Source organism: Oncorhynchus gorbuscha, linkage group LG08 (genome assembly GCF_021184085.1).
Source record: "Oncorhynchus gorbuscha isolate QuinsamMale2020 ecotype Even-year linkage group LG08, OgorEven_v1.0, whole genome shotgun sequence".
In the NCBI taxonomy this organism is placed as follows: domain Eukaryota; kingdom Metazoa; phylum Chordata; class Actinopteri; order Salmoniformes; family Salmonidae; genus Oncorhynchus; species Oncorhynchus gorbuscha.
Window position 1 is genome coordinate 52,638,097 of NC_060180.1, and position 136,560 is coordinate 52,774,656.

Here is a 136,560-nt window from a genome sequence, read left to right on the forward strand (position 1 = left end):
CTGATGGAGCACCTTGCCATAAGGCAAAAGGGATAACTAAGTGGCTCGGGGAACAAAACATCGATATTATAGATCCATGGCCAGGAAACTCCCTAGACCTTAATTCCATTGAAAACTTCTGGTCAATCCTCAAGAGGCGGGTGGACAAACAAAAACCCACAAATTCTGACAAACTCCAAGCATTGATTATGCAAGCATGGGCTGCCATCAGTCAGGATGTGGCCCAGAAGTTAATTGACAGCATACCAGGGCGGATTGCAGAGGTCTTGAAATAGAAGGGTCAACACTGCAAATATAGACTCTTTGCATCAACTTCATATAATTGTTAACAAAAGCCTTTAGCACTTATGAAATGCTTGTAATTATTCTTCAGTATTCCATAGTAACATCTGACAAAAATATCTAAAGACACTGAAGCAGCAAACTTTGTGGAAATTAATATTTGTGTCATTCTCAAAACCTTTGACCACGACTGTACACACACGTACACCTGGATAGTGTGCTGTAGTACAGTAGTGGCCAGAGGGCACACACTTAATGTATAGTGATATATGTTTTTAACAGGTATTTTAATGTTTACATATTTTATTATAATGTACTGTATATTACTGCTTTCATTTTTGCTGGACCCCAGGAAGTACAGCTGCTGCCTTGGCAGCACCTAATGGGGATCCATAATAAATGCAAATATAATGTGCCGGTTTAGTGATAGTTCTGTACTGCTGCAAATATACACGTTTGCAAATAAACAAATACTAGATATTTATTATATACTTCTGCCAGGAAAGCCTACTTTGCAGCTAACATTTCATTGTGAAGGTTTTAGGGAAAGTATTTCTGCCAACCCACAAGATGGTTATCACATCAACTGGCTACACACGGAGTGATAGACAAACACACACTGACAGACAGGAGCAATATTGCTGGAAATTAATTGGCAGATATTGTCTTAAATTAGTTTTTTTTAAGCCAATAGTGGCTAACCAGGTTTGACATAATGTCAACACTGCGTTGATTCGGTAGTAGCTGGGTGCTTTCAGTGTCTAATACTTGAGATCACAAGTTTGTCGTGGTGTGCATGAAAATTCCATGTACTTTTGGAATTCCTTTGACGAGCTACTTTGACGAGCTACTCATAGGTGGGCTGCGAGCTACTGGTAGATCCCTATTGACCAGTTGGTGACCCCTGGTCTGAATGTGGGCCCTTGCTTCGCTTCCTAGCTGCAGCTAGTACTTACTTGGGAGAAAGAACAGAACATCATCAGACAGCAACGACTCGCTGCACACCCTAGTAACTACACTGATTTTAGGTGGAATTCTGTGGTGCATGGCTGATTTGATAGCCTACTTGTTAATGTCCCAACTTGGCTATGGCCTAAACTCACCATAGGTGAGCATGCGAGGAGTGTGTGTGATTCATTTTAGAATGTGTTGTCTTGAATTATAAATATATTCTTCCCACACCATTTTCGGATCTTTCATTGGTATTTGCTTTTGTCACTCTGAAATCTGGTAGCAAATCAACTTTTAGGGTTTTTACATTTCAAAATAAATTGAGAGTTGAAAAATCGTGTAGGCCTATGTTACACAGGGGCGGCACGGTAGCCTAGTGGTTGGAGCGTTGGACTAGTAACCGGAAGATTGCAAGTTCAAACCCCCGAGCTGACAAGGTACAAATCTGTCGTTCTGCCCCTGAACAGGCACTGTTCCTAGGCCGTCATTGAAAATAAGAATTTGTTCTTAATTGACTTGCCTAGTTAAATAAATAAAAAATAAACACAGTTGAAGTTTAAATACACTTAGGTTGGAGTCATTTAAAGTTGTTTTTCAACCACTCCACAAACATCTTGTAAAGGGGCAGTATTTTGATGTTTGGATGAAAAACGTACCCAAATGAAACAACCTATTTCTCAGGCCAAGATTCTAGAATATGCATATAATTGTCAGATTAGGAAAGAAAACACTTTAAAGTTTCCAAAACTATCAAAATATTGTCTGTGAGTATAACAGAACTGATATTGCAGGCGAAAACCTGAGGAAAATACAACCAGGAAGTGCTGTTTTTCCTGAAACCTCTGTTCCATTGCATGCCTTCCCTCCATTTAAAGGGATATCAACCAGATTCCTTTTCCTATGGCTTCCACATGGTGTAAACAGTCTTTAGACATAGTTTCAGGCTTTTATTCTGAAAAATGAGCAAGAAAGATCATATTGCGTCATTGGATGGCTGGGTGCCAGCAGAGTTTTGAATGCGTGAGCAGCTTGGAGCAGACATTTTCTCTCTCACTCTTATTGAAAAAGCTACGGTCCGGTTGAAATACATATTATCGATTATTTATTGTAAAAACAACCTGAGGATTGATTATAAAAAACGTTTGACATGTTTCTACAAACTTTACGGATACTATTTGGAATTTTCGTCTGCCCCGTCGTGACCGCTCGAGCCTGTGGATTTCTGAACATAACGAGCCAACCAAATGGAGGTTTTTGTATTTTAAAATAATCTTTATGGAACAAAAGGAACATTTATTGTGTAACTGGGAGTCTCGTGAGTGCAAACATCCGAAGATCATCAAAAATAAGCGATTCATTTTATTGCTTTTCTGACTTCCGTGACCAATCCACTTTGCAGCTAGCTGTTTGTAATGTTTTGTCTACTGAGAGCTATCCTCATATAAACGCTTGGATAGCTTTCACCGAAAAGCTTTTGAAGGCCTACCTTCAAACTCAGTGCCTCTTTGCTTGACATCATGGGAAAATCCAAAGAAATCCGCCAAGACCTCAGAAGAAAAAATTGTAGACCTCCACAAGTCTGGTTCATCCCTGGGAGCAATTTCCAAATGTCTGAATGTACCACGTTCATCTGTACAAACAATAGTACGCAAGTATAAACACCATGGACCCACGCAGCCGTCACACCACTCAGGAAGAAGACGCGTTCTGTCTCCTAGAGATGAACGTACTTTGGTGCGAAAAGTGCTAATCAATCCCAGAACAACAGCAAAGGACCTTGTGAAGATGCTGGAGGAAACAGGTACAAAAGTATCTATATCCACAGTAAAGGTAAGTAAGGGTGAGGCTTGCAAGCCAAAGAACACAATCCCAACCATGAAGCACAGGGGTGACAGCATCATTTTTTGGGTGTGCTTTTCTGCAGGAAGGACTGGTGCACTTCACAAAATAAAAGGCATCATGAGGTAGGAAAATTATGTGGATATATTGAAGCAACATCTCAAGACATCAGTCAGGAAGTTAAAGCTTGGTCGCAAATGGGTCATCCAAATGGACAAGCATACAAGTATACTTCCAAAATTGAGGAAAAATGGCTAAGGACAACAAAGTCAAGGTATTGGAGTGTCCATCACAAAGCCCTGACCTCAATCCCATGGACAAATTGTGGGAAGAACTAAAAAAAGTGTGCGAGGAAGGAGGCCTACAAACCTAACTCAGTTACACCAGCTCTGTCAGGAGGAATATGCCAAAATTCACCCAATTTATTGTGGGAAGCTTGTGGAAGGCTACCCGAAACGTTTGATCCATATTAAACAATTTAAAGGCAAAGCTACCAAATACTAATTGAGTGTATGCAAACTTCTGACCCACTGGGAATGTGATGAAAGAAATAAGTCAAGCTCTCTACTATTATTCTAACATTTCACATTCTTAAAATAAAGTGGTGATCCTATTTGACCTAAAACAGGGAATTATAACTAGGATTAAGTGTTGGGATTTGTGAAAAGCTGAGTTTAAATGTACTTGGCGAAGGTGTATGTAAACTTCCGACTTCAACTGTGAGTATTTTCACAAAGTTAACAACTGTAGTATATGCCCTTTCAAAGGTTTTAATGAGCAATTATTCAAAGCTGGATTACATACCTGCTGGTGCCTGCCTACACTGCTGGACCATCGACACAGTGGAGGCATTCAGAGATACTGGCCAATGGGTGACAAACTATTGGTGGGAAGCATCTTGAGCATTTTCAAATTGATCCTGTGTGAGACAAACAGAGCCACCAGATCAAAAGCATCAACGTAATGTGAAATGAAACAACATTTATATGTTCCACTCTTCAATTCTTCTGCAAGCTATGTTTTCTCTCTGTCAGCTTCAGAGGATCATCAGTGGTGAGAGAGCCCATCTGTAGCCTACTGGAGTCTGATAGGAAGACGACCACCGAAGAGCCCATCTGTAGCCTACTGGAGTCTGATAGGAAGACGACCACCGAAGAGCCCATCTGTAGCCTACTGGAGTCTGATAGGAAGACGACCACCGAAGAGCCCATCTGTAGCCTACTGGAGTCTGATAGGAAGACGACCACCGAAGAGCCCATCTGTAGCCTACTGGAGTCTGATAGGAAGACGACCACCGAAGATCCCATCTGTAGCCTACTGGAGTCTGATAGGAAGACGACCACCGAAGAGCCCATCTGTAGCCTACTGGAGTCTGATAGGAAGACGACCACCAAAGAGACCATCTGTAGCCTACTGGAGTCTGATAGGAAGACGACCACCGAAGAGCCCATCTGTAGCCAACTGGAGTCTGATAGGAAGACGACCACCTAAGAGCCCATCTGTAGCCTACTGGAGTCTGATAGGAAGACGACCACCGAAGAGCCCATCTGTAGCCTACTGGAGTCGGATAGGAAGACGACCACCGAAGAGACCTTCCAGCAGAGCCACCAATGACTGATCCAATGTTAGTCAGGAGGAGAAAGAGGAAGGTGGGCAGTCCTTCTCTAAAAAGTGACCGTTATGCCATGTTGCCACCACATAAGAACAAACACCCCTAACAATAGTCCTCTCTGAAACCCAAGCCGTGTCAGTTTGCACACTCAAGTAGGACAGGTACCACACATCCCTGATGGCTCGGTTGGGGGACTTTCAAGGACATGACAGTAAAGAGTGGGACACGGAGGGACGGACAGCAGGTGTTTATTTGGTCTAGAGATGGGAGATGTGTGAACTCTAATAATATAGTTTGAACAGACAGACAAAGGGTGGTTAAGTTACAGTCGACGTTGTCGGGAGACATGATTTCTCATTGGGTCACCTGTTACTATTGGTTGACACTTGACAATGAACCTTATTGTGCATCTAAAGCCGTCCTTCTCAATCAGTGAAAGGCAGACAGTAGGAATTTCACAGGTTTATCTTTATCCTCAGGACTATAACTATTCCATGTCAACAAGACCTGGCAAAACAGGGTATTAGGCTATACAGCTCTCTAGTGGCTGGCACAATAGGTTATAATGGAGAGGCTGACTTTGAGTCTCCTTCGTATGGCTGTCTGCCAAGATGCATTGTCCCTCTACATAAGTGTCGTTAGCTTCTCTCACTATACAGTATTAAACGCAAAGTTGGCTAGCCACTACCATTCAATTGTGCACCGTGCTGATACTTCATGTGCACTATACTCTGTGTTCTTGTCTTTAAAAAAAGTCCCCCCCTCCCCAACGCAAAAACTATTTTCACGACCCTCCCATTGTACTGTGAAAAAAAATTGCACACCCTCCCCCCTCATACGACCACAAATATCAATAATTCTAGAGACCCGTGTTTATAAACGTGGATATCGACTTTGACACGTCAGCATGCTTTTGTGGCACAGTCAATGCCACACAGGGCTATGGGCCAGAAGGTTGAGGTTTCGCTGACCACCACGGACGGACAAGCTCACATTCCCTGCCTGTTTCACTAGGCCTACACTACGATCAGAACCGGCTGCAGACAATAATCAACTACTGTAGGTTGAAATGAGATTTTCAACATTTGGATTTTTATAATCATATAAAATATATGCAATGGAGTTTCCACCAACAGATTTCTGTGCCAATGCACCACACAACCAATAAACAAAGCATACCGACTTTGGGCACATCAATATCATGGTTTGCATTTTCAACACCACAATAAATAGACTCTGTCAATCTCCACAAACAGAAAATACATCCCTCTTTACCTTGTAGGCCTACGCAGTATCGAAGGCTTGGCTTGACGATCTCCGAATGTCATTCAATGGTCATTTTGGTGTTTTGTAACATATGTCTCTTTCCGTTCATCAAATGGTCCCTACACAGTTTGGATTGATTGATTTGTCAAATGGCAGCCAAGCATCGATCGTCATGTAGAAGTAGGAATACCATGACTTCTGCAGAGGCCGTATCACCGTAAATGCTGCACGGCCAATGCAGACATCGGATTGACCATGCTGCGCCTTTTAGGTTCTAGGTGCGGGAGGAATAGCCGCTTGGATTGGAGAGGAGGTGACGCGTGTGGCCATATTATTGTAGGACGACTTGGGAGGACGGTGATCCCCAACAGACAGCTCATCCCAGAAAAATATTAAATAAAATAGAAGTAAAAATACAGTCAGATTGGCCTGCTACTGTGCCTTTCTAGATCTTATGAACTGTAGAGAGTAGACTCACAACTGATCCAAATGGAATGAAATATCAAAATCATAGGGCTTTTGTACTCACTTGAAAACAATAATGCAATTGCACCTCAATTTCGAGTCTCATAGCAAAGGGTCTGAATACTTACGTAAATAAGGTATTTCTAAAAAACCTATTTTCTCTTTGTCATTATGGGGTATTGTGTGTTGATTAATCCTTTTAAGAATAAGGCTGTAACGTAACAAAATGTGGAAAAAGGGAAGCAGTCTGAATACTTTCCGAATGCACAGGTATGCATAGGTAAAACTGCCATGTGCCCATGTGCCAAATTAAAAAACACACAACCCTCCCGAAAGCAAAAAATTCAGTTAGACAACTCTCCCCTATTGTGGTCCCCTCCAGTAAATGTCGAACTGTCCCTAAGATAGTTATTTATGGAAAAAATGACAAAGTATGCACAAAAGAGAATTAATTAGAAGAATAGGAAACATAAAGTCATAAATGTTTTGCTTGTCTTTTATTTCATGATTAATATTCACATCACTAGTTAACAATGAATCACGATGAACATCTCTTTCATACCAAATTACATTACTCAAATCGAAAGGGAAACAATTAACTCCTCCTATCTATGACAGATGTTTACAATCCATTGCCTTCTGCATGCTCTTATGGTGTGCACTATGGAGAATAATACACACTGTAGGTGTGCTCTAAGAAGAAGCACAGCTATGGGCTCCTTGATGCTTTACAGAAGCACACTACATAACACATGCCAAAAGACACTTACTGTTAGTCTCACAAGGGGCGGGGGGGGTGTCTGGACGACATTCAAGGGCTGTGTGTGTCAGGTGTCGCATGTGGGAGCTTGACCTTCAACCTATCCTCACAATGCCTGGTTCATGATTACAGTTGAGCACTCGATAAGCTCACCAGCGACACAAAACACTTGGAAGAATATGCATTAAATCGGATGATTCTTTGTTTCTGGTAGATTTTCTACATATAGTAAGTCTACGTGTAAGAGGCAGATAAAAGTGTTAATTCATTCAAGCAAATATCAGTTTATCCACTATAGAGCTGGAGTGGGTAAAAGCACACCTAGACCATCCATTGAGAAGTTAACCATCGCTGAATGCTTAAGCTATTCACAGTCTGCTGCAGTCCCCATACTGGACTCGACACACACTTCCTACTGTCAGTCAAATTTATATTGAGTATAAGTGTCTTATTGTGATTTTTTTTTTACAACAAAACAAAAGGTTCATACATATTATATTCATATCTTGCATCTTTAATATATTAAATTGTAAAAACATTCTTGTACTTCAGCCCTTTCTGAAAAAAGGCAGACTCCAGAAAGAAAACACTCTCTGGAAACGGGTTCATGAACGTGAAAGACATTTCTCAACGTCCATAAAGACCCTAACATCAATACCTTGTTCTCCTGTGGTGATGAAAACATGTGGATGTCTATATACAAACGAACGTGCGAAGACTGATGGAAGGGTGGTGGTGCAAGTTAGCATTTAAGCGTTGGACAGGTGAGTGTTCATAAACGTGATGCCTAACAGGCACAAGGAGAACAGACTGAGCGTGAGTGACCACTGTACCCAAAGCATGACACCAAAGTCCACTAACGTGACCAGTGAGCAAGGTTACCACCAAGGAGACTAAAAGACAAATCTGTTCATCCAATCATGGCAACAGTTCACTCAAACATACTGTAGAGCTCAAACATGAAATGTACATGCCACTGTGCATTCAAAGTGCTTTCATCTGCTTTCATCAGTGTAAGGCTTAGTCTTCAGGAAGAATTAATTCCATTACAATTTTTTTGGAACTAACCATGGGAATGTTGGGGGAAAGAATACCTTAAAAATATCATAAGGTGCTTTTGCTTTTCTTTCTCGATAATTTGATCACTTGCTCTTTGATTCTCTCGGCCATTGACGATCACTATTATTTCCTCCACTGCAGTGCACACACTCAAATAGATTCCGATTACACCCTACCGACCGTACAACAAATAAATCAAAGTAAAAGTGTTTTAGGGTGGGGGACACAAATGTACTTTTTGGGGGGGAACTGTACACCTGTTACAGTTCAGCCTTGAGAATCTACAAGGCACAATTACACATTGAAATCTGTGGCCATTATCCCTCTTGTTGGAGTAGTGTGATGGATATCTCCAAAAGGATCGGCAATTCTCATACTCTTAAGAGCCAAACTAGCAGTATATTAAAGGCCACCCGGGTGCCCTTGATCTTGATCCGGCAACGTACCACAAATCCGACAGACTCCACAGACGTCTAAATGTTGATCACAAAATGAGACCATCCCAAAGATCGTTCAACTACTATACACACACACACACACCGGAACCTAAGTCATAGTCATGTAATGCTATACAATTCCATCCGCCAACCTCTTTACAAAACCGATAGCAAGTTAAACAGAGTAATTAGCTGATATATATATTACTATATATATTTGCTTGGTTAAGCAATTGTGCCCTATTATTACACAATAATGTCACTATTCACAGTGGAACCAGTAGCATAAGCAGCCATTCAAATCAATTCATATTTAACAGTAAATTAGTTGAGAATAATTCAAATGTACAATTGTTACATTGGAGATCAATGATCATCTTTGTCCTTCAAAAACTTCTCTTGATATTGACTTAAAATTGTATTTGGATTTTTACGATAATATTGTTAACTCTATCTAAATCTTGCTTTCCTTCAACATGGCTCTCTATTCGTCTTCCCTGTCCCAACGATTGGGCCAACACTACAGAGACTTGATCGTCATTGGAGTATCTCCACTCTCCTGGTGCAAATCATAGGCCTTTCCTCACTTTGTTTTCTGCCTCCTGCTTATTATTCTGTCCTGCCTCAGGCATCCAGTCTCTGTGCACAGACACTGAGAGGGTTTTTCTCGCTCGCTCTCTGACTGTACCGTACTGTGGTTTACATGTGCGAGTACGGGTGTGTAAGAGGAAGTTGTATCCTCAGGCAAAGACCACTCACTGTATTGCTTTCAGAGAGATGTAACAGTAAAAGGAAAAGGGTATATTGATGATTAAACAACAGAACAACACATCAGCTCATTGTTACAATAATTTACGAAAACACAATACAGAGTTTTTTTTAAAAAGATGTTAAATATCCTACTGTTTGTAACAGCCTACTAGTTTCTTATTGTTGAGAGGGTTGTGTGTGTGTGTGTGGGGGGGGGTCACAGGTTTACAGAAGGTTATCAAGACATACTGAATTGGTTAAGTGAGGGGGTGGCATATTAGCCGCTCTTCATTGGGATGACATGACAGTCCCACATGCTCACAATAAGGGGTGCTTCACTAACCATCAAATTGTACTGCATAAGTGAAATCTGGGGTCCCTACAGTACAGGGGAGGCTATGCTCATCCAGAGGGTTAGATATGGTAAGGAAGGTTTTACATCTAGGGTTAGGCCTGTCACATACATAGCAGTGGCTCATTGTGATAGTCTATGACAAAAAAAAGTCATACTAATATACAGTGCGACACTGTAGGTGTTTGTGATTTTGATCAAGACTGCACTACTGTACGTATAAGAACAGTGCTTATAGGCTGGAACAAAAGAAGCAGGCGCTGACATAACTACCACAGAACACTGAGGGTCTAGATTCTAGAAGGTTCACTCTGAGGTCATACTACTCCCCTTATATTACAGCAAGTTAAGCCAGCACAATCTAGAAGAGACAAAAACCCCACTGTACAGAAATACCTTGCTCTATCTGTCTGAACTCTGGTCTCTATACTTTAAAACGGGCTCTTCTGAGACCACTAAGACAGATATTCAACGAGGGTAGAGAGTAGTGATGCGATACTGTATTGTGAGGTAAAAAGAGTAAGTTGGAATGTGCTAAAGAAGTCCTTGTCCTGCTAGCATTCAGTATTTTTCCCCCTGCCCCAGGGCTGGGTGACGAGGGGCTGGGTCGGAGCTGGAGGGTGTGGAGGAGGAAGCTGGCGGACCCCAGAGAAACACAGAGAGAGGTGCTGCGATGGGGGTGAGGGGGGGGCTGCCAATCGGGGTGGGCCAAGAGATAAGGTCGGCGCCGTTGGTGGTGCGAGCCCGTGCGTTCTCGCGAAAGCTCAGCTTATAAGACTCAATCTGCAGGCAGATACAGACACAATGGAGAACGATGGAGGGATAGGGGAGAAAATTAAGACGAGAAAGAGTAGAGGGGAGAGTAAACTGGTTAGACTTATGGCATAAAATAACGTACAAATGTTTTTGTGCAGAATTTCTCATTTGTAGCAAGAAAGCTAAAAAGGAGCCTACTTATCTCTCATCTGAGCACTCGGCAATGGAGGCCATCTCAACATTAAAGCTCTGAGAGTGCATGACAGTGCAAGTGCTTTTTGGAGGAAGGGGCACCTACTTGTCTCCGGGATGCGTTTGTCCATGCCCATCGGGTCACCCCCAAAGGGATTAGGAGGAGGCGTCGCCTTATTCCCATTCTCTTTAGCCATGCTTCCTGCGCCTGTAGCTGGAGCTCCACCAGGGGGAGATGTTTTCCCTGCAGCTTTCTCCGGCATCCCCACAGCCTGGAAACACACCAGCATCAGAGTCAGACACACGCTGATGTTAATTAACAATCATTTGTTAATTGAAAAAGTGTTTATGCATTTCTATAAGTTCAATGATCTTTTCTTTATCTGTTGTGATTCTATGAAGCAGTAGTGAGGCCGGGTAATCATTAATGCCATCTAGTGGACAAACTCCCTTAATGCATGATGACATTGCTTGTTTTAACAGGATGAAATTGCTCTCTGTATGTGGGCAACCAGCATGTTCAAATGAAACTTTTCCAACACCACAACCACAAAGATGCTGTGTTTTTGTGTTTTGCAATATACAATTGCTTTATAACTTCAAGCTTTCTGAAATGTATTTAAATAAATACTTTCATGACCAAATCCTGGTTAGATAGAAATGTTAATGACTATGTGACGACAACAGAATGGTGACCTTACCTTGATTGGTCCATCCCCTGCCTCAAGGCCAATATTGTCCATTGATCCCACCTTGGGCTTCCCATTACCATTGCCATTGGCCTTAGCCTCATTCTTCACGTCTCCACCCCCTGTAGTGGACACACCTTAGTTACAAGTAGGGTAAGAAGAGAATTCATTTGGTATAGGATGCTTCCCAATGGAACCCTATTCCCTATGTAGTGCACTACTTTTGACCAGGGACCATGAGGCTCTGGTCAAAACTAGTGCACTATGTAGGGAATAGGGTGCCATTTGGGATGTAGATATATTTTCCTAAATCATTAGGAGTCTTACCTGGCTTGTGCTTGATGTTGTCCTTAGAGCCACACTTGGAGGTCACTTTGCTCAAGTCCACCTTCTTATGCTGAATCTGGACCTGAATGCACGCAAACAAACAACACAAATGTTGAAGTATGAATGGCAAACATGAAACAACACCCACTCTGAAATTCACACACAATGCCTTGAATCACTCTCGCCCACCAGTGTAACACTGATTATGAAATTTGGACAGATAAAACGCTGAGGTACTGTAAATTGGAGGAGTAGGCAATTTGAAGTATCCATTTAAAAATATTGTTTGTCACCTAATGAGGAAAATGCTTGTTGCAATGTAAAAGAGTGAGAGGCAGATAGAAAGCTATTATCTCGTAGGCTAGTTAGTTGGGTGAGAAAGTTCACATAAACAGCACAGCACTCGGACCTAACATTATTCACTGAGTATAAAAAACATTAAGAACTTTCTATGACATAGAAGGTGGTATACCAGGTGAATCCAGGTGAAATCTATCATCCCTTATTGATGTCACTTGTTAAATCCAATTCAATCAGTGTAGATGAAGTGGAGGAGACAGGTAAAAAAAAAACAATAATAAAAAAAAATTCAGCCTTGAGGCAACTGAGACATGGATTTGAGACATGGATTGTGTATGTGTGCAATTCAGGTGAATGGGGAAGACAAAATATTTAAGTGCCTTTGAACAGGGTATGGTAGTAGGTGCCAGGTGCACCAGTTTGTGTCAAGAACGACAACACCGTTGGGTTTTTCACACTCAACAGTTTCCCGTGTTTATCAAGCGTGGTCCAACCCCCAAAGGACATCCAGCCAACTTGACATAACGACAACTGTGGGAAGCATTGGAGTCAACATGGGCCAGCATCCCTGTGGAACGCTTTCGAGTCCATGTCCAACTCAATACTAGGAAGGTGTTCTTAGTGTTTGGTATACTCAGTGTATCTAGGCTGGTCAATAGGGCTGACCATAGAAATAGAATGACTAGAACGTTAGGACATTACTCTGTCCAATCGAGCATGTCAGTGGGATATGGGGATGGAGGCAGCAGCCACATGGGACCACCATGTGTTGTACTTACATTCCCTCCACCAGGGACATGCTTGATATTATCCTTGGAGCCACAGCGAGAGGTGATATGGCTGAAGTCCAGTTTTTTGTGGACTATCATAACCTACAAAACAGCACAGTAGCAGAGGGGAATGGGTCACTATGATGAGTGTAGAATTAGTGGAGGATGGTGGAGGAGCAACCAGGATATAAAAGTGAAAGCAATTTGAAGAGCATGCAGTGTGGTGTTAACTCTTACTTGCTCCTTGTAAGTCAAGTCAAGTCACACAACAGTCAGAAATGCTGGCTGGTCAGACATCAGTATTTACATGCAAATGAGCTCAAATCCAATTCTAGATGTGACTGAGAACTACGGCAGTGTTACTCTCTCTCTCTCTCTCTCACACACCCAAACAGATATACTAGCCAGCCAGCTTTTCTCTGATATCAATTCTTGATTTTAAAACATTGTCACACAGCAAGGGAACTTCTGTTCAGAAACCTTGAATGAAAAGCACTAGTCTGCTTTCTGCATTTCTTTTTTGCTTTGTATTCTGAGACGCCTGGTGTTTGGATGAGTTTGCGGCTCTGTGACGCAGGTAGCAGCACAGGCAGGCTGAGTCACCCTCTGAAACACACTGCAACAGCCAAGGTCTGTTAGTTCTCACTGCCTGTTCACCCTGCCTCCAGTTCATATATCACGGAACTCAACTCACAGGTGTTAGACAACCAATGGCTACATTACTCTGCTATAACACTTGGCTTATGAGTACTGGAGCTTGTTTCTGTATTGCTTATCTTGGACATTTGCATTGAAAGTATAGTAAGCATAACTTTTTCACCTCGACTGGCGATCAGTTTACCCACCATTTTTTTTACCACTACATAACTGATTCAAATCCTTAATTGAATCATACAAGGCTAATAGGACTGTATAAAGTGTAAGGCTAAACTACGAAGTAAACCCAAATGAACATTAACAGTGGTATTGGTTGCACTACGAACTCAAAAAGCCATCCAGGGTCTCTCAAAATACTCAAGCTCAGGGCTCTTCTAAATGTACCAGGTGAACGGGAGGACCAGCGAAGGACAACGGTCCCTGTGGTGTTCTGGGTAGTGCCATGGTTGTAGAGGTCAGGGGAATGATGGCAAGGTCTTGTCTGTCTGTTTTTCTGTCTGTCTGTCTGTCTGTCTGTCAGTTAAGCTGTGCATTTCAGGGGATACAGAGACTTGTCATACACTGTCCACAACCATTCCACATTTTAAACCGGAAAGCAACAGGTTTCCACGAATGAGAAGAAAAGGTGAGAATGTGCATGAGTGAGTGTGTTAGAGTGTGACGTGTCTCTATTTATGTGTTTGTGTGTGTACAAGTAGGTTCAAATAGTCAGTGGACAAAAATATCCACTTATGCCAATTCCTTCAGTGTGATATCAGAGGAGAGAGAGTGGTTAGGCACACGGGTGAGAATGAAAGAGGGGTGTGTGATGATAGGGACTCACTTTGCCCGGGCCGTCTTTGGTTGGGAAGCCCCCGCCGAGGAGACCTGAGGGGAGACAACCACCCCTGGGTCAATACCAGGAGACAAGGCTGCCCAAGGCCCTGGGTCAGTGCCACCAGTCAGGGCACAGGAGAGTGTGGTGGTGGGTGTATGGATGGAGGGAAGTGTTCTGCTTTTCAGCTACACCACCTGTTTGTGTCACTGATGAGTTTCGAACCCAAGTCTCCTGCATGGTAGAAGAGTGCTTTGGCTCGCTAAACCAAAGCCTAGACATTGGCTCAGGGAGCCAATTCAACTCTTCAGTTCTCAGGCAATATTAGTGGAAGTGTGTGCAGGGTTGGTACTGAAACTATTTTTTTTTTAGATCGTTTTTCTAGGGAGTCTCCCTTATGCTGACATCACTGTGACAGGCAACCTTTTTGTTGGATGGACACTGTCACAACCAATGCCGTAGGTAAAGACTGGACATGACGGCTATTTTCCAAGATGATCATCTGTATGAAAGGATTCCTCTTTTCAGAGTGATCTTTATGAATACAGGTGACAGCACCTTGTATCAGTCGGTCAAATGAGTGACGGCGGCTGTCAGTTGTAACGTGGAGAGACGAGAGAGAGAAAATAAAAACGTTACAGAGAGGAAAAGGGGAGAGAACAGAAAGGGAACTACAGAATGAAAAATAACAGTAGAATTAGACAGATAATTTGCTTGACATATTTTCTCTAGGGTTAGCATGCATTGTGCCACTATTCAGTTGAGGAGGCCAATAAAGGTGGCAATGACTAATGTGGTGGTATATGGTCTTGTTATATGGTAGCGGTGAGGAGGTTTTAATAATATGGAATTTGTATGATAATTTGCTTGTGAGAAAAACCCTGCTATGAATGGCATTAGTTGGCAGCATTGAAAGCACTTTAAATATGCTAATATAAAAAATCTCTATGTGTCATGTCGATCTTCTTAAATAGACCCATCACCACAAGCTTCCATGCACACTACATCTCTATCCCTGGTTACCGCACCTTGCCGCCGGTAGGCTGGTACTTCGTGTTGTCTGTGGAGCCGATCTTGGAGCGCACATTCTTTAAGTCCGGCAGGGGTGCGTTGATAGGTCTGGGAGTCCTAGGTGCTCTGGGTACAGGTGGCTTCCTCTCCATAGCGGTCTGCTTGGGCACTGGGGGTTTGGTGATGCGTCGGCGAGGCTGCTCCCCGTTGGTGGCAGGAGTGCTCGGAGCTGTGGCGGAGGTGCGAGGCACCCTGGGCTTGGCTGGGGCAGAGAGAGCGAAAGGACATGAGGAACCATAGAACAGTACCCTCTAACGGCTGGAGCTGAGCTGATTGCACACAGCACTAACAATGACTTACTAGGAAACAATGGGCTGGACGCTAACAAGTCCACTGTGAAGTATGAGGAACCACACTGCTACTACCTACAGACAGTAGATACTGTGGTCTCTGGTAGTTAGTTTTACAAGGCTGGGTCACCAGCCCCTGATTTGATGACTAATGAACATCTCAGAGGAGGAAACGACAGGATTGAGGGTTCAGTCAGTGTTTTCATTAACTGGAGCTACTGTGGAGACACAGGCAGCTCAATTCTGATCTTTTTTTCACTAATTGGTCTTTTGGCTAATCAGGTCAGTTCTGAAAAAGTTCTGATGTGAAAAGATCTGATGTGATTGGTCAATTCAATTACTGAAAAAAAAGAAGATCAGTAAACGCAGCCTACGTTTCTGTTTCCCTCTGCATCCCTGTCTGTCTCTTAACCACACATATCCACTGTGTTTGTCTCTCTGTGTAATCATAATGGCACTGTCAGGAGAGATTAAAACATGATGTCTGTCCTAACAATTTCAAAGAATACATTAAACTTCCGAGTGTTTTAGTTGTATACTGAGATACTTAGATTGTGTAGGTTGGTTGTTGTTACTTGGTGTTGTCTTCAGCGTACTAGGCTTCTTCACGTCACCTGGCTTGGTATCATCAGTCTTGGGAACTGTAGGGTAGAGGACATAACCAAGCTCACCTTACAGGATTTAGACTTGTGAACAATGTATGATCTGAAGGATGACCAATGAATTCTGACTTTGGGTTTTTGAATATCACCATCATCAAGAATAAAGTACCTTAAAGGATGTAAGTTTGCACGGTACAGTTAGAGTTAGCGCTCACCGGTGTTGCGGCGCAGAGAGGGAGCACTGGCAGAGGGGCGTGGCCCAGCAGGTTTAGTAGTGGCGGTTGTCGAGGAACCGTTCTTATTTGCCGTGCCATTGGCCTTTGGCACAGGAGGACCATTTTCCGGAGTCTGAGTAAGCAAACGGGAAATCGGAGAATGGGTGTTGTGGAAGAGAGCGTGGGACAAAAAGGAAAGTGATTAGGAAATGAGGGGAGCAAAGATTGGAAACAGAAATGAGATATTGGAAATGTACAGTATGCTGGGGTTTTCAGGGAGGTGATAGACAAGATTCAGTTTGTAGGACTACCCTAAATGGTGAAGAGACTGGACAGAGGTCATAATGCAGGGAGTTGGTGGTCCACAAACTATGAGTGAGAGTCAGTAGGTGGGCACTAGACAGTTATACGGCAGAACCAAACAAACAGGAGGGGGACAAGGTGCCAACCACAGAAGAGGAGGCCAGTGAGAAGACACCAGAGGAAAGTGGGAGGGAACTCACCATGGACTTGGTGGCTTTAGGGGTTTGACTGGCAGCGGGCGTTGGCTGCTTGGTGCAAGCAGTGGGAGTGGTTGCCTTGGTAACGGGGCTTTTTTTATTGGCAGAGCTTGAGGTGGGGGAGGAACGTTTTGGGGGCCCAGCTGCGTCCCCAGTGGACAAAGAGGTGGGCCGTGTTTTGGCAGAGTTTGGTTTGGTTGACCCAACAGCAGGCTGTATAACAACGTCACACGATAAAGGAGAAAAGAAGCAAACCAAAAAGCATACAACAGAGGACAGGCAGGATAGTAAAGCAGCAGAAGCAGCATTCACTAAAAGCAAATCAGAATCAAACCAAGAGCATCAGCAGAGCAAATTGGCAGTGACGAATTGCACATAAGCATGTGCATACAAACACACACAGACACACACACACGCATACACACACACTCACACACACACACACACACACACACACACACACACACACACACACACACACACACACACACACACACACACACACACACACACACACACACACACACACACACACACACACACACACACACACACACACACACACACACACACACACACACACACACACACACTAGAGATGGCAGTGACAGTTGCAGAAGCAGCTTGCTGAGATGAAATGAATGGCAACATTGTCCCAGCCTTTCCTTGACCTACCTTGGCCTTACTGTCTGGGCTGGTGAGGTCCTGATTGCTTCCGTTGGTTGTTTGGGACTTTGCAGTACCTTTCCCAGCCTTTTCATTATTTTCAGCTTTGACCATCTTGTCAGTTTTCTCCTCATTTTCTTTCTTCTCCATCTTCTCATCTTTGTTTGTCTTCTCTGGCTTGTCCACTTTTTCATTTGTATAATTCTTCTCCGTCTTATGGAACTTCTCTTCATCTTTGAGGATCTTCTCAGATTTTGAGGTCTTGTCGGCATTGTCGACTTTCTTAGATTCATCTTCTTTCTCTTTCTTCTCCACCTTGTCGGACTTCTCCGTCTTCTCAAATATGTTCAAGTTATCTGTCTTTGGGAAGAAATCTGCCTTCTCTTGTTTGTCCTTATTCTCTGCTTTCACTGTAGAGAGACAAAAACAGATACATATTTAGCAAACCTGCAATACTGTATGTCATATATAAACACCAAAATTACTCTAAGGATCAAATACAGGTAGAGAAACATTTCAAAGTGCCAGACTCACTTTCATCCATGAGAGCGATCATATCTTACTGTGTGTTATTAACCTAAGCACAGATTCAGACTGGCATTAGCTTGAAAATCGAGCTACAACAATGCATCCTAAAAATGCCACCTAAGAATACCACCAGCGTATAAGGACAACAGGACTTTGTACATGTTGCGGCTGTTCAAATATGCAACTAAAATGTCAAACCTCTAAAATACTCTGATTGATCGTCACAAAATACAAGCGTTCCGAATACTGCCATATTTTACTCATGTGATGATAATCTATCAGTGATAATATTTTGTACTACACCCCAGATCAACTCATTGGTGTGGAAATAAGAGTGAGTTAACTACAGTGACCAGTCATGGCATGGTGGTGTGTAGTCTAGGCAGGGCCACAGAAAGTCAGGGCCGAGCCCAGGGCCGAGCAGGGCGGACAGAACAGCACATTGTTGGCATCGGCTCCTTATGTAACCCATCCTCATTGACCTCAACAGAGAGAGAGGGTATGTCTGTAATGGCACCCTATTCCCTATGTAATTCACTACTTTAGACTAAGGCCCATAGTTTTCCTCTCTCAGGCTGTATCCCAGGGTACCATTTGCGATACAACCCAAGAGAGAAAAAGCAACTTGTCAAATGGATTAGGAAATGTGGGACAGATTAAGTTGGGTCAAAACATGACCCATTGACGTAATGACTGAATCTGCTTTTCAAAGAAAATTCTGACCAATTAGTTGACTAGAGCATCAAAATTTAAAAAGACTACGAGGGAAAATGGATTGTAAGTTAACGGCAGATCAATGCGTCAGACAAGATCATGGATTTGCCACAATGGTACAAAACCATGAGCCAATCGAAAAATCGATCAAATGATTGAGTACAGTATACAGGACTGACCTTGTTGTGCCCATGGTTGGCTTTAGGAGCCCTGGTTCCAGTAAATGTCATACACTATAGACCAAGGGTAGGCAGCTAGATTCAGCCGAGGGTCAATTTGCCTTGATGACAGCTTTGCACACTCTTTGCATTCTTTCAGCCAGCTTCACCTGGCATGCTTTTCCAACAGTCTTAAAGGAGTTCCCACATATGCTGAGCACTTGTTGGCTGCTTTTCCTTTACTCTGTGGTTCGAACTCATCCCAAACCATCTCAATTGTGTTGAGGTCGGGTGATTGTGGAGGCCAGGTCACCTGATGCAGCATCCATCACTCTCCTTCTTGGTCAAATAGCCCTTACACAGCCTGGAGGTGTTGGGTCATTGTTCTGTTGAAAAACAAATGATAGTCCTACTAAGCGCAAACCAGATGGGATGGAGTATCACTACAGAATGCTGTGGTAGCCATGCTGGTTTAGTGTGCCCTAAATTCTAAATAAATCACTGACAGTGTCACCAGCAAAGCACCCCCACACCATCACACCTCCCCCTCCATGCTTCACGGTGGGAACCACACGTGTGGAAATCATCCGTTCACCTACTCTGCGTCTCACAAAGACACGGTGGACGGAACCAAAAATCTCAAATTTGGACTCATTAGACCAAAGGACAGATTTCCACCTGTCTAATGTCCACTGCTCGTGTTTCTTGGCCCAAGCAAGTCTCTTCTTCTTACGGGTGTGCTTTAATAGTGGTTTCTTTGCAGCAATTTGACCACGAAGGACTGATTCACACAGTCTCCTCTAAACAGTTGATGTTAAGATGTGTCTGTTACTAGAACTCTGAAACATTTATTTGGGCTGCAATTTCTGAGGCTGGTAATGCTAATGAACTTATCCTCTGCAGCAGAGATAACTCTGGGTCTTCCTTTCCTGTGGCGGTCCTCATGAGAGCCAGTTTCATCATAGCACTTGATGTTTTTTTTCAACTGCACTTGAAGAAACTTTCAAAGTTCTTGACATTTTCCAGATTGACTGACCTTCATGTCATTTCTCTTTGCATATTTGAGCTGTGGGCTATTTTCTGTATACCAGCCCTAACTTGTCACAACACAACTGATTGGCTCAAACGCATTAAGAAGGAAAGAAATTCCACAAATGTACTTTTAACAATGCACACCTGTTAATTGAAATGCATTCCAGTTGACTACCTCATGAAGCTGGTTGAGAGAATGCCAAGAGTGTGCAAAGCTGTCATCAAGGCAAAGGCCGGCTACTTTGAAGAACTTCAAACAATTTTTTAGTTACTACATGATTCCATATGTGTTATTTCATAGCTTTGATGTCTTCACTATTATTCTACAATGTAGAAAATAGTAAAAATAAAGACAAACCTTGGAATGAGTAGGTGTGACCAAACTTTTGACTGGTACTGTGTATACACTACCGTTCAAAAGTTTGGGGACACTAAGAAATGTCCTTGTGTTTGAAAGAAAAGCACATTTTTTGTCCATTTAAAATAACATCAAATTCATCAGAAATACAGTGTAGACATTGTTAATGTTGTAAATGACTAATGTAGCTGGAAACGGCAGATTTTTCATGGGAATATAGGCTTACAGAGGCTCATTATTAGCAACCATCACTTCTGTGTTCCAATGGCACGCTGTGATAGCTAATCCAAGTTAATAATTTTAAAGGCTAATTGATCATCAGAAAACCCTTTTGCAATTATGGTAGCACAGCTGAAAACTGCCGTCCTGATTAAAGAAGCAATAAAACTGGCCTTCTTTAGACTAGTTGAGTATCTGGAGCATCAGCATTTGTGGGTTCGATTACAGGCTCAAAATGGCCAGAAACAAATAACTTTCTTATGAAACTCGTCAGTGTATTCTCGTCAGTCTATTTTTGAAGGCTGTTCCATGCGAGAAATTGCCAAGAAACTGAAGATCTCTTACAGAGCTGTGTACTACTCCCTTCACAGAACAGCACAAACTTGCTCTAACCAGAATAGAAAGAGGAATGGGAGGCCCGGGTGCACAACTGAGCAAGAAGACAAGTACATTAGAGTGTTTAGTTTGAGAAACAGACGCCTCACAAATCCTCAACTGGCAGCTTCCTTAAAAAGTACCCGCAAAACACCAGTCTCAACATCAACAGTGAAGGATGCGGGATGCTGGCCTTCAAGGGAGAGTTCCTCCGTCCAGTGTCTGTGTTCTTTTGCCAATTTTAATATCTTACTTTTATTGACCAGTCTGAGATATGGCTTTTTCTTTGCAACTTTGCCTAGAAGGGCTCTGTGCAGGGCTCTGTGCCTCTGTGCCCAGGCCAGTCAAGTTCTTCCACACCGATCTTGACAAACAATTTCTGTATGGGCCTTGCTTAGTGCATGGGGGCACTGTCATGCTGAAACAGTAAAGGGCCTCTTCCCAAACTATTGTCACAAAGTTGAAAGCACAGAATCATCAAGAACACCATTGTATGCTGTAGCATTAAGATTTCCCTTCACTGGAACTAAGTGGCCTAGCCCAAACCATGAAAAACCAGCCAATACCATTATTCCTCTTCCACCAAATTTTACAGTTGGCACTATGCATTGAGGCTGGTAGCGTTCTCCTGGCATCTGCCAAACCCAGATTCGTCCGTTGGACTGCCAGATAATGAAGTGTGATTCTTCACTCCAGAGAACAAGCTTCCACTGCTCCAGAGTCCAATGGTGTTGAGCTTCGCACCACTCCAGCCAATGCTTGATCTTAGTCTTGACAAACCATTCTTGTGCTGATGCTGCTTCCAGAGGCAGTTTGGAACTCTGTAGTGAGTGTTGCCGACGAGGACAGACTATTTTTATGCTGTACGACCTTCAGCACCCGGCAGTCCCGTTCTGTGAGCTTGTGTGGCCTACAAATTTTCGGCTGAGCCATTGTTGCTCCTAGATGTTTCCACTTCACAATAACAGCACTTACAGTTGACCGGAGCCACTCTAGCAGGGGTGAAATTTGACCAACTGACTTATTGGGAAGGTGGCATCCTATGATGGTGCCATGTTGAAAGTGACTGATCTCTTCAGTAAGGCCATTCTACTGACAATATTTGTCTATGGAGATTGCATGACTGTGTGCTCAATTTATACACCTGTCAGCAACGGTGTGGCCGGTCTAGCTGAATCCACACATTTTAAGGGGTGTCCAGTGTATATATTTTTTACTACAAACTTCAGAGGACCAAGATAAATCACCGCCTGTTGCTGACCTGTGCTATAGACTAATATAGAGCTGTTCTGTATGCCTGGCCAGTGGTATAAACATAGACTATAGACTAATATAGAGCTGTTCTGTATGCCTGGCCAGTGGTATAAACATAGACTATAGACTAATATAGAGCTGTTCTGTATGCCTGGCCAGTGGTATAAACATAGACTATAGACTAATATAGAGCTGTTCTGTATGCCTGGCCAGTCGTATAAACATAGACTATAGACTAATATAGAGCTGTTCTGTATGCCTGGCCAGTGGTATAAACATAGACTATAGACTAATATAGAGCTGTTCTGTAGGCCTGGCCAGTGGTATAAACATAGACTATAGACTAATATAGAGCTGTTCTGTATGCATGGCCAGTGGTATAAACATACACTATAGACTAATATAGAGCTGTTCTGTATGCCTGGCCAGTGGTATAAACATACACTATAGACTAATATAGAGCTGTTCTGTATGCCTGGCCAGTGGTATAAACATAGACTATAGACTAATATAGAGCTGTTCTGTAGGCCTGGCCAGTGGTATAAACATAGACTATATTCTAATATAGAGCTGTTCTGTATGCCTGGCCAGTGGTATAAACATAGACTATATTCTAATATAGAGCTGTTCTGTATACCTGGCCAGTGGTATAAACATAGACTATATTCTAATATAGAGCTGTTCTGTATATCTGGCCAGTGGTATAAACATAGACTATATACTAATATAGAGCTGTTCTGTATGCCTGGCCAGTGGTATAAACATAGACTATAGACTAATATAGAGCTGTTCTGTATGCCTGGCCAGTGGTATAAACATACACTATAGACTAATATAGAGCTGTTCTGTATGCCTGGCCAGTGGTATAAACATACACTATAGACACTATAGACTGACATAGAGCTGTTCTGTATGCCTGGCCAGTGGTGTGAACATACACTATAGACACTATAGACTAATATAGAGCTGTTCTGTAGGCCTGGCCAGTGGTATAAACATAGACTATAGACTAATATAGAGCTGTTCTGTATGCCTGGCCAGTGGTATAAACATAGACTATAGACTAATATAGAGCTGTTCTGTATGCCTGGCCAGTGGTATAAACATAGACTATAGACTAATATAGAGCTGTTCTGTATGCCTGGCCAGTGGTATAAACATAGACTATAGACTAATATAGAGCTGTTCTGTATGCGCCAGTGGTATAAACATAGACTATAGACTAATATAGAGCTGTTCTGTATGCATGGCCAGTGGTATAAACATACACTATAGACTAATATAGAGCTGTTCTGTATGCCTGGCCAGTGGTATAAACATACACTATAGACTAATATAGAGCTGTTCTGTATGCCTGGCCAGTGGTAGAAACATAGACTATATACTAATATAGAGCTGTTCTGTATGCCTGGCCAGTGGTATAATATACACTATAGACTAATATAGAGCTGTTCTATATGGTATAAACATAGACTATAGACTAATATAGAGCTGTTCTGTATGCCTGGCCAGTGGTATAAACATAGACTATATACTAATATAGAGCTGTTCTGTATGCCTGGCCAGTGGTATAAACATACACTATAGACTAATATAGAGCTGTTCTGTATGCCTGGCCAGTGGTATAAACATACACTATAGACACTATAGACTGATATAGAGCTGTTCTGTAGGCCTGGCCAGTGGTATAAACATACACTATAGACACTATAGACTAATATAGAGCTGTTCTGTATGCCTGGCCAGTGGTGTAAACATACACTATAGACACTATAGACTAATATAGAGCTGTTCTGTAGGCCTGGCCAGTGGTATAAACATAGACTATATTCTAATATAGAGCTGTTCTGTATGCCTGGCCAGTGGTATAAACATACACTATAGACTAATATAGAGCTGTTCTGTATGCCTGGCCAGTGGTATAAACATACACTATAGACACTATAGACTGATATAGAGCTGTTCTGTATGCCTGGCCAGTGGTATAAACATAGACTAAACATACACTATAGACACTATAGACTAATATAGAGCTGTTCTGTAGGCCTGGCCAGTGGTGTAAACATACACTATAGACACTATAGACTAATATAGAGCTGTTCTGTAGGCCTGGCCAGTGGTATAAACATATAGACAATATAGAGCTATGCCTGACACTATAGACTAATATAGAGCTGTTCTGTATGCCTGGCCAGTGGTGTAAACATACACTATAGACACTATAGACTAATATAGAGCTGTTCTGTAGGCCTGGCCAGTGGTATAAACATAGACTATAGACTAATATAGAGCTGTTCTGTATGCCTGGCCAGTGGTATAATATACACTATAGACTAATATAGAGCTGTTCTGTAGGCCTGGCCAGTGGTATAAACATACACTATAGACTAATATAGAGCTGTTCTGTATGCCTGGCCAGTGGTATAAACATAGACTATAGACTAATATAGAGCTGTTCTGTATGCATGGCCAGTGGTATAAACATACACTATAGACTAATATAGAGCTGTTCTGTATGCCTGGCCAGTGGTATAAACATACTCTATAGACTAATATAGAGCTGTTCTGTATGCCTGGCCAGTGGTATAAACATACACTATAGACTAATATAGAGCTGTTCTGTATGCCTGGCCAGTGGTATAAACATACTCTATAGACTAATATAGAGCTGTTCTGTATGCATGGCCAGTGGTATAAACATACACTATAGACTAATATAGAGCTGTTCTGTATGCCTGGCCAGTGGTATAAACATACACTATAGACACTATAGACTGATATAGAGCTGTTCTGTAGGCCTGGCCAGTGGTATAAACATACACTATAGACACTATAGACTGATATAGAGCTGTTCTGTAGGCCTGGCCAGTGGTATAAACATAGACTATAGACACTATAGACTAATATAGAGCTGTTCTGTATGCCTGGCCAGTGGTGTAAACATAGACTATAGACACTATAGACTAATATAGAGATGTTCTGTATGGCCTGGCCAGTGGTATAAACATAGACTATATACTAATATAGAGCTGTTCTGTATGCCTGGCCAGTGGTATAAACATAGACTATATACTAATATAGAGCTGTTCTGTATGCCTGGCCAGTGGTATAAACATACACTATAGACACTATAGACTGATATAGAGCTGTTCTGTATGCCTGGCCAGTGGTGTAAACATACACTATAGACACTATAGACTAATATAGAGCTGTTCTGTAGGCCTGGCCAGTGGTGTAAACATACACTATAGACACTATAGACTAATATAGAGCTGTTCTGTAGGCCTGGCCAGTGGTATAAACATAAACTATAGACACTATAAACTGATATAGAGCTGTTCTGTAGGCCTGACCAGTGGTATAAACATAGACTATAGACACTATAGACTAATATAGAGCTGTTCTGTATGCCTGGCCAGTGGTGTAAACATACACTATAGACACTATAGACTAATATAGAGCTGTTCTGTAGGCCTGGCCAGTGGTATAAACATAGACTATAGACTAATATAGAGCTGTTCTGTATGCCTGGCCAGTGGTATAAACATAGACTATAGACTAATATAGAGCTGTTCTGTATGCCTGGCCAGTGGTATAAACATAGACTATAGACTAATATAGAGCGGTTCTGTATACCTGGCCAGTGGTATAAACATACACTATAGACACTATAGACTAATATAGAGCCGTTCCGTATGCCTGGCCAGTGGTGTAAACACATTGTCACATAGAGCATGACTAACACACAGGGACATGATGGTGCTCATGATATTTTACTGCAGGCGACCAGCATCACACACCAGACTCACGCATACATATACACGCGTACACATGCATGCACCCACCCACCCACACACACAAACACATGCACACACAAATATGAAGTGATGATGCATATAGCTCATTTGCTAGAACTAGTACATGTGTGCATATTGTACAGGATGTCTTTGAAATGACCTTGCATTACATAGAAACACACAGCCACATAAGCAGAGAGATCATTTCCCCATGACTCTCATCTATGAGGTATAAACTACCCTTGTTGCAGCAGGAGGATGCTGCCAGCTATTTCTGCTTGCTCCCTACTGTCGCTAGTTGAAGGATGCAGATGTATCATTGTCATGATGGTGTCTTTGTGAGATATATAGCGATAGGCGAGCTGTAGGTGAAAGAGAGCTCTAATACTGTGTGTACAAAACATTAAGAACATCTTCCTAATATCGAGTTGCTTTTGCCCTCAGAACAGTCTCAAGTTGTCAGGTTATGGACTCTACAAGGTGTCGAAAGGTTTCCACAGGGATGCTGGCCCATGTTGACTTCAATGCTTCCCACAGTTGTGTCAAGTTGACTGGATGTCCTTTGGGTGGTGGACCATTCTTGATACACATTGGAAACTGTTGAGCGTGAAAAACTCAGCAGTGTTTGCAGTTTCTGACACAAACTGGTGTGCCTGGCATCTACTACCCTACCCCGTTCAAAGGCACTTAAATATTTTGTCTTGCCCGTTCACCCTCTGAATGGCACACATACACAATCCATGTCTCAATTGTCTCAAGGCTTAAAAATAGTCATTTAACCTGTCTCCTCCCTTTCATCTACACTGATTGAAGTGGATCTAACAAGTGACATCAATAAGAGATCATAGCTTTCACCTGGATTCACCTGGTCAGTCTATGTCATGGAAAAAGCAGATGTTCCTAATGTTTTGTACATTCAGTATATAGTGCAAGCAAAATGGCCTTAGGCTCCAGACTGCCTGCTTGTCTAGTGTTATTGAATCTAAGTGTATATATGAAAAACACAGAGTAGTCATGCAATTTGAAAGCATTCCCAAGAGTCCCCAGTCCCCACATGGTGCCACCAGAAATGACTACTTTCTGTTTAAATGGATACCCAGACTCAATTTCAAATCCATCACACACCCTTCCTTTAGTGCTAGGTACTTGTTGGAGTGCCACTTGATGTGATGTATCACTGAACAACACAGTCATCTGAAGAGATGGGAGTTTGAGATGGTAAATTAACCTCAGCATTTCAATAGACATTCATATTCAGAGGAACTTGACACACATACTATTCATTCTGTATGAAACCCCAGACCTCCTCAACGATGGTATTCTGGTGCCGGTGACATTTTGTCAAAGCAAAATGTTGATGGAGTATAGACACAACAATGGATGTACACATTTCCTTTCAATTATTCTTTCTGAATTGTAAACCCTTCTGCTCCCTTAAAACCCTAAATTGTTGAAGAAGCACATCATCCTAGTAAAAATATACCAAAAACCACAACTTATAGTTGTTGTTGTATTTTTTTTTTATTTTTATTTTTATTACATCCATTCTTTTGGCTCCTTCCATTTTCTCTTTCAGCACTCCATCATAGTTAAAACAAACAACCAGCCCAGACGAATACCACTGCCCACTGATCTATATGGTCAGGCATCCCAAATAAACTCCCAAATCTAAGTACTTAAATCAGTGTACAACCAATATTTACATAACCAATGAGAGATAGAGGAGCCAGGTCTAAGGTGTATATGAGCAACATGTTACAATGTGGTAATGCGAGCTAGTCCAAACACCAAGAGGAATAGGCCTCAAATCATATCAGTCACCTACCCTCAATGGAGCTTTTGGTATTTATGATGTTGAAGGTTTTTCCAGTGAAGGGAACCGGCAGTAGGACACTCTCAATCTGGCTCTGTGACATCCCATTACCAGTACCTTTCCTAGGGGAAGGGGAGTTGGGGGCCCTGACAGGGCTCAGTGGGGACAGAGGAGAGAGTGTGGGCGACACAGTCTTTCTCTCCTCCCCCACTGTCAGAGAGCGTTGCACAGCCGAGTGTGGAGACTTGGACCCCATAATGTTACTTCCAGGTGAGGGCAGGTCCACTAGTCCGCCAGGCTGCACTGGGTACTGGGAGAAGTCAAAGCTACCCGGCACAGACAGGTGGGAGCAGTCAGAAATGGCGCGCCTCACGGCTTTGTGTTGCTGCTCAGTCCCTCCTCCTCGAGGTAAAGTAGGCCCCGTGTCCTCATCACGGTCTTCAGAGAATCCTGACACAGTGCCGTTTCCACCCTTAGAGTAGTTGTTGTTGACAACACCAATGACACAGTAGTTGTCTGCAGGTGCAGGTGCAGAAGTCTGAACAGCAGGCTTAAGGCCTGTGTGGGGTGGCCCAGAGAAGGAGGGATTCCATACACAGTTGTCCACCTTTTGTGTGTTGGGGAACGGTGAGGCGTCATGTTGCACAGCAGGTGACACCCGCAGGGCTGCAGCTCCATTGGCCCTGTGTTCTCGTCCCGGGGTAGAGAAGAGTTTCCCAGGGGAGGCTGGAGAGGGTGAAGAGGAGAGGGAATTTGTGGGGCTCTCCCAAGCACTACCCAGACCCAAAGGTGCCCCGGGTCCAACACCCATCCTCCCTGGCACCTTGAGGTCAGACGACTCCACCTTGAACCCTGATCCAGATGAAGGTCCATCAAAGAGGCTTGACAGCTTGTCCTCGTCAGTTAGCCTGGGTGCCCCTGGGCTGCCCCCGAAACCTTGTGGTCCCATCTGGTCCTGCTGCCGGTCACAGCCCTGGGGGGCCTGCTGAGGAGACGCCATAGAGACAGAGGGCACCTTGCCCAGCTCAGTATACTCACAGCGCTGTCCACCTCCACCACTCTGCTGCTGCTGATTGGAGAGAGAAGACATCCTCACCTCTCCCTCTCTTCTCTCCGCTGCTTCTAGATTCTTCTAGAATCTTCTAGACAGCAAAGTAAAGGAATCTTCCCTTGGCTGTAAGGAAGGCTGGTAATGTACTCTATCTTTGGTATTTGGTGTTTCTGTGAAGTACAGACTATTTGTGTGCTGGTGTAGTAATTGTGTGTTTCTCTCTGTGCTCTGAACTGATCAGATGAAGCTGTGAGGCTGAACTGAGTGCTGCTCCCTCTCCTCTCTCTCTCTCTCTCTCTCTCTCTCTCTCTCTCTCTCTCTCTCTCCTTCTCTCTCTCTCTCCATTTCTCCCCCGCTCTGACATCACAGCCCTAACAGAGCTTTGGTCACATGACTCCACGGAACATATCCCCATTCGCTAGAGCAGATTCTCAACTCATGCCTTCGAGCAGTAAGCTAAGTCACAAACACACAAACACACACACACAAACACACACACAAACGAACGTCACTGACACACACACTAACTAATACACACACCCTTCCTTGATGTTCTATAAACCGCAGCTCTGACTCCTCATTGACAGGCAGCTTGGCATTATATTAGAAACCCAGAAAAGAGAGAGAGAGAGAGCAGCTTTGGGCGATACAGGGCCAGTTTCCACTGCCATTCTACTTGAATGAATTTCCTCTCTGTCACAGCATCCATTAGTGCTACACATCTCTTCCTGGTTCTGGTGGTATACATTTGAGTTCAATGCTGTTCTGTCATCTCCAATTCTTCACTTAGTTCCATGCCCACTACTGCACCCACTGCCCCTCTCCTCCACCCTGCCTTCCTGCCCCCGTTAGGGGCCCTGGGTGTGCATCTCTGGCTCATGGCCCTGCCTGGAGCATTTGACTCTTTTGTTTATTGTGTTTGTGGACTTGGTTGTGGACACTGTGTTCCTTCTGTCTGCTGTTGCCACATGCTATGGGCTACTCTGTTAGGACGGTATTGAACGACTGGCCTCGAAAAAGTGTGCGATAACACTACATTGACATGCAGTATACCCTTAAAAACCCCAGTGCTCCTAGTTATAAACACCTCATCCAGACCTGTGTGAACTGAATCCCCCCCCCCCGACCTTCTTCACACCAACACGCTGTCCAAATGTTCACTCTTAACATCACTGGTTCAGTCCTGTACTAGATCCCTCCCTCTTCACAACTGTCGTGGAAGGCAGACAAAAATAATTCAATCTCTGATGATATCCCCCCCTTCCACCACCCTGCCACCATCCCACCTCCAGCTGCCTGAGGAGAAACTAATTCAATATAAATTATTGAAGGTGACTTAATCCCCCCAAAACAGTCCCCCATTTACTGTATAAGGGAATAGTCAAAGAGGGAATGTATTGTTCAAGGAGTACAGTACAATGGGGTTGATATGGGGAAAACGCTGAACATATTGGAATCACACAGGACATTGTCAACTTCTGAGATCATGTGCCGCTAACATAAGCGATATTAGATTTCAATAATATCACATTTGAATTCACACTGCAAAGTCATGATGGCAATTGTTTGAGTTGATCACATAAGATACTGATGCACTGACGCAACACTCCTCAGATAAGTATACAAATGCACCATACTGAGGCCTCACTGGTCAACATACTTCCCAAACAGCAGTGTTTTCCACAGCCCTACACACAACATTAGGTCAAAGTTAGACAACACACTGCAACACGTCTGTCTATGACAACAGTCAGCCTCATTCCTCAAACAGAGCCCTTGTCTCTGTTCATTACATCGCTCGAACAGTCCAGTTCCTCATGAATGGACATGGTTACGCAAGACCCATGTCCAACATATTCCTCTGTCTGTTTATGTTTACATCTCTCGAAGAAAGATGACTCTCGCTTTAACTAGACTTATAATCCACATGATTTATTTGTTTTATTTGATTGAACCTTTATTTTAACTAGGCAAGTCTCAAACTCTTAAGGATCCGCCCCTTTTTTCCCCCAATTTTCATCTAAAATGACATCCCCAAATCTAACTGCCTGTAGCTCAGGACCTGAAGCAAGTATATGTATATTCTTGATACCACTTAAAAGGAAACACTTTGAAGTTTGTGTAAATGTGAAATGAATGTTGGAGAATATAACACATTATATCTGGTAAAAGAAAACACAAAGACAGAAACGTGTTGATTTTTATTTTTTTGTAACATCATCTTTGAAATGCAAGATAAAGGCCATCATGTATTTGTCACGTTCTGACCTTTATTTCCTTTGTTTTGTCTTTATTTAGTATGGGCAAGGCGTGAGTCGGGGTGGGCAGTCTATGTTTGTTTTTCTATCTTTGGTTTCTGTTTCGGCCTAGTATGGTCAGAGGCAGGTGTCGTTAGTTGTCTCTGATTGAGAATCATACTTAGGTAGCCTGGGTTTCACTGTTGGTTTGTGGGTGTTTGTTTCCGTGTGAGTGTTTGTTGCAGTTAGATTAGCAAGAATGTAAGCTTTCGGGCAATATCTGATGTGTCTATGTCGTGGGAAATAGTCTTGTTACTTACAATATCATGCTAATCACATTAGCGCACATTATCTCAACTGTCCCGGGGGTGGGACACCAAAATAAATATTATTTACAATGGCCTACCCCGGCCAAACCCTAACCCATTAAACACAATCTCATATAATCGTCATGAAAAATATAGAGATCTGTACAAACAAACATTGCACAATCATGTCAGTAAATGGGCCAAGTATGATGGTAAATATCTAACTGCAGAGAACCAAACATTCTCTTTTTTTGGAAATAGATCCCCTCTCCACTTCAATTATAATAGACCCCCTCTCCACTTCAATTATAATAGACCCCCTCTCCACTCCAATTATAATAGATCCCCTCTCCACTCCAATTATAATATATCCCCTCTCCACTCCAATTATAATAGATCCCCTCTCCACTCCAATTATAATAGATCCCCTCTCCACTCCAATTATAATAGATCCCCTCTCCACTCCAATTATTAGATCCCCTCTCCACTCCAATTATAATAGATCCCCTCTCCACTCCAATTATAATAGATCCCCTCTCCACTTCAATTATAATAGATTCCCTCTCCACTTCAATTATAATAGATCCCCTCTCCACTCCAATTATAATAGATCCCCTCTCCACTCCAATTATTAGATCCCCTCTCCACTCCAATTATTAGATCCCCTCTCCACTTCAATTATAATAGATCCCCTCTCCACTTCAATTATAATAGACCCCCTCTCCACTCCAATTATAATAGATCCCCTCTCCACTCCAATTATAATAGATCCCCTCTCCACTCCAATTATAATAGATCCCCTCTCCACTCCAATTATAATAGATCCCCTCTCCACTCCAATTATAATAGATCCCCTCTCCACTCCAATTATAATAGATCCCCTCCAATTATAATAGATCCCCTCTCCACTCCAATTATTAGATCCCCTCTCACTTCACTCCAATTATAATAGATCCCCTCTCCACTCCAATTATAATAGATCCCCTCCCACTTCAATTATAATAGATTCCCTCTCCACTTCAATTATAATAGATCCCCTCTCCACTCCAATTATAATAGATCCCCTCTCCACTCCAATTATTAGATCCCCTCTCCACTTCAATTATAACAGATCCCCTCTCCACTTCAATTATAATAGACCCCTCTCCACTCTAATTATAATAGCCACCAATGCCAGTATGGAGCCATTTTCCATATGTTCCAGTGTACCATTCTCTGTGTAATACATCTGTGTCCAGTGTTAGTGATATGTCTGTGTCCAGTGTGAGTGATATTGTTAGTGATATGTCTGTGTCCAGTGTGAGTGATATTGGTAGTAATATGTCTGTGTCCAGTGTGAGTGATATTGTTAGTGATATGTCTGTGTCCAGTGTGAGTGATATTGGTAGTGATATGTCTGTGTCCAGGGTGAGTGATAATGTTAGTGATATGTTTGTGTCCAGTGTGCGTGATATGTCTGTGTCCAGTGAATACCAGTTTAACAACCAATTCTACTGAGCACAATCACCTCATACCATAACAGTCTTGGAGCAGAGAGGAAGTATGTCAGATAATTCTATTTCTGGAATCCAACCTCCAGACTGTCACACCCCATTTTTTTCATCTCAGCAGTCCTGAGTTGTTCCATCTCTACGGAAACCGCCTCCCATATCCATGGCAACAAGCACCCAGTCAAAGAGAGGCTGCTATGACGTGGAAGGACGAGATAGAAAAGGCAAAGGAAGGATGGAGAGATGGAGAGGAGAAGGACTCCAAATGAACACATGAAGAAGGGGAGAAGTAGAGGGACATAGAGAGAGAGGACTCCAAATGAACACATAAAGAAGGGGAGAAGTAGAGGGACATAGAGAGAGAGAGGACTCCAAATGAACACATAAAGAAGGGGAGAAGTAGAGGGACATAGAGAGAGAGGACTCCAAATGAACACATAAAGAAGGGGAGAAGTAGAGGGACATAGAGAGAGAGAGGACTCCAAATGAACACATAAAGAAGGGGAGAAGTAGAGGGACATAGAGAGAGAGGACTCCAAATGAACACATAAAGAAGGGGAGAAGTAGAGGGACATAGAGAGAGAGGACTCCAAATGAACACATAAAGAAGGGGAGAAGTAGAGGGACATAGAGAGAGAGGACTCCAAATGAACACATAAAGAAGGGGAGAAGTAGAGGGACATAGAGAAAGAGAGGACTCTAAATGAACACATAAAGAAGGGGAGAAGTAGAGGGACATAGAGAGAGAGGACTCCAAATGAACACATAAAGAAGGGGAGAAGTAGAGGGACATAGAGAGAGAGGACTCCAAATGAACACATACAGAAGGGGAGAAGTAGAGGGACATAGAGAGAGAGAGAGGACTCCAAATGAACACATAAAGAAGGGGAGAAGTAGAGGGACATAGAGAGAGAGGACTCCAAATGAACACATAAAGAAGGGGAGAAGTAGAGGGACATAGAGAGAGAGAGGACTCCAAATGAACACATAAAGAAGGGGAGAAGTAGAGGGACATAGAGAGAGAGGACTCCAAATGAACAAATGAACACATAAAGAAGGGGAGAAGAGAGGGACATAGAGAGAGAGGACTCCAAATGAACACATAAAGAAGAGGAGAAGTAGAGGGACATAGAGAGAGAGGACTCCAAATGAACACATAAAGAAGGGGAGAAGTAGAGGGACATAGAGAGAGAGGACTCCAAATGAACACATAAAGAAGGGGAGAAGTAGAGGGACATAGAAAGAGAGGACTCCAAATGAACACATAAAGAAGGGGAGAAGTAGAGGGACATAGAGAGAGAGGACTCCAAATGAACACATAAGGAAGAGGAGAAGTAGAGGAACATAGAGAGAGAGGACTCCAAATGAACACATAAAGAAGAGGAGAAGTAGAGGGACATAGAGAGAGAGGACTCCAAATGAACACATAAAGAAGAGGAGAAGTAGAGGGACATAGAGAGAGAGGACTCCAAATGAACACATAAAGAAGGGGAGAAGTAGAGGGACATAGAGAGAGAGGACTCCAAATGAACACATAAAGAAGGGGAGAAGTAGAGGGACATAGAGAGAGAGAGGACTCCAAATGAACACATAAAGAAGGGGAGAAGTAGAGGGACATAGAAAGAGAGGACTCCAAATGAACACATAAAGAAGGGGAGAAGTAGAGGGACATAGAGAGAGAGGACTCCAAATGAACACATAAAGAAGGGGAGAAGTAGAGGGACATAGAGAGAGAGGACTCCAAATGAACACATAAAGAAGGGGAGAAGTAGAGGGACATAGAGAGAGAGGACTCCAAATGATGGAGAGAAAGGACAAAGGAAAAGACGGCGGGAGAATCATCTCTTACAATCTATCTTGTGGAATGGCAACAAAATCGGGTTAGATGAAGTCAAATAAAGTGTCACATCGAATGAAGTATCAGAGTTATATGAATTCACACATCTGATGGTCCAGCGGACTAATCCGGATACACCAATTAAACTAAATCCAATCATTCTGCCAAATTATGCCCCTAAACGAAAACAGGGTAAAAAATAATGGAAAGGCTTGAGACATGGAAAAAGACCACACTGGCTGAGTGGAGTTTAATATTGGCTTTGTAGACATCATTTGCCTGGCTGAGAAATCAGAACACATAACCGTGAGGAAATGCAGTGAGCTGTCTTTCAATGAATTCCTGTAATAATCAATGAGCGTCACCAGAAATGTTATTATTGGAATCTGTTTTTTCGAATCAAAATGATCATAATTGTGAATATATTTGCAGTATGATATGTTTTGATCATAGTTATCAACCTTAGTTAGTAGCTATCATAGTATAATTGATCTAGTTTCAACAACAAGAATGTTGCCCATATGGGCATAGTGACCTGGTCAAATATCTGAACCCTTTTTAAGACCAAAAGCTCATACAAATGGTTAGCATTTGAGATGACTGCTATTGTTTTTCAAGTGTCCTCGTTTTGATCCTGCTATCATTCAATATTTATGTTCAGCTTCAGGCCTATTGTACTGACAACATGAAATCTTGTTCTCAATCCAAGATCCAAGCGCTTGTTTCCATCAGGGGGAAAGTGATTACATTGATATTCTCTGGTTTGAAGCTTAAAATCAATTAAACGTTCTATTCAGGTTATCGTGATGACAACTTGTCTAGTTTTCATTATACTGAAAAGTTTTTCCGTTTTCATATTAGTGTGCTCTTTTATACGGCGAGTGGCTAAAAGTAGGACTGCGGTTCCCAGGGCTGCTGCCTCAAGCAGAATCTTCACAGGTGTGTTCTCGCTTTATCATTCTGTAATATTCATGAGGTGTCTTCAGCCAGCTAGACCACATTCACAGCTACAGTCATTTATTGAACCACCAGATGATGGCCTCATTGGTCAATTAAAGGTGAATTATGCAGAAATCGCTCCCCTATTTCCTGGTTCCTAAAATGTCAGTTTATGTGACAAAACAAGCAAGTATAGTGTGTGGAATCATTGTACCATCTAAATCGCTGTGAAATATATATATCCATAACCAAAAACATTGTACTTCAGTTCTTTGAAGCTGGAGTACAAAACTGAAAGTAAAAGACGCAAAAACTAAACTTATGAACGGGAAGCATAGAAATAGTGCACATAGAACAGCTCTATCTCTTCTTCGACTAGCTTTCAATGAGAATGACAGATCTATATATCACATTTCTATGTGAATTTGGTCAGGTCCCCCAAAACAGAAAGTTACATATTGCAGCTTTAGTAAATCGTGAAAAATAGCGTGGATTTTCAATCTTATAAACAACACTAAAATAGCACCAACATATATGGTCCAGTGTGATGATATTCACTGTGAAACACAGAATTGCACTTAAAACCGACAGCATGATGATGAAGTATTTACTGAAAGGTATCTACGACGTAAAAACAGAAAGACTGCACAGCACTGCCCGTCTCAATCAGTACCATAGTGGCGACTGTGGTAGCTATATGCTTTGCCAAGCTGGGCATGCTCTTTTGGATGGTCTCTTTGTTTAGCTGGTGGAAGGATGGTCTGTGCTCAGCTGACCAGAATAATGACTATGCAGCAGGGTCGAGCAGTACCAGTACACAGACCTTTGGTGGAGTGCTGTGATAACCCTGACTGCAGTACCGCGCTGCACAGCCACTGAGCGTCTGCCTCCCTCTGCCTACTGCACACACCCTGATCACCGGCTATAAAAAGACAGGTTGTGTGCTTTACGTAACTGCAAAAAAGTCCCAGCCATCAATATTGCATTAGGGAGAGGGGGATGGAGAGGGAGGGAGGGAGGGAGGGAGGGAGGGAGGGGGAGGGAGATGAGAGAGGGAAGTAGTAAGAGAGGGAGGGAGGGAGGAGAGAGAAAGAGAGAGAGAGAGAGAGAGAAGAGAGTCAGAGAGAGAGGAGAGAGAAAGAGTAAGAGAAAGAGAGGAGAGAGAAGAAAGACAAAGAGAGAGGAGCGAGAAAGATGAGAGAGAGAGGAGAGAGAAAGAGAGAGAAGAAAGACAAAGAAAGAGAGGGGAGAGAAAGAGGGAGAGAGATGAGAGAGAAAGAGAGAGAGGAGAGAGATAGAGGGAGAGTAAGAGAAAGAGAGGAGAGAGAAAGAGAGAGAGAGGAGAGAGAAAGGCAACTAAACAGAGAGGCTGCTAGGGGGAGAGTGAGGGGGGGGGAGAAAAACAAAGACGGTGATTGAGGGAGGAGGATGTGGGGTGAGAATACAGAGAGGCCAGCAGAGGCCGGTCCCTCACTGTCCCTCCACACACCAACCCGCCTACCTGGTCATCTGTAAATTACCCATTAACAGACTGCTGACGGGGATGAATGGGTTGAGTAAGGGAATGTGAGGGGTGCAGACAGACAAGCAGTATGCTACTGACTTCCACCATTTGTCAACCAAAAACACTGGTGTTATCCAGGAAGGAGGAACAGCGTCCCTACAACAACCTTACACACTGCCCGTCTGGCAATTTAGGAAAGTGACAACCTAGCAGTCCTTGGAATCTCCAACCAAGAAAACAAAATGAGAAGGACCAACACAGGACAGTCTTGGGAACTATGGCAAACTTACTCTCAACCGAATGAGCAAACTAGAAAACGTGCCAGCTTTTTCCTGACATGGAATACAGTATATATAACCAAATGTGAGACGGGCAAAGTACAAGAAATGTTGAAAAGAACAAAAACCTGTGTCAGACATTTGTAGTAAATAGGAAAGAAATAAACACTGGGGTTCCCTTCATATTATTCTACTGATGAGAAACATCGAAATATTCTCAAAGGCAACAATGGAAATGTAACTCACCTATTTAGCATCATCATCAGAGCCATCATCAGGAGATACAGTACACGTGGGGGAGAGAAAAGACAAAACATAGCTTTCAGTCATTTCAGTTCACTTACATGATAACTTCCACATCAAGCAATTCACAATCTGAGTGAAAATATGTTTTAATATCTCCAATCAAAAATTGCATGAAAGTAAAATGTGTATTTTTTTTAAATGGTCAAATTACATATCTAAGAATTCTAGCCCGGAACATTTTGAGACATTCAAAATGGTTCTGAAAGTGAATTCACACACACAAGTAGAAAGAGAATGTGAAAGAAAAGCTGTTAGTGACTCCTCAGTCAGCTTAGGCAATTTGAGGAACAAAAGCATAATTTAGTCAAGGGGAAAGCAGTCTCTTGAGAGAAAGAGAGAGAATCACACTGCAAACCAACATCCCTTTGATTAGTGAAGAAAGGTTGACTCGATGTCAAAGAGTTAGGGTGTAGAATTACTCATTGCAATTTAGGATAGCGGCAATCAGGGGGGAGAAAGCTAGCTATTTCTATCCCAAGGAGAGCGCATTCACTCGAGAGTCACGCAGAGAGTAATCTACAGAAACAATAGAGTCATTAGTATATGATTACAGTGTTAGAAAGGAGAGAGATAGGAGGTAAAACGAGTTGGGCCGGTCAGCTGACATGATCAGGTAGGTAGACAGACACATAGCAATGAATATGCTATTATAATCATCATCATCAACAGTACAGTACTACAGAGACAGGCCAGACAGTCAGTTAGGTAAGAGGGACCCAAGGCCCAGTCAGACACAGTCAGGTTAAAGAACAGTGTAATTAGTTAGCATGTTATTACCAGTGCTAATAAGCACATAATGGCCGAGCAACAGCAGGCCCAGTCCACAGAGAGAACCATGCACTATAATGTCATCATTCACCCCCATACTGATAGATATGTCCCCTCTTCAGTGTCACCAACCTTCCAGCAGGGGGGGCTCTGGCAGCGGTGGCTCCTGGTGCTCTGTGAGTGGCAGTGTGGTGGGGATAAAGGGCGGGGCTGCAGGGTTGAGGCCTGAGCCCACTGCAGGGCGGGGACTGGGAGTGTCGTGACCAGGCTGGGAGGAGTGGCTAAACAGTGGAGGAGGAGTGGTCTGGAAAGAGGAGGAGGTGGTGGTGTTTGGAGGAGGGACCTGGGGTGTGGTCGTCTGGAACTGGGGCTGTGAAGCAGGAGTGCTGGCTTGGGGGGTCTGCAGGGCAGAGTCTAGGAAGAGGAAGGTCTTCGAGACCTGGGGGCTAAGAGCCGGGGAGCTCTGAGGGTCCAGCTGCTTCTGGTCAGAAGTAGACGACATGACCTCAGGACGACTATGATCAGAAGAATCTTTGTCAGTGAAAGACAGAGCCTTCTTGGGAGGTAGGACATCTTTAGTGGCTAAGGGCGGGGGCATTTTAAAGTCATCAATACACATGGGTTCATAATGGAGGGTAGCGGCAGTGTTTTTAACAGGAGTCTCAGCCTCCCAGTCCATGTTTACCTTGGCAGGGGAAGGTTGCTCAAACATACTGGTAAAAGTGTTTGTAATGGGCAGGGTCTGTGGTGAGGATGTGACTGGGTTTGGGGTTCTCAGTGAGGGGTGGGGCAGTGGGGGTGTGAGAGGGTTTGGTGTCCTCTATAAAACTGCTAAAGGGGTTAGTCTGGGGGCCGGCTACGAGGGAGGAGATGTTCTCCAGGGTTGAACTTAAGAGACCAGAGGCATTTACCATTGCAGACTCCAGGGCCACCGACGCTTGTGTGGCATGAGGTGTCGTTGGCTCCTGGGGTGTTGGCCCCCACTCCTCTGGGAGCTTCATCCTGCTCTTATTCTTCCTGCCCCTGACCCTACCTCCACCCCTCCCTCGGATCTCACACTCCCAGCTCTCCTCCTTGCTTGGGGAGGATGGGCTCAGAGGGCCGTCTGAGGCTCCGCTCTCTGTCTCGCCCTCCTCCTCCTTTGCATCCGGAGCCTCCTGCCTGTCCAATAAGTCATACACCTCCTCCCTGGACCTCCTTTTCTTCTTCTTCCTCTTCTGCTGCTTGCTGCTGCTGTTGACCCCTTCACTCCCCCTCTCATCCCCAGAGCCGGTCTCCTGGCTGTGGGAGCCGTGGGGGCTGAGGGGGTCGGAGTAGGGACTCTCCTCCACTGAGTTGCTGGAGGAGAGGGGGAGACCCGCTGAGGCTTGCAGCCTGGACTCACCACCTGCCCAGGAGTTTGGGTTTGTCCAAACTTCTTGATGAGCAGAGAGGAGGAAGGAATGTCACTACCCATAGTAAAGACCATAGTAAAGACCAATAACCAATTGCCAATCCTCTCCATTCATTGCTATGTGTAAAATCAGGGTATATCTTATCCGACCAAAATGTATGAAACTCAACCACTGAGTAAAATTGGTTATTTTTAAATAACAAATTAAAATGATTGAATCAATTGTGTGAAATAAAATTGTGCCTTGAGTTTTGAACTGATGTAAGTTAAGTCATACTGACACGACCTCCACTATAATTTATTTACGGCCTGGCCAGTAGGCTTGTAGATGTGAATTTTAGGCTTATGGATTACATGTTAGTCTTAAGAGGGACAGTTTTTTGTGTATGCACTGCTCCGAGCTTGCAGCTGATTGGGTGTGATTCTCCCTGCCGGGGCGAGGCAGGGGGAGAATGGAGATTGTGCTGAGACTGAGCAGTGTGATGTTTACTGTTCACTCGACAGCACATCGTATGAGCGGATGAGCAAATGAATTAATGTACAAGGAACAGGCAGACTGCATAACAACAACAGAGGCAGGTCACATAGACCAACACAGACAAACAATGAATCAAGAGGAAGGGGTCATGTGACATGGGGTACCCAGAACAAAAACATACTGAGGAGGACAGTGTTAGAAGAAGACAATATTTACATAAAATCATAAATATATGACGTTGTGATAAAGACATAACAAGGCCAAAACCTCTCTGCGTCCATGCGTCTTAGTTAATACTGATGGGTAGTACCATTCCAATACTTAACATGGCAGGGCAGAGAGAAATGAAAAATAATGAAAAGCTCCTCTCCCCTCTCTCCCCCCAATTAATGATCATGTATTTTTCTTCTACATAGTGTATCGCTGCCCTCTTCTCTAATTGATTGATGTGCTATTTTCCTTAATGTCCTTCCTTCATTGATTATATGTCTAGGCTAAACAACATGTGCAGCAGATCTGATTATCATTATCATCTATGTTTCATGCAGTATTGGTATTTAAAAAGTGAAGAGTGCATCTTTAATCCAAAGCCTCAGTTTGGCCTCCTAACAGAAGGCACATTACTTCTAGTCTATGTGGCTGCCTCACTCAGAAAGCAATGCCAAAGGTGGGTATGGAGCTCAAGATGAATATTTAAAGATCCATATTTTATATATGTATCCAAATATAACGGAGCACTTCAATGAGGACTTTGATGAGGACTTTGATGCGGGGGGTTGTCTAAGGATTTTTCTTTCTTTATAATAAATAAGGTTAGGAATCCTCACATAATTATTATTGCTTCTCAAAGAAATGTTATAAAGTTATTTGCATAATAACGCTAAAGAGGAATTGCATAATAACGCTAAAGAGTTGTGTGATTTGAACCTTGTAATTCATGCCGGAGCAGCACTGGGTTTCTGCTCTGAAGGCCGCTACATGAAGGTAACCGTTATGTAAGTAACAGCTAATACCACTAGCTGGCTATTAACTACAAGTTCTGCATTCGTTTGTAAAAAAAAAACAGTGGCAATATATCTAAAATGTTCCCGTTGGATTACTAAGGTGCTGGCACTTTGACGAACCCTCTAGAAGAAGTGACGGTTCTAGTTGACCCTGTTCATGGTCACATTTTTAGCTCTATCATCATCAAAACCTATTGGATTTCCTGACATTTGATACTGTGTTTTACTGTAACTGATGACTGGACCTCTGGACATCCCACCCAGGCCCCCAGTTGAACTGCTCTGTGTGAGACAACCTCTTACCTGTGGCCCGGGACAGAGGGGTAGTGGCTATTGAGTTTAAAGGGGGCCTGGGACTGCTTGGGGGGCTCAGAGGCAAACAGAGGAGAGGCCTTCTGAGGGTTGCCCATAAAAGGCATGCCTGACTGGAATGGAGCCATGCCCCCCACACCTCCTGAACCCATGTTCATGTTCATATTCATGTTCATACTCATGTTCATATTCATGTTCGTGTTCATATTCATGTTCATGTTCGTGTTCATACTCATGTTCATACTCATGTTCATATTCATGTTCATGTTCATGTTCATACTCATGTTCATGTTCATATTCATGTTCATGTTCGTGTTCATATTCATGTTCATGTTCATACTCATGTTCATATTCATGTTCATGTTCATATTCATGTTCATGTTAGTGTTCATACTCATGTTCATGTTCGTGTTCATACTCATGTTCATATTCATGTTCATGTTCATATTCATGTTCATGTTCGTGTTCGTGTTCAGATTCATGTTCATATTCATGTGCATGTGCATGTTCATATTCATGTTCATATTCATGTTCATGTTCATGTTCATGTTCACGTTCATATTCATGTTCATATTCATGTTCATATTCATGTTCATGTTCGTGTTCATGTTCATATTCATGTTCATGTTCATATTCATGTTCATGTTCGTGTTCATGTTCGTGTTCATATTCATGTTCATATTCATGTTCATGTTCATGTTCATATTCATGTTCATGTTCATGTTCATATTCATGTTCATGTTCATGTTCATGCTCATCATCCCTGGCTGGGAGAAACCTGGGAGTGGAATTAAGACAAACATGTTAATACTATTCTATTATGTGTTATAACTACTCTAGTATATAGGTTATTACAATTATATTGCGCTATAATACACAGTGATAAGCACTACGTGTAAGGCTGGCACAATTACCGTATTACAGTATAACCGTGTAATCGATGGTTAGCCTATGGGTGAAGACCATCATGAAAATAAAAGAACCGTCATAACCTAACATAACTTAGTCATCCAAAGGGGAAGTTTGAGATATATTGCCACTGGTTCCCTGAGGGGGAGGACGAACAGCTGACTGAAGATGGGACGGTCGGGCATTTGTGTGGTTGAGTCCGTTTCTTCCATAACATGGACTCTTAACGTGATGAAACGTTGTTGCGCCTTGCTGAAACAAGCAAACTCTTGGCAATTTGACTGGTAAACTCATGGGTACACTAGCAATAGCTGCCTAGTATTGTGACGCAAACATTTCCATGGTAATGTAGAATGTTCATTCAAATTATGTTAACTGATGTGGCTCATGAAATGGATTGTATTTTTGTAATGCCAGTTGAGTTAAGTCAGAGATATTAGAGAAAGGAGGAGATAGGAATCCCATTGGGCAATGAATGGAGAAACATATAATGCCACACACAGCAGATTGTCAACCAATCGCATCCACGTTGTCATGCTGCGTCATGCGGTAGCTAAGCTAATTGTCACTTAATCCCTTCTTAAAGTCAGGGTATGAGTCGAAAAAACATGCCTATTTTCCTTGAAAGTAGGCCTACGTAATGTCACTATTCCAAAGCTATACGATATTACAGAGAACAAGTTGATTATCTAATTTCTCAGAAAAAGATGTGTAATGTTGTACTTCTTGTTCATGGGATTCATGCTAATGTTGGGTTTTTGAGCTAGCACCCAATTGACTCCCATTCACTTCTTGAAGGAGTGCACCGCACGGCCCATTAATGACGCATACAACGTACACAATGGGCGTAAATACGATTCCAATTCCAATGTGCGTAAAAAAATAAATGTATATATTATATATTTTGTATGTATTTTTTTAATCTATTCGAAATGGTTATTTCGGTGACCACGGTCATTTGGCTCTGGCCAAATACCGTCATTCATAATTACATGACCGTCACAACCCTAACTACTGGTGTTACATAAACACTTTACAGTATTGTTAAGCAGTACCCATGAGAGAGTCTGGCATGTTGCTGTCCTTCATTCCTTTGTTCTGGTTCCCCTCACCAGGCTTTCCCATCATACTAGACACTGGGCCTAGAGATAAGATAAGATAAGAGAAAGAGAGAGAGAGAGAGAGAGAGAGAGAGAGAGAGAGAGAGAGAGAGAGAGAGAGAGAGAGAGAGAGAGAGAGAGAGAGAGAGAGAGAGAGAGAGAGATTAGACGTCAGTTACCAATACCAGATTAGTACACCACAGACACAAATCAGTAGCCATCCTAAACCCCCCAAAGGAGATAGCAATATCATTCACAATCACACAACTCATAGTTAGCTATGAAATATGAATGTCCAGATGGTCAGAGAAGACAGCAACAAGGAGACAACAACAACAGCCTTACTTCGATGCAGGCACACATTTAACTAGGTGTCCTTCAATACTGTACTGCCCAATTTACATTCCTAAGAGTGCCCAGACTGTGCCAGGGATACTTGGCAGGCAGCTCTCGGTAACCAGACAGCTTAATATGCCACAGAGGGACCTTTAGCATCTTAGGCTGTTGATGATAGGGATCAGAAAAAGACTATGACAGTAAAAATAGAATCAAATATCGAAACCATGGAAACTTGTCCTTTCACAAAACGCCTTTTCACAGGGCATGCCTTATCACTTGAGCATACACAAGACACTAGAGAAATTCAAACCGGGGGAAAGAAGCTTCACCTGAAAGGTAGTCAGTATTGAAGGCAGCCTGTTGTCCAGTTGGACAGGGACGCTTCTCTCCCATTGGTTCCTGCCGCTGCATCCCAGTCCCCATCTGTCCTCCTGGCTTCATACTGGAGCCTGCAACGAAGAGGCAAAGAGCAGAACATCAACATCAGGATTGAAAATCAAGTGTTAGAGATAGGACCAAGTGACTAAGTCATTCTCTCTCATTTTTTTCAGTACTGAACAAATTTCAAGTCTGCTGGATGCAAACTTGAACATTGTGAAAAGTCTTTGCAACAAGTGAGCGTTTACTGTGAACACTGAGGCTGTACCTGCTTTAAGTTACAGTTATAACAGTGGCCAAGTAATAATGTAGGTCTATCAGAGTGGACTACTGTCAAAAACAATGGAGAAAATGCATCCCATAACATTTTAACATGGAAATACCATTATTACAGAGAATCAGACAAAGTATGCTACCCTCTGCCTATTGGCTACTGTCTCAAAATATAACACTGTCCCTTAAAGACAAAAAAAAGCTCTTTACCTGACTCACTTTTCAAATATGTCTAGTAATGTACACATTTTATGCTCTTTTAAGAAACAATCACTCCACCATTGCTGACTACAAATTATTTATAACTGGGCTAATAACTCACTTACTAGCAAAGGATATGAAAAAATGTGAACACTTGGCTACATGCAGCTCTCGCTTTGATCTCAAAACAAGCGCACCTACTCACGACCGCTCAAGCTGTGAACACAGTCCAGTGCAAGGTGAATGGCACAGATCCATATATAGCAATGGTCTATTTGCATATCAGCCTACTGCAGCTCTGATTGGTTATGCAGCACTGGTCTGTTTAGAGTACAGACTGAGTCGTGCTTGTCAATGCAATGGAATCCTACTCTGATGCGTTCTGCCTACAACAACATCTCTTGCATAGTTTGTTTCGGCATGTTGCATTGAAAGTGGCTAATATTGTGTTGATTTTATCACAATTCCCACAGTAAAGGGAGACCTGGATAGTGTTAACTAAAGGCGAAAACTCGAGAAAGTTAAGTGAAGTTCAATCTTGTGCTTCTCCGTGCGGCCTGATATTTCTTCTGCACGGCAGTCCCGAGGGTACTGCACAACCATGCATGCTTGCAGCTTAGCTAATATTGCATGTGACCATGCTAAGCTAAACTAACTAACTCTGTTGCCCCTGCCTAATATTTAAAGTGACAAAATTGACCAAAGGAGATGTTGCTTTGGGGGCTTTAAGAACATGTTTTTATTGTATACTATAATTCTGAACTACTGAAAAATACGGTCATTTTAGTAAATTACCGGTAGCTTGCAAGCAAAATTGCCCTCCTGATTTCAATGTAGGCTACAGTGTCTTTCATAGGTATTTGGAAACAGTTCTATATATTTTTCCTATACTAGGCTACTCTATAAATGTTTAGTTCTATGAACTCCAACAACTGATAAGCACATTGAATACAGCCCACCTGGTCTAAAGTGTCAGTTGATGTCTGGCCTAGACTACTCTAATGTGTCTCAGGGTGCTGTCCCTAAAAGCAGCCCTCTCTGGAACACGGCAGAGGGGTGACAGTGATGAGAGGGGACAGTACAGGACCGTGGGCCATTACTATGGTTACGCAACCGACCAACCAGACGAGAGCATCTGAGGTTCTGGCGGAAAACCCTTTCTCGTCTGTGTCATAACTGATTGACATAAAAACCTCAGCTAAAGCTTAAATTCCAGCCTAGAGGAACTCACTGCACTATCTGGTGTTTATTCCTGTAGGGCTCTGCAGCTTTACCAGATCTTTCGGCCCATATACATTCAAACACACACAACCCCAGAGAAATCATTGCATGTCAATCTGACCTCTTCTGCTTGACTATAGATGCAACTTAGGTGATATTACAAAAAGAAAGGCATAAAGTGTAGAGTCAGATACTGTGTGATATGTCCTGCAATGAGACATACAAAATACCAAACGGGGCGAAATACACACACACACACACACCAATTTCTAGTGATAAATACCAGCACAGCTTTCATGATAAAACAAAGATATCTGAAAGAGTCACGTGAGGGAAGGTGTAAGTCCCAGTATGTTGTGTTGCTCAGCAATAGCAGCCTCTGGGGACCATCAAGGTGTTGGTCCTCTCCTATGTACGTTCCAAGCAGCACGTCCGCCTCCCCTCAGGACCCTTAAGTGGAGTTATGCCAACACAGCCCAAAAACCACATCCCCACTGCCCCAGCAACACCCTAGCCGGACTGGCACGGTGTCTGAGCTGACATCAGTCCTGGCACGCAGAGCATGGCAAAGACTTCCCTGGCATAGGAGCCCAGAGTTTCCAATGCCCCAGAGGATGGCACGGAACCAATGGAACCAGGGCTAACAATATCACACTGGTTTTAGAATACACACGGAGCATCTGATCGGACAACAGATACAGTAGACTGCAGGAGACTGCAGCTCTCACAGTCACAGGTAACTATAAATAGTTTCACTTTGAAAGTGTTGTAGGCTACACTGTATTATTTAGGTCTCTTGTCTGGTGCAGTATTGTATGATACCTCAGAAAGTAAATACGGTCCAGGCTATTCTCAGTTAAATTGAAAGGGACACCTAAATTATGTGTTTGGGGAGTTTGAACTCTCTGGTTTCAGAAGTGAACTACAAGGGATGCCCCGGGATCGCTGAGGGAGCTAAAACACATATGGATATTCAAGACAAGTAGCCTGACAGAGGGGAAATTAGGAGCCTAAACTGCAGGCAGGGAGATAAAATACAAAGATCCTGTTGTGACACAAGGGTCCAGGAGCAATAATAACAATAAGAGCATAAAACTCTTCAAAGCAGACGCGCCGTGAGGTAGCTAGTGTCCAGACCAAAAGACTGCCAAGTCATGCCGGGTGCAATGGCTCCCTCTGTACTCTGCCGGAGGAGTCACAATGACCTTCCTCCCTCCCCCTCACTCCATCAGCACAGAAGCATGTCTGCTAGCCCGGCACTTACGTAAGGACACCCTTACGTAAGGACACCCTTACATAAGGTGCAGAATGGAGGTTAAGCAGACATTTGATGATTTCTGTTTTAGAACAGTAACTAAATAAGGCTGTGGTTGTGAGAAATTATTTGTAAAATACGTTGTACGTGACTGACATTCACAAGCGTGTTAAATTCCTGCGGTTCATGAGGATGAAGGAGGGAGTTGTGTTGTTTATGTAGGAGGGATGGAACACCCTCCATGGGTTGCTAATGGACCGCTTATAAAGTATGGTGTATGTGTTCTGTGACTAATGAGTTTACACCCACACTGAATACACAAGTAATTAGCTTACACCAGCTGTTATGGTATAGTCCCAATAGGCTGTAGGTGAATGACACATAGGCCTAACGCTGGACATAACACATAAGATAATGTTCCAGGGGCTATTTCTCATTTCTAAGACATTGTTCAAGGGCTATTTCTCATTTTTAAGACATTGTTCAAGGGCTATTTCTTAGACGCCAGAGAACTGATAAAGTCCATCGTCTTCTATCGCCTCTATCACCTGACAGGGAATCAGCTGAAGCATCAGCTCCAGACGGTCCCTGTGGGGTTGATATGCACTCAGCTTGTCAAACCTCTCCAGTGCAACGCCACCATTTGGCAGGCACACCCAGCTTCAGCCTCCTCCACCATGAGAGTCGTGTTTCAGCTGCACACATATCTGTTCCCCGGTTATGGGATAATTGGTGTAAGCAAAAAGAGAAAACGGCTTCATTTTCATGATAATGATTACTGCTGTACAGTGAGAGGAGCTGTTTTGAATTCCCTCCTGTATACACATGGCTTTCTCTCATTTTGTGTTGCTGTTTGTCATAGGCATATGCAGGCCTGATCTTTGATTCTTTACTACCAACAGATGGAGGGAAAAGACAAATCAAAGTATCCAATTCTTTATGACAACTCCGTATGACAATCGACAAAGTAAACAACAAATGACTTTGAGATTGAAGGACATGGGGGAAGGAGAGAAGGGGGAGGATTCTGGGAAAGCCTTTAATGATTGATGAACACAGCAATGACTGTGTAGGTCAAGGAGAAGGGGGGGCAAAAGTTCAGTGCAAGATGAATTTGATAGCAGTGCATGACAACAACATGGGTTGAATAGACTGATACAATAACTTCATTTAGTGTGTATTTTCCACTGACATTTTACATGCAAATATACATTATCCTTCTTGTCTTTCAAGGTAGTGTGGCTTCGGTTCAGGGAAGAACGCATGTTGAATTGTCACTACAAATCAGACATGCTAAGAATATTGACGAAATCAAACAGAAGCTAAATCAGAGAATTCTTTTGAAAAAGTACAGTATTTTTAAAACTTACAGTATCAAAGAAGAGGATTAGTGTACAGTACGTGACTGATTAGCAGCAAATGCTCTCATATTTCCTTGGGAAACTCTTGATCTACACAGCGGCTGACCAGAGCTCTTGCTCTAAAAGCATCAATCATTATACAGTACAGAGGAGATGCTGAAATCAGCACACACACACACACACACAGATCTGCACTGCCAACACTGGTGTTGTGTCTTTTTGATAAGCCAGAGCTGTTTCCTCCTTCTGCTACGGTTGATGTTCCAGCATACTGCAGTCACATGCTAACCGCAGAGCCTCTATCATGCAGCACACTGCTGGAAAGAGCTAACATGCTACATTGTACACTGTGTTCTGTATGCCCTCCTGAAATTAACCCCCATACTGTAGCGTAGCCTAAGGATGTTGATTTATCTTAATTAGACATCATTCAATTAAGCAGCTGTGTGGAAAAGCTGACATCATCTGTGTCAATCAACTCCACTTTTAAAGAAATCAATGTGTTCAGTTCGGATTGACATAGAGGTCATAAAGCCTCAGAAGTCAAAGAATGCCACCTTTAATCCACCCCTAATCCTAATCAATTGTTTTGACTGAATATGCATGTGAATATTTACAGTTCGAGAGCAGGACAATTAACATGCAACCGATATTGCCAAGACACCAGAGGAGAGGATGTTCATTTCCTGGGTTAATTGACATTGCTCTGTCCTGACTTGTGCATGACTGAGTTTGTTATATTGCTCCAGTCAGGGCTATGCTAATGCTGCCCTAATGCTGTCTCCAGGCTGACACTTCTGGAAGTGACATGACACGAGGAAAGACAAAGAAAGAGAAGGAGTGTGGGAGAGACGGACAAAGACAGTGATAGTCATTCTAGATGGAGAGAGGGCGAGAGAGAGAGAAGTAGAAAGGGAGAGGGGGAGATAGAGGTGAGAGAGTGATAGATGGAGAGAGAGGGAGAGAAAGGGATTGCTCTGAGTGCTTGGTGTCTGTCTGTCTGAGGTATAATGAGACTGTCTGTGGTTAGAGAGTTGGAACTGACTGGCAGGAGGGATATTATATCTGGAGTGGAGGAGACTTATACATTTGAACTTTATCATATTACATATCACATATATTTGCTGGCTACTGCTGCTGTAACTTTGAGGAACAGCGTCCAATGGTAGAGTTAGGAAAAATAATATTAATTCTCTGAACTTTTTGTTTGATCGTTTTTTCTCTCACTTTCTATGTTGCTATTCCTGTGCAAATTAGGAATTGCTCTCTGGGACTAAAATACCAATTGCCATCTAACATAGAGGATGATTCAGCTGTGAAAATGTGCCCTTGCAACACAATAAACCATTACAATGGAGGGTTAACCACAGTGACGGGAGTGGCCCAAAGGAGTGAATTTCCCCAAATGCTCATGACAGAGTTGTCATGAACTGTGAAGTACTTTCTTGGTAGATGGAAACAAACACAGAAGTTTTCCAGTAGCCAAAATATTTTGTGGTGAAATTTCTCTCAGGGGGAAGTTGCCACCCAAGATGAAGTTCAAGTTCACGAAAAAATCTGTTCACAATAACATCAGTGCACAATACCACTGAATCACAGAGATCCCAAAGACTGCCTAAGAAATGGAGTGAGTTAAAATCATATTTTTTAAATACATAAATTGTTCCTCTTTGACTCTGCTCTTTGGTTCAGGTTAACACACAAACTGAAAAGGCAATTCCACCACTTTTCAACCTAATATTCATTGTCTCCAGCACCGAACCAGTGTCTAAATACTGTATGTGTTAAAAAGATACAAAGCTCCTAAATAATCCTTCTCTGTGACATCACAGGGTAGAATTAAACATACAAAAAATATATATATTTTAAAAACGTACAAAACGTTCTAGCTAAGGGGAGGGTGTTCACTTGCTCCCCATGTCACCACGAATCTCATAGTGTTTGAAAATCCACTGTTTTTAAAATGCTTTAACTTTTTTGGACGACGTCATCGTGTAGACGTTTTTACTTTTCTCTACAAATCATAGATATGCTCCATTTTCACCTGTTTAGACTCTAGCATTGCACTGGAGATCATCCGAATGAGGTTCCAAAGTGGTGGAATTGCATTTCAACACAGTAGGATGGCAGCTACAAACCCAAACATACAACACATCCACACACACACACCCACGAGAGTTCGGATGCACACGTTCCCACAGGCACCCACCCACACACACACACTCACAACGCACGCACGCACACACGCTGTGGCAGGAAGAGAGCACAGTAAATAACAGGCGCTGGAGAAGGTGGTTCTGTTCCTGAACATTGTCTGGCCTGGTTCCTCCGTCTCTTAGGTCTCCACTCTCTCCATTATCTAACACATGTACTCACACACTACATGATACACATACTATATTGTACACACAATATCATATGTGCATGATATTGTATGCATATGAGATAAGGATAATCTGCATAGATATAAAAGAAGGGTTAAAGCGGAGGCAGGGAACTCAGAGTGTCGATCCTAAAGTTGTAAGCAGCTGGCATTAAGGTATACGTCACAATATATGCATTTACTGAGCAGAAGAATCAGCTAAATCCTCTCCCTGGATTGTCTCTCTGCTGCCCCAATTCTCTATGGGTTTTCCCATTCCCACATAGCTTCCATCCATCCTGCACCCCAGTTTACCTTTACCATCCTTCCCGTCCAGCAGAGGGCGGTAGTCAGTCTTTTCCACAGTCTCGCCTACTTTGTCATCAAAGGTCTCTTTCTCCAGGGAAGCCATGAAGTCCCTCCTCACCGGGTTGTCCGGGCCCGACTGGGGCGCCCCATCCGTGAGAGCGTCATGCAAGCTCAGGTCCATAGTCCTGGGGAGGGAAAAAGGAGGTTAGAGGTCATAGAGTATCATCATCATTCACATCATTATCCTCATCAGTACAAGATTTCGCACTAACCCCATACTGCATTTCTCTATAGCCGTATACTGGTATGGAGGTCCACTAGTCAGAGCTTTTAATAATGGCTGATCTTGGCTAATGGACGTCACCATTTATGCACCCCACTAAATCCAGCTGCAGTCAAACCAGCAACACTAAATTCAGCTGCAGTCAAACCAGCATCACTAAATCCAGCTGCAGTCAAACTGGCCACACTAAATCCAGCTGCAGTCAAACGGGCCACACTAAATCCAGCTGCAGTCAAACCAGCCACACTAAATCCAGCTGCAGTCAAACCAGCCACACTAAATCCAGCTGCACTCAAACCAGCCACACTAAATCCAGCTGCAGTCAAACCAGCCACACTAAATCCAGCTGCAGTCAAACCAGCCACACTAAATCCAGCTGCACTCAAACCAGCCACACTAAATCCAGCTGCAGTCAAACCAGCCACACTAAATCCAGCTGCAGTCAAACCAGCCACACTAAATCCAGCTGCACTCAAACCAGCCACACTAAATCCAGCTGCAGTCAAACCAACCACACTAAATCCAGCTGCACTCAAACCAGCCACACTAAATCCAGCTGCAGTCAAACCAGCCACACTAAATCCAGCTGCAGTCAAACCAGCCACACTAAATCCAGCTGCACTCAAACCAGCCACACTAAATCCAGCTGCAGTCAAACCAGCCACACTAAATCCAGCTGCACTCAAACCAGCCACACTAAATCCAGCTGCAGTCAAACCAGCCACACTAAATCCAGCTGCAGTCAAACCAGCCACACTAAATCCAGCTGCAGTCAAACCACTGTCTCTCTACCATGGGGGGATTCAGTCCAAAAGGTCATCTCTTAATGTGTGTGTGTGTGGGGGTGACGCCGAGGGGATATAGCCTAGCTGACAAAGACCATCCCCTAGCCCATAATAACAACAAGGTTTGGCAAAAAACATACCAAGGTTTATATTGCTAGCCAAAACGCATGTGGTGTTGTTAGACACAGTGGCTCTGGGAAGAGACCAGCACAGGGCTATTCTCCAGGGGCCACCCTTCCAAATGTTATTTAATTCGAAGCCTGGGATCCCGAAGCTAGCATAGGGCTCATGCAAAATTGAGCAAAGACAGAAAAATGAAGAATGGATGGAAATTATGTCACCGTCATTGCATTCATTCTCCCCCTGTAGCCTCTATCTCTCCCACATCCTCTCTCCCCCTAAAGACACAAGTGACACAAACAGTACACCACTGCAGCTAGCTGTCTTCACACTACACTAGTATCCACCACCACCACCGCAAAACAGATAATCAACTTAGCCTATTCAGGCCAACAGTATATTACCCCCATAACATGCTGTGGTTTTTGTAGTTGCGCTGTGGATCTCAGAAGACAGCGACAGGCTATCATATGAAAGTGATTTCCAGTCGCTGTTAGATCTGATAGCCGGATCAGTGGAACTGCAATAAAGACATCCTGGAACCCCGCCACTGTGTCCTAAAAGGCAGAGAAGCCATTCGGGAGTGCCGTCTGAAACACGCACAGTACCCAATGAATGGAGAGTACTCACTACATCAAAGTGTCTGCAAAGAAACCTGGAGGGGGTACGGTCTAAACTGTGGAAGTTAATAATTACCCTGGATTGTCAATTCAAATGAAGGTGAAAGAGGGTAGTTATGGTTCATTTGTTGCAGAACAGCGTGTTTTTGTCTGCCTTTAGTGATCCAGCCCTGCATGCTACAGTGCAGTAGGGGATAGAAGCCTCCAAGCTTTAGTTAGAGGGAGGACATTCTCCTCTCTTCACAGTGCACCATTTACTCCTCATAATGAGTCTATCTTTATGAGACAGACAGCAAAACTAATACATATGTTGAGAGCTGCTCTACACAAAAGGTCTATCAGTGGCACTCACAGATGCACAGACACACAGACACACACTCCCAAACACACAACTTCATTATTTTTTTCCACCCGTCCCTTCAACTCACCCACTCTCTCCTCCTCCACACACGAACAAGCGATGATTGTTCTATTTCTATACAAACACACACACAGACACACACACAGACACACACACACACACACACACACACACACACACACACACACACACACACACACACACACACACACACACACACACACACACACACACACACACACACACACACACACACACACACACACACACACACACACACACACACACACACACTCTCACAAAAATATCTTCATGCTGTCATTGTGCTCCAGCCTGCAGATTTGCGTACGTACAGTGTTTGTTGGCCATGATTGAAACTGTGCCCCATTGTTTTGGGAGCAGCCACACCAAGTACAGTTGGACTAGTCAGATTACTACATTGACACACTGTAGCAGCCCCTAGGAGAGAGAGAATACTGCATGACACAGAAAACTCATCAAAATTCACACAGTCAAAAATAACGCATTCAGGCAGGACCACAGCAGGGTGTCAGCAGTGAGCGAGTAAAATAGCTAGATCACAGCTCAGCTTTTATGCATCCATCCAAATGTTGAAAAGACGTTTGTGTGATTATTATGCAAGGGCATGCAAACATTAGATGAATAATCCTACAACAGCCCCTGTCTCAACTCCGTCTCCTCTACAATTCCTTTTATACACCTCTCCCATTAAAGGTTCTGCTTACCTTACTTGTCTTTCTTCTCCACCGTCCTTCACGTTCTCTGATCCCAATTCTAAGGTCATCATTTTTCAGACCCTCTTTCTTTCCCTTCTTTCTTAAAGGTACGCTTTTTCCATTCAAAGCCCAAGTTCTCTCCACCTCTAACCTCTCTATGTCTGTAACTCCATTCACCCACCCCCTGGTGTTCAGAAAGCTGTTCAGATGGCTGCATCCCCCAGTCTGACCGCTACATCTGCTCTACAACTCCCCAGTTTTGAGTGCAACATCGGACATTTCCCATTTAAAACGAAGGAGCATTATTCTGCTTTATGCTCATATTGAGTGTAAAAGCCTGAGAGAGCAGCTGGTACTGCTGCATGGGGATTAGTGCAAGCTAGAGTCAACCCTAGTCCTCCACGTCCACATGCAGCCAGGACATGTTATATTAGTGTCATGCAGGTGAAAGAGGACCCAAACGCGACTTAACAGAAACAGAGTTTATTAATGCTCAAAACGGAATAACTGAAATCCTCTAGATTTGTAGAGGGGAAAACAACTGGAGAAGCGGCCACAGACTGCAGGTCGCTTCGGGTAGGCGCAGGCCGTAGTCGACTGAAACACCTGCTCACACGCAGCGTCTGATGAAGGCACAAAACACGACAGGACAGGGTGATACACAATCACGGCAAAAAACACGACAGGACAGGGCGAAACGCAATCACAGCATGGTGAATACAATGCAAGGAACCGACGGCACAGGAACGGATCACAAAGGAATAAATAGGGACTCTAATCAGGGGAAAGGATCGGGAACAGGTGTGGGAAGACTAAATGATGATTAGGGGAATAGGAACAGCTGGGAGCAGGAACGGAACGATAGAGAGAAGAGAGAGCGAGAGAGTGAGAGAGGGAGGGGGAGAGAGAGGGATAGGAGGGAAAGAACCAAATAAGACCAGCAGAGGGAAACGAATAGCATGGGGAGCACAGGGACAAGACATGATAATAAATGACAAACATGACAGTACCCCCCACTCACCGAGCGCCTCCTGGCGCTCTCGAGGAGGAACACTGGCAGCAACGGAGGAAATCATAGATCAAACGGTCCAGCACGTCCCGAGAAAGAACCCAACTCCTCTCCTCAGGACCGTAACGAAAAACGATAAAAAGGGAAACTAGGGTACTACTCTAAAAAAAAATGAGAACTAGGGACAGACTGAGACACAGCAAGGGCAGGGACAAGAACAGGAGAGATGCGATGGCAGGGAACAGACTGAGACCCAGCAAGACCAGGAGCAGAAGCAGAAAAAAATTACCAGACTTCTTCTGCGCGCAGTCTGAACACGCAGCCACGAAACGGCGCGTGTCACGCTCCTGAGTCGGCCACCAAAAGCGCTGGCGAATAGACGCAAGAGTGCCTCGAACACCGGGATGACCAGCTAACTTGGCAGAGTGAGCCCACTGAAGAACAGCCAGACGAGTGGAAACAGGGACGAAAAGGAGGTTACTAGGACAAGCGCGCGGCGACGCAGTGTGCGTGAGTGCTTGCTTAACCTGTCTTTCAATTCCCCAGACTGTCAACCCGACAACACGCCCATAAGGAAGAATCCCCTCGAGATCAGTAGAAGCCACAGAAGAACTAAACAGACGGGATAAGGCATCAGGCTTGGTGTTCTTGCTACCCGGACGGTAAGAAATCACAAACTCGAAACGAGCGAAAAACAACGCCCAACGAGCTTGACGGGCATTAAGTCGTTTGGCAGAACGGATGTACTCAAGGTTCTTATGGTCTGTCCAAACGACAAAAGGAACGGTCGCCCCCTCCAACCACTGTCGCCATTCGCCTAGGGCTAAGCGGATGGCGAGCAGTTCACGGTTACCCACATCATAGTTGCGCTCAGATGGCGACAGGCGATGAGAAAAATAAGCGCAAGGATGAACCTTATCGTCAGACTGGAAGCGCTGGGATAGAATGGCTCCCACGCCTACCTCTGAAGCGTCAACCTCGACAATAAATTGTCTAGTGACGTCAGGAGTAACGAGGATAGGAGCGGACGTAAAACGTTCTTTTAGAAGATCAAAAGCTCCCTGGGCGGAACCGGACCACTTAAAACACGTCTTGACAGAAGTAAGAGCTGTGAGAGGGGCAGCAACTTGACCGAAATTACGAATGAAACGCCGATAGAAATTAGCGAAACCTAAAAAGCGCTGCAACTCGACACGTGACCTTGGAACGGGCCAATCACTGACAGCTTGGACCTTAGCGGAATCCATCTGAATGCCTTCAGCGGAAATAACGGAACCGAGAAAAGTAACGGAGGAGACATGAAAAGAGCACTTCTCAGCCTTTACGTAGAGACAATTCTCTAAAAGGCGCTGTAGAACACGTCGAACGTGCTGAACATGAATCTCGAGTGACGGAGAAAAAATCAGGATATCGTCAAGATAGACAAAAACAAAAATGTTCAGCATGTCTCTCAGAACATCATTAACTAATGCCTGAAAAACAGCTGGCGCATTGGCGAGACCGAACGGCAGAACCCGGTACTCAAAATGCCCTAACGGAGTGTTAAACGCCGTTTTCCACTCGTCCCCCTCTCTGATGCGCACGAGATGGTAAGCGTTACGAAGGTCCAACTTAGTAAAGCACCTGGCTCCCTGCAGAATCTCGAAGGCTGATGACATAAGGGGAAGCGGATAACGATTCTTAACCGTTATGTCATTCAGCCCTCGATAATCCACGCAGGGGCGCAGAGTACCGTCCTTCTTCTTAACAAAAAGAACCCCGCCCCGGCCGGAGAAGAAGAAGGCACTATGGTACCGGCGTCAAGAGACACAGACAAATAATCCTCGAGAGCCTTACGTTCGGGAGCCGACAGAGAGTATAGTCTACCTCGAGGAGGCGTGGTCCCTGGAAGGAGATCAATACTACAATCATACGACCGGTGAGGAGGAAGGGAGTTGGCTCGGGACCGACTGAAGACCGTGCGCAGATCATGATATTCCTCCGGCACTCCTGTCAAATCGCCAGGTTCCTCCTGAGAAGTAGGGAGAGAAGAAACGGGAGGGATGGCAGACATTAAACACTTCACATGACAAGAAACGTTCCAGGATAGGATAGAATTACTAGACCAATTAATAGAAGGATTATGACATACTAGCCAGGGATGACCCAAAACAACAGGTGTAAACGGTGAACGGAAAATCAAAAAGAAATAGTCTCACTGTGGTTACCAGATACTGTGAGAGTTAAAGGTAGTGTCTCAAATTTGATACTGGGAAGATGACTACCATCTAAGGCAAACATGGGCGTAGGCTTGTCTAATGGTCTGAAAGGAATGTTATGTTTCCGAACCCATGCTTCGTCCATGAAACAACCCTCAGCCCCAGAGTCAATCAAGGCACTGCATGTAGCACCCGAACCGGTCCAGCGTAGATGGACCGACATAGTAGTACAAGATCTAGATGAAGGGACCTGAGTAGTAGCGCTCACCAGTAGCCCTCCGCTTACTGATGGGCTCTGGCCTCTTACTGGACATGAAATAACAAAATGTCCAGCAACTCCGCAATAGAGGCACAGGCGGTTGGTGATCCTCTGTTCCCTCTCCTTATTCGAGATGCGAATCCCTCCCAGCTGCATGGGCTCAGTCTCAAAGCCAGAGGAGGGAGATGGTTGCGATGCGGAGCAGGGAAACACCGTTGATGCGAGCTCTCTTCCACGAGCCCGGTGACGAAGATCTACCCGTCGTTCTATGCGGATGGCGAGAGCAATCAAAGAGTCCACATCTGAAGGAACCTCCCGGGAAAGAATCTCATCCTTAACCGCTGCGTGGAGTCCCTCCAGAAAACGAGCGAGCAGCGCCGGCTCGTTCCACTCACTAGAGGCAGCAAGAGTGCGAAACTCAATGGAATAATCCGTTATGGACCGTTCACCTTGGCATAAGGAAGCCAGGGCCCTAGAAGCCTCCTCACCAAAAACTGAACGGTCAAAAACCCGAATCATCTCCTCTTTAAAGTTCTGGAATCTGTTAGAGCAATCAGCCCTTGCCTCCCAGATAGCTGTGCCCCATTCTCGAGCCCGGCCAGTAAGGAGTGAAATGACGTAAGCAACCCGAGCTCTCTCTCTAGAGTATGTGTGGGGTTGGAGAGAGAACACAATCTCACACTGCGTGAGAAAGGAGCGGCACTCAGTGGGCTGCCCGGAGTAGCAAGGTGGGTTATTAACCCTGGGTTCTGGAGGCTCGGCAGGCCAGGGAGTAACAGGTGGCACGAGACGTAGACTCTGGAACTGTCCAGAGAGGTCGGAAACCTGAGCGGCCAGGTTCTCCACGGCATGGCGAGCAGCAGACAATTCCTGCTCGTGTCTGCCGAGCATGGCTCCTTGGATCTTGACGGCAGTGTAAACAGCGTCTGAAGTCGCTGGGTCCATTCCTTGGTCGGTTCCTTCTGTCATGCAGGTGAAAGAGGACCCAAACGCGACTTAACAGAAACAGAGTTTATTAATGCTCAAAACGGAATAACTGAAATCCTCTAGATTTGTAGAGGGGAAAACAACTGGAGAAGCGGCCACAGACTGCAGGTCGCTTCGGGTAGGCGCAGGCCGTAGTCGACTGAAACACCTGCTCACACGCAGCGTCTGATGAAGGCACAAAAACACGACAGGACAGGGTGATACACAATCACGGCAAAAACACGACAGGACAGGGCGAAACGCAATCACAGCATGGTGAATACAATGCAAGGAACCGACGGCACAGGAACGGATCACAAAGGAATAAATAGGGACTCTAATCAGGGGAAAGGATCGGGAACAGGTGTGGGAAGACTAAATGATGATTAGGGGAATAGGAACAGCTGGGAGCAGGAACGGAACGATAGAGAGAAGAGAGAGCGAGAGAGTGAGAGAGGGAGGGGGAGAGAGAGGGATAGGAGGGAAAGAACCAAATAAGACCAGCAGAGGGAAACGAATAGCATGGGGAGCACAGGGACAAGACATGATAATAAATGACAAACATGACAATTAGACTCCATCCTTCCCTCCGTCTGTCACGCAATCATCCCCAAAAACCACAGCGGGCCTACTGTAACACACAGCCTAGCCTAACACAGTACCGAGTAACCCACAGAGTGGGCCTGGGCCAGCAGCTTGGCAGGGAATCCCTGGATTTATCCTGCCATCCAAAGCAACAGCCTTGTTCAGGGAGGTGGTGTTTCTGTTTACACAAAATGCTCTCAGTAAGCCTCATTCGCCACTCATATTCCCATATGTTAATTCCCCCTTTTTACTGTAAAAGGCATAGTAATCCAATAGTTATGATCACCAAGCAAAATAGTGTACTGTGTACTCCCCCACTTTATTGGCAGATATGTATCTAACCTCTGACTGCCAACACCAGATGACTGACTAACATAGCAACACCTACCTAAAGACCGTTGATCTGTTGCACTAGGGTTGATGATCGGTTTTGTCAAACCGATTTGAACTGAGGAAGTTATTAGTAGTAGAAGTCACCTGATTACAGTACTATTGGCCATTCAACACTAGATCTGTATTTGTTAAAGTGCAGGGAGTGCTGCAAGAGCTGAGCATTATGGGTCATCGACTCAGTGGACCATAACAGTGATATTATCAGTGCCAGAGCACAGTTAAGATAAGCACAGGTGAACTAGTCACTAACTCAAAAGGTCAAAGGGCTTTTTCTACTATTACACATTTTGTTTTAGCTTGTGGGTTATTTCATTTGGAAAACAGGTGCAAACTTGCAGTTCAAGCACAATATTCAACAATATCTCATTCTTTATACAGTCCCATTCTTCAATAAACCTCAAAATAATATAATTTCATAGAATATAATACAACATGTGACAATTATTATAATATTTTTTTTACTTAACCTTTATTTAACTAGGCAAGTCAGTTTAGAACAAATTCTTATTTACAATGATGGCCTACCCCAGCCAAACCCTAAACATAGCACTAAGATGCAGTGCCTTAGACCGCTGTGCCACTCAGGAGCCCAATGCTGAGACAATCTATCTATTTGATCGTATATCAGATTATCAGTCGGCAACATTTGAGCTATTTCTAAAGATAGGCTGTGGCGTGCATGATGTCATCATTTTATTCAGCAGGATCAGATCTATTCCATGAAGTAATTATCATTTTATTCAGCAGGATCAGATCTATTCCATGAAGTAATTATCATTTTATTCAGCAGGATCAGATCTATTCCATGAAGTAATTATCATTTTATTCAGCAGGATCAGATCTATTCCATGAAGTAATTATCATTTTATTCAGCAGGATCAGATCTATTCCATGAAGTAATTATCATTTTATTCAGCAGGATCAGATCTATTCCATGAAGTAATTATCATTTTATTCAGCAGGATCAGATCTATTCCATGAAGTAATTATCATTTTATTCAGCAGGATCAGATCTATTCCATGAAGTAATTATCATTTTATTCAGCAGGATCAGATCTATTCCATGAAGTAATTATCATTTTATTCAGCAGGATCAGATCTATTCCATGAAGTAATTATCATTTTATTTCAGCAGGATCAGATCTATTCCATGAAGTAATTATCATTTTATTCAGCAGGATCAGATCTATTCCATGAAGTAATTATCATTTTATTCAGCAGGATCAGATCTATTCCATGAAGTAATTATCATTTTATTCAGCAGGATCAGATCTATTCCATGAAGTAATTATCATTTTATTCAGCAGGATCAGATCTATTCCATGAAGTAATTATCATTTTATTTCAGCAGGATCAGATCTATTCCATGAAGTAATTATCATTTTATTCAGCAGGATCAGATCTATTCCATTAAGTAATTATCATTTTATTCAGCAGGATCAGATCTATTCCATTAAGTAATTATCATTTTATTCAGCAGGATCAGATCTATTCCATGGTCTTGGTCTGTGTTAAAGAAATGTTTGATGCGAAGTTGGCACCACTCTGAATCTCAAATCAGAAATGACAGTTTCCTTTTAAAATCTTTATCCTGATTTCATTCGTGTGATTTATGTAAAAGCAGTTACTCTTTATAATGTGGTGTTATTACGTTAAGTGAGGGGGCTGGTTCCCTGACCCAACAGGAATTTACTGTAATGTCAGGGAATAAATAGTTGTTTATTATGGTTACAGTGATCAATCTTTTCTTTAACACGAGGGTGTACTGGTCTCAGATGTCCCTTAATGTGTTAATGTGTTGCCAGGTCTCCTAGTGTTTGTCATGAGTCAGCATTTTTATATCTCTCTCTCATGCATGATGGGCACCATCTCTGGTTACTGCTGACATAATGCTTTGTCGCCCTGTCTCATCCTCTCAGGGGAGACACACACACATTCCCTGAAAACAGTCAACCAGTCAGTCACTCAGTCACTCAGGTGGGCCTTAGTCAGAGCACAGTGGTGAGATCTGTATTTACCCTCAGTGTGGACACTCACCTAAATCAACTGACTTGAGGACTAGCTGTGAAGTGTGTGTGTGTGTGTGTGTGTGTGTGTGTGTGTGTGTGTGTGTGTGTGTGTGTGTGTGTGTGTGTGTGTGTGTGTGTGTGTGTGTGTGTGTGTGTGTGTGTGTGTGTGTGTGTGTGTGTGTGTGTGTGTGTGTGTGTGTGTGTGTGTGTGTGTGTGTGTGTGTGTGTGTGTGTGTGTGTGTGTGTGTGTGTGTGTGTGCGTGCGTGCGTGCTCATGTGCGTGTATGTGTAAACTATAAAGGCTGCATGGGAATACAGGGTCTCTGTTCGAACACAGAAGACAGTGATACAAGTGGTAGGCTATTGCCTCTTTGCTCTTAGTTGAACTTTCAGGGATTCTGGCATTTGTGTTGCTATGTAAACTGCCAGGAATCGTAAATTCCTGTTTAAGTATGTTGAGCTGAATATGGGATGCTCACCTGACACAGTCCAGTCCATTACAATGGCTCCTGACCCTGGAGTTACTGACCTGATGGTCCTCCACTCATTGTAATCGGTTCTACTCTCTCATTTAAACTCGTATTTTTGCTCCTCTTAGAAATACACACACGTATCCTTCCTTAACAAAGTCTAGCCTTCAAATGACAAATGTACAATCTCTTAGAGAATCATGTTGGAGACATAACACTCAGCATGAACAAGAAGGTATCTCACAATATATAGCAATGATATAACTCCTCTGTTATTTACTGTGACACTAGCAATGAGTAACAAGTGTAGAAACCACCTAACTACACGGCTCCTTGACATTAGTCATCTAGGAAATATATCTCCAAAGAATCCATTTTCAAACGGAGCCACAGTGGCATCTAATGGGGATGACATCATTCCCTCTCCCTTTTCTACTCCCTTGGATTCTTCTCAAAGACCCTGGCTCCTTGCCCTCCTTGCCCTCCTCATACAGCACCTTCACATGGCCTCTATTGTGAAGTTCTCTGGTGATGGGAAGACAAGGCCACTGTGGGAGAAAAAGAGGAGGGCTGGTGTCCTCATAGATCACAGTCAGTGGACAGCATCTCATGGTGGAGATGATGAAGATGGGTTATGACAGGGAAGCTAGACATCACCACAGACCAGCAGACCTTGACCCGACACCAAGACCACGCAGCGGACGAGGAAGCCGCACACCAAGGCATACTGAGCTTCCCCCTTCAACAAACATATGTTGTCGCTTTGGATTTACCTCACTTTGCTCTCATAATGGGGAATCGTTTTTACGGAAAATACCCTGTTTTCATTTCACACAGAGGGGTTTTCATTTGAATATCCTTTGGTGACTGAGGAGGAGCAATGGAATGATGGACTAGATGGAACAGGAATATATATTAATGCATAGAATTACTAATAAAAATCCAGAAAACTGTTATGGCTTTCTTCACTTCAAACAGTCTGAATGACAACTTAAATATGTCACTGCTCTCCTGTGACTGACAGCATCATTAAATAATAATGACGACACACGGGTCTCTATGTGTGTTTACACAGCCTTGGAGACTTCGTCTTTCATGCTCAAATATCTCTACTCCACAATGACAGTTTGGAATCTGGAACAGAGCGGTCTCAAATGTCTGCATGGGTCCAGTGATCTAACAGCCTCTTCAGTAGGAGATTCCACGATGTCATTGTAGAGTAGAGATACAGGAACATGAAAGACAACACCTCTAAGGCTGTGTTTACACAGGCAGCCCAATTCTGATGTTTTTCACTAATTGGTATTTTGACCAATCAGATCAGCTCTGAAAAAGATCTGATGTGAAAAGATCTGATGCGATTGGTCAAAATCAGTGAAAAACATCGACATTGGGCTGCCTGTTTAAACACAGCCTAAGAGATGTTGTCTTTCGTGTTCAGGTATCTCTACTCTACAATGAGATCGTGGAATCTCCTACTCCTGCAGAGGCTGTTAGATCACTGGACCCATGCAGACATTTGAGACTGAAAGTTTGTTTCTATATTGGTATTTCGTACAAAGCAAAGCAAACTTCAAAACATCACTGGAGTGCTTTCCACTGTACCACACATCTCTACTCATAGTACCATGGCATTCTGTATGGTATGACGGTCCGGCAAGTCTATGTGAACGGCCTCTGCTTTGCTTTGTGAACCTTTATGGACAGACACGCTGCTCTGCTGTCCCAGTCCATCTAGCTCTGTCTCACATAATCTGTTGAGGATTGCACTTTAATCCCGTCATTCCAGAGGACTGAGAGAGATACATTTCATGGCATGCATTAGGCCATCTCTACTAATCCAAGCATGCCTGTCTACTTGTCTGTCTGTGCCATATACAGTCATTTGTCCTTATGTCTGTTGTATGTCTGCCCGGTCCATTTATCTATAGTGCGTCTTTGTCTGTCCGTCTGTCTGACTGACTACATAAATCGTTGTTGTGTGACAAGGAGCAATACACCTGAGAATAGAAATCTAAACAAGGCAAAGAGCATGGTCTAAGACTACCGCAGGACGTTACAGAGGGCATAGTTCACATGCATACAGAACCATGATTGCACAACACACAATAGGCCTACCTACATGCATGGTACGGCTACAGTCAAGAGAGAGGAGCGCTACACAATACACATTGACGGAGAACAATGTGCCCTAATCCACAGGACAGATACAGCATGGAGAGGGGGCATTGTGTGGTGTTCGTCGTTTCCCGCAGGGATGAGCCTTCTGGCAGTGCACTCTTTAAGCATCTATCATTGTTATCTTAATTAATTATAATGTCGAAGCTGCATAATATCACATTTATGTAACGACGATCAATGTCAGCTCTGTTGGCGTGGACCTATATGCGATGCGGTGGACACCTGTCTGCAGTCAGCATCCTTTGGCCTTAACTCAACTGCGGCACCACAACAAAGAGAATGTTCTGCATTGGTCGTGGTGGGAGTGAATCAAACACGCCCACTGTGGACAGGTAAACATTCATTTGGGTACATCATCTGATATTGTATCAACAATGAATAGGGCGCATTAGCGTCAGTCAACCAGACGGGAACTGTGTATATTGTGCATATTGTACGCTTCTTGCTACGTAATAAACGTGTAACCATTCATCAATAATTACTACATGTCTGGGGCATGGAACAATCTAGCAAAACACACAAATATTGCAACCCAGACAATCACCAGACCTGTAGCATTCCCGTCAATTGTCATTATTCATAATTTTACTCACCCTATGCTGTCTCTTTTTGATCCGTTCTCAATGGCTCTCGTGGATGTCGCTGGTTGAAGTCAGTTCCACCTTCTCATACAGTGCGCTTCACTCACTGACCGCAGGAAAACAGCCCACCTCCTTCGCCCCGCTCAGCCTATCACAGTCGAGAAGTGCTGCCGTGTTTTTCGTTTGATTCTCTATGTTTGACGCAGAGATTGTCAGCGGTGCACATGATTGCATCCACGCTCAGGATTCGGCGCCGCGCACCGGCCCTGCAAAGATGCCGCCCACATCTGTTGAAGGACAGCTGTTGTGATTGTGCAGAATGAACAATAGTCTCCATCCCTCCACGCAAGTGACGAAATTTGACCAATCATCGGTAACAGTAGATAACAGTTATGTTTACAATGTATGGGCACGATACGTAACCTCCTGAATGGTAGTGTGGAGGCAGCTCTCAATGGCAGTTGCGCATTTTGCCGCTAGTCTCACTCAAATATATGCAAGGATAGCATTCCGTAGTCTCTCTGTTCGTCGTCACAATGGAAACATAGTCTGTCTCTCTCAGCCCGTTATTATGAAATCTAATTAGTGTTACAGGCTCATGTGTAACTTTAGCCTACTCTCCCGGATTAATGGTCTGCAGCTGTGTTGCTTTATCGTGGGGGGGCATGTTGCCCTGACCTCAGTGACACAAATAAAAACCTGTCTCTCTCGGTTAATGAGGTAAACAAAGTCAGACCAGCCAGGCTTTAAAACATTTAAGACCATGACACAAGAAGAGACCTCCAATCCCATCCAAACAGATTCACGTGCTGTGCTGTAATGCAGTGCTTCCTATAAGATTAAGAGGTTACAGGTCTCATTTGATTTGGAATATAATCCTTGGCAGATAATCCCTGGCCATTGTTGGACCAGCCAAATCTAAAGTGCCTTTCATCTATAGTTATGCTGTTGCTGTTTATATATAGGCCTACACCTGTTCCCCTCTGACTTTGGTCTTGTCCATCCATCATGGACTATGCATGATATACAGTGCCTTCAGACAGTGACTTTTTCCACAGTTTGTTACGTTACAGCCTTATTGTAAAATGTATTAAATAAAAAAAATATTCCTCAGCAATCTACACACAATACCATATAATAAAAAAGTGACAACAGGTTGTTAGAAATTTTAGCAAATGAATAATATATATATTTTAAATACCTTATATCGCTATATGACTCGAAAGTGAGCTCAGGTGCATCCTGTTTCCATTGATCATCCTTGAGATGTTTCAACTTGATTGTATTTGTCTTTATTTGTATTTATTAGGGATTGATCCCCATTAGCTGCTGCTGGGGTCCAAACACACCAAAGGACCCACATTACATATACAACTAAAGATAAAACAGTGAATAATGTTTGCACTGAATGAGCTAAAGATAAGACAGTACATCATATAACATCCCTACACCACCACATATGCACAACACAAAATGTTCAATATCACCATACAACAATATCACAATGTGTACGCATGCATGTGTCTGTACCTTTATGTGTGTCTCTTCACAGGCCCCGTTGTTCCAGAAGGTGTTTTCTTTTACCTGCTTTTTAAATCTGATTCTACTGCTTGCATCGGTTACCTGATTGGAGTCCACCTGCGGTAAATTCAATTGGTTAGACATGATTTGGAAAGGCACACACGTGTCTGTATAAGGTCCCACAGATGACAATGTATGTAAGAGCAAAAACCAAGCCATGAGGTCGAAGGAATTGTTCTAGAGCTCAGAGACAGGATTCTGTCGAGGCACAGATCTGGGGAAGGGTACCAAAATATTTCTGCAGCATTGAAGGTCCCCAAGAACACAGTGGCCTCAATCATTCTTAAATAGAATAACTCATTGTAGAGTGGAGACACATGAGCATGAAAGACTCTCCGAATGCACTGTAACATTGCAATGTCTTTAAATCGCTTCATCAGAGGAGGCTGGTGAGTAGAGATAGTGGAGAAAAGGACCATTGTAATGTCTGAACAGAATGAACGGAACGGTATCAAACACATCTACAGTGCATTTGGAAAGTATTCAGACCCCTTGACCTATTACATTACAGCCTTATTCTAAAATTGATTCAATTGTTTTTTCCCCTCATCAATCTACACACAAAACCGCATTATGACACAGCAAAACCAGGTTTTTAGCATTTTTCACAAATGTATAAAAAAAAAAAAAATGAAACATAACATTTACATAAGTGATCAGAGCCATTACTGAGTACTTTGTTGAAGCACCTTTGGCAGCAATTACAGCCTCAAGTCTTCTTGGGTATGACGCTACAATCTTGACACACCTGTATTTGGGGAATTTCTCCCATTCTTCTCTGCAGATCCTCTCAAGCTCTGTCAGGTTGGATGGGGAGCGTCACTGCACAGCTATTTTCAGGTCTCTCCAGAGGTGTTCGATCGGGTCTAGGCTCTGGCTGGGCCACTCGAGGACATTCAGAGACTTGTCCCAAAGCCACTCCTGCGTTGTCTTGGCTGTGTGCTTAGGACTGTTGTTCTGTTGGAAGGTGAACCTTCGCCCCAATCTGATGTCCTGAGCGCTCTGGAGCATGTTTTCATCAAGGAGCTCTCTGTACCTTGCTCCATTCATCTTTCCTTCAACCCTAAAATCCACACAGCATGATGCTGCCAGCACCCTGCTTCACCATAGGGATGGTGCCAGGTTTCCTCCAGACGTGACACTTGGTATTCAGGCCCAAGAGTTCAATCCAGAGAATCTTGTTTCTCATGTTCTGAGAGTCATTTACATGCATTTTGGAAAACTCCAAGCTGGTTGTCATGTGCATTTTACTGAGGAGTAAAGGCCTGATTGGTGGAGTACTGCAGAGATGGTTGTCCCTCTGGAAGGTTCTCCCATCTCCACAGAGGAACTTTGGATCTTTATCAGAGTGACCATCAGGTTCTTAGTCACCTCCCTGACTAAAGCCCTCTCCTCCGATTGCTCAGTTTGGCCGGGCGGCCAGCTCTCGGAAGAGTCTTGGTGGTTCCAAACTTCATCCATTTAAGAATGATGAAGGCCACTGTGTTCTTGGTGACCTTCAATGCGCCACAGATTTGTGCCTCGACACAATCCTGTCTCGGACCTCTATGGACAATTCCTTTCACCTTAAAGGGGTCTGAATACTGATGTAGATAAGGTATTTCTGTTTTATTTTTAATACATTTTCAAAAATGTATAAAAACCTGTTTTCGCTTTGTCATTATGGGGTATTGTGTGTAGATTGATCAGGATTTAAAAAGAAATGTAATCCATTTTAGAATAAGGCTGAAACATAACAAAATGCGGAAAAAGTCAAGGGGTCGGAATACCGAATGCACTGTATGACCTCTGTAATTTCAAAAGGGTATCTCAGGACATGATAGTGACCGGCCGTTTTACGAGTTACTGTAGATTTGCATAGGCCTTATTTCCAGATCAGTGTAGGGCTTTAGTCTGTAGCGTATACACAGTCATGAATTCGTATTAAACATCTTTCCACTGAAAGTCCGATTGTTCATGTTTAGTAAAACACACATGAATAAACACGTGATAAGACATATGCATTGGCCTGTTCAATTGGTCATTTGTTTGAATAGCTTCAAGGTATGACCCATACACAAAACAATGCATTTCTTGTTAATCTTTTTATTCAAGAGTAGCATTCAAATGTTCATTATCAAAGTTAAATCAAACTACATGGTAACTCTATTCAATTGATTTAATAAATACTGTACCCTGGCCAAAACCTGCAACCAGCAACGACTGTATCTGATATTTACATTATATCCCTACATTTCAAGCTACTTTCCTTGCAGTAATCTATTTCCCAGAACGGGACAGTAACACAACTATAAGAATAGGATAAGTAAGGGTACTACTAAGACTGACAATGAATCAATAAACCATAACGATAAATTCTTTAAATATATACAGATGCATTTTCAATAAATCATTCAATCTAAATCTTTTATCAAACAAGAGACAGAACATTTTAGTTTAGGTTGTAACACATGCAGGTCCTGCCATTAAATGTGTAAACAGTGGCATTTTTAGCAGTGGCATTACACTTGGCTTTGCTTGTGACAGTAACTGAGTAGTCTGTCTTCTGGAGTCAGAGAGAGAAGGGAGGTGAATGGTCCCAGTTGGCCAGCCTGAATCATGGAATATTAATGTGTTCTGATAGATACTTCATTCAGTAGATTATATCATCATTCTGTAATCCTCTGCTGGCCTGGGATTGGTTATTATGTCATCATTCAGCGCGCCCGCCATCTCATTTAACATCTAGGCTAACTCAAGGACAAAGGAGAGAAGAAACCATATCGTTTACACCATGATAAGGGAACAGAAAACTTGTACAGTTTGCATATTGCTTGCTAATATAGTTCAGTAATTCAAGGACTTGACATGGATCCCAGAATTCATGGCTTTTACCCATTGAGCCGGACAGCCGGTACAGCAACATCAGTAGACCAGTGAAAATTAGCAACATCTCTCCCATCACAACTACACCAGACAAAACAGAAAGTAGTGTTAGCCCGGCTAACACTCCAGTTGACCCCTACGTGGAGACAGCAAGGACATATAGAGACAGATATTGACTAACAACGACAAATATGTTTCCATATACAATACTGCAAATGGTAGTATACATTTGTGAAAAGATATGCTTTGAGGACCATAATGACCAAACAGTGTTGTTATCCGAAGCCCAGGATATTGTATTTCAGGAGCAGAGAGGGAAGCTACATCCTCTTCTGACTCCATGTCCATAAACAGTGAGACTGTTAGTATTACACATACAGTGCCATGGATGTCCCCTAACTCCCAGGGTCAGAGCTGTATCTGTGTGCAGTTGTCCAGGGGCTCTCCAGGTCCAGAGCTGTGTGTTTCCCAGGCAGGGAGCGCCGCCGGCCATCCGAGGGCTCTGACTGAGCCAATCCTGTCCCTGACCCCAGCACTGACACTGAGAAGTTCCCATGTTTGACCAGGCTTAAAGGCACAGTATCTGGATGGCTGGACAAGCCCAGGGGTTGATGCTCTGGGCAGATGCTAACGCGAAGAGGCTGAGTCTGGGGGAGTGTGTCCAGGACTGGGGTTGGCTCCATGCTGTGCAGAGACTCACAGGACTTGGAAGGGCTGTCGTCAAAGTCTGTGTCGACCAAGAACTGAGGTAAAGAACAAGAGTGAGAGGTGGGAAGAATCATACGATGATCTACATTACACAACTACAGAATACCCTCTCAGAGTGAACATGGAAACATAAAAGTGGGATAATTGGTTGATATACAGTAGGCTTGATAAGACAGACTGATCAGTTGTTTGCTATGGATCCAGACGAGGGATGATACTTCCAACCAGCTGATGACCTACATCCAGAGGGGGTTAGACCAGACCACCTGGTGGGCTTAGCGGATTTCCACCCAACATCCTAATGTTGATGGTGTCTTTAACCCAATGTTTTTGCACAAAAATCACACTGATGACACAACCGCAATTGCACTTCGTGACCTTAATACCGGCAAAGAATGTCAGTATGTCAGTAAATCAACTGCACTAAATTGATAACCAGGTTCAATCTAAAAACAATCACTTTCACCAGCCAAAATGCTTTGATGGTCCCACATCAGTGTGCTCAGTTGCAAATTGTGGTATACAGTACCTGTGAGAGGGAGGCTAGGGTCTCTGAGTCCAGTGGTGAGGCAGGCTGCACCAGCCTTTCTGCAGGCCTGGGGGTGAGGGTGGGGGTGACAGATGGTTCAGGGGAGGAGTACACTGTGCTGTAAGCCGGGGGCACCAGCACCATCTGTCTCTGGAGCAGCTGCATGATGGCCCCGATGTCTGTTGACATCCGTGACTCCAATCTGAGGGATCCCAGTAGAGTAGTCAGAATCTACAACCACAGCTACAACCACATTTAAACCTCAAGCCTTCCATCCTTGAAGTACCCAAAGTCACTATAGTAAAAGGTTATTGTAAAAACTATTTGTGTCATCTTATTATCGCTCAGTTAAAGGGAGACAGCCTCCCAACAGCAAAGGTTTGGGATGTCATCGACTGCATCCCAAATGGCACCCTATACCCTGGGCCCTGGTCAAAAGTAGTGCGCTAAATATGGAATTAGCAGACCTGTAGAGCTGTCTCTGCAGCAGGTCCAGCCTGTTCTCTAGCTCGCTGCACTGCCGTTGGTTGTTGCTGCTCTGGGCAACGTTGCGAGTGGGAGGATGAGGGGGAGGGGAGGGCAGGCTGTGGCAGGGTACCTCCTGATACTGCTGCTGCTCACGGCTCTCCCCCCAGAAACTGAAGATGTTGGAGACACCTGAGATAGCCCCTGATAGAGAGTGGAGGTTAGACTGACAGCTAGTCCAGCTCATACAACATCTACATCAGATGCATACAGTATACTGCACTGACATGAATAGCAGCATGTGTAGCTATTATATTGGTGCATCAATGGAGATAAATAACACCACTAAGATCTAACACAAAGGCAAAAGTTTTATATAAAAGTAGTGCTCATGAATGGATTGTCTACCTGAGAGAGCGTTGCAGGTGTTGCCAGTTTTGTGGTTCATCTCATCTTCTGATGCACTGCTGATGTTGAGGATGGTGGTTTCACTATAGGGGGTCCCCATTAGTGAAGTTGGTTGTACAGGGCTGGTTAACACTGACTCTTCATCTCCGCTGGAGTGGGAAGGAGAATAAACTGAGTTCTTCAGCCCCTCAATCTCTGTGTTCTGCCCATCTCCCTGGTCTCTGGAGCTCTGGCCTCTGGCCCTGCAGACATGTCTCTGGGATGGATGGGTCTCCCCTGCATCTGTGAGGCAAGGCAGAGAACGCAGAAAGTTTGTCCCAAATGGTATCCTATTCCCCATTTAGTGCACTACTTCTGACTAGGGCCTATAGGGTAGTGCATAGGGAATAGCGTGCAACCTCAGAACAGCCTCAATTCGTCGGGGCATGGACTCTACAAGGTGTCGAAAGTGTTCCACAGGGACGCTGGCCCATGTTGACTCCATTCTTGATACACACAAGAAACTGTTGAGCGTGAAAAACCCAGCCGCATTGCAGTTCTTGACACAAACCGATGCACCTGGCATCTACTACCATACCCTGTTCAAGGGCACTTAAATATTTTGTCTGGCCTATTCACCCTCTGAATGACACACATACACAATCCATGTCTCAATTGTCTCAAGGCTTAAAAATCCTTATTTTACCTGTCTCCACCGCTTCATCTATACTGATGGAAGTGGATTTAACAAGTGACATAAATAAGGGATCATAGATTTCACCTGGATTCACCTGGTCAGTCTATGTCATGGAAAGAGCAGGTGTTCTTGTTTGTATACTCAGTGTGGATAGAACAGACTTAGAACAGTCTAAATTGAAGCAAGTGTGATTCATGCAAATTGAATGGGTTTACTCAAATCAAACTGAATTACACATAACAATCTAATCTAGCTGTGTGCCAGTCAGAGTACTTGACTAACAGGGTACCACACCTCTGTCCAAGCTGAGAGACAGTTCTTGTCTGGGAATCCGATGGTTGACTCCACCATGGTCAGAGTCCTTACTGCTCATTGAGCCAGCAACCGTGGCAGTCTGAAAAACAGTGAGAAGAAATAGAGTGATTTCTTTAGTCAAAACATTTGAATTCCAACAATCAAATGTAAAGATAAGAGACAGCATATTCCTCTGAATCTCACTTTCTAGCAAGGAATTAGTGACAAAATTCTTTAACAAAAAGCCCACTCACATCCCGGAGGTTGAATGTGATCTCCAGGTTCCCCCAGAAGTAGTCAGAGAACTCGGGATACATGTCCAGCACCTCCAGCATGTCCTCCCTGTGGATCTTATGGAGGTCACAGTAGGTCAGAGCCCTCACGTTGGCATTGGACTTCCCTGGACGGGCATACATGTTAATGGGCTCTCCGAAGATGTCATTCTTACCTGCAGGAAGGGAAGGAGAGATTGTTTACTGGATGTAGCTACATTAGATGATACCATATCTATTTTAGAATATGATCAACATGGATATATGATATGCTTCAGATATTGTGGATATTCAGAGACAATGTGTCATTAATTCATATGTAATTCACTCTTTCTGTATTCATTTATAGTGATTTACAAGGTTTCCAAATGGATGTGATCGCTCATATTCTTGTGACTAACCCATAGTAACCACTAGATGAGGATGTTACGCTCAACATTGTGGAGGGCTATGAGGCATATCAAGGAGTGGAGGAGATGAGAGAGACTGGGTTGAAAGCCTCTGCAACAATATACAGGTTAAAAGCCACTGCTTTAGGATAGGTTTGATATTAGTCAATTCAAAACAAGTCCATTTTTATTGTGCCATATGGAAATGCAGTTTAGATGATATCCTACCCAGGATGGCCACCACCACATCCCCTCTCAAGATCTCTATGGAGCCACGGGAGATGAAGTAAAGGGCTGAGATGATGTCACCGGTGTGAACCAGGGTGTCGCCTGGCGGTGCGTGGGTGGTCTTAAACCTCATGGCCAGGGCCCGCAGGCAGCCCTTAGTGGAGCCCTTGAAGGCCTTACAGTTCTCCAGCAGGGTGCGGTTGAGGTGCAGGCAGATATCAGCCTGTAAGCACTCTGGGAAGCCCTTCAGCACCTGGACAACAGAGGAGTGAACAGACATCGGCTGGTTTGTCTTTTGTGACGACCACTGCATGTTGCCTTTTTATAAGTACTACTTTGTGTCCATTTCGCCACACTTACAGTAAATTACCTGAACAAGTAGCTGTGTGTGTGTGTGTGTGTGTGTGTGTGTGTGTGTGTGTGTGTGTGTGTGTGTGTGTGTGTGTGTGTGTGTGTGTGTGTGTGTGTGTGTGTGTGTGTGTGTGTGTGTGTGTGTGTGTGTGTGTGTGTGTGTGTGTGTGTGTGTGTGTGTGTGTGTGTGTGTGTGTGTGTGTGTGTGACTCACAGCATTCATATCAATGCCGTTAGTGTAGGACCAGGCATGTTGGAAGTACTCCTCCAGCCGCTGCCTCAGTGGGTTGGGGATCTGGTGGAACCGGATGAATTCTCGAACCCGCAGCATCTGGGTGTGGTAGCGAGCTGTGCCGGAGTAGAGCCGCTGGATGATGGCTGACACATTACCAAATATGCTAGCATACATCAGAGCTGTTGATAGACAGAGGGAACAGAGATAGAGGTCTTGGCATATTGGCAAAAAAGAAACGTAACATTACAATCCTAGGAAAACATGATGATTTTTTGCATGTATGGACGGGGCTGTAGTGGAGCAGGTTGAGATCTTCAAGTTACTTGGTGTCCACATCACCAACAACTAACATGGTCCAAGCACACCAAGACAGTCATGAAGAGGGCACGACAAAACCAATTCCCCCTCAGGCGACTGAAAAGATTTGGCCGGGGTCCTCAGATCCTCAAAACGTTCCACAGCTGCACCATCGAGAGCATGGTTGCATCACTGCCTGGTGTGGCAACTGCTCAGCCTCTGACCGCAAAGACCTGTAGAAGGTAGTGCGTACGGCCCAGTACATCACTGGGGCCAAGCTTCCTGCCATCCAGGACCTCTATACCAGGCGGTGTCAGAGGAAGGCCCTAAAATTGGTCAAAGACTCCAGCCACCCTAGTCATAGACTGTTCTCTTTGCTACCGTATGACAAGCGGTACCGGACCGCCAAGACTATGTCCAAGAGGATTCTAAACAGCTTCTACCCCCAAGCCATAAGACTCCTGAACATCTCATCAAATGGCCACCCAGACTATTTGCATTGCCCCCCTGACCCCCTCATTTTACACTGCTGCTACTCTCTGTTATTATCTATGCATAGTCACTTTAATAACTCTACCTACATGTACATACTGTATTACCTCAATTACCTCAACTAACTGGTGCCCCCGCACATTGACTCTATACCGGTACTCCCTGTATATAGCTTCGCTATTGTTATTTTACTACTGCTCTTGAATTATTTGCTACTTTTATTTCTTATTCTTATTCTTTCTTATATATAGGTTTTTATTCAAATGTTATTTTTGTACTGCATTGTTGGTTATGGCTTGTATAAGTAAGCATTTCACTGTAAGGTCTACCACACCTGTTGTATTCGGCGCATGTGACAAATAGCATTTGATTTGATTTGATCAAAATGTGCAGCTTTTTATATTATTAGACACGATACAGTAAAATGAACATCCCTGGGGGAGAATTGCCTTGGGCAGTGGGCATGAGATAAGGCTATCCAATAGGTTGAACACATCCCACAAACATAATCCATAATTACACATTGTCCATTCATGTGTTGTCAAATTTCAAATCATGGGTTAATAGAGGCATAGCGTGTATATAAAGCAATACTTATTTGTGTATTGAGGGTTAATAATTGTGACTTACAGCCGATGAGCATGACGCAGATGGAGAAGATCTTCTCAGAGTTGGTGTTGGGTGAGACATTTCCAAAGCCCACGCTGGTCAGGCTACTGAAGGTAAAGTAGAGTGCTGTCACATACTTGTCCCTTATGGAGGGACCTGACCCTGGTATAGTCTGATTGTAGGGTTTTCCGAGCTGGTCACCCAGAGAGTCCAGCCAGCCAATCCGGGCTGCTCCTGCACGCTCCACATTACCAATGGCGTACCAGATACAGGCCAGCCAATGAGCTATGAGGGCAAAGGTACACATGAGGAGGAATAGGACGGCCGCTCCGTATTCAGAGTATCGGTCCAGCTTCCGAGCTACGCGCACCAATCGCAGCAGCCGAGCAGTCTTCAACAGACCAATCAGAGTTGTTGTCTAAAACGGTATAAGTCAGAAAGAGCTCAAACAATGGTCATTCACACATGCAGAACACCTAGCCATAAAACCAAACCTGTTTTATTATTATCACTGTGTCAGCTTACTTAAGAAAGAATTCATACATATTTGTACGGATTCATATAACAGACTCTCGCAGCAGCATTTGGATAGGTACAATAAGACCATTCCCCCCTGATCTCCTCACCTCTTCTCCCGAGCGGTATATGAGCAGGTCAAAGGGGATAGCCGCCACCATGTCTATAAGGAACCAGCCTTTGAAGTAGTGCACAGCGATCCGCTGTGACTGGCTGACCACCTCGTCGTTGTTGTTGACGTACGTCGTCCTGAAGTTGATGATGATATCAACAATGAACATGATGTCCACGATGAGGTCCACCACGTTGAGCGGAGAGCAGGAGTAACCACAGATCTGCATGGCCGCCCCCTCCTGGTCACTAAGGAGAAAGGCCGCAGAGTAGGGGGTGAAGATGGCAGTGTAGATGACCAGGAGCAGGATGACCCAGTCCCACACCGCCTTGAAGGGGCTGTAGTGCAGGATGGTCCATTTATGGATGCGAGGGGTCTGGAGCTTGTACTCTGGTAGGACATCTGCACCTAGTGAGAGGACCTTGGGAAGGAAAGAAAGGAAATGACTGACTTTGCTGATTGAGACTGAAATCAAAAGGTGGAAGGGTGTTGAATTTGATGACCACGAGGGAAACCTGTCCTCTAAAAACGATGTGGTCCAAAAGCAAATATGCTCTTTAATGTAGGCCAGTGTCATCATTTACATTTTTGGATGATTTCTTTATTTATATTTTTTTATCCCTTTTTCTCCCCAATTTCATGGTATCCAATTGTTGTAGTAGCTACTATCTTGTCCCATCGCTACAACTCCCATACGGGCTCGGGAGAGACGAAGGTTGAAAGTCATGCGTCCTCCGATACACAACCCAACAAGCCGCACTGCTTCTTAACACAGCGCACATCCAACCCGGAAGCCAGCCGCACCAATGTGCCAGAGGAAACACTGTGTACCTGGTAACCTTGGTTAGCGCGCACTGTGACGGTCCCACCACAGGAGTCGCTGTTGCGCGATGAGACAAGGACATCCCTACTGACCAAGCCCTCCCTAACCCGGATGACGCTAGGCCAATTGTGCGTCGCCCCACGGACGGACCTCCCGGTCGCAGCCGGTTACGACAGAGCCTGGGCGCGAACCCAGAGTCTCTGATGGCACAGCTGGCGCTGCAGTACAGCACCCTTAACCACTGCGCCACCCGGGAGGCCATTTTTGGATGATTTGACCTTTTTCTCTACTTTAAAGCCACTTCAAATTCAAGTTGTACCAATGAATAGGATGGGAGCACACAAACAGTGGATTATTGAGAGTAGCCATTAGGCTTCAACACAACTACTTGATTTATTATAGTGCTAAAAAAAAGCAAAGGAGCAAATGAAACAGTATTGCACTTTTCATGTAGCCAGCTAATAGCCTAACCACCAATCAAGCAACATTACGGGCTAAATGTTAAAATGTTGCTGTGACAATATAGGTCAAATGAAGATCCTACAACAGGATTTGAACGTTTAGAGACCATAATGTTGCTTGATCAGTGCCTTAGGCTTTTAGCTGGCCAAAAGCAGGCTACATGAAAAGTGAAATACTGTTAATATAACCATGTGTTAGTTTGGGCGTTCACTGAATTTATGTAAATCACAAAGCTCATCTGCATTTCCTGTGGTGCAGAAAAATTCTCAGCATCCAAAGAGTGATCAAATTAAGATCCTATATCTGTACATATTGAAATCAAGATGACAGTGTCAGCTCTGAGCTGGCCCTAGTCAGTGATTGCGGTCCAAACACTGAAAAGACTATCCCCTCAGCCCTCAAATTAAGTGGACACTTCTGATGAGTATACACTTGCAGGGCAAGGGGCGAGGGAGGGAGGAAGGAATGATTTTTAAATGGACCATACTTGGCCAGAAATGACTCCAGTCACCCAAGTCATAGACTGTTCTCTCTGCTACCACACAGCAAGCGGTACCGATGCACCAAGTCTGGAACCAACAGGACCCTGAACAGCTTCTAACCCCAAGCTATAAGACTGCTAAATAGTTAGTTAAATAGTTAACCAACAGCTACCTTGAATATCTGCATTGACCCTCGTTGCACTAATCTCTTTTGATTTATCACGTACTGTATGCTGCTGTTACTGTTTATTATCTCTCCCGTTGCCTAGTGACTTTATCCCTACCTACAGTATATGTACATATCTACCTCAATTACCATGCACATGGACTCAGTACTGGTACCCACCCGGTGTATATTGCCAAGTTAACGTTATTCATTGTGTATATATTCCTTGTGCTGTTATTCTAATTATTATTGTTTTTGTTTACTATTTCAACAACAAAATCTCTGCATTGTTGGGAAGGGCTCGTAAGTAAGCATTTCATTGTTAGTCTACACCTGTTGTTTACTACGCATGTGACAAATAAAATTTGATTTGATTTAACAAGAGACTGGAGTCGAGGATCAGGTGGCTCCAGCCTTCAGGCTTCTGCAAATAAAATAGGACAGATGAAGTTAAAGAACTGTACACACTTATGGGAGGTCATGTTGGCAACTTCTTATAAATATCATCCCTTCGTGCACGACACCTGAATGACACCATAACATCCCCATAATGTCCCCATAACATCTTTGCAAACTGTAGTTCCAAAGTGAAGACCAAATACGAATGGAAATAAATTACAAAGATATGAGCCTTCTGTGTACCATGCATCTTCAGCTAAAGCACATTGAATCACATGACCTGCATTAGCCCTAAGCCCTGTGTTTATTGTTTCTTTGTATGTGTAACCGATGTGAAATGGCTAGCTAGTTAGCGGTTCGGTGACTTCACTTTGCTCTGAGACCATGAAGTAGTTGTTCCCCTTGCTCTGCAAGGGCTGTTCTATTGTTAATCTCACCGACCAAACTCTCCCCAGCCTCTCAGTCACTCACCAAAACCCAATCAAAACTCACTCTTGTATGGGCTGTCTGGCATTCTCTGGGGAACTGCTGGTTAGGCTCATGCCTCCACTGTAAATGACAGAATTGTAAATAAATAAAGGTGTATTATTCCCCAATTCCAGAAAAGCATACTGCCCTCCTAAGCAAAAAGGCGGTAACTGCTCATAGAGTGGAACTGAAAATAATGGCTTCAAAGTGGTTTAATTGTCCAGCCAAATTAATTATAGGGTTATCATTGGATATGTAATGGTCTGTTGCCTTACTATGAGTACATTTTTTATTCACGTTGACCCTGACCTCTGACATGACCTTTGACACTTAAACGGCAGTTACTGTCTTCTTCCTTGGCATGATCTGTTATAAATTGCAGGATAATACCAAAGCAAAGAGCAGAATCTGCCATTTTCATTTGTTAGTTTACCATACTTCTCTTTTATGCTATTAATACAAGAGCAGTGTAATTACTGACAGTGTAACAGAGTTGAAACGGCATCCTTTGTGTCTTCCACTAAGATACCAGTTGCATTTACATAGAGATGTAGGTTCTGCATGTCTTGTTATAAGAATAAATGTGAAAAGTAGCACTGAAATTGTTTGAATTACATGAAATGATGACCTGTCTTGTAATATATAATGACGGAACAGGATCGAAGTATGATGTAGGGTAATACAAATTATAAAAAATGACCATGAGATTGCTAATAAAAACATTTTATTTTTATTTTTTCAAATGATACTTTTGAATTAATAAATAACATCTTTAAGAATACATTTTAAAAATATTTACATGTTCATATTCACAAGAGGACCCAAATGACAATTGATAAAATGCTGAATAGCATTTATTTTTAAGTAACATTTAATTTTTAAGTAAAACTTATTCAGTGCTCATCCATATCACTCCTCATCCTCAGCAATGATGTTCACAGCCAAGTCATTCCAGAACTGCCTTCGATGTGCAGGCATCAGAGGACACAGCTTGGTGATTATGTCCATCTTCTTGAACTCTTCTATCCCTCTATCCTGTGTACGTAGTGTCAGGGGTGTCTCTAGAGTGACTTTCTTCATGAGGTAGTCAAGCTCTGTGAAGTCCTTTTCTTCATGGGAGACGTTTTTATTTATTAATTAATTTTTTTCACCTTTATTTTACCAGGTAGGCTAGTTGAGAACAGGTTCTCATTTGCAACTGCGACCTGGCCAAGATAAAGCATAGCAGTGTGAACAGACAAAACAGAGTTACACATGGAGTAAACAATTAACAAGTCAATAACACAGTAGAGAAAAAAGGGGAGTCTATATACAATGTGTGCAAAAGGCATGAGGAGGTAGGCGAATAATTACAATATTGCAGATTAACACTGGAGTGATAAATGATCAGATGATCATGTACAGGTAGAGATATTGGTGTGCAAAAGAGCAGAAAAGTAAATAAATAAAAACTGTGGGGATGAGGTAGGTGAAAATGGGTGGGCTATTTACCAATAGATTATGTACAGCTGCAGCGATCGGTTACCTGCTCAGATTGCTGATGTTTGAAGTTGGTGAGGGAGATAAAAGTCTCCAACTTCAGCGATTTTTGCAATTTGTTCCAGTCACAGGCAGCAGAGTACTGGAACGAAAGGCGGCCGAATGAGGTGTTGGCTTTAGGGATGATCAATGAGATAGACCTGCTGGAGCGTGTGCTACGGATGGGTGTTGCCATCGTGACCAGTGAGCTGAGATAAGGCGGAGCTTTGCCTAGCATGGCCTTGTAGATGACCTGGAGCCAGTGGGTCTGGCGACGAATATGTAGCGAGGGCCAGCCGACTAGAGCATACAAGTCGCAGTGGTGGGTAGTATAAGGTGCTTTAGTGACAAAACGGATGGCACTGTGATAAACTGCATCCAGTTTGCTGAGAAGAGTGTTGGAAGCAATTTTGTAGATGACATCGCCGAAGTCGAGGATCGGTAGGATAGTCAGTTTTACTAGGGTAAGCTTGGCAGCGTGAGTGAAGGAGGCTTTGTTGCGGAATAGAAAGCCGACTCTTGATTTGATTTTCGATTGGAGATGTTTGATATGGGTCTGGAAGGAGAGTTTGCAGTCTAGCCAGACACCTAGGTACTTATAGGTGTACACATATTCAAGGTCGGAACCATCCAGTGTGGTGATGCTAGTCGGGCAAGCGGGTGCAGGCAGCGATCGGTTGAAAAGCATGCATTTGGTTTTACTAGCGTTTAAGAGCAGTTGGAGGCCACGGAAGGAGTGTTGTATGGCATTGAAGCTCGATTGGAGGTTAGATAGCACAGTGTCCAATGACGGGCCGAAAGTGTATAGAATGGTGTCGTCTGCGTAGAGGTGGATCAGGGAATCACCCGCAGCAAGAGCAACATCATTGATATACACAGAGAAAAGAGTCGGCCCGAGAATTGAACCCTGTGGCACCCCCATAGAGACTGCCAGAGGACCGGACAACATGCCCTCCGATTTGACACACTGAACTCTGTCTGCAAAGTAATTGGTGAACCAGGCAAGGCAGTCATCCGAAAAACCGAGGCTACTGAGTCTGCCGATAAGAATATGGTGATTGACAGAGTCGAAAGCCTTGGCAAGGTCGATGAAGACGGCTGCACAGTACTGTCTTTTATCGATGGCAGTTATGATGTCGTTTAGTACCTTGAGTGTGGCTGAGGTGCACCCGTGACCGGCTCGGAAACCAGATTGCATAGTGGAGAAGGTACGGTGGGATTCGAGATGGTCAGTGACCTGTTTGTTGACTTGGCTTTCGAAGACCTTAGATAGGCAGGGCAGAATGGATATAGGTCTGTAACAGTTTGGGTCCAGGGTGTCTCCCCTTTGAAGAGGGGGATGACTGCGGCAGCTTTCAATCCTTGGGGATCTCAGACGATATGAAAGAGAGGTTGAACAGGCTGGTAATAGGGGTTGCGACAATGGCGGCGGATAGTTTCAGAAATAGAGGGTCCAGATTGTCAAGCCCAGCTGATTTATACAGGTCCAGGTTTTGCAGCTCTTTCAGAACATCTGCTATCTGGATTTGGGTAAAGGAGAACCTGGAGAGGCTTGGGCGAGGAGCTGCGGGGGGGCCGGAGCTGTTGGCCGAGGTAGGAGTAGCCAGACGGAAGGCATGGCCAGCCGTTGAGAAATGCTTGTTGAAGTTTTCGATAATCATGGATTTGTCGGTGGTGACCGTGTTCCCTAGCCTCAGTGCAGTGGGCAGCTGGGAGGTGGTGCTCTTGTTCTCCATGGACTTCACAGTGTCCCAGAACTTTTTGGAGTTGGAGCTACAGGATGCAAACTTCTGCCTGAAGAAGCTGGCCTTAGCTTTCCTGACTGACTGTGTGTATTGGTTCCTGACTTCCCTGAACAGTTGCATATCGCGGGGACTGTTCGATGCTATTGCAGTCCGCCACAGGATGTTTTTGTGCTGGTCGAGGGCAGTCAGGTCTGGAGTGAACCAAGGGCTGTATCTGTTCTTAGTTCTGCATTTTTTGAACGGAGCATGCTTATCTAATATGGTGAGGAAGTTACTCTTAAAGAATGACCAGACATCCTCAACTGATGGGATGAGGTCAATGTCCTTCCAGGATACCCGGGCCAGGTCGATTAGAAAGGCCTGCTCACAGAAGTGTTTTAGGGAGCGTTTGACAGTGATGAGGGGTGGTCGTTTGACTGCGGCACCGTAGCGGATACAGGCAATGAGGCAGTGGTCGCTGAGATCCTGGTTGAAGACAGCGGAGGTGTATTTGGAGGGCCAGTTGGTCAGGATGACGTCTATGAGGGTGCCCTTGCTTACAGAGTTAGGGTTGTACCTGGTGGGTTCCTTGATGATTTGTGTGAGATTGAGGGCATCTAGCTTAGATTGTAGGACTGCCGGGTGTTAAGCATATCCCAGTTTAGGTCACCTAACAGAACAAACTCAGAAGCTAGATGGGGGGCAATCAATTCACAAATGGTGTCCAGGGCACAGCTGGGAGCTGAGGGGGGTCGGTAGCAGGCGGCAACAGTGAGAGACTTATTTCTGGAGAGAGTAATTTTCAGAATTAGTAGTTCGAACTGTTTGGGTATGGACCTGGAAAGTATGACATTACTTTGCAGGCTATCTCTGCAGTAGACTGCGACTCCTCCCCCTTTGGCAGTTCTATCTTGACGGAAGATGTTATTAGTTGGGTATGGAAATCTCTGAATTTTTGGTGGCCTTCCTGAGCCAGGATTCAGACACGGCAAGGACATCAGGGTTAGCAGAGTGTGCTAAAGCAGTGAGTAAAACAAACTTAGGGAGGAGGCTTCTAATGTTGACATGCATGAAACCAAGGCTTTTTCAATCACAGAAGTCAACAAATGAGGGTGCCTGGGGACATGCAGGGCCTGGGTTTACCTCCACATCACCCGCGGAACAGAGAAGGAGTAGTATGAGGGTGCGGCTAAGGGCTATCAAAACTGGTCGCCTAGAGCGTTGGGGACAGAGAATAAGAGGAGCAGGTTTCTGGGCATGGTAGAATATATTCAGGGCATAATGCACAGACAGGGGTATGGTGGGGTGCGGGTACGGCGGAGGTAAGCCCTGGCACTGGGTGATGATGAGAGAGGTTTTATCTCTGGACATGCTGGTTGTAATGGGTGAGATCACCGCATATGTGGGAGGTGGGACAAAGGGGTATGAGGAATAGGACTAGGGGCTCCATTGTGAACTAAAACAATGATAACTAACCTGAGCAACAGTATACAAGGCAAATTGACATTTGAGAGAGACATACAGCGAGGCATACAGTAAACACAGGTGTTGAATTGGGAAAGCTAGCTAAAACAGTGGGTGAGACAACAGCTAATCAGCTAGCATAACAACAGCAGGTGAGATGGCATTGACTAGGCAACTCGGCCGACAGATAAAACAAACAGGCAGAATGGAGTACCGTGATTAATGGACAGTCCAGCGTGCATCAGCTATGTAGCCAAGTGATCAGAGTCCAGGGGGCAGCGGTGGATGGGGCAGGGGGGCTGGGCTGGCGAGTGTTATCCAGGTTAAGAAAACTAACAATGACTAAATAGCTTGTAGCTGGCTAGCTGGTTAGCTTCTGGAGGTTCTTGAGTGTGTTCTAAAAATAAAGATAATAGTGATTCCGTATCACATTGGGTGAGGCAGGTTTCCGGAAGGTATAAACTAATTTTTAAAAATCGGGAAGAGATAGAGTACATTGCGTTTTTGGGACGCGGCGATGCAGACGATTAGCAGGCCTGTGCTAACAAGCTAACAGATTAGCAGGCCGGGGTAAACAAGGTAGTGGTTAGTGGACCTGGGCTAAACAAGCTAGCAGTTAGCATGCCGAACTAGCAAGCAAGGAGATAGCGAGGGCTAGAGAGTTAGCCTTTGGAGGTCGTCGCGATGGGGTGAGTCTGTTTATTCCTCTTCATGCAGTGATATCGATAGACCGGTCGTAGTCAAGGTATTGTAGCCCAGGAGTATGCTAGGAGCTCTGGCTGGGCTAGCTTCAAGCTACGTGGGTGGAAACGCTAGCCAGGAGTAATCAACCAGGGTTGCTGTTTAGCTCGATAGCTAGTTGCGAAGATCCAGCTGAAGAATGTTCCGTTTGTGGTGGGAATCCGGGGGTACATTATTTTTTTTTAAATAGGTCCGTTATGCTCTGGTTAGCGTCGCGTTGTTCGAACTGGCGAGAGCTTTCCAAGCTAAAGGTTAGTTGATGACCGGTTAGCTGAAGACCGCTAGCATAGCTGGTAGTTAGCTGGCTAGCTTCAGTTGAGGGGGTCCGGCTCATAAGTAAATATAACTACTTTAGGAAAAGTAGCTACATTGGCGGGTTGCAGAAGAGTATTAGGAAGCTTAGGTTTAGCAAAATGTTTTTAAAGATATGCGAAGAAAAAAAGATCTAAAAATATCTAAAACGAAAAAGAGACGATATTTACAGAGAGACGATACGACAGGACAACTTACTGCTACGCCATCTTGGAACACTTTGCAGAAGAGGCTCCTGGATCCACGCCTCAACTGGATCTCAGCCATCTTTGCCGGCTTTGGTGCTGCTGCCTTCTTCAGCTTGACGATGGAAAGGCCAGCTTTCCATGCCAGGATGTTTTCCTTTTTCATTCCGACCACCTCCACCTTGCCTGCATTGGATGTAGCGACCACATGGAGGAAGTCCCCGAAGTCGTACACCACACCTCCAGGTCGAGCTTTCATTTCCTGTTCCACGCCATGGTGGAAACTGTTTGCACTCATGAAGGTGTGTCCTGGCTCGAAGAACATGAGGGTGATGTCCTCCATCAAAGTTGAGTCAGCATTGACAACGCTCACCAGTGATGTTAGGAGGTACCAGTTTTTGTTTTGAGAAGTGCAGTTATCCACCCAATACACTGCATGCTTGACATCTCTCTCATTCTCCAGTGCTATTACGTAAGATGAAGTAATCTCCTCTGTCTTCCGACCAGCTGTTCCAGGGAGCATGATGACGTTTTGCATATCAACACTCCTCACAGACCAGTCCTCAGGCCAATCTTTCTGTGAATCAGCCTGGTAATGGCTTCTGCTCTGCCCTGCAGACTTCTTATGTTCCTCATATTTTCTACATTGCATGCAGTCAGGGTTGGTGATGGTGAATTCAGGTGCTGCATGGCTGTTGTCTTGGCAGGCTTGGGTTCTCTGTGCTCCATCTTCAGATGATAACTCTGCACCAAACAGAGCTCGCACTTCTCTTCTCCAAGCTTCACAAAGCTGATGTTCCTTCCCTTTACCGCCTTGCGATAGGTTTCATAACCGCAGCTGGCATCTTTGTTCTTCTCCTTGTAGTCATTATGCATGAACCGAATATCGACGTCCCTAGGGAGGTAGAAGCGATGGGGGGGCATGCTCTCATCTGTAGTGGCTGATTTGGGAATGGAAGGATTGGATTCATGTTCAATTTGCTCGCTGAAGCTTTCTTTCCCCTCTGATCCTTTGGTGGAATTAGTTTGGTTGTGATTGACTTGCCCATCATTGTGACAATCAACCTGTCATTTTTGGGGTGGTAGCCCAATGTTGTCAGAAAAAACACTTTGCACACGTGTTGTGCAGAACCGCTCTGGTTTGGAAGATGGTACAGAAACGGTCTGCTGGGTCGACTGTCAGCACCAACAGTGACATGTTTCTTAGATTGCTGTGCCACCATGTGGAAGATCCATGTCCTCTTCTCCTTATACTTCATCTCCCAATACTTTTCCCATATTTCCTTTCGCCTAATATTCTGAGTACATTGCCTCTTGCATTTGGGACCACATGGCTTACCCATTGGTGGAATCTTGGATTTCTTGTTTGATAGGTGTTCTGGAGTTGTGTCCATGGCCTCAGTTGCCACTTGTGCTGGAACATCCAACTCTGAAGGTGGATGATAATCTTCATCATCATCATCATCATTGGCACTTGATTTCTCATCTGATGACTGATTTCTAAGGAGTCAGAGACCACCCACTGGTTCTCTATTTCTTCAGATAGTGTTGACACTGTGACTTCAGTTAAAGGGGGTAGATCAGGAGTCTTTGTTGGAATGTGGCCCTCAAACTCAACTGAAATAAATAGAGCAAATAATCAGGGACATGCATCCTAATGATTCTATTCTGTTAAGGATGATAATAATTAATACTGAGATTTTCTGGTGTTCAAACATATGATCATAATCCTTTTCAGTTATTCTATAATATAGGATATAATCTATGTTGATTTAAAAATATCTATATTTTTTAATAATGTTCACTGTCATAACTCAGTTCATCTATTAATTTCATACCTGCTCTCAAAAAGGATCTTACATTTTCATTTCTATTTACAAATACAAAAAAATTGCATGGATGGACATTGACAGGAATAAAACCTAGTATTGACGTGGTTGTACTGTACTAATACACCCTCACATGGCAACTTTGATCGGCATAGATACTAATTATCTAGGCCACAGGGATTGGTGGAAGTCATACAAAACAGTTTTTCCGCATTCATGTAATGATGGCACCGAAGCAGACACATTGAGCTCACGTTTGGAATGTCAAAAAAAGCTTGTTGTACTAATTACATATGCCACCAACAAAGGTGATGGATACAATTTGGGATTTTAACTTTCCTGACCAGGACAGTCACGCAATATTGGAATATAAAAGAAAAACAGAAACCCTGAACATGTGAGTAGATAAATTATCAATGACCTAGCAATGCTGTGTGTGTGCTCATCCGGAAAACGAGTGTGCCGTTGCTTTTGACATTTCAGTATGGGGTGCACGTCCAACTGACCGTCAGCTGGCTAGAGATCGTGTGTGTGGTGTAAGGTTACGGATTCAAATAACCCATTGAATGTCAGAATACAACTACAATGATTATATTAATTATAGGTATAATAGATTGAAGCTAGTATAAACTGTTGATCGTTTCTTATGGGAACATGTAGCACAAATCTATTGCTTCATGCTAATGCTAGCTAGGTAGGTTTTGACGTTTTGGTAGGGGCGCGTCAGTTTTAGCTAGGTGTGCTGTCACTGGCTAGAAATCGTGTGTATGGTGTACTGATTCAAAGAAACCATCAGATTACATTTCAGAATATAATTCAATATATGGCTAATAGATTGACGTTACTATCAATTGCAGATCTCTTATGAGAGCAGGTAGCATTATTAGTCTATGCTCGCTAGCTAGCTAGTTAATTTTGATGTCAGAACTACTTAGCTAGCTAGTTCTTACCAATGTCTGGATGTCGGCGTTTCAGAGCAAGTTCAACCATCATTCCCCCCGGGAATGCTGTGCCATGGTGTTGTATCCCTAGATTAGCAATGTATATGTGTGTAGTTGTCAGTCAGTGTCATGTAAGTCGCTTTGGATAAAAGCGTCTGCTAAATGGCATATTATTATTATTATACAGCCTCGATGGCATCACTATCAGAATAAAATTATGAGATATATGATACAAAGGTAAAATGCAGTAACTGCAGCCAAGGGCAGGTAAAAGGCAGTAAGTTCAGTTACTGCCACTTACCGTGGTTTCACAGTAACTTTTTGCAGTTACTGCTAATACGACCCCATTTACATTTACATTTACATTTAAGTCATTTAGCAGACGCTCTTATCCAGAGCGACTTACAAATTGGTGCATTCACCTTATGACATCCAGTGGGACAGTCACTTAACAATAGTGCATCTAAAACTTGGGGGGGTGGGGTGAGAGGGATTACTTAACCTATCCTAGGTATTCCTTAAAGAGGTGGGGTTTCAGGTGTCTCCGGAAGGTGGTGATTGACTCCGCTGTCCTGGCGTCGTGAGGGAGTTTGTTCCACCATTGGGGGGGCCAGGGCAGCGAACAGTTTTGACTGGGCTGAGCGGGAGCTGTACTTCCTCAGTGGTAGGGAGGCGAGCAGGCCAGAGGTGGATGAACGCAGTGCCCTTGTTTGGGTGTAGGGTCTGATCAGAGCCTGGAGGTACTGAGGTGCCGTTCCCCTCACAGCTCCGTAGGCAAGCACCATAGTCTTGTAGCGGATGCGAGCTTCAACTGGAAGCCAGTGGAGAGAACGGAGGAGCGGGGTGACGTGAGAGAACTTGGGAAGGTTGAACACCAGACGGGCTGCGGCGTTCTGGATGAGTTGAAGGGGTTTAATGGCACAGGCAGGGAGCCCAGCCAACAGCGAGTTGCAGTAATCCAGACGGGAGATGACAAGTGCCTGGATTAGGACCTGCGCCGCTTCCTGCATTACAGCAATTAATGTGAGGCAGGGTCGTACTCTGCGGATGTTGTAGAGCATGAACCTACAGGAACGGGCCACCGCCTTGATGTTGGTTGAGAACGACAGGGTGTTGTCCAGGATCACACCAAGGTTCTTAGCGCTCTGGGAGGAGGACACAATGGAGTTGTCAACCGTGATGGCGAGATCATGGAACGGGCAGTCCTTCCCCGGGAGGAAGAGCAGCTCCGTCTTGCCGAGGTTCAGCTTGAGGTGGTGATCCGTCATCCACACTGATATGTCTGCCAGACATGCAGAGATGCAATTCACCACCTGGTCATCAGAAGGGGGAAAGGATAAGATTAGTTGTGTGTCGTCTGCATAGCAATGATAGGAGAGACCATGTGAGGTTATGACAGAGCCAAGTGACTTGGTGTATAGCGAGAATAGGAGAGGGCCTAGAACAGAGCCCTGGGGGACACCAGTGGTGAGAGCGCGTGGTGAGGAGACAGATTCTCGCCACGCCACCTGGTAGGAGCGACCTGTCGGGTAGGACGCAATCCAAGCGTGGGCCGCGCCGGAGATGCCCAACTCGGAGAGGGTGGAGAGGAGGATCTGATGGTTCACAGTATCGAAGGCAGCCGATAGATCTAGAAGGATGAGAGCAGAGGAGAGAGAGTTAGCTTTAGCAGTGCGGAGCGCCTCCGTGATACAGAGGAGAGCAGTCTCAGTTGAATGACTAGTCTTGAAACCTGACTGATTTGGATCAAGAAGGTCATTCAGAGAGAGATAGCGGGAGAGCTGGCCAAGGACGGCACGTTCAAGAGTTTTGGAGAGAAAAGAAAGAAGGGATACTGGTCTGTAATTGTTGACATCGGAGGGATCGAGTGTAGGTTTTTTCAGAAGGGGTGCAACTCTCGCTCTCTTGAAGACAGAAGGGACGTAGCCAGCGGTCAGGGATGAGTTGATGAGCGAGGTGAGGTAAGGGAGAAGGTCTCCGGAAATGGTCTGGAGAAGAGGGGAGGGGATAGGGTCAAGCGGGCAGGTTGTTGGGCGGCCGGCCGTCACAAGACGCGAGATTTCATCTGGAGAGAGAGGGGAGAAAGAGGTCAGAGCACAGGGTAGGGCAGTGTGAGCAGAACCAGCGGTGTCGTTTGACTTAGCAAACGAGGATCGGATGTCGTCGACCTTCTTTTCAAAATGGTTGACGAAGTCGTCTGCAGAGAGGGAGGAGGGGGGGGGGAGGATTCAGGAGGGAGGAGAATGGAGCCCCCTTGGTCATCCTCAGTGTTGTTCTATGTTATTCTGGTACTAACTCGTTTTAGTAAATGTAAAAGTTTAATTTCTTGTATTCAGAGTCTTTCTTATTGTATAAATAAGTAATAAGAGCTAAGACACTACAATGGCGACGAGGATGATTACCTGCAGTGTGCTTCACGAATGCAGATGGAGCTCGTAGGAAGAGGAATATTTAGACCCTGTAGCACAACAGCTAGCAAGCAGTGAAGACGAGGGGAGCGCTGACGACAACGAGGCGGCAGATTAAAGACCTGTGGAGCCGGAGGTAAAGAGAATGGCTAGCATCGGGAAAATAGATGTGTTTGATGACACGCAAGAGAACTGGGCAACTTACATTGAACGACTGGAACAGTACTTCATTGCAAATGACATTGTTGATAACAAAAGAGTACCAGCGTTGTTGAGTTTAATTGGCCCAAAAAACGTACAGTTTGCTAAGAGATCTGACTGCCCCTCTGAAGCCCTCCAATAAAACATTCACAGAGATTGTGGAGATATTGCAAAATCACCTAAACCACTCCTCATCGCGGATACATTTTTGTTTCCACAAGAAAGATCAGAATGAGGGGGAGGGTGTTAGTACATATGTAGCAGAGTTGAAGAAACTGTCTGAACATTGCCAGATGGAGAGAACCTAAATGACACATTAAGGGATAGATTTGTTTGTGGACTGAAACATGAACACATTCAAAAGCATTTGCTCACATAATCAGATCTCACGTTTGCAAAGGCTGTTGAAATTGCTGTGGCTATGAAAATCTCGACTAAAGATGCATTTGAGTTGCAAAGTAAAAGAAATACTGACCAATCACAAACTTCCCTACACAAGTTTTCACGCAACCGACACCGCCCCCGTGTGGCCGAAAAGGGCAACAGGTGTGACAGAGATGGTTACTAAATTTGTCACATGCTGTAGAAGGGGGCACATTCAAAGAGCATGCAGAGCAAAATTCAGTCACAATGGGAAAACTGAGAAAACGAAAGGGTCTGTGAATGCACTAGCAGAGAACAGTGGCAGTGATTCATTCAGATGAACGATGAATTGGTAAAATGGAGTTAAACACAGTGACTTCTCCCAGCAGTAGCATAATATGGGTGACACCAGAAATTGAAGGCAAACCTCTCAAAATGGAGCTGGACACAGGATCTGCAGTGTCTATAATTTACACTACTGTCTACAATGAGCACTTCAAGAATATCAAGCTGAAGAACACAAATGTGTTGCTGAAGACCTACTCAGGAGAGAGATTGAGCCCAATTGGGGCGTTGCAGGTCAGAGTGAGTTATGGGGAGCAAACACAGCAGTATGTGGTGCCTGGAACTGCCCCCCCCCCATTGTTTGGCAGGGAATGGCTTTCAAAAATAAAGCTCAACTGGTGTGACTTGAAAATGCTCCACACGTTCCAGTCCAAAGAGAAAGGCACAGACCAAACACTGGAACACTTGCGGAAGAAATACAACACAGTTTTCAGTGATCAGATGGGAACAGTAAAAGGCTTCACAGCAAAACTTGTACTAAGAGATGACACAATTCTGCAAAGCCAGATCTGTACTATACTCTCTGAGACCAAAGGTTGAAGCGGAAATGGATCGCTTGCAGGATACAGGGATCCTGACAAAAGTGGACAGAAGCGAATGGGCCACATAGTTCCTATTGTGAAGATAGACAGGTCTGTTAGAATGTGTGGGGACTTCAAGGTAACTGTGAATTCAATGTTGCATGTGGACCAATACCCCCTGCCACGTCTGGATGACATCTTTGCTGCACTAGCTGGTGGGAAACACTTCAGTAAAATCGATCTGAAAGAGGCTTACCTGCAGCTACCGGTTGAAGAGAGCTCCAAAGATTACCTGACAATAAACACACAAGGTCTATACAGGTATAACCGCCTGGTTTTTGGCATTGCATCAGCTCCAGCCATTTGGCAAAAACTCAGCTCCCAGGCACCCAGTGGAAAAGAATAGGACATGGCAAAGAGCACCTGGAACAGAAAATACAAAGATAATTGAATGCAAACTTACAGAAGTGTGAGTATGGTCATTTGGATATAAAATCTTGAGGCAAAATCGATGCTGGTACATCACATCTGAACAGGTCCTCCCAAACCTGCATTAATCAACCTCAAAATCAGCTCCTGGAACTGCCAGAACAGTGAAAATGTTGTCAAAACGGCTTCACATCTGAACAGGTCCTAATGTTACCCCTGAACTGCCAGTGATGGCTTAGGGGCTTAGGGGCCGTCCTTTCACACACACTGAAAGATGGATCAGAGAGGCCAGTTTTATTTGCGTCACGAACATTGAATGATGCAGAGAAAAACTACTCACAAATCGACAAAGAAGCACTGGCACTAGTGTGGGGCGTCAAGAAATTACACGCATACCTATATGGCAAGCGTTTCACACTGGTTACGGATCACCAGCCATTGCTTTCCAACTTCAGTCAAAGAAAGGCATTCCGGCAATGACAGCAGCCAGGTTACAGCGATACGTCTTGTTCCTTGCCAGTCATATGTATGACATTGAGTTTAAGCCGTCGTCCATCCACACAAATGCAGATGGATTATCCAGACTGCCGTGTGCAAGAGAAAGAAAAAGGAGTGTGGATGCAGTGGACATTTTCCATACTGCTTAGCTCGAGGCACAAGCACAGTTATCAAACAGGATACAAGGAAAGATGTGACCTTTTCAAAAGTGTACACCTGCATCGTGTTAGGATGGCCAGCTACTGGCAGAAAGGAGCTGACTCTGTATTTCAAGCAGAGAAACGAAATGACAACGTACCTAGGATGTTTGATGTGGGGAATGAGAGTCATGATACCTCAGAAATGCCAACATCAGGTTTTACATGAAGGTCATGTTGGAATTGTCAAAACGAAGCTGCTCGCAAGGAGCCACTTCTGGTGGCCGGGTCTGGATCAACAGATAGAAAACATGGCGAAGAACTGTAGCAGATGTTTGGAAACCCTTCACATGCCTGCTCCTGTCCCAGACCAAACATGGGAATGGCCCGCAGAGCCATGGTAGAGAATTAATATGGACGACGCTGGTCTCTTTGAAAAGAACATGTTTCTGTTTATAGTTGATGCCCATTCCAAATGGCCAGAGGTGTTTTGCACTGACTCCTCCACCTCAGCTTAGACAATACAGTGTCTCAGAACAACGTTTGCATGCTTCAGATTGCCGCTGCAGTTGGTAAGTGACAACGCGCAAGCTTTTGTAAGTGACGAGTTTACAAGATTCATGTCAGTAAATGGAATTAAGCACTCAACCTCAGCTCCGTACAACCCTGCCACCAATGCGCTGGCAGAATGCTTTGTGCAAACCCTAAAGCAATGACTACGTGCAGCAAAACGAGACGAAGGGACTTTGCAAACAAAACTGGCCAAATGAAGTGCTGAACAAACAAGCCAAGATGCTCCCCGGTGGCCGGGGACAGGAAGTGATGGTGCAAGACTACAGAAGGGGAGGGAAAAGGACAAGAGGGACCGTACATACACAAACGGGACCCAGAAATTACCAGGTTCAAGTGAGCCCAGACATAATGTGGCGGCGTCACATTAACCAAATGCATTCCACGGAAAACAGCACAACAATCGAGAGAGAACAGGCACAGAGAGCTCCTGAGAGTGACATACGGAACTGTAGAGGACAGTGGGGTGGTAAAGAGACCCCAGGCTGAAAGAAGGGAACGTGTTGATGAAGGTGCTGCTATAGCAGAAGCTATTATGGACCAAGCACACACTGAGAATGTTCAGGAGCCTCCAGACAATCCTAGGTGCTACCCAGAAGGAAGGCACCGTCCACCAGACACACACTGAGGATGTTCAGGAGCCTCCAGACAATCCTAGGTGCTACCCAGAAGGAAGGCACCGTCCACCAGACACACACTGAGGATGTTCAGGAGCCTCCAGACAATCCTAGGTGCTACCCAGAAGGAAGGCACCGTCCACCAAACAGACTGGACTTATAAACAAACAAACAAAAACGAACTGTTCAAGTTCAAATCAAAAGATGCAAAATAACTACAACAAGTTCTGGGAAATGTTTCAGTTGTGGTTTGGTAAAAGAAACTCTGATTGTATAAGAGAGGGAATGTTATGTTCTGTTAATTATTGATGTCCCCTTTAAGAATGGAGCACCCATGGTCATGTGCAGTGTTGTTCTATGTTATTCTGGTACTAACTCGTTTTAGTAAATGTGAAGCTCCAGTTCAATTTCTTGTATTCAGTATTTCTTATTATATAAATAAGTAATAAGAGCTAAGACACTACACCTACGGTGAAGCATGGTTATGGCAGCATCATGCTGTGGGGATGTTTTTCAGCGGCAGCGACTGGGAGACTAGTCAGGATTGAGGGAAAGATAAACGAAGCAAAGTAAAGAGAGATCCTTGATGAAGTCCTGAGTGCTCTGGAACAGGTTATCAGACTGGGGCGACGGTTCACCTTCCAACAGGACAATGACCCTGAGCACACAGGAAAGACAATGAGGGAGTGGCTTCGGTACAAATCTCTGAATGTCCTTGAGTGGCCCAGCCAGAGCCTAGACCCGATCGAACATCTCTGGAGAGACCTGAAAATAGCTGTGCAGCGGCACTCCCCATCCAACCTGACAGAGCTTGAGAGTATCTGCAGAGAAGAATGGGAAAAACTCTCCAAATACAGGTGTGCCAGGCTTGTAACGTCATCCCCAAGAATACTTGAGGCCGCAATCGCTGCCAGAGGTGTTTCAGCAAAGTATTGAGTAAAGGGTCTGAATACTTATGTAAATGTAATATTTCAGTGTTTTATTTTTTATAAATTTGCTAACATATCTAAAAACCTGTTTTTACTTTGTCATTATGGGGTTTACTATTTTAGAATAAGGCTGTAACATAATAAAATGCATAAAAAGTCAAGGGGTCTGAATACTTTCTGAATGCACTGTATACCATGTGTACCCCATACATACTGTACGACTAATAAAACTTGAAACTTGAGTTTCCTCTTCTCATATGTTTGTTTGCTCACTTCACAACTGAGTGAAAAGTGGATACGTTTTCCGTATCTGATTTCCTGTCCTCAATGGCAAACTGAAAATGAACTTCTTCAGTTCAGACTGCATCTTGCTATACCTCTCCAGTGCTCTTTCTAGATTTAGATGATTTTTTATTTCTCTGTTTATTTCAACTTTGGGGATTTGGGAGATTCAATCAGCATCTCTACAGAGATTTGTCATTCTGACTGATGCTTCCGAGAATGGAACCACCAGCCAATAGGATCCCTGACACCTCCACTCTCTGTCCTGAATCCACCCTGAGTCCTTCAGCATCTCCTGACTCAAACCCTGACTCTCCCCTTAAAGTAGTTCAGAGTCCTTAGAAGCTGTCCAATAGCAAGTGGGATGGGGCCTTCATCAGCCTCTAACCTAATCAACACTCTAGATTAGTCCACCCAGCTGTAACAATGCATGACCTAATGTGCATCCAAAGTCTGTGTCCCAAATGGCAATCCTATTACCTATATAGTACACTACTTTTGACCACAGCCTTATGGGCCCTGGGTGCACATTAGTGTCCTAAATGAGTAGGTTGACATTTGGGATGCACCCTAATACAGATGACCACTGATATTCTACTTCCAACATTCTATTTCAACAAAAACCTGACTTGGGTTCTCGTGAACTGTGCTACCCTTGTGAAAACATCTTCTCCCATTCTCCTTTACGATGTGCCATATCATTATGACCAAAGTGAGGTAGTAGTGGTCTGGTTTTATTCAGCAGTATTGTGATCAATAACCGTAATACAAAAAGTCATATTTAGCCACTCTGGAGTCAGCAGATTTTTGAGTGACAGATGTGGCAGACTGAGGTGTTATTCTAGTCTGTTCTATAAAAGTTAAATAAGTTTCAGATATGGACCAATGTTGGACACCAACTGAAACATCAGAGAAATACAGAGACAATAAAAGACTGCTCATTAACTAGGGGAGAGCCGCGACGAAAGCAACATGGGGTGAACGTAACACGGCCATTTTCTCAGATAACACAGAAACTAGAATTACGTAATGAAGTCAGCAAGTTCCTAATGTGGAGGACAACATCCCTGCAAAAGAAGCAGCCCATGTCAACCATGTTTTGACAAGTTATCAACAGAAATCGACACAAACTTGATAGTACATTTGTTGAAAGTAACGACCATTACAAACCAGAAACATGGAAATAAGACAGATTTTGTACACTTCTCCCCAGCTGTTACTCCCGCCTCGCCTGTACTAACAAAAGTAAAGTTATGGTAGTTCTGTTCTCTGTCTATTTAAAGGGGAAGTTCACCCTGGGGAGTCCAAGGTATTCCTAGGACAGTGAGATGTTTCACACATAATTAACCAGGAGGAAGGCAGGTTTGGGTTTCGGGCGGTGAATGATACACTCTATGATGGCTTCCGCTGTATTGATAAGGGGGTGCAAGATCTAAAAATAAATAAATCTGCTTTGTGGCATTTCGTGAAGATTGTATGTTATACTGATTGCACTATACATCTTTGTGCGTGTAGATATGGTTGTACTTGTTTGATAGTACCATTGGTCTTTCAGCAATGTTCCTATCGGCAGGTTCGTTGCTAAATATACAAGTAGACACATTTTTTTACAGTCTCTGAGACTACAACTTGTGTTGAGTGCTTTTTTTAAAAGGAGGCAGACACTAACACAATCCTTTTGGCAAAACTGAAAGTACTGACCAGAAGCAATGGCTTCAAGTGATTCCTCTCATCAACAAAAATGTGACGATGAAGAATGTTCTATTAACTACATGGTGACATTTAACTATATATTTTTCAACTGGAAATGACTGAAGAGGATTTGAAACAAAGTGTTAGAAGCGCACAGACAATGCAAGCACCAAGAGGGCAGATTAAAATGACAGTGCCTAGCTAAGTAAGTTATTTTTCCTGCAAGCCACCTAGCTAGCTAACTTTAGTTTATCTACTGAAACCCATATTGTGTATTTCTGGCTAACATAAACTGTGTTACAGTGGGAGGAAATCAAATAATGGTTCTGTTTGCTTACCTAGCTAGGTCGCTAGCTAAGTTAGCTAAACAACTACTGGTAGCCATATCTATGACAAAAAAATAGAAAAGGTTTTACAATCAGAGATCTTTTTGTATCTCAATTGTAAAACCTATTTGTAGTCATAGATATGTATGGCAAGCTACAAGGTTACAACCAGTCACCTAAAGCTAGGTTTACCACCAAACGTTAGCATGACTGGAGTTGGCTGGCTAGTTAGCCTGGCAACTGCTAACTTATGCACCTCGCTTCGCATTTGTAACTTGTTAGCAAACGTGTAATGTCAGCAACGGTAAATCATTTTACTAGCTAGCTGTGTAACATGATTGATGAGGATTGACATTGGTTATGATCATGACCGTGGATGCATTTTCATTTCACAAAATTCTAGGCATAATGCAAGATAGGATTCCAAACAGATGTAAAGAACAATTTATATCCAGCAAGCCAGCTAACTTATCTAGGTCTACTAGCAAACATTTGAGGAGAAACAATAATACAAAAATGTTCTGTTGCAAATCTCAAAAATTGAAGCTGGTTTTACTACAAATATTTGCCTAAGCGTGCCTGATAGACATGGCTGTAGATAGACACTGTCTGCCTACCTACCTAGGCTCATTTGTATGGTCTGGTCACTGTGCAAAGGTTGAGGGTTATGCCATATTTCTTTCTAGTATTAGGCTCGATATTGTTGTAATATCTGTGCCTGTCCAGATGTATGCATGTTCAACTAGTCTACCCTAATGTTCATGTTATGCTGGCACAGTTCAATATTTTGTTTTTGTCTTGAACAATACCGTATGCTGCCTTACTGGAGTTATTTCTAGATACAGAAACAGAATTACTTTGCCTGCATGTGTCATTGTAGCAGAACTGTATCCCGTGAACTGTATCCCTCTCGAGGGGTTAGACATTATGCTGGATTTCAAGCAGTTGACTCATGAGCCCCATGAAGTAATCCAACAAATGTGTATGTATTTTTGCCTCCATCTTGTCTATTTCAAGTCTTCTCCCATTGATCTGGACAGTTATGTTATCACCTTTCTCGATCAATGAGAGAAGACTTGAAATAGACAAGATGTCGTCAGTTAACATTAAACAGTGTTAACTCCCTGTATTTTAGATTTTGACAAATATTCTTTGGATATCGGAAAGTTTAGCATCTGTACAGCTTATAAATATCTTCTGTGAATCCATAAAGGCAGACAAATTTCAAAGATTGATAGAAAATATCCATATTTATTTTATAGTGGTTCTACATCAGGGCTCTCCAACTTTGTTCCTGGAGAGCTACCTTCCTGTAAGTTAATAAGTTGATAAGCTGAACCAGGTTGGTTAGAACTGGGGTTGGAGCGAAAACCTACAGGAGGGTAGCTCTACAGGAACAGGGTTGGAGACCCTTGTGCAACATGGTCTTATGCTGAGCCACATTGGCTGCGTTTACACAGGCAGACCAATTCTGATCTTTATTGCACCAATTGATCTTAATCACATCAGATATTTTTCAGAACTGATCTGATTGGTCAAAAAAACAAATAGTAAAAAAAATAATAATAATTGGGCTTTATTCTGCTTCAGTTCACTGGCAATGGTGTTTGGCATGGTGGGCTGGGGAAGCTGAGACTCTCTGTGCTTATGGCGAATGGTCTTGTCCTGTCTGAACGGCCAGCTGGGTAAGGTTCTGCGGAAAGTGGTGTATGGCATCTTAACCACCAACTGTTGCAGAACATTTGCTGGTTTTGCACATTTCCTGGAAAGACATGGTTGTGGTGTTAGCATTTGACATGTTTTGTGGAAGGAACGTAGGGCAACACGCCTTTGTTGGTAAAGGTGTCAACTGAATGGGACCGGCTAGCGTATTTTTTAGGGACAATAGGTGCTGATTTTGAGATGAAAAATCAGTCAACATAGTTAGCAGGGCAGTTTTTACACAGTATGAATTGTTGTGTATGGTAGATTGAGGAGAAATGGCATCTCTCAATTGTTGTCATACACAACAATACATTTACTGTCTAAGCACAACCCTGCACTACCAAAATCCCCTTCCTCATCTCAAAGTACTGTCTGTAAACCTCCCCCAGCCCATTGACTGACAGATCATTCTTGTCAATAGCAGACCTTTGCAGGGGATTTTTGTAGACATGTCTTTGTATTGTGTTTTTAGAATCAGCAGAGAGAGGAATGAGGTGATTGTGTCATTACTGTTGTAGTCTTTATTTTATACGTTTCAGTGTCCCTTGCTGGTTTCTGTCCCACAATCTTGTTGTGCTTCATAACCACAAGGTTTCCCCTCCCTCATGCTCGTGTACCCAAAATGCCGCCACTTTGGGGTATTTTTCAGCAGGGCACTGTCACTGGAATGACTCCAGATAACCTGAGTTTTACAAAGAGAAGAGGGGTAGACTAAATTGATTACATGGTCTGGAAGGAAGGTACTCTGTGGCTACCTCTAACACCAGAACACAACCCATACAAACACTACCTAATTCATGTTTATGCCATGCTTACTGTAAATATTAGCTGTCAGCTTGGTAGGACATCTTGGTACTATCTACAACAAAATACACAATTTAACCAACCCTCTAATTGCATTGATTGCTGTGTGTTGTTCGCTCAAAGTACACAATGCCATCATCACTGTTGCCATCATGTCACGCCTTGGTCTTAGTATTTTGTGTTTTCTTTATTTATTTGGTCAGGCCAGGGTGTGACATGGGTTTATTTTGTGGTGTGTTTTTGTATTGGGGTTTTAGTAGGTATTGGGATTGTGGCTGAGTAGGGTTGTCTAGGAAAGTCTATGGTTGCCTGAGGCGGTTCTTAATCAGAGGCAGGTGATTATCGTTGTCTCTGATTGGGAACCATATTTAGGCAGCCATATTCTTTGAGTGTTTCGAGGGTGATTGTTCCTGTCTCAGTGTTTTGTATTTCACCAGCTAGGCTGTAGAGGTTTTCACGGTCCGTTTGTTGTTTTGTAGTTTCGTGTGTCATCTTCATTAAAGATGTATCGTAAAAACCACACTGCATTTTGGTCCGACTCTCCTTCAACGGAAGAAAGCCGTAACACATCATCCACGTTGCCATCATCTACTTTAGCGGACCGTATCTGCATTCGCTATGAATGTCGGACTTTGTGGTTCACTATGAGCAGAGGAATACACAGAAAGTCGAAAACTTCCCAATTCTACCAGTGAATTGAAAATGTGCTAGTTCTAGCTTGCGGTTTGGATAATTATGTTTATGACAAAAAAGTAATGCTAACATTGTAATAATGATATGCCATGGCAGAGCCAGGGTGAAATTCCACTTTCATTTCAACTCATTTACCCTATAAATGAAATTACAGTTGCTAATGGAAAATGACATATATACATTAACAGTCAAAAGTTTGGACACACCTACGTTGTGGAATTATAGTGAAGACAACAAAACTATGAAATAACACATATGGAATCATGTAGTAACCAAATAAGTGTTAAACAAATATACATATATATACTTTATATTTGAGATTCTTCAAAGTAGCCACCCTTTGCCTTGATGACAGCTTTGCACACTCTTGGCATTCTCTCGACCAGCCTCAGGAGGAAGTCACCTGGAATGCATTTCAATTAACAGGTGTGCCTTGTAAAAAGTTAATTTGTGGAATTTCTTTACTTCTTTAATGCGTTTGAGACAATCAGTTGTGCTGTAAAAAGGTAGGACTGGTATACAGAAGATAGCCCTATTTGGTAAAAGACAAAGTCCATATTATGGCAGGAACAGCTCAAATAAGCAAAGAGAAATTACAGTCCATCCTTACTTTAAGACATGAAGGTAAGTCAAAACGGAACATTTCAAGAACTTTGAAAGTTTCTTCAAGGGCCGTCGCAAAAACCATCAAGCGCTATGATGAAACTAGAGGACTCATGAAGACCTCCACAGGAAAGGAAGACAGAGAGTTAGTTACCTCTGCTGCAGAAGATACGTTCATTAGAGTTAACTGCACCTCAGATTGCAGCCCAAATAAATACTTCACAGAGTTCAAGTAACAGACACATTTCAACATCAACTGTTCAGAGGAGACCTTCATGGTCGAATTGCTGAAAAGAAACCACTATTAAAGGACACCAATAAGAAGAGACTTGCTTGGGCCAAGAAATACAAGCAATGGACATTAGACTGGTGGAAATCTGTCCTTTGGTTTGATGAATCCAAATTTGAGATTTTTGGTTCCAACCACCGTGTCTTTGTGAGAGTGTAGGTGAACAGATGATCACTGCATGTATGGTTCCCACCATGAAGCATGGAGGGGGAGGTGTGATGGTGCTTTGCTGGTGACACTGTCAGTGATTCTATTTAGAATTCAAGGCACACTTAACCAGCATGGCTACCACAGCATTCTACAGCGATACGCCATCCCATCTGGTTTGCTCTTAGTTGGACTATAATTAGTTTTTCAACAGGACAATAAACCAACACACCTCCATGCTGTGTAAGGGCTGTTTGACCAATAAGGAGAGTGATGGAGTGCTGCATCAGATGACCTGGCCTCCACAATCACCCGACATCAACTCAATTGAGATGATTTGGGATGAGTTCGACCGCAGAGTGAAGGAAAAGCAACCAACAAGTGCCCAGCATATGTGGGAACTCCAAGACTGTTGGAAAAGCATTCCAGGTGAAGCTGGTTGAGAGAATGCAAAGAGCGTGCAAATCTGTCATCAAGGGAAAGGGTGGCTACTTTGAAGAATCTAAAATATATTTGGATTTGTTTAAAAAATGTTGGTTACTATAGTTTTGATGTCTTCCCTATTATTCTACAATGTAGAAACTAGTAAAAATAAAAAATAAACTCTTGAATGAGTAGGTGTGTACAAACTTTTGACTGGTACTGTATATAAAAAATATGGTGTCTCCAGCTCTATTGATCTCTGAGTAATTAGGAAAAAAACTAAGTGTTACTTTACTTTCGTCCGGTTCTCTCCTACAGTATGTAAGACAATATACTTACAAAATTATATTATTCCCTGTGTCAGGGGATTGACATACCTTTGCAGTGTATCACCGACATACAGTAGACAATGAACAGGGTATTGTAAAAGAGAGAACACTTCCAACATCCAAACCTCTATTTCTCTTAAATACACTCTTAAAATAAAAAGGTGATATCTAGAACCTAAAAGGGCTCTTCGGCTGTCTTCATAGGAGAACTCTTTGAAGAACCATTTTTGGTTACAGGTAGAACCCTTTACACAGAGGGTTCTACATTGAACTAAAAAGGGTTCTCCTGTGGGTACAGCCGGTTAACCCCTTTGGAAACCTTTTTTCTAAGATTGTAGGACATGTCCTTTTGTGGTAGAAACTTCTAGTCACAGTAACAAGTGCACAGCACAGGGGAGGCCCACTTATCCAGCCTGCAATAAATCTTCCTGCACAAGGGCCCCTGGGACATGGGATTCCGTTTGCCTGGCTGCCTGGGCATGAGTTGTGTTGTGCTTTACTGACTGAGTATGGTGTTCAAGGGCACTGTTTTGCCAAGATGTATGTTGGTTCCTTGACCGGAGAAACTCCCCTACTGTGCTCTCTGTGCTACATATACTTGGTAATGTAGCAGTCTTTGGTTATCCACACTATAACTCATCTGTGTCTCCAAGTACGTAGATGACTATGATGAACCATTACTATAACTAGTCTCATAAGAACCATTTCTCTCTTTTTTTGAACAGTAGGTGGACATTCACCAGTGTGAGCCATTGCTGGATTTATTTTCAATTCACCAAGCTTTACAGCGAAATGCTTGTCTTGTTTCTGTTAACACTATGGATGGATTAATGACTTGCTGAGGATAAAACTAAACACTGTCTCTCGCCGACTCATGACTCAATTCCAGCATGATGTAGTGCTATGAGTTATCTGTTTACAACATCAGATTCCACCCCATGTCCACCCCAGGGTGAAGTTTCTCTTAGATACAGATCTAGGATCAGCTTCCCCTCCCCCAATCCAAACCTTAACCATTTAGTGGAAAAAGGCTAAAGTTACCCTAGAAAAGCATACAGGTGCAACTTCCCCCTAATCATCTGATGGTCACACAGTTTTGCAGGGCCCACCGCAAGGTCCAAGGCCACTACTGGTTTAATATATATATTTTTTAATGGGGCAGAGAGAACCATATGTGACCTACCGGTTCGATTCGGTCTTATGCAGCAACATTTTAAATGGTTCTTTTTTACATTGGATAAAAGTAGAGACTCCGAGCTAGAAAATGGTATATCATACACTACAGTTGAGGAACAATGGGAAAGTAATTCTGCTTTGAAAGTTGATAAACTTGTAACCTCACTTTTAAGAAAAAGGCCTTTGATTGTTTTGGTAGACCAATTGGAGAGCTCTTCTTTGTCTACACCCATTCAGCATCGGTCACACCCTCTTAAGCTTTAGCCCCACCCATCTCTTTAAGGGTTGATTCGAGCGTTCTGTCCTAACAGCAGTCAGCCCTCAAGCTAACTGGCTAACGTTGGCTAGCTTGCTAGCTACTTCCAGACACAAATGAGAGAAAAGCTCACTGACCATTTTACTCGCAATAGCAAAGCTGGTTAGGCTGTTTTTATGTAATCCAGGGCGTTGGTGACTGCAATTGTGCTGATGGTAACAATTTATTTTTTTGCAAACGTTTACTGACATCGGCCATATCGATCGTAAATTTGCCAGTTATTCTGCCAGAGCGAATTTACCAGCTACGTCTATCAACAGCTGTCGCAGTGACATCATGAACATTTTATCAAAATGAATACTTGCATAGTGGAGTCTTTTGTTAAGACATGTAGCTAGCTAGCTAAACAATTAACCTTAATCACAACTCATGATGTTACTAGCCTGCATGAATCTGCAGCTAGCTAACCAACCATGTCCAATGTTAGCTAGCTAACATTAGGCTATAACTAGCAAAGCAAATGGCTCTGAGATACGAATAATATTACTACACATATCATACACATAACATTAGCTAGTGAGCCAGCCAGCTAAAGTTAGCAAGCTAGCTACTTTTTTACAAAATTAGAAAAGTGTAATATCGGAAAATGTAGCTAGCTAGACTCTCTTACCTTTATATATGGATGGACGCTTCTCCCTCTCTGTCATGGATGCCATGGTTGCCCTTCATTTGAAGATGTAATCCGGAGACAGGTGTCTTTAGCTATCATATTCTAATTCCACTGATTTCAAAACTCAGTCCTCCAGAAAGTGGAGAGCAATACTTATGCAGTTCTACTACGCAATATATAAAAAATAAAAAAGCTGCGTTAGACAGGATTACCTACACATACTGACCAGCTCAAATAGACAGAAGCTTGGCAGATCAATCTGAAACTCTCTCGGCATGTCCAAGATACTTTTTCAGTTAATATCCATTATTGCCCTTTAAAAAATAAAGACACTTTTTTTTTTTGAGTTTTAGTTGGGATCCTTTGCTCTGGACAAGTTCATTTCCAGGCATAATATTAAACGTAGGACCGGGAGAGCAGTAAATCCAGATACTGTAGATTTTTGTGGACGTTTTACGCGGACGCGGATGGGATGTGGACGCTTTGCGGACGCGGACGTGGACGTGGACAAGATTTAGATGCATTTGTAGTGACTGTTCCACTGGATGTCATAAGGTGAATGCACCAATTTGTAAGTCGCTCTGGATAAGAGCGTCTGCTAAATGACTTAAATGTAAATGTAATGTAATGTATTTTGATAGTTCCCAAAATAAATATTTTCCCTTATAAAATTCCCTTAAATGTACACATGCCATGAGGCTGAGATACATTTTGTAGTTTTAAAGTTAATATTCTGTAATTCTAAACATTTCATTCATGGCTATTGATGTTTTCATATGCTATATGGGGGACCAATCCCCCCCCCCAAAATAAATCAATTAAAATTACATTTTTTGAGGGGAGCAAGGTGTGTGCTACGCAAGTGACACTGGCATCTCTGAGAGGAACTACATTAACCATTATGTGAATCAATTTCTATTTGTCACATGCTTCGTAAACAACAGGTGTAGACCAATGGAGGCTGGTGGTAGGAGGCTCATTGTAATGGCTGGAATGGAACGGTGTCAATCATATGAGAACCACATGATTGACTCCATTCTATTTATACCATTCCAGCCATTACAATGAGCCCGTCCTCCTATAGCTCCTCCCACCAGCCTCCACTGGTGTAGACTAACACTGAAATGCTTACTCGTTTAGAACAAGCCCCTTAAGTTGATTGTCATTGTTTGTTGAGTGGCTTTTATTCAAAAATAACAGTGAGAATGGTAGTCACAACAGGATGTAGCATAACACTAACTGAGGTTAGCGTAACAGACTGGGGTTAGAATAACAGACCATGTAGCTTACTATATTAATGTACTGATGACATTATAATATAATATTACATAAAACAGGCATGCAAACAAGCAAATACAAGCAAATACCTGCTCAAACACATAAACACATGCATGCATGGGCACACACACACACACACACACACTGTAGTATAGCCCTGGGTAACTGTTTGTTGGCATTTGTACAGGTAAATACAGCTTATGACCAATAATCCTATCACAAGTAGAGATACTCATGGATCAAAAAGTTTTTTCTACCCCATGGGTCTCCCGGGCACAGCCAGCTACAACAGAGCCTGGACTCAAACCCAGAATCTCTAGTGGCACAGCTAGCACTGTGATGCAGTGTCTTAGACCACTGTGCCACTCGGGAGGCCCCAACACAATTTTTTTAAATTCCAGTAAGACACACCAAGGAACGCCACAACCTGTCTGTATTGAATCTAACCTCCACAGACTGAAGCACACTGAATAGGCTTTATACTGATGTACACTGTCTGGAACCATATGCATCTTCTTTAAATATGCCTTAGGTATGACAAATTGTTCAAGCACCCTGTAGGGTATAATAAGAGAGTATACACTATTAAGGTAATACAAAGATAAAATAGGCTGATGCACATAGCAAAATAATAGTTGTGATACCTACCCCTTCAACAGCAATTAATGTGCCTCTGTTTAACTGAACACTAATCCCTGACAGACCAAATGTTAAAATAGAAAAGCCACTGAAAGTTAGGATGTATTTGAATGCCCTTGTTCTCTCCCAATAGTGCCCGTGGTCCCATGCAGTCTCACAGCCAGGTCAGAGTCCGGCTACTCACCTCCTGAGCAACGATGCTGGAGATGCGGACAGCCCTCTTCACCCGTGTGTTCCGGCGCTCGTTGCTGGCCACTGGCCCCCCATCCTGGGATATACTGCCCCTTCCACTGAGGGACATGGTGGATCTGCCCTCCTCTGCCCGCTCTTTCCTCCACACAGCTGCTTGTTATCCTCCCAGACTCATCTCCCCAATCTCACAACCCCGTGCCCTCCCCTGACCCACACTCACAGGCTATGTGCTTCTCTGTGCTGTGAATCCACACAGGGCTGTTTAGGGTTCCGTCAATCTGAGTCCAAAGAGAGATAAACAAAGTGAATGGTCCATCTGTGTTATTTGTCCTGTCATCAACTTCACTTTAGGTCTTGAACCAAAGTCCCTTTTTTTTCTCCTGCTAATGTTCCTTGTCTTAATAATCTGACACGTCCCCAGGAGAAGAGGTGCTCCGGTGCGGTTGCACCTAATGAGAATTGTTGTCACTTCATCATCTTCATGGTTTTCTCCCATTCTCTTTTCACTCTACCGCCTCCTATTCTCCCTTGTGCAGTATGAGTATCAATTATGTCATGTCCAGAGACCGAGAGCCCTCCCTCTTTCTTTCTCTCCCTCGCTCTCCCTTGCTCTCCCTTTCTCTCTCACTCTCGGAGTAGAGTCTTCGCTCTACTTTTTAGTTGCTTCGCTGTATCAGTGAGGTGCCACTCGCCCTTCCCTCCATCTCTCTCCCCAACCTATTGTCTTTTTCTCTCCCTCTCTCTCTTTCCCCTCCTATTTTTCTCGCCTCTGTAAAAGCGCTGTACCACTCAGGATCAGCTGTAATTGCAGCTGGCTCTGTCTCCTCCTCCTCCTCCCCTCTCCTAATTTCCACCTCTTCAGTCCATCACCAGGCCAGCTGCAGGACTTGATTGATTTCCCCTTTCCCCAAATAAACACCAACAGACTTCCATAAACCTTCTCCCCCCCGTCTCTCCTTCTTTCCCTCCCTCTCCCCCTTAGTCACACCAGCTACATATTGCATTACATTTGTTAATGAGCTTAAAATAAATTAATGTAAACAGTTTTAGGGTTTTAAAATATAAGATATTTCGCATCGCCTTGTGGACGAACCACAGCGGTGATACTTCTGCCTCTGATACCTAGTAGCTAGCTTTTCACTGCACTGGCCCATTAACCCTCCAGCTGCTAACATGTGGTTAACAGTCTCTAAGCTGATTTGCATAGGATGTTGTATGTTAAATAATATAATATATTTTTGCCTCAGAGACACCAGAGACTGTAGACTGGAGATTTGTTCACCATCTCAACAGTATCTAAACTAATATTATTTGCAACATCTTGGCTAACTTATGCATGACCTTGGGCACACATAGTTACTCTACCAATCTAATCTTTTATTGATGCTGACAAAACCGAACCATTCCTTTACATACCACTAAAGGCATCCGCATGCTTCCCAGCCGAAACAGTTTGGTAGAGTTCGTGCATATGTTATGATGACATTTTGTGAAGTTTTGGACTTTGGGGTGTTTTTTTGGGCTGTTCGGGCAAGCTAAAAAAAAATCTGGAGGCAGGCCGAAGTCTACACCCCGTCGGTGATTGGTCAACAGTAGAGATTCTTCAATCAAGTCTTTGTTGTCATTCAATGAGAGATTACTTGTTTTCATGCACATTTTGTCCTTGAAAAATACTGCACCAAACATCTTGTATGTAATATTGTGCGGCGAAGATCTCTTTGGCAAAAATGTCAAAATGAATGACAGATTTCTTTAGTTATCGTAGATTAATTCAGAGTATTTTGAGGAAGTGTATACTGGCTACTGTGTCTCAAAATGGACAAACAGTAATATTGTCACTTTTTCTGGCGAAGGTCCGTTCGGCTAGCCGAGTTTGGTGAGGCGCCAGCCAAACTGAAGAATGCTGACGCCTTAAGTCTTCCTCCTTGGGCTGAGAGACTGGGATAGGGAGAGATTAAATATGTCCGTAAACACTCCAGACAGCTGGTATTCCATGAATAGGAATATATATATATACAGTGCCTTGCGAAAGTATTCAGCCCCCTTGAACTTTGCGACCTTTGCCACATTTCAGACTTCAAACATAAAGATATAAAAGTGTATTTTTTGTGAAGAATCAACAACAAGTGGGACACAATCATGAAGTGGAACGACATTTATTGGATATTTCAAACTTTTTTAACAAATCAAAAACTGAAAAATTGGGCATGCAAAATTATTCAGCCCCTTTACTTTCAGTGCAGCAAACTCTCTCCAGAAGTTCAGTGAGGATCTCTGAATGATCCAATGTTGACCTAAATGACTAATGATGATAAATACAATCCACCTGTGTGTAATCAAGTCTCCGTATAAATGCAGCTGCACTGTGATAGTCTCAAGAGGTCCGTTAAAAGCGCAGAGAGCATCGTGAAGAACAAGGAACACACCAGGCAGGTCCGAGATACTGTTGTGAAGAAGTTTAAAGACGGATTTGGATACAAAAAAAATCCCAAGCTTTAAACATCCCAAGGAGCACTGTGCAAGCGATAATATTGAAATGGAAGGAGTATCAGACCACTGCAAATCTACCAAGACCTGGCCGTCCCTCTAAACTTTCAGCTCATACAAGGAGAAGACTGATCAGAGATGCAGCCAAGAGGCCCATGATCACTCTGGATGAACTGCAGAGATCTACAGCTGAGGTGGGAGACTCTGTCCATAGGACAACAATCAGTCGTATATTGCACAAATCTGGCCTTTATGGAAGAGTGGCAAGAAGAAAGACATTTTTTAAAGATATCCATAAAAAGTGTCGTTTAAAGTTTGCCACAAGCCACCTGGGAGACACATCAAACATGTGGAAGAAGGTGCTCTGGTCAGATGAAACCAAAATTGAACTTTTTGGCAACAATGCAAAACGTTATGTTTGGCGTAAAAGCAACACAGCTCATCACCCTTACACACCATCCCCACTGTCAAACATGGTGGTGGCAGCATCATGGTTTGGGCCTGCTTTTCTTCAGCAGGGACAGGGAAGATGGTTAAAATTGATGGGAAGATGGATGGAGCCAAATACAGGACCATTCTGGAAGAAAACCTGATGGAGTCTGCAAAAGACCTGAGACTGGGACGGAGATTTGTCTTCCAACAAGACAATGATCCAAAACATAAAGCAAAATCTACAATAGAATGGCCAAGTCAAAGTCCAGACCTGAATCCAATCGAGAATCTGTGGAAAGAACTGAAAACTGCTGTTCACAAATGCTCTCCATCCAACCTCACTGAGCTCGAGCTGTTTTGCAAGGAGGAATGGGAAAAAAATTCAGTCTCTCGATGTGCAAAACTGATAGAGACATACCCCAAGCGACTTACAGCTGTAATCGCAGCAAAAGGTGGTGCTACAAAGTATTAACTTAAGGGGGCTGAATAATTTTGCACGCCCAATTTTTCAGTTTTTGATTTGTTAAAAAAGTTTGAAATATCCAATAAATGTCGTTCCATTTCATGATTGTGTCCCACTTGTTGTTGATTCTTCACAAAAATACAGTTTTATATATTTATGTTTGAAGCCTGAAATGTGGCAAAAGGTCGCAAAGTTCAAGGGGGCCGAATACTTTCGCAAGGCACTGTATATAATCAACAAATAGATAATCAATCAACATCACTTTGCAGCATCTTTTCTCTCCAATTCGCATAGATTTTCTGACTCACTTGTGTTAAAAACAGCAGCTTGCCAAAATATTGAGATGGCAATCAGTCTATGGGACATTTATTTAAGATTAATCTCAGCTGGAAAGTATAGTGCTGGGATTAAACAATCAATCCCGTTGATAAAGTGAAAGAAGATTCAGTGGGTGTGTAAGGCGAGCCCATGCTTCATTACATTCCCATAACATGTGTGACCTTCCATAAACCAGGAGCTCACCTTGCATCAGACTCACCACCCGTCAATCCAGCCTCTACTGTCTTCCAGATAGTGTGACTGGGAGCTTTGTTATTTATGACCTTGCCCAGGGGAGTGAAACCCTCTTTATTTTTCAAGTATTGTGGTGGCAGCATCATGTTACCGGCAGGGACTGTGGAGTTTGTCATTATGAAATTACCAAACCCCATTATAAGTGAGAGGAAACCTTGCTTCAGTCTTCTGAATACCCAACCCTGGGATAGAGTTTTATTTTCAAGCTGTGCAATTACACAAATGTTAATGCCAAAGACACACCAGAATTGTTTTCCAATAGGTGTTGAGTGTTCCTGAATGGTCCAGTCTCAATCCTAAATGAAAATCAAGAGACAAGGTTTGAATTTGGCTTTCCATCAGTAACTCCCAACCAAATTTGCTGAGCTCGAGCAATTTTGACAAAAACAATGGGTATATGTTGCCCTAAGAGTAGGCCAAGTTGGTAGAATCTCATTCAAAATGATACCCAGCTGTAATGGCTGCTGCCTATGGTGCTTCCACCAAGTTTTTACTCTGGGGTGTGAATGCATACACAAATCAATTAATTCATTTGGAAAATGTTCTATAACTTTTCTTTCGCTCTGATAATGTGGATTAGGTTGTGTACATCAGTAAGATTTTTTTTTACATTAATAAATGTTGAAATAAAATTTGAAGGCAGCAAAATCTGAAGACTGCGAGGGGTGGGTAGACTTTCACTAGACACTGCCACAAGAGGCAGCTGAGCTGGACGGCTCATAATAATGGCTGGAATGGAGTAAATGGAATGGTATGAAACACATGGAAAGGTTTGGGCTGAGCCTCCCATTCAAAGGCAAAGCTTTTGAGAGAATGGTTTAAACTATTATGCTAGTATTTCAACAGTGGTGTAAGCTCTAAATTTACTCATTCTTTAAAGAATTACTCAACTTTTACTCATAAGTATTGGACATTTGAACTAGTGGTCAACTATTGTGCTGAGTTACCAAAAATGAGTAGTACTGTCAGGAAATTGAAATGAAACAAAATATACAACAAAATGCTCATGATTAAACCAACTATTGTCTATGTATCACAATAAAAGCCCACAAGAGACACACACATCACATAGCTGAACTTTTTGCCAGATCAGAACTTTACTTTCACAGAGACAAAGAATACTGTGAGATAAGATAAGCTGTATCCTCCTACATGCTAAATGTGTTACAGTAAAATATCAGATGTTCAGCAGTGAGTCTGCAGTACACAATACTCTGAATTCTGCTTCTGCTTGCTAAAACTAACTATTACCTGAGTGACTCACTCGCGTAGATACATAATCTAACATGATCAAATTGACCTGGGTTTAGAAATAAAATGTGTGTGGGGAGATATTTTCCATAAAAAAGAAAGCCGTTAGCTATGTGGGCTGTCTGGGTGGGTGTTTTCCCTCTAGCAGGGTTTGTTTGTAAAGCCTATGGGTCGTCGCATGGATGATATAACTGTCTACACATTCTGATTTTGTGTATGTGGGTGGTGAGTATAGGGCTTATACTGATGTGTCATTTGATGCTTGATAGGGCTTGTAAAAACAAAGGAGTTTCCCATAAGTATATGAGAGTCTGCATGTTTGACACAGTCCATAAAAAGAACCCAAGTTATTGCAATGGAAAGAATGACACATTTCCCTCCAATTCTTTTTTCAACAGCAATAGGCATCCAGCTGCTATGCAATGGCTCAGTGCACAGAAATAACAGTTCACTTGCATCTCAGCAGGGTATATTCCTGGCAATTATCCTCTAGGATATGCTTTATCAGGGACACCCTGGAGTTAGAACCATCTACAATCTCATCTCAGGTTCTAGGGGTTTTCTGCATCAGCTATATCTGCAGTTAACAATGTCACTGAAACACACACTCAGTCCCTCCAACTCAGTGGGCATACTGTGTGTGAAGGTGACCCATTGTTCTATAACTTCACAGGCACAAGGAGTTTTCCCAGAAGGGCCATTATCTATCTCTTATCTTGTGCTCGGGCTTGTAGCTAAGGGAACAACAGTCCACATGACAGAGTGAGTGGTGGTGGTGGTGGCCAAATAGTTACTTTTATGATGACTTCTGAATCTATGTTGCCGTTGTGATTCTCTGCAAGGATTTCCTCAATCAGATAGACTTCACATACATTCCTGTGTGTATATATAAATACATACAATATATATAAGCCATGCATGTATGACATTATAGTAAATACATGTTACAGCTTCTCTATTGTTCAGAGAAAGCCAAGGCTCTAGGGACAGACCAAGCTAAGGCTAGGCAGCATCACAGAGGGTGTCATAACAGTGGCAGCTGTTTCCAATAGGCATGTGAGGTATTCTATTCAGTGGTTTTCTGGCTGTTTAAAGGTAATCTCAATAAAAGTTTTTTTATTTTATTTGGCTTATGCGGAAGTGGCATAATGACATGCTACTTTATATTAAAGGTCTTTATGTACATTATGTATATTACCTTTTTGGCCTTAGTCCAGGACAGTGAAGCATTGAGCTTCCATTTGTAGCTTTTAATTAAACCCCAGAATAGCAGAGGCAAACACTTCAGATTAATTTTCCATAACAACAACATCATTGTCTGTGACTCGATCTTCCTGTCAACACTGCACACATGTTAGGGACAGAACATACGATGGTGTAGGATACTGTACTGTACATCACATTCAAAATGGGATTTTCTCAGAATACACCTACAGTACTGAGGTGGCATTAAAAGAGAATGTATGTAATGTAAATAAACTGAGGTGTTGTTGTTTGGTACAGTACTACCTATGCTATGTATTATTTGTTGATAGTATAAAGTCATTCAATGACCCGTCCCAGGAAACCGATGATGTTATCAAAATGCTCCAAAGGAGAATTAACTACATGTCATATGTACCGTATGTGTACCCTCCATCCACTACCTGCATTCATATACATCTGACCATTTGCCCTAAGTAAAATATTACATCCTTGGGGGGCACTGGAAGAGAAGGCAAGGTTGTCTGTTACTGTACATGACATAGTACCTCAAAACACCTCCCACACACAAACAAGCCAATCAGCAAAAGTCACAAGACTTTTTTGATATTATTTTGATTATTGCATTGAGTTTTCATCAAGCAAAGCTAATATTTGCATCGTTATGGTGTCTCTCTTCTATCCCCATCCGCAGTAACACACCAGAGAATCGCTGTGCACTGTAAAGGTTGTAAATAAATACTATGCATGCATACACCAGATGTCCCTAGACCTATTTAAGCTTTGTAGTAGTAAACAAGCCTTCAGCACACAGATTGATTTGTCTGCTACGGCCCTTCCTGCAGTACAGTATTACTTATCTGTATGACACTGGACTGTCTCACTGACTTGTAACTCCAGCCACGCTGTTCTGTTCTGCCTCACTGGGATAATAAGCCCCACTGAATATATATGGGAGAGGAGGGCTTGGTTAGCAAATTATGCTAACAATTCATTGAGTACCGCCTGCATAGGAAAGCTAGATCTATCTCACTGTCGATGTAATAGAAGCACTGTTATAGTAGGTGAAACTATGAGGCAATAGGGAGGGATTCCCTGTGTTTTTGAGTCTATGCAACAGTGTCACCGGCATAGTTTTACTGGCCGTGTTTAACTGCCTATAATAGATGTACTATATTTTGAGACTAAGTGTATTCTACTCCAGCCAACACTGTGCTTGTGTCTTTTATATAGTACAGTAAAACATATGATTAATGAGCGTGAGGTTAATGTGAACTACTGTCCTGCTAAAGCCCTGCTCAACATCTCTGAAAACCTGGAGGTTTCCATTTTAGTTTGCTAAGTCCTTTTATAAGTTTCTTCAACCGTAGAGGAGTTGTGTACTTAAGACTTACTGAAGTTGGCAGAACAATCAGTGAACACCAGACAGATAGGTGACTCACAGTAACTCTGAATGGAGTGCTGTGCACGCCTGCAAGTCACATTATGTTGGTTTGCAAAGTGTAATTCCTATTGGAATCCAGCCAGTTAGGATATTCAGCAGTTGGAATTTTTAATCACCCACAGCCTGCATTCAGAATGACTATCAGGGTTAGGAAAGTTAATAAGAAGACTACCTAAACCATTCAAACTGGAACAACCATTTTTTTGTAGCATGTGCAATAAAGCTAACTTACTGATTGGATTAGTTTAGAAAAATGTATGTTATGTATCTTTGTGTAGTATAAGATTATTCACTCAATCAATGTACATGCAAAAACACAGATATTAAAAACAATCCTAAAAAGTCAACCTGCAGTAAAGCATGCTGGGAAATATGATAATGCTGGCCGTGGTTTTGATGGGACTGTTTTACTCTCCACAGTGTAAAACAATAACTCTGATTATTAACACCAACACTGGGGGTTCTTATACACACTTACAGAGTGAATTTAACTGTGGTTAGAGAATTGGGCCAGTAACTGAAAGGTTGCTGGATCAAATCCCCGAGCTGACAGGGTAAAACTCTTGTTGTTCTGCCCCTGAGCAAGGCAGTTAACCCACTGTTCCCCGGGCGCCGAAGACGTGGATGTCGAATAAGGCAGCCACCCGCACCTCTCTGATTCAAAGGGGTTGGGTTAAATGTGGAAGATACATTTCAATTGAAGGCATTCAGTTGTACAACTGACTAGGTATCCCGCTTTCCCTTTCCTGAATCAAAACTAGAAATGTTACACTGAAAAATCAACGCGGGCCTATTTGCGGTGTGATGTGGCCTGTGAAGTACTCACTTAGTGAAAGCCACAGGCCTTTAAAATGAAAGAATTGAATAACCATGTCACAAACAAATACAGTCATGGGTGTTTAACTACGATTAACTCAAAGAAAAGGCATCCTGATAAATATGCAAATTAGGCTTTACACCATACAGTGTTAAAAGAACACCCCAAAATGATTTACTGTAACACTACAGGTTGTAACGTCTTTCTTCGTTTGTAGAAAGAGAGTCAGACCGAAATGCAGCGTGGTGGTTACTCATGTCTTTAATGAAAAAAGCGACACATGAAATAACTATACAAATACAAAAACAACAAACGGAACGTGAAACCTATTACAGCCTATCTGGTGAACACTACACAGAGACAGGAACAATCACCCACGAAATACACAGAAACCCCGGCTACCTAAATACGGTTCCCAATCAGAGACAACGAGAATCACCTGATTTTGATTGAGAACCGCCTCAGGCAGCCAAGCCTATACAACACCCCTACTCAGCCGCAATCCCAAATACTACAAACCCCAATACGAAAATACAATAAACCCATGTCACACCCTGGCCTGAACAAATAATTAAAGAAAACACAAAATACTAAGACCAAGGTGTTAATTTCTTCCGCTGAGAAACTGTAACAGCATCGGCACCAAGAAAAGTGAGTCCAGTTTATCTAAATCAAGTGTTATGTTTTACACTTTAGGTGTTGGGTAATACTCTACAGTAGAGCTATACAAACACCACAATCAAGTTAATTTGAACACGTTAAGAGTTGAATGGAGAACACAGCAAAATAGTTCTATCTTTAACACTTTCAAAAGTGTTATTTTAAAACAAGTTCAGTGTGACTCATATGTTCACTGAAAATAGTGTGCATTTTAAACTTTCAGAGTTAAATGCGGAACACTGCAACAGTGTTAAATCTTTAATACCTTCAAAAGTGTTCATGTACACCCTTAATTTTGCTGTGTAAAGACCAACAGAAGAATCTAACACCATATATTTCTGTCCTTTCTACATACACTTTATCCCCAGCCCCACGGAAAACTGCAGAGTAAAAAATACAACGAACAACATCAGTCATTATGAGTATTGCAGGTTCCATGTTTGTGTTTTCTTCATTGCTGTAAAGTGGGACAACTTGAGTCAGGTGAGGGGGAGATGTAAGTAAGAAGCAGGAGAGGCTGTCCATTGGGATCCTCTGTTTAACATCTCTTATCTCCAAAGTTACTACAGAATGACAAAACAACCTTGTGCAGTGTTTATCCTTCATAAGACTTATTAAAGTACCTACTGCCACGTGAGTACAGAATGAAGTGCCTGTTCCAGCACTCCAGTGAGTCAAACACAGTGCCATGTGTCGGCCTTTTGAAAAGGGACAATAACTTCCTACGTGGGTTGTCATGAGAAACCCAGGCTTCTATACTGGAGCCATCTCCATGTCCCTTCATCTGTTTGATAGCAAAATGAATGAGCTTCCATCAGCAGAGTAGAGGAAGGCAGAAAAGACTATAAGGCTTCGAGAGGGTATGCGACCACATACAGTAATGTCCGATTGCACTGGGGGGGGGGTCGTTTGAGTATACGTCAGCCGCTCTGCTATACAGTAGAGAGAGGGGGTTAGGGGGCAGGTGTCAGAGCAGCCAGAGGCAAAACATGACATTCACTTATAAAAATCTGCCTGTACAGTACACCTCTCCTGACCTACTAACAGGACCTGTCGTCAATCCTTGTTCGTCCCAATGCTCACGCATTATCTTTATTGTCCTCACAAACAACAAGTTTCAAAGTTTATTTGTCACGTGCACAGGTGTAAAACAGTACAGTAATAAACAACGGTTTACGCATAATACACAAACTGTGCAGTGCACTACACCCTCATCTTCCTCTACTCTGTATGATCATTAGCTGTTGGAGACTTGTATTGCTATGTGTTGCAGACTGTAGGCTGAAAGCAGTGAGTGGAGCGTTCCTAGCAATCTGGTCTCAGAGCATTTTGTATTATTCTGTATATAAATCTGAGACACCCCATTTGGTATGATATGTTATGTTTCGTATGGTATGTATTAATTTGTGCATGTCCATCATCCATTTCATATGATATGTTACAAATGACATTTCGCATGATATGTTACGAATTATAATTTGTATGATATGTTATGAATTGCAATTCATACAATATGTCACGAATTGCAATTCGTACAAAATGTTTTACGAATTCGCTAAATGTATGAAACTAGGGGGGACTATTTTCATTTTTGTAAAAATAATGTTCCAAAGTAAACAGGCTATTTTGTCAGGACAAGATGCTAGAATATGCATATAATTGACAGCTTAGGATAGAAAACACTCTAAAGTTTCCAAAACTGTAAAATTATTGTCTGTGAGTATAACAGAACTGATATTGCAGGCGAAAGCCTGAGAAAAATCCAATCAGGAAGGAACTCTTATTTAGAAAGCTCTGCGTTCCTATGCGTCCCTATTGAGCAGTGAATGAGATATTAACCAGATTCCTTTTTCTATGGCTCCCCTAATGTGTCTACTCTCCCAATACATAGTTTCAGGCTTTTATTTTGAAAAATGAGCCTGAACGACAACATTGCGTCAGTGGTCAGCTGGAGGCTCTGAGTGTTTTGTGCGTAAAAGACAAATGCGGCCATTGTTTCTCTCTTTCCTACTAAGAAGCCACCTGTCCCGGATGTTATTATCGAATATATATTTGAAAAACACCTGGAGGATTGATTCTAAAAAAAACGTATGCCATGTTTCTGTCGATATTATGGATCTAATTTGGAATATTTTTCGGCATTGTCGTGACCGCAGTTTCCGGTGGATTTCTCAACCAAACGTGAAGTACAAACGGAGGTGTTTCGGCTATAAAAAATAATCTTTATGGGACAAAATTAACATTTGCTGTTTAACTGGGAGTCTCGTGAGTGAAAACATCCGAAGCTCATCAAAGGTAAACGATTTAATTTGATTGCTTTTCTGATTTTCATGACCAGATTGCCTGCTGCTAGCTAGGCATAATGCTATGCTAGGCTATCGATAAACTTACACAAATGCTTGTCTTGCTTTGGCTGTAAAGCATAATTTCAAAATCTGAGATGACAGGTTGATTAACAAAAGGCTAAGCTGTGTTTCAGTATATTTCATATTAATATTTTCTAGTAATATTTTTTGTCCGTTGCGTTATGCTCATTAGTGTACAACAAACTGTCGTTCTCAACTAACATCAAGGCGGTGGCCCGTTCCTGTAGGTTCATGCTCTACAACATCCGCAGAGTACGACCCTGCCTCACACAGGAAGCGGCGCAGGTCCTAATCCAGGCACTTGTCATCTCCCGTCTGGATTACTGCAACTCGCTGTTGGCTGGGCTCCCTGCCTGTGCCATTAAACCCCTACAACTCATCCAGAACGCCGCAGCCCGTCTAGTGTTCAACCTTCCCAAGTTCTCTCACGTCACCCCGCTCCTCCGCTCTCTCCACTGGCTTCCAGTTGAAGCTCGCATCCGCTACAAGACCATGGTGCTTGCCTACGGAGCTGTGAGGGGAACGGCACCTCAGTACCTCCAGGCTCTGATCAGGCCCTACACCCAAATAAGGGCACTGCGTTCATCCACCTCTGGCCTGCTCGCCTCCCTACCACTGAGGAAGTACAGTTCCCGCTCAGCTCAGTCAAAACTGTTCGCTGCTCTGGCTCCCCAATGGTGGAACAAACTCCCTCACGACGCCAGGACAGCGGAGTCAATCACCACCTTCCGGAGACACCTGAAACCCCACCTCTTTAAGGAATACCTAGGATAGGATAAAGTAATCCTTCTCACCCCCTCCCCCCTTAAAATATTTAGATGCACTATTGTAAAGTGGTTGTTCCACTGGATGTCATAAGGTGAATGCACCAATTTGTAAGTCGCTCTGGATAAGAGCGTCTGCTAAATGACTTAAATGTAAAATGTAAATGTAGTGTCAGTTGATGACAATTCTCCCGGATCTGGGAGAGGGAGTTCCAAAAGGTTTTAAGTTACGAATTCCAATTTGTTGTTGCTAATGTTAGCTAGGTGGCTAACGCTAACATTAGCTAGCTGGCTAACATTAGCTAGGCTAGGGGTTAGGGTTAAGGTTAGGAGTAAGGTTAAAAGGTCAAGGTTAGTGTTAGAGGAAGGGTTATCTAAAATGGTTAAGGTTAGGGTTATGGGAAGGGTTAGCTAACCTAGTAGTTGAAAAGTAGTAGCTAAAAGTAGTAAGTAACTGCAAAGTTGCTAATTAGCTAAAATGCTAAAGTTGTCCGTGAAAATATTTGAACACGCATACCTTTGTATTATATAATACCAAGTATTATATACTTGGTATACTTGGTATTATATACTTGGTATACTTGGTATTATATACTATAGTAATTACTTAGTGTTTTTGCGGACTGTAGTATTTATTGTAGTGTTTTTACTGACATTACTGTAGTATATACTATAGTGTTTTATCTTTGACATAGCAGTGAAGGCTTTGTCCTTGAGGAAAACTAATCGACAAATTACTTAAAGTGCACATTTTCTATAACCTGTAGGTAGGTAGGACTAAGGTCTGAACGAACAGTTCAGAGCTTCTGCTATTTTTTATAACCTGTAGGGAACACAATAAATTGCCTTCACTCTGTGTGCAATAAAAGTGTTTAACAGGATTTTTGAATGGCTGCCTTATCTCTGTACGCCACACATACAATTATCTGTAAGTTCCCTCAGTCAAGCAGAGAATTTCAAACACAGATTCAACCACAAAGACTAGGGAGGTTTTCCAATGCATCGCAAAGAAGGGATTCTATTGGTAGATATTATTATTATATTATTATTATTATTATTATTATTATTATTATTATTATTATTATTACAAAGAAAAACAGGCATTGAATATCCCTTTTGAGTTGATTTGAATTTTTTACAGGAGCTGTGCACATACAACTGCAGTCCCTTGGCAGGTTATTAAAAACTATTACAATATCAATACAGACAAACAATGAGCAGTGAGCACATGCAGAGAAACATAGCACAAGCAACACGTAGCAGAAAGAACAACAAAACAATACATAAACAGTGTTTTACAAACCTCACAAGCTACAGACAACAGATAACATGGAAGGGGGCAATACACCACTTGGTCTTTATGTTTTTTTGTGAAGGTGTGATAGGTGGTGCAGTTATGTGTGTCTGATGGCAGTGTGTTCCAGACATGGGAAGCTCTCACAGAGAAAGCAGTTTGACTAAAGGTGCTTTGAGCATTGTAAAGTCATTTATTACACGTTGGATGGTGTATCAATACACCCAGTCACTGCAAGGATACAGGCATCCTGGGGTGGCAGCGTAGCCTAGTGGTTAGAGCGTTGGACTAGTAACTGGAAGGTTGCGAGTTCAAACCCCTGAGCTGACAAGGTACAAATCTGTCCTTCTGCCCCTGAACAGGCCGTTAACCCACTAAGGAATCCAACCGCTTAGGGATTTTACCATGAAGTAAATAGTGACTTTAAAACAGTTTATTTACAGAGTGAAAAGAGCCTGTCCAGAATAAAAAATATTCCAAAACATGCATCCTGCTTGCAACAAGACACTAAAGTAATACTGTAAAACATGTGGCAAAAAAATCACATTATTGTCCTGAATAAAGAGTGTTATGTTTGGGGCAAATCCAGTACAACATATTACTGAGTACCATCCTCCATATTTTCAAGCATAGTGGTGGCTGCGTCATGTTATATGTATGTTAGTAATAATTAAGGATTGGGAAGTTTTTCAGGATAGAAAACTCCCCCAAGAATGGAGCTAACCACAGACAAATTCCTAGAGGAAGACCTGGTTTAGTCTGCTTTCCACCATACACTGGGAGAGGAATTCACCTTTCAGCAGGGCAATAACCTAAAGCACGAAGCCATATCTACACGAGTTGCTTACCAAGAAGACAGTGAATGTTCCTGAGTGGCCGAGTTACAGTTGTCTGCTGGAAAATCTATGGCAAGACCTGAAAATGGTCGTCTAGCAATAATCAACAACCAATTTGACAGCTTAAATCATTTTGAAAATAATTATGGGTAAATGTCACAAAATCCAGGTGTGGAACGCTCTTACCCAGAAAAACCCGTAGCTTTAATCGCTGCCAAAGGTGCTTCTACAAACTATTGACTTAGGGGTGTGAATACTTATTTTCAATATATTTATGAAAATTTCTACAAACATGTTTTCACTTTTTCATTATCTGGTATTGTGTGTAGAATTTTGAATTCAAGGTGTAACACCACAACATGTGGAATAAGTCAAGGGGTATGAATACTTTCTGAAGACATTGTACTGTATGTGGTCTATACTTGGCATGTAGGTGTCTCACTTATGGCCGGCATAAATTGGGATATCAGGGAGGGGAATGGGCAGGGTATAGGTACATTGAATACGGCAGTATATACTATAGTAATTACTGTAGTGTTTTTGCGGACTGTAGTGTTTTTGCATACATTACTGCAGTATTTACAGTAGTGTTTTGTGGTCTGTAGTATTTACTATAGTATTCTACAGTAGACTACAACATTCTATAATAAGTACTACAGTACACATGATTGAGGTATACTATAGTGTTTAGTATAGTATTCTACATTTTACTACAGAATTATATAGTAAGTACTGTAGTATTCTATAGTAACTAGTATTTTTTTCACGTGGGCATTGAAATAAAATGAAGTCAGTTAAGATGGCATCTCATGAAGACATAACATGCACAGTTTGAGCTCCTCAAGGACGTGACGTCGCAGGCTAGCCCAGTGCTGTCCTCTCTCATTGAGTAAATGAAGTTGAAGGCCGACTGGGGTACCATTAGCAACTAAATTATCCTGATAACTTCTTCTGTGTGTGATTAAAAAATAAAATTGGTTCAAGGACATACATTTGGTGTATTAGAAGCAGTTATTGGTACCATGGTTGTCTTCTACATTTTTTAAAATGTACATGCAAATTGACCATCAAGATTTCAATTTTTCAATTCACTATAATGGGGATCCTGTTTTCGGCTAACAATGCCTTCAGTACCACGGTCGACCTTGAACTTCTGTGCTTTCAATGAGAGGGGCAGTTGTTCTCCCCTGGGCAGATTTTTAAAACTCCTCACAGGGGGCGTGGTGGACTAATAGACTGCTGCAGTGTGTTACTGGGCTGCTACACTGACCACGTTTACATGTACACAGTATTCCGGAAAATAGCTCATATCCCGGTTAACGTCTCAGGGCTCTACAGTACAACCATTTTACTCACATTTGCGCCTAAAAATAGATGTGTACAAACTCAAAAGCTCAAGTTTGAGCACATGTGCGAGTTCTGATTTTAAAGCAACAACAAAGAAATGCTGCCGTAACTATTTTCAAAGTATTTCTCCTGTTTTCTTTCATAGCTGGTTTATATTCAAACAAATAATTATGTAGAGTCCTATATATCCCATATATGCAGTGCCTGGGGTGATGTGTGCACTGTGAGTGAAGTGGTGCTGAAAACTTCATTTTTAGGACTGCACAGGCGTAGAAGTCACTGGTGTAGCACACACTCCCACAGCCCCCTCGAGGTCGGACCCCCCAGATATGCAGACTGCACTAGCATCGAATAGTCCCCGCAATATGCAACTTTTCATGGAAGTCAGGAACTAATACACGCAGTCAGTTAGGAAAGCAAAGGCTAGCTTTTTCAAACAAAAATTTGCATCCTGTAGCTCTAACTCCAAAAAGTTTTGGGACACTGTAATGGAGAATAAGAGCACCTCCTCCCAGCTGCCCACTGCACTGAGGCTAGGAAACACTGTCACCGCCGATAAATCCATGATAATTGAGAATTTCAATAAGCATTTCTCTACGGCTGGCCATGCTTTCCTCCTGGCTACCCCAACCCCGACCAACAGCTCCGTACCCCCCACAGTTACTTGCCCAAGCCTCCCCAGCTTCTCCTTCACCCAAATCCAGATAGCAGATGTTCTGAAAGAGCTGCAAAACCTAGACCCGTACAAATCAGCTGGGCTAGACAATCTGGACCCTCTATTTCTAAAATTATCCGCCGCCATTGTTGCAACCCCTATTACCAGTCTTATCAAACCTCTCTTTCGTATCGTCCGAGATCCCTAAAGATTGAAAAGCTGCCGTGGTCATCCCCCTCTTCAAAGGGAGTGACACTCTAGACCCAAACTGTTATAGACCTACTGTGTATCCATCCTGCCCTGCCCTTCTAGACTTCGAAAGCCAAGTTAACAAACAGATCACTGACCATTTCGAATCCCACCATACCTTCTCCGCTGAGCAATCCGGTTTCCGAGCTGGTCACCTCAGCCACGCTCAAGTTACTAAATGATATCATAACCACCATCGATAAAAGACAGTACTGTGCAGCCGTCTTCATCGACCTGGCCAAGGCTTTCGACTCTGTCAATCACCATATTCTTATCGGCAGACTTAACAGCCTTGGTTTTTGTGTGTAGATTGATGAGGGTGAAAAACAATTTAATCCCTTTTAGAATAAAGCTGTAATGTAACAAAATGTGGAAAAAGTCAAAGGGTCTGAATACTTTTCAAATGCACTGTATTTGCTGTGCTAGGGATAATGTTTGCTTTATAAATGTTTTATGTTCTAAATCTAGAAAAACATGGAAAATACATTTCCCCTGATTCATTTAATAGTGATTTAAAAACAAAACAAAAATAAGTTTGGAGATTTGTATTACAAATTTGATTATTCTAATTAAACAATCAAGGCCTTTGAACACTTGTTGGGTAATAATTGTAAAAATGAAATGCCTTTATGGTGCCTGATGGAGTTGACATAAATCTAGTAAGTTTCATTTTGATTATGATGATTTTTTAATTAAGAGGCTGTTCCTTTATATGGTGTGATAGCTGATACTTTGGTCTATGAAATACGCCTTTTACAGATGCATCATTGAGAGCATCCTGTCGGGCTGTATTACCACCTGGTACGGCAACTGCACCGTCCACAATCACAGGGTTCTCCAGAGGGTGGTTCAGTCTGCCCAACGCATCGCTGTCTGCCCCACAGGACATCTACAGTACCTGGTGCCACAGGAAGGCCAAGAAGATCATCAAGGACCTCAGCCACCCGAGCCATGGCCGGTTCACCCTGCTACCATCCAGAAGGTGAGGTCAATATAGGTGCATCAAAGCTTGGACAGGAATGCTGAAAACAGATTTTAACTCAAGGCCATGAGGCTATTTCATAGTCACCACCAATGTTTCCTCTAAACTGCGCACAGGCGTGCAGTAGCCCCGAGACTGCCCCGTAGAGTGCAGAATAAATATCAGCCTAGGGAGAGAAGCAGCATATTGAACTTCACTCAATTTACTAGAGTTTTCCCTTTTAGTTAAGACTATCAACATTTTCCTTTACTGTGGCAAAGGTGATCGAATCAATGCAATATTAGTCACTTTCAATGCAACATTCCTGAAACAAAACGAATTACGGAAGAGATTGTGTTGTAGGCACAACGCATCAGAGTAGGATTCTGTTGTGCACGACTCAGCCGGTACTCTACACAGACTGGTGCTGCATAACTAGTAGGCCCATACGAAAATAGACCATTGCCATATATGGATATGTGCTATTTACTTTGAACTGAAAGGTTTACAGTTGTGGACGTGAGTCGATGAGCTTGTTTTGAGATCAAAGCAAGAGCTGCATGTAGCCACTTGTGCACACTTTGTTCATATCTTTTGTTAGTTAGTGACTTATTAGACCAGTTATAGATAATGTGTAGTCAGCAATAGGGGAGTAATTGCTTCCTGCAAGAGCACAAAACATGTACATTTCTAGATCTATTTGAAAAGCAATTCGTATAAAGAGCTTTTTTTTGTCTTAAAGGTGCAGTGTTCTATTTTGAGACAGGCTTGAATACATTCTGTAGCCAATAGACAGACGGTAGCATAATTTGTCTGATTCTCTGTAATAATGGTATGGGAATAATAATGCATTTTATTTTGTAAAGTGGTTTCTTGCATCAAACAACACAACAACAAGTTCAGTCACCTCCATGTCTGAAGGACAAGTGGATAAACAAGCTAATGTCAAGCCCTGTATGTTTTCTTTCAAAAGTCTCATGGAGCGTAGGCTTACGTTGAACTACATTGAACTGCTACTGTAGGCTGAATGATAGAACAGCTATTTCCATGTTAAAATGTTATGGGATGCATTTTCTCCATTGTTTTTGATGTTAGTCCACTCTGGTAGTCCTACATTATTTATCAAATAGCCACAGTAGCCTACTTGGCCACTGTTATAACTGTAACTTAAAGCAGGTACAGCCTCAGTGTTCACAGAACTTTCACAAGGTTCCAGTTTGAGCTCAGCAGGCCTGAAATTTGATCAATGTCGATTATTTTTTTATGGAACATTGGTCACCACTAGCTACCCTCCGCCCAGTACCCTGCCCTGAACATTAGTCACTAGCCGGGCTACCACCCGGTTACTCTACCATGCACCTTAGAGGCTGCTACCCTATGTACATAATCAATGAACACTGGTCACTTTCATAATGTTCACATACTGTTATACCCACTTCATATGTAAATACTTTATTCTGGTCAAGGCCTATTGTATTTAACTTTGCTGTACAGATGCTATTCTTCAGATATACTACATATTCTATCATATTGTCTATACATTCCATCAAATATATATTTATATTTTTACTGCAGACTCCGACATGGCTCATCCTAATTTTTCTATATTTCTTAATTCGATTCTTTAACTTTTTTAGATTTGTGTGTATTGTTAGATATTACTGCACTGTTGGAGCTAGGAAAACAAGCATTACGCTACACCCGCAATAACATCTGCTAATCAGTTGAAGGCATTCAGTTGTACAACAAACTAGGTATCTCCCTTTCCCTTTAAATATGTGTATGCAACCAATCACATTTGATTTGATTCGAAGTTTACCAGCAGCGACTGAATTTAGAGCAAAACTCTCTGGATAGTGCTGCCACTCTCAGGAAAGACACTGCAATGGCAGACTACAGAAGGTGTCTGTGAAAGCCTCTAGATCAGGGCTCTCCAACCCTGTTCCTGGAGAGCAGCTACCGTCCTGTAGGTTTTCACTCCAACTCTAATCTACCACACCTGATTTTAATAATTAGCTGGTTGATAACACCAGGTTAGTTACAACTGGGGTTTGGGCGAAAACCTACAGGATGGTAACTCTCCAGGAACAGAGTTTGAGACTCCTGCTCTAGATACAGCAGTTTGTCATGAAATAGTGTAATCCTATCCATATACATCCACTGATAGGAGAAGAGCAGCGACTCACCTGAGTGAATTTCTCAGTAACCCCGTGTGTGCGGTCCATCAATTTACACGGGGCAATTATGTCCATCTCTGCGGACGGGAGGGCCACCAGGGGGTCTGGCCTGTATTCAAGTGGGTTGACCTGTGTCACGTGACTAAAGGTCCGGAAGCGGATAAGGTTCGGGTCAGACGTGGTGTCAGATGTAACATTACGCAGGCTGGACTTCATACAGGTCATTCCGCCTGAGAAGGAATATATGTTGATGATAGTGTTAGAAGTCTAGGCTTACTCCCTGTTTATTTCATTGCCAGTAACATAGAGTTAAAGGCGATTTGTGCATGATACAATACATAGTGATGTTGAACAGATGGAACATTAACGTAAGATAAGGATTCATCAATTACACGATTTATGAGCTCCTCTTTCATCCTCAAATGTCTCCATACAGCTCCTGACAGCCCCGCCTTTTTTATGTGTCCCATACATGTCCTCAACCTGTCCTGTCCCTTCACCTGTCCTTGCCCGTGCCCCCGCCCCCATCCTTATCTCTGTCCTCTGCCCATGAACCCTATCCCCTGTTCTAGTCTCTGTCTCCTCCTCTACCTGTGCTGCTGGGCTTCCCGTGCCAGCTGGCCCGTCCCCTCCGGATCTTGACGCCGTCCTCGGAGGAGATGTGCCGCAGGCTGCAGAGGCTCTCACAGGAGTGGCTGGGCGTCACGATGCAGTTGGAGCCACATTCCTCATCCATCCGGAGGCAGTGCAGCCTGGGGGAGGACTGGGAGAAGCCCAGGGACAGGGCTGGGGGAGCATCGGATGTGTCTGTGGAGGGCAAGATGGACTCACCTATAAACACATATGAAATAAGTAAGCATTAAATAAGTCAATGAGAATGTGTTCTCAGTCAACTTACCTGGTAAAATAAGGGTAAAATAAATCAAATTAACATATGACAGCCTCTGCATTGTCAGGGACTAACTGCACTTCTCCAGCAGTGTAGGAGGGCACAAGGCTGAAGTCCATTTAGCAAACACTTTCATCCAAAGTGACTTAAAAGTATAGTGAATGCATACATTTTAGCACATGTGACCATAGTGGGAAACAAACCCACACCCTGGTGTTGCTCCCACCATGCTCTTACCAACTGAGCCACAAAGGACCACTCACCTCCCAGCAGGGCTCTCTGGTCCTCATCCCGGAGTAGTACCCCGGTGCCACCCAGACGCTGGCGCTCTGGCAGGGACAGCAGCTTATTCAGCGCCACAGACTCATGACCCAGAGCAAGGAGGTCCCGCTGGTGGCCCAGCTCGGTGTCGTTCTCCAGGGACTGTTTACTCCTGCTGAGGGGGCGGACCAAGGTGGAGGGCAGGCGAAACCTATTCCGACGTTCTGCACGTCAAAGGGAAAAGGTGGGCGATCACAGTTTCTGAATACACTACACCATAACAATGTCATTAAAATACTTTCATCTCTAAGATTTTACGGGAAAATCTTTGGACCCTACTCATTAACACACAGAGGATGTGCTTTGCTTACTTAGGGTCAGCCAGGGGATGGGCAACTTGTGGTTGAACTTTCTAGTTGGGGACCTGGGAATATGTGGATCAGTGGGAAGCTCGAAGTTGAGGATGAAAATGATCAGCAAGCCATCCTCATTTTTCACTGGCACCACATCGATTTTACAGGAGAAACACACACCTGGACACACACACACACACACACACACACACACACACACACACACACACACACACACACACACACACACACACACACACACACACACACACACACACACACACACACACACACACACACACACACACACACACACACACACACACACACACACACACACACACACACCACCACCAGTGAGCAAACATGATTGTATTTTAGGGCGTGCATACCAAAGTTCCCCTCTAGAGGGAGACACACAACATCAGATGAGAGCTGCATTGATTTGCCATGGAGTGGGTTTCCTCAAGGGTACAATATTTACATTAAGGAAATATATTAGTCCTGTAAATTGTCCGTCCTATGAATATGATTATCTTCTCAATCTTTCTCTATCTCTGTTAGTGAATGAATGTCAGTCAGTGCTGTTTATGTGAGTTGTCACAGAGTACATCTTAGAGAGAAGAAAATAATGTTGCAGTGAAAGAAATAAAGTGTCGGGTGACAGTGATACCAACCTGGTAGAGAGCTAAAGCTTTACCAGGAGGCAAACTAATCTGGCTTCCCCTGGGAGAACGGGAGAGGAGGGATAGAAGAGCGAGATAAAGTGAAAGAGAGAGAGGGGGTTAGGGAGAGCGAGGAGGTTAGGGAGAGGGAGGGGATTAGAGAGCGGGGGAGAGAGATTGAGCAAGAGAGGGAGAGGGTAGTAGGGAGAGCAAGAGAGAGGGGGGGGGGCATGGAGGGCACTGACTGACTGTGTAGGTATGGGGAGGAGGTAGTCAGAAAACGCTGTAGCATGAAGGACACAGGACAGGCCTGACAGGGACAGTACTGAGGACCAGTACTGAGGACAGGAGGAATATTCTGAATTATCACCCCTCCTGGATTAGAGCTCTAACATGGCCCTTTATTCTACCTTAATTCATCTCATTAATATCACACGGTCATCTGCCGTACTGCAAAACCATCTGCTACTAAACCCTTTGTTCCGGGCACACCACATGTATAATCTACACAGATTTACAGCATATTGGATAAGCTAAATCACCTTTGACATGTGGAGCACACCTGAGAACACCATTAACTAATAGATCATAACCATGGTGACCCTATCGAAAACTGAGTGAAGCTACACAAAGGATTTGACTGAAATCATTGGCTGAAATTCTAAGAGTCCAAGTGGAAAAAGTGACCCAAATAAACCGGTACAAAAAAATGTAAACATACGTTAGCATAATGTATAACATAGTTTTTTGTTCCCGCAGGAGATATTACAACTGCCTTGTCCTTGGTTCTTTATCTGGGGCATTAAGGAAACAAGATCATAGTTTACATGAAGAACATAAGCACCATATAAACCAAAATAAATTATAGGATTATATCCCGGAAAAGATTACCCCTCCACCATCTCTCTCTCCCTGTCTTTCTCTCCTTCTCAAGTCATTCTCTCCCCCCTTCTCTTCCATCCTTCCACCCTCCCTCATCATCACAAACGGTGAATTACTCATTGGAGATGTCTCTTTCTCTTCTTAAAGTATTTACATATTAGCTTGAGGAGAGAGCTGAACTATTGTTCTGTTTGTGCCGCTACTATCTTATCTCAGTCTGCAATAACACAGCCAGGGGACAGCTGAGCTGTTCAGACTGCTTAAAACTGGAACAGGACCAGAGATGCCTGACAGAATTATGGACATACCTGTTAGACTCGTCCAATAATCAGTGGTGGAAAAAGTACCAATGGTCATACTTAAGTAAAAATAAAGATACCCTATTAGAAAATGACTCAAGTAAAAGTCACCCAGTATAATTCTACTTGATTAAAAGTCTAAAAGTAGTTGGTGTAAAATATACTTAAGTATCAAAAGTAAAAGTATACATGCTTTCAAATTCCTTATATTAAGCAAACCAGATAGCACCATTTTCTAGTTTTTTTAATTTAGGGAAAGCCACAGTCACACTCCAACATTCAGACATAATTTACAAACGAAGCATGGGTGTTTAGTGAGTCCACCAGATCAGAAGCAGTAGGGATGACCAGGGATGTTCATTTGACACGGGTGTGAATTGGACTATTTTCCTGTCCTGCTAAGCATTCAAAATGTAAAAAGTACTTTTGGGTGTCAATGAAAATGTATGAAGCAAAAGGTACAATATCTTCTTAAGGAATGTAGTGAAGTAAAAGTAAAAGTAGTCAAAAATATAAATAGTAAAGTAAAGTACAGACACCCCAAAAAACTACTGAAGTAGTACTTTAAAGTATTTTTGCTTAAGTACTTTACACCACTGCCAATAAAACTGCTCATCCAGCCAGCATGAATACGTATCATTAAGTGATGGCAGAACAATGACACGTCAATGACAGACAGATCGCATTCCAGCAGATCCCAACGCAGATAAGGAGTTGAGATTGAGTCTGTCTGATACAGTAATAATAATAATAATAATATATGCCATTTAGCAGACGCTTTTATCCAAAGTATATATAGAATGTTCATCAAATTCATCACAAGTGTAGATACTGCAGTAGATCATTGAGAGAATGCTAAGGATTGATACTAGGTGTGGATACTGTTCATGAAGATGACCCTTAAGGGTTTGGCAGAACAGAGCTAGTATTTGGGAGGTATTATATACCCCCTTATGGGCCCTGGTCGAAAGTGGTGCACTATATAGGGAATGGGGTGCCATTTGGGATGTAGCCCTACCTACTGGGCACACACTGGTTGAATCAATGTTGTTTTCACGTCATGTCAATGAAATTATGTTGAACCAACGTGGAATAGATGTTGAATTGAAGTCTGTGCCCAGTGTGTAGTATCTACGAGAGAGGAAATGAGTCTTGGGGATAATTGGACAATGAATGTTAATAAAAGGCTGGTTCTGCTCTCAGAGGAGAATCACCTTATTGATCTGTGGAACTCATCATTGTTCTCACAGAGAAGAATTAAACGAGACGCTAGGACCGTGGCCCGAAAGGAAATAACAAGTCCCACGCAATGAGAAGTACCTAAAACAACAATTACTTTGTGTGAGATCCCCTATTGAGTACGTAAGAGCAAAGGAAAACTAATCTCTGTACAATTAACTCTAAAACAGATTTTAAGACTAATCCACCTTTGGCCTAGCAACAAAATCCCACAGAATCACTGTTTCACTTGAACAAACATAGCATGATTCAGTTTGGATTCTGAGAATACATTTTACAAAAATATAGCACCAATGACCACTGGACCAATCCTTAATTCAGAAATGTATAGTTATTTTAGAGCAAAAAAAAACGTTCCCACCATAGGAAGTCAGCTATACGTGTGAACACATCTATGAAAAGTCAGAAATGAGTAATGTACACTCATAATAGCCATTCACAATGCCCTGTAAGTCATCATCACTAATAATAACCTTAGGAGTCAGCAAATAATAGATCAGTGAGATGTACAGTGGGGTTAGCCCTTAACCATAGAATATTAATGTGCTTGATGTGTGTCAAACATTTTTTAATGTTTAATTTAAACTTTATTTAACAAGGCAAGTCAGTTAATAACAAATTCTTATTTATAATGACAGCCTTCCCCTAGCCAAACCCGGATGACACTGGGCCAATTGCGCGCCACTCTATGGAACTCCCAATCACGGCCGCTTGTGAGACAGCCTGGATTCAAACCAGGGTGTCTGTAGTGACGCCCCAAGCACTGAGAAGCAGTGTAAGGACCCGGTTACGAACCTGGGTCTCCGGAGTGAGAAACAGTCACTTAACCAACTGAGCCACGAATAGTCGGCAGAACCCAGAAGATGAGGCAGACACAGCAGTACTTGAGACGGTGTATTTAATGAAGTAAAAAGTGAAGTTCTTCAGGAAAACATGTAACTCCACAACCTCAAAAGGAATTCCACAAGAACGAAGGTAATCCTCCAAGACAAAAGGTAAATCCACAAGGTGGAAGGTATAGCACAAAAAGCCTCAAAAGATACTCAAAAACAAACAAACAAGAACAAAAAACAATTCCACAAGAGAGTCCACCGGGATCAACAAGAGTTCACAGAGTACTAGGGCTGGGTGCTAACATACAAACACAGAGCAAAGAACTGAGGAAAACAAAGGGTGTAAATACAATCAGGGGAAACGAGGCACAGGTGCAAATAATAATGGGGATCAAGGGAAAACAAAAGGTCAAAAGGCACAATGGGGGCATCTAGTGACCAAAAACCGGAACAACCCTGGCCAAATCCTGACAGAATCCCCCCCCTCTAGGAACGGCTCCTGACGTTCCTACCAGCTCTCTCAGGGTGGAGGGCCCTGAACTGACGAATGAGGTCAGGGTCCAGTATGTCTTTGGCAGGAACCCAGAAGCGCTCCTCGGGACCGTAGCCTTCCCAGTCCACCAGATACTGCCAGGACCGCTGCACCAGGCGGGAATCCAGTATCCGATGGACGGTATAAGCCGGCTGGCCTCCAATGACACGAGGCGGAGGGGGAGGTCTGTCTGCCGGGACAAGGGGAGAAAAAACAACAGGTTTTAATAAGGAAATGTGAAATGTGGGATTAATCTTAAGGGATCTGGGTAAGTGTAGGCGATAAGAAACTGGGTTAACTCTCCTGGCAACCTTAAAGGGACCGATGTATTTTTGGGACAGCTTGCTAGACTCCACCCGTAGTGGTAAGTCTCTTGTGGAGAGCCAGACTCTCTGGCCGGGGCGCAGGGTAGGCCCGGGACGGCGACGTCTGTTGGCTTGTTGTTGGTAGCTCTGTGAGGAACGCATAAGATTAAGACGGGTCTTCCTCCACATAAGCCGACAGCGTCTGACGAACTTCAAGGCTGAAGGCACTCTGACTTCTGCCTCCTGGTCCGGGAACAATGGAGGGGCATAGCCAAACTGACACTCGTGCGGGGACATACCACTGGAGGAGGAGCGCAAGGTGTTGTGCGCGTATTCGGCCCAAACAATGAAGGACGACCATGTGGACGGGTTGTTACGAGTCATACACCGGAGGGTGGTTTCCAGCTCTTGATTCATCCTCTCAGTTTGGCCGTTGGACTCCGGATGGTACCCTGAAGATAGACTGGCAGAAGCCCCCATGAGTTGGCAGAAGGGCTTCCAAAACCTAGAGGCAAACTGGGGACCTCTGTCAGAAACCATATCTTGAGGAATGCCGAAGACTCGGAACACATGATTAATTACCAACTCAGCCGTCTCCTTGGCAGAAGGTAACTTAGTCAGAGGGACGAACCTGGCCGCCTTTGAAAACCTGTCGATAATGACTAGGATAGTAGTATTGCCATGGGATGGAGGAAGGCCAGTAATGAAGTCCAACGAGATATGGGACCAGGGTCTGTGGGGAACAGGTAAAGGGTGAAGGAGTCCTTGCGGGCGGAGGTGAGAAGATTTGCCCTGGCAGCACACGGGGCAGGCATTGACGAAAGTGGCAACGTCTTCTCTTATGGTAGGCCACCAGAACTTACGCTGGATGAACTCCAAGGTGCGACCTACGCCCGGGTGACAGGTGAGGCGAGAGGAGTGCCCCCACAGAAGGACCTGAGTCCTCACTGCCTTGGGGACAAACAACCGATTGGCAGGACCTCCTTTAGGGTCCGGTTCAATAGCTTGAGCTCGTCTCATGGTATCCTCAACTTGCCACGAGATCGGAGCCACAATCTTAGCAGCAGGAAGGACAGGCATGTCCGTGTCATCTCGAATGGCAGGAGCGCAGACTCGGGACAGGGCATCCGGTTTGAGATTCTTCGACCCGGGACGATAGGTGAGGATAAACTGGAATCGATTGAAGAAAATAGACCATCTAGCTTGTCTAGAGTTCAACCGCTTCGCCTGCTGGATATACTCCAGATTTTTGTGGTCCGTAAGCACTTGAAACGGGTGAGAAGCCCCCTCGAGCCAGTGTCTCCATTCCTTCAATGCCATCTTAACCGCTAGGAGTTCACGATCCCCCACATCGTAGTTCCTCTCAGCCGGGGTAAGCCGGTGTGAGAAGAAAGCGCACGGATGAAGCTTCTTGTCTTCACCCCTCTGAGACAGGACAGCTCCAACACCAACCTCTGAGGCGTCTACCTCCACCACAAACGGTTCATCCGTAGTCGGTAGTATCAGGATGGGAGCAGAGAGGACGCGCTGCTTGAGTCCTTGGAAGGCCGTCTCAGCTTCTCTTCCCCACAAATACCTTGCATTGCCACCCTTGGTTAAAGCTGAGAGAGGGGCTGCCACCAAGCTGAAGTTCTTGATGAACTTGCGGTAAAAGTTAGTGAAGCCCAGGAAACGCTGAACTTCCTTAACAGATTTGAGGGTGGGCCAATCCGCTACCGCCCCTACCTTCCTGGGGTCCATTTGGACTCGACCGGGTTCCACTACAAATCCCAGGAATTGTACTCGGGATGAATGGAATTCACATTTTTCCGGCTTAACGTACAGATGGCTGTCTAGGAGGCGTTTGAGTACTTGTCTGACATGCTTACTGTGTTCTTGAAGAGAGCTCGAAAAGATGAGGATGTCATCCAAGTAAACGAACACAAATATGTTAAGCATATCCCTAAGCACATCGTTTATGAGCGCTTGGAACACCGCTGGGGCGTTGGTCAGGCCGAAGGGCATCACCAAGTATTCATAGTGACCAGTAGGCGTGTTGAAAGCGGTCTTCCACTCGTCACCAGGTCTGATCCGCACAAGATGGTATGCATTCCGCAGGTCAAGCTTAGTGAAAACAACTGCTTCCTGGAGCAGCTCGAAGGCTGTGGCCATAAGGGGTAGCGGGTAACGGTTACGGACGGTTATGTCATTGAGTCCCCGGTAGTCGATGCAAGGACGTAATCCACCGTCTTTCTTGGCCACAAAGAAAAACCCTGCTCCCGCCGGGGAGGTGGATGGACGCATGAGGCCTGCTTCCAGAGCGTCCTTGATGTAGGTATCCATAGCAGCTCGTTCGGGTGGAGATAGGGAAAAGATCCGACCCCTGGGGGGGCAAGTGCCCGGAAACAGTTCGATGGGGCAATCATAAGGTCTATGGGGTGGTAGCATGGTGGCCCTCTGTTTGCTAAATACCAGTTTGAGGTCATGGTAACACTCGGGAACTCGGGTCAGGTCGATGGATTCTAAAGACTCGGGAGTAGAACTCGGGGAATTCGGGAAAATACAAGTAGCTTGGCACGTAGGACCCCACTGCTTGATAGTGCCCACAGACCAGTCGATGTGAGGGTTATGGCTGTGAAGCCAGGGGTATGTATCCAAGGACGAGAGGGAACTCGGAACAGAAGATCAAATGAAAGTTCATCAATTCCTGGTGTTGTGAAACTGAAAGTCGCAAGGAGGTAGTGACATGAGTGACAAGTCCAGATCCCAAAGGGCTTCCATCCAATGTAGTAACCCTCATGGGGTCACTTATAGGTTCAGAGGGAACGCCATTCTCCTTCGCCCAGACACCATCCATGAAGTTACCTGCGGCTCCAGAGTCTACCAAGGCTTGAAGGTGAAGCTTGTGGTTGTCCCAGGAAAGGGTGACTGGAATGAGCAGACGGGAGTTGGACGGATGGGAGGAGGTTATGTTTCCCGTTACAGTTCCCCCCGGTCTGTACGGGACAGAGCGTTTCCCTGGAGCCCGGGACACGTGGAACGGAAATGGCCCGGTTTGCCGCAATATAGACAGCGTCGCTCCCTCATCCGGCGGTCTCTCTCAGCCTGGGAGATGCGTCCAATCTGCATGGGTTCCGGTGGAGCCAGCGAGGATAAAGGTGGGGACTCGGAGCTGGGACTGATAGGGGCTAGAGGTCTACGGTTGAGTTCTCTCTCTCTGACGCTGGTCAATGCGTGAGGCCAACTTGATCAGGGACTCGAGATTGTCCGGTGGTTCCCGAGTGGCCAGTTCATCTTGGATAGTGTCGGAAAGGCCTTTCAGAAAGCACACCGTGAGCGCCTCGTTGTTCCAGCCACTCGCTGCTGCCACCGTGCGGAACTGGATGGCATAGTCCGTCACGCTGCGCCGACCTTGGTAGAGAGTCAGGAGCTGTTTGGCTGAGTCAGGACCACTGCTTGGGCCTTGAAACACTCGTTAAGGGGAGAGAGGCAATAATGGAGACCCATGGGGTTCGACTGGGGAGTGATCAGCTCATCATCAGACCTAAATTACAGCAGGGTCCCAGGTCTGGCTCACTCTCAATTTAAATTTAAGGGCTTTATTGGCATTGGAAACATATGTTTACATTGCCAAAGCAACTGAAATAGATAATAAACTTAAGTTAAATAAACAATACAAAATGAACAGTAAACATTTCTTATTATGTATATATACACAGTGCTGTCTCTCACTATTTAACCAGGTAGGTTGACTGAGAACACATTCTCATTTACAGCAATAGCCTGGGAAATAGTTACAGGGGTAGGAATGAGTCACTTGGAAGCTGGGGTTGATTAGGGGTCCATGATGGTATGTGGGGCAGATGGGGAATTTAGCCAGGACACCGGGGTAAACACCCCTACTCTTACAATTAGTGCCACAAGCTCTTTAGTGGCCACAGAGAGTCAGCTGTTTAACATCCCATCCGAAAGACAGCACCCTACACAGGGCTTTGTCCCCAATCATTACCCAGAGGAAAGGATGCCTCAAACTGGCCCTCCAACACCACTTCCAACAGCATCTGGTCTCCCATCCAGGGACCAACCCTGCTTAGCTTCAGAAGCAAGCTAGCAGTGGGATGCAGGGTGGTATGCTACTCTCTCCCTCTTTTGCTAGCTCTCTCATCATCCCTATCTCTCTCCTCTCTCGCATGGGACAGAATTTAAAAGTGATGGAGGTTCTCTAATTGCTGCTGTCCATAT

The 136,560-nt window shown here is 43.5% G+C and overlaps 2 protein-coding genes across 11 annotated transcripts; both read right to left on the reverse strand.

The window, feature by feature from the left end:
• Positions 1–6,897: 6,897 nt before the first annotated feature.
• map4l (microtubule associated protein 4 like) lies at positions 6,898–65,211 on the reverse strand. 10 transcript variants are annotated; one of them, XM_046359849.1, is made up of 13 exons: positions 65,053–65,211; positions 51,490–51,668; positions 44,453–44,572; positions 43,740–43,826; positions 17,632–18,032; positions 16,960–17,169; positions 16,457–16,589; positions 16,215–16,280; positions 15,307–15,551; positions 11,738–11,819; positions 11,423–11,547; positions 10,828–10,993; positions 6,898–10,556 (listed from the first exon to the last, which is right to left on the reverse strand). In XM_046359849.1, the coding sequence occupies exons 2-13, from the start codon at positions 51,662–51,664 to the stop codon at positions 10,552–10,554; spliced, it is 1,815 nt and encodes a 604-aa protein (XP_046215805.1). In that variant the 5' UTR covers positions 51,665–51,668; positions 65,053–65,211; the 3' UTR covers positions 6,898–10,551. The 10 variants fall into 10 exon arrangements, 7 of the variants coding, with proteins under 7 accessions (XP_046215805.1, XP_046215803.1, XP_046215804.1 ...); XM_046359847.1 differs by lacking the exon at positions 65,053–65,211 and adding an exon at positions 54,399–54,586; XM_046359848.1 differs by lacking the exon at positions 65,053–65,211 and adding an exon at positions 53,076–53,228.
• Positions 65,212–68,840: 3,629 nt separating this feature from the next.
• Positions 68,841–106,623, reverse strand: LOC124040921 (potassium voltage-gated channel subfamily H member 2-like). Its single transcript, XM_046358039.1, has 11 exons — positions 106,095–106,623; positions 76,066–76,488; positions 75,461–75,857; positions 74,021–74,220; positions 73,456–73,708; positions 72,821–73,014; positions 72,567–72,666; positions 71,597–71,878; positions 71,191–71,392; positions 70,724–70,925; positions 68,841–70,229 (listed from the first exon to the last, which is right to left on the reverse strand). The coding sequence occupies exons 1-11, from the start codon at positions 106,209–106,211 to the stop codon at positions 69,882–69,884; spliced, it is 2,718 nt and encodes a 905-aa protein (XP_046213995.1). The 5' UTR covers positions 106,212–106,623; the 3' UTR covers positions 68,841–69,881.
• Positions 106,624–136,560: the final 29,937 nt, after the last annotated feature.

Bases quoted from the DNA above. Each gene is read 5' to 3' on its own strand.
- map4l (XM_046359842.1), bottom strand. From the start codon at position 28,960: ATGTCTTCTCTCTCCAATCAGCAGCAGCAGAGTGGTGGAGGTGGACAG. The intron at 17,170-17,631 runs GTAGGTCAAGGA...GTTGTTATACAG, and splicing joins GCCCAGACAGTAAGGCCAAG to CCTGCTGTTGGGTCAACCAA. The intron at 16,281-16,456 runs GTGAGCGCTAAC...TCTACCCTACAG, and splicing joins CTCTCTGCGCCGCAACACCG to TTCCCAAGACTGATGATACC.
- LOC124040921 (XM_046358039.1), bottom strand. From the start codon at position 106,211: ATGTCCCTCAGTGGAAGGGGCAGTATATCCCAGGATGGGGGGCCAGTG. The intron at 75,858-76,065 runs GTGAGGAGATCA...ATACCGTTTTAG, and splicing joins TATACCGCTCGGGAGAAGAG to ACAACAACTCTGATTGGTCT. The intron at 70,926-71,190 runs GTCTGCTAATTC...GGGATCCCTCAG, and splicing joins CTGCAGAGACAGCTCTACAG to ATTGGAGTCACGGATGTCAA.